This window comes from Cynocephalus volans, chromosome X (assembly GCF_027409185.1).
Source record: "Cynocephalus volans isolate mCynVol1 chromosome X, mCynVol1.pri, whole genome shotgun sequence".
NCBI classification, from domain to species: domain Eukaryota; kingdom Metazoa; phylum Chordata; class Mammalia; order Dermoptera; family Cynocephalidae; genus Cynocephalus; species Cynocephalus volans.
The window spans coordinates 33,780,982-33,902,877 of NC_084478.1; the positions used below are offsets into that span (position 1 = coordinate 33,780,982).

At 40.2% G+C, this 121,896-nt stretch overlaps 2 protein-coding genes and 2 pseudogenes across 2 annotated transcripts; 2 read left to right on the forward strand and 2 right to left on the reverse strand.

Moving 5' to 3' along the window:
• Window positions 1-20,946: 20,946 nt before the first annotated feature.
• Window positions 20,947-21,621, reverse strand: LOC134367846 (thiopurine S-methyltransferase-like; annotated as a pseudogene).
• A 4,468-nt stretch (window positions 21,622-26,089) lies between these two features.
• LOC134367717 (large ribosomal subunit protein eL36-like) lies at window positions 26,090-26,394 on the reverse strand (annotated as a pseudogene).
• A 32,697-nt stretch (window positions 26,395-59,091) lies between these two features.
• Window positions 59,092-121,258, forward strand: PDK3 (pyruvate dehydrogenase kinase 3). Its single transcript, XM_063083592.1, has 12 exons — window positions 59,092-59,409; window positions 82,347-82,488; window positions 86,805-86,876; window positions 90,624-90,808; window positions 92,664-92,753; window positions 103,392-103,469; window positions 110,839-110,915; window positions 112,377-112,478; window positions 112,881-112,991; window positions 115,549-115,662; window positions 117,030-117,169; window positions 121,014-121,258. Exons 1-12 carry the CDS (start codon window positions 59,304-59,306, stop codon window positions 121,042-121,044), a joined length of 1,248 nt encoding a protein of 415 aa, XP_062939662.1. The 5' UTR covers window positions 59,092-59,303; the 3' UTR covers window positions 121,045-121,258.
• Window positions 98,270-98,554, forward strand: LOC134367038 (small nuclear ribonucleoprotein E-like). Its single transcript, XM_063083678.1, has one exon. The coding sequence runs from the start codon at window positions 98,270-98,272 to the stop codon at window positions 98,552-98,554; it is 285 nt and encodes a 94-aa protein (XP_062939748.1).
• Window positions 121,259-121,896: the final 638 nt, after the last annotated feature.

Below are 121,896 nucleotides of genomic sequence, written 5' to 3' on the forward strand. Positions count from 1 at the left end.
TGCAGAACTAGTTGTTAAATTCACTGACCAGCATTTCTCCTGAGAGAAACAAATCCTTTGTCTGTAGAGGGCTTTGCAGATCATGGAGCATGTCCAAGTCCATGTAGGATTTTACCCTCACAACAGCTCTGGGTGGTAAGCAGGCCCATGAGAAAAATGAGAACCAGAACTGGTTCCAAAAAGAATTACCTCATGCTGTAGTGCAGGTCCTTACACTCTCTGAGTGTGCATCAGAATCCTCTGGAGGGCTTGTGAAAATCCAAATCACTGGGCCCCAGCCCCAAAGTTTCTAAATTCATATTTCTCACAGGTGCTCAGGTCAAAAATGCTAGTCTGGGGACCATACTTTGAAAACCACTGCTGTCGTGTTCCGGGTCTGCCCCAGCATAACGATGTCATGAGGCTGACCTCTTTGTTTCTCTCACCTGGCAGTCTCCTCATGCTGTTAGGGTGCTTTGATGAGCTATGTCTGTTCGTTCATTTGCATCATTTCCACTTTATCCTTTGTGCAGCTTGATCCATCTGCTGGTGTGACAGAAATTGAAGTGAAGACAACTGAAGCCAAGTGCAAGTTGACGTTCTCCTTGTCTTTGCATTTGACTGTGGTGTACCCAGATTGTGGTCTGCCCAGCTCACTAGGTAGATACTTTAAATCCTCATTTGTATATATACAAACAGTATCAGAGAAAGACAAAGAAAGTAACATGTTCAAGGTCACAGAGCTGGTGAGAGGTCTAACCAGGATATGAATCTTAAGATTTTCAGCTTCAGTTTTGGCACTAAAAATACTCAGGGGTTTGTGAAAATGTTCTGAGGTTCATGATTTCAAAAAAATAATAGTGAATCTGTTTTAATTCTAACTGGGAAAGCCTCCAATTGTTGACTAGATGTTTGGGGCAGTTAGGGGAGATTGGTTGGGCCTGTTCCAGCATCAGCCACATGATTGTTTTCTCATTCAGTGGACTGCTTCGCTGCTACAGTGGTTTTGACCATTTTACATCTTTCAGTTACTTTTATTCAACTAACTATTCTCACAACGGATTGTTGGGTAAAGAGGAGGAATCAAGAATACTCATTTAAAATAAAGTGAGCTACTGAACCGTACACCTAAAAATGGTTAAGATGATAAAAAAATAGAATGAGCCAACAAGGGATATAAAAATGATAATTCTGAATTTTGATTTCAGACCTATAAGGTACACTGATATCATCCTTTCTTAGTACATCAAGATATGTCTAGTTCTTCAAAATAAAAGTTAAAAGGAGGGATTTTTTTTTATCCAATTTGGCTTTTCCTTTACTGGAAATAAAATTATCCAAATCCACAATGTGTTATTTCTGGAGAAGTACTTACTTGCAAATAGCAGCCAGAAAGAACTCGTGTCTCCTCTTTTAGAAACAAAACATGAAAATTATAATAATAAGGTCATTGATTTTTCTAAATTGCAAAACTCAAGAATTCCAAATACAGGACATGAAAGCAGTTTGGAGGGCTTCAACACATAGTTAAATTTCAATCTACGTGTTAATACACATTGGTCTCCAAACACAATATTAATATGTCATTTTGAAGTTGTAGATAAACCATGACCTTTCTTGCATATTTAATTGAAAATAAATTAAGCAGCATGCATCACTTGTTAAATGTGGAAAAGCCAAACTTTTTCTTTATATATTAGGAAAATTATTCAAGAATATATTTAAATGAAAATTATAATGCAACCTTTAATAATATACTGATATAAATTTATTTTTTTACACTTAAAGTTGCTTGCTCTCATATACCGTACTAAAATACTTGTAACACACTGACTTAGCAGTTTTGGGGGGTTGATGAGATTGCAGATTTCCATGAGTGCAGTTTGTAAGGATGGAGACCGGAAGAGTGTGGGAATGACTGCAGTGGAGAAGGTAAGGCAGGTTGGTGTGTGTTCGAGTGTGTGTTTTCTGTTAGTCGGGGCTTTTGTGTTACACCATTTCTAGTGCAAGTAATAGAAATCCAATTCAAGCCAGTTTAAGCAAAAAGGGTGATTTATTGTCTCAGGAAACTGGCAAGTCCAGAGATAGAACTTGTTTTGGGGACTCTAAGACATCGAATGACATCATAAGGGCTCTCTGCCACTTCCTCTCTCTTCTCAGCTCTACTTCTCTCTCTCTCTCTCTCTCTCTCTGTTGGTCTCTTTATCTCCTAGACATCCTTGCACATGATGCGGGGAGAGAGCGAAGCTCATATCTTTCCAGCTTAGTTGACCCCAGAGAAATGAGAGATTCTCTGTTCTACTATCTATAGATGGATAGACAATAAGATGGCAGGAAGGAAAGAAGAAAGAGATAACATTTCAGAGAAAACTCCATTTGGCTCTACTTGGGTCATGCTCCTGCCTCCAGTGGCTGGGAAGATGGTGTGCTATGATTGGCCGAGCTTTGATGACATGCCACCCTTGTCATCAGGGGGATAGAGAACAACTCAAAGTGGGAGACAGGCAGTTCTACATGACAAAGTGGCTTCTGTTACCAGAAGAAGGAAGGCTGAGGTGCTGGATGGAGACAAGCCACAAACAGTGGCTCTGGTGGATGTATGTGTAACCCAGATGTCTTCTAGGTCTCCAGATGCTATTAATGCCCAGTGGAAATAGTTTGAGCTCCTGAGCTGGATATTCCTGGAGACTGGGGCTTCCAGTTGGGTCCAGTCAGTGTGGGACACTGGCAGGAGATCTGAGACAGGAACACAGAGACACAGGGGCTGTGTTCTCTAGTGAGGGCCACAGTTCCCATCAGGCAGCCCTCTCCCCGCACTATAGCTCCCACCGGTTTTGGTAACTGCTCCCTCCCCTCGCCCGGTCAGGCTAGGTGTGAGGGTGGCTTTTTCTGTTGCTTGCCACGGGGTGTCTCACTATCCCTTGTATATAGTTTCTTTATTAAACTCTCCCCAATTTCACTTTTGAGTGTGTTATCTCTTTCCAGCAGGGACCTGCCTGATACACTGTCCCATCCTCCTCACCATCGCAGTTCGAGTCCTCCCAGATTCCCCCTCCTACATATTTCTGCCATCTTAACCATTTCTTTTTTTTTTTTTTTTTTTTTTTTTTCTAAAAAGATGACCGGTAAGGGGATCTCAACCCTTGGCTTGGTGTTGTCAGCACCACGCTCAGCCAGTGAGCAAACCAGCCATCCCTATATAGGATCCGAACCCGTGGCCTTGGTGTTATCAGCTCCGCACTCTACCGAGTGAGCCACGGGCCGGCCCATCATCTTAACCATTTCTAAGGGTACAGTTCAGTAGTGTTAAGTATATTTACATTGTTGTAAGGCAGATCTCCATAGCTTTTTCATCTCACAAAACTGAAACTCCATACCTGTTAAACAGCTCCCCGTTTCCCCCTCCCTGGCAACTACTATTCTACTTTCTGTTTCTATGAATTTGACTACTTTAGATACCCCATGTAAGTGGAATTGTACAGTATTTGTCTTTTTGTGACTGGCTTATTTCATCCATGTTGTAGCATGTGACAGTATTTCCTTTCCAAAATTTGGGTCGCTCCCACCTCTTCGCTGTTATAAATAATGCTGCTATGAGCACGGGTGAAACAAACATCTTTTTGAGACTCTGCTTTCAATTCTTTTGAATATACTGGGGTATTTCAAAAAGTTCATAGAAAGATTATACTGTCTTTTAATTCTGTTTTTCCATGAACTTTCTGAAGTACTTTCATATACTCAGAAGTAGGATTACTGGATCATATGGTAGTTCTGTCTTTAATTTTTTGAGGCACCTCCATACTCTTTCCCATGGTGGCTGTGTGCACCATTTTACTCTCCCATTAACAGTGCACAAGGGTTCCAATTTCTTCACATCCTCACCAACACTCGTTATTTTCTGTTTGTGTGTGTGTGTGTGTGTGTGTGTGTGTTTTGATAGTGGCCATCCTAGCGGATATGAGATGGTATCTCATTGTGGTTTGGGGGCTGGCCAGTTAGCTCATTTGGAAGAGCGTGGTGCTGAATATACCAACGTCAAGGGTTCAAATCCCCAGACTGAATGAAAAAACCAAAAAACTGAAAAGGGCTGGCCGGTTAGTTCAGTTGTTTAGAACACGGTGTTACAATACCAATGTCAAAGGTTAGGATCCCTGTACCTGCCAGCTGCCCAAAATAAACAAATAAATCATTGTGGTTTTCATTTGCATTTCTCTGATGATTCATGATGTTGAGCATTTTTGCATGTGCTTGTTGGCCATTTGTATATCATCTTTGGAGAAATATCTATTCAAGTCCTTTGCCCATTTTTTGATTAGGTTGTTTGATTTTTTGTTATTGAGTTGTCCTATTTTGTTTTTAACCAGAGATTTCAATGTTGAGAGGGAAAAAGTGTAGTTTTGTGTTAAAACTCTTCACATCCCCATGTCCTTCGGGGACCAGGAACTCAGAGAAGGTGGGTGTTGGCAAACAAGAGAGGATGTGCTTGAATGAGTTTGTTGTTCCAAAAAGTTTTCCTAAATGAAAAACAGGGCCACAGCCAAGATAACTCTAGGTGCCTCTAGCATCCTCAGGGACCCAATGCAGTTGGAGAAGATGTTACCTTCATCCCTATCTTCCAGCCCACATCCCAGGCAGCATATTAACATCCTTGTGTATTAGGGCGGACATGAATGTGATTTTAGTAGCAGTGTGTAGGAGTCTATAGAAGCTGGCAAGAAAGAAATAATTTTATTTAGTCTTCAAGAGAAAAATCAGCTATGCTGGCCTGTGAAGCAGCACTGTCTAAGAGGACTTTCTGCAGTGATGGAAATATTCTGTATCCGTGCTGTCCCCCAGGGCACTTGAAATGTGGCTAGTGGGACTGGGAAACTAAATTTTAAATTAAATTAAATTTTAATTAATTTAATTTTAAATAGCCACATGTGGCTAGTGGTTACTAAATTGGACAACACAGCAAAGTATGCAAAATATGTCTTGATTTGGGGCGGAGGACTAGGGGATTATATAGGCTTAAATTTTAATAATATTCATGATGTTAGGCCCATGTACAGACAACTCAGCTGTATAGTATCTAAGATTTAGACAATCTACTACTGGTCATGGCATGTGATGGTGATAGACAAGAAGGAAGAAAAGGAAGTCTGAGCCTATAGTCAGAGGAGGTTGTTAAAGAAAGAGGACCGAGAACCAAGGACCAGGCAGGAGGAAACTGGCTAAAAATATGATCAATCTATATGCAAATACATACAGGGTATGCCCTGCCCTAGGGAGAAGCTACAAGTGATATGAAGAGGTGGATCCACCTTCAAGGGAGTTAATGTCTTTGGGGTGAGACAAGACATGGCCACATCAAGTTCATAATGTCAAAGCTACGCCAAACAAATAAATACAGCGTGGCTCCAAGAAAGGAGAAATCCATGTCAGCCACAGATATCAGAACCTGATTGCCTGGACTGATTGCTGGCTCTGCCACTTACTGGCTGTGTGACCTTGGACCAGTCACTTACTACCTATGTGTTCAGTTTCCTTATCATAAAATGAAATGATAAAAGTGCCAATATTACAGGGCTGCTGTGAGGATTAAACGGCATACGTGAGAATGCTTAGAACAGTGCTGGGAATACATTAAGTGCTAATTAAATACTAGCTATTATTGAAGAAGAGGAAATGGTAGTGTAGGAAAAAGGACATTAGCTTTCATGACCTCCATCCACCCAGGCACCTTCTTTAAAAATAACTTAAACTCCTTGTGAACAATTTTATACTGAGCAGAATTGTTATTTATGGTGTAATTAGCTACTTTCAAGTTCACTCACATAGCACAAGTCAGGGAAAAAGAAGTAAAATAGGTACTTAAGTAAATGTCCCCAGAAGTAGACCCTGAGACGAGGATTCATGTGCACGTGATTTGTTAAGGACATGCTCCCAGGGGAGGCAGGGGAGGGGATGGGGGGCAGGACAGAGAAGGGCGGAGGAAGCCAAGCAAGGGCATGATCTTTTTTTTTTTTTAATATAACTTATACATATGTGGGGTACAAAGTTGATTTCCGATAGTTGTGTGCAATGCATGATGGCTAGATCAGGATAGTTAGCTTATTCATCAGTGTAGTGCACAATCGTTTTTTTGTGTCTATTAACCAATTTCTCGTTAACCCCTGTCCCTCTCTCCCTCCCCTCTCCCCTTTTCCACCTCTATCTTAAGCGAAGTCTCCACCTCAGCCTGATCCCTCAGGGGAGCTCTTGAGGGTGAGTTATGCCCCTAAGTGGTGTCCCAAATCAAGCAAGGCAGCTGGGCTTTCAGATGCCCATGCCTGTCAGTCACTGGCTAAATTCCACCCCAGGAAGCCTAACCCCCCAAGGCACTTCTGCTCTCTGCACAATGAGCAAAACAGTGTCAGTAGCCTGAGAGGTTAGGAAAAGCGCACAGGACGGCGAGGAAGGCCACGCAGAATTAGGCAAAGGGATGGATCTAGCTGGATGAAGTGCCTGACGATGTCCGCTGGGTACTGTGGGTTTTGCTAAACAAGGCTGGGCAGAGAACTGATTGAGGTAAACTGATGCTGCTGTCAACTGCTCAAACTTTTGAGCGTGGAACGGACTGTGGAAGAGTCCCTGAGGAATCGTTTTAAATGTAGCTTCCTGGGCTTCGTTTCTAGAAATTCTGATTCTGTTGGTAGGCCCCAGGAAGCTTCCTTTTTAACACACTCAGGTGTTTCAGATGTGGGGATCCTTAGCCCATGCCCTGAGAACCACTGCCTTAGGGGACTGCTGGAGGCTGGCAGCAGGAAGGCGATGAGGTGAGTGGTCAGGGTGGCTTACAGGCAGGGTTCCCACGAGCTTAGCGTAATCAGGAGCCCACTCGTGAAGGAACGTGGAAAGGCGTGGAGGCTGCTTCATGACTATTTTCCTAGGGAGGCACAAAGCGAGATGGCTAGTCAGGGGTAGGGTACAGAAGAATAATTTCCCTGGAGTGGTCATTATGTAAACCCTAAAGGAGAGGGGAGCAAAGGATATGATTTAAAAAGAGCTACAATCGGGGAATGTCTTAAGCTGAGTCCCCCAGAAGGCCCGAGACTAGGATCTGAGTGCACTTTATTAGGGAGGTGATCCCAGGGAGCACCAGTACCGAAGTGGGGGAGGGGAGGGGAGAGGAGGGGAGGGAAGGGAAGACAAGTCAGTCAATCAGTACAGGGCATGTTATTGGTGTCAGGGAGCAGCTTATCACTGTGGGCAACTGGGGCTCAATCCTGCTGTGCACCTCTGTGAGACTGTGGAGCCCATAGCTCTGAGTTGTACCACTTGGGGGTGAGAAACTGCAGTATTTTGCCATCAGGTTTCTTTAATCAATGGCTGGAGGCTGCTTTTCCTGAAACCTCTGGCTTACCCTGGGTATGTGGTGAGTCCTCTCCTGCAGCTGGAGAAAGCCCCAGGCAGAGCTGCAGATGCTTGCAATCAAAGCTGTCAGCACGTAAGGACTGGTGAATGCTGAGCGGATATGGACAGGACACCTACAGAGTCTGCCAGGGTGAGTGGGAATTGTTCATTTTGTAAACAAGGACCAGCTCTCCCACTAAATTGCTGCCTGCAGAGTTTATGTCAGGTAGAGTTTATGCCTGGCCAGATTTCTGGGACAATCCCAGCAAAGGGATTGTAAGAGGTCCAGGTCTTCTAGTTCATGAGGTTCCAGAAGACTGGTGCTGCTGGTGGCTCAGGAATTAGTGCACCCAAGGTAAGAACAAGGCAAGAGCTTCCACCCACGCTGGCCTTGGACATTTTTGTTCGCTCCATTGCTGGCTATTGGAGCCACACCTGGATCTCTGAAAATCCACCCCTGACACCATTGCACCAGGCCGAGCCCAAGAGGAAAACTGTGAGACACAGTCAGTATTCATCGAATTCCTTCCTGAGCTGCCCTCTCTATTGGTTTCTTCCTAGTTTCACCTCCGGCCTTGATCATTTGTCATTGTCTCTTTTGTTTACCTCTCATTACCTTACAGTGCCGGTGAAGCCATAAGGAGAACTGTTATACCAATGCAAATGATCATCAATGAGATGACAATGGGAGTGATGGGAAACTAGAGAAAATGACAAGGACAAATTGACATCGCTAAGAAAGAGATCCTCAGGCATGTCCCCAGAGTTTAAGAAAGAAGATTTCAGAATATCTATCAAAAAATATGGGCATGAGCTCATGGCCAGAGAGTCCAAAAGATAGAGATGAGCAAGAGAAAATGGTTGCTGAAAAACCGCTCATAAGATATAACCACAAAGGAAGCTGGAGAAGAGAGAAATTGGGGCAGATCTAAAGAAGCCATTGAGACAGCAGCTCTTCAATAGCTTTGATTTGAAAGGAATATGTACAAAAACAGAAACAAGATATCATTAAAGGATAAACACAAAGCACGTCAAAATTTATCAGAGTGGAAGTCAAAAGAAGAGAATAAGCTTGGATTTGAGGAAAACCTAATGTTCGCAATAAAAGAGCTTTTATGCTATATTTGGACCAGAAATAAAATAAGGAAAGGATAGGTCTGCTTGGGGTGAGTGAAGTGATGCGAAGGATAGGGAGAAAGAACCACACAGCTCCTAGTTTGTTTTCCCCCTTTAAGCTGGAAAGGGTGAAAGACTCTTGGTTAAATTAGAGATAAGCAGAAATAGAAAAGAATGTCTGGGTGTTTTGAACAAGTTCAGGTCAGGCAATCTGTAGGTGGAAGGGGCTGTCATTGGGGGTAGTGCATCCAGTTTTGTATGTCAAGTTTTCAAAGAAGCATTGTCTCAAAAAAAGGGACAGAATACCCAGGAAATGAAAGCTCTGAAAACCATGGCAAATGAAAGCTGTATGGGCTGGGCAGGTTTAGTCTGGCAAAAGGGAGACGTGGAGGAGGAACATCAAGCTAGCAGGGACGATGTGAAGGGAGGCCATTTGGAAAAGGACTGGACCATGCATGCTGTGCTAGGGTAGAGAGTAGAACTAAGCCCAGTGTGTTGACTTTCCAGGGAAGCACAACCCAATGCAATATTAAACTTCCGATTGCTTAGAAGAAATTAGCATTGAACAACTGCCTCAAAGTAATGGTGTCTCCATCACAGTAAAGTCCAAACTGACAGTAATTGAATCTGTCAAGGCTGTTGTAGACAGAATTTTTGTACAGGGCATGAGGTTAGGCTAGGATCTCAAGCACTAGTTCTTAGTCTTTTTAGGGCCATGGACTCCTTTGAGAATCTGACAAAAACTATGGGTTCTCTCTGTATTAAAATGCCCATATGTGGCAACACACTACTCCTTATGTTCAATTTCAAGTAGTTCATTTTCCCTAAAGCAGGACCATGGTCCCCGGGTTAAGCCCACTTGTATAAAAGGAGTCTTCTATCTCTAAAATGCAGTGACTCTAAGTCCTTTCCCTGGAAGTTGTATTTTCATGATTCTCTCCTCAGTGGCCCTTCGTAAACACTTTCACGGCTTGATACAAAAATACGTAAACCTGGGTATGCTAATTGATGAAACCAGCTGAATGTTCGTACTGACCAAAGACACTCTGTTGCCTAAAGGTATGATTTCCACCTTGTGGCTGTACTTTAAAATTTCTAACCCTCTCTCAACACCTGTTTGTTTGACACTTGCCACACACAATCCAATGCCAAGTCTCAAAGGTTCAACTTTGTAAATCATGAATGGACTGATTCCAAGTTGTTTGCCACTTGTTTCCAGCTGTTTCTGCATTAGGTCTAAGCAAGGTTGTAGTACAAAGAAGCACCACACGATGACACCCTTGGGAAAGTCTTGCTTTGCAAGTTGGTTTCCTAGCTCTGACGTCTCTTCTAAACATAGCCTTGTAAAAGGAGGAAGAGAGAAGAGAATCTGTTCTGCAGGAGGAAAAACACCAATGACAAAACAGCCCTGGTGCTTTCTTGAGTTTTGGTATACAGAGTCAAGCCTTGGCTACTTTCTTCTAGTTCTTAATTAGAGCTTTTGGAGGCAGACACATAGATTTATATAATATGTAAGCATACCTTTCTTACACATACATACATTTTCTGCCTCTGCTGATGCCCTGTGTGATTTAGAAGCTGCTCATAATTTGGGGGAAGAGCCTCTTCTTCTTTTGGATTGTGAGTTTGCACATTCATTCTTTTATTGCTTCTGTCCCCTACTTCATTTTCAGTAAGTATATTGGGTTTGCACAGAAACATCACAAAGCGCCTTTCTGGAAGGGGAAAAGCTTGGTTAGATCAGCTCTCTCTGCTGTGAACGTCAGGCCAACTGGAAAGGAGATCAAAGAGAAAGGGGAGGGCAGAAGTAGGCTAGGATGGAAAGCAGGATTAGCCACTGAAATCGACATGTCTGTTCAATCTTCTCTCTTGCCTCTTCTAAATTTTTGTTAAACACAATTTTTTAAAAAGCTCCCATGTTCATGCTACATTAAGCCTCATATTTCCATTTCTCATTTTACTGCTTGGGTGGCACTAGCCATCACTTGGTAAGCTTACTTAAGAGAGGGAACAATGTCGATTAGAGTACAGTTATCTGTGTTGGAAAAGAACCTTCCATTGGTTTGTGGTCTTTGGCAGGCAGCTAGCAGAAATAATAAGCTCAGAAGAGATGCCAGGTTTCCTTGGGGCATGGCCCTGGCCAGCTCTCTCTTCAGTTTTTGTACCTGCAAGTGGAAAATCACTGCTTTAATGAGCCATGTACCCTGTGGTAAAAATGTTTAAAATTACCCAATAGAGGAAAGCAGCCTTTTTTAAGATTTGTGAGAAGAGGTAGCATAGAACCCCACTAAATTCCACTAGGGGATTCTTTTCTTATTTTTATTTCAAGGATAGTTCTGTTAGAAACCTACATTTCTGAGCAAAGGACTGTGAAACAGAATTCCAAACTAGTTACGTCTGCTGGAAACCAGGCACAGTCATTTAGAGAGCATCTTTCCTGGCCTGGCTCTGTTCTGGGCATTACTGGTGCTGCAGAGACTAAAGCGACACTGTTCCTCTCCTCTGGAAGCTTCCAACCTAGTGGGAAAGACAAACATACAGAGACCCCATGTTATGCCTGGAATTATAGTTGAGTGCCAAGAGCAAAATAAAATCAAAGTACAGCTCTGCTTGGCTGGGCTTGGCTGCAGCAATTCAAAATCTACTAAAATGCAGACTGTTAGCAAAGTCAAATTACCTTTTGTCCTTGAAATGTAAGTAACTGGCTGGATGTGGGTTATTTTTTCCTTCTTTTTATACTTTTCTGTTCTTTGTAAAATTTCTAAAATAAGCATGTTTAGTTTTTTGTGGTTTTGTTTTGGGGGGGTTTTTGCCCTCATTATAAAAGCAAGGGGAGTCTGAAGAGAAAAGTGCATACTTTTTTTTGGCAATAGTCACAATAATGTTAACACAAGCAAACACTTCCTTAGTGGTCACTATAATGCCAGGTGCTGTTCTAAGTACTTTTATATATTAATTCATTTAATCCTCATGACCACCCTATAACAGAGGTACTATTATTAAATCCATTTTCTGGAGGAGGAAATCGAGGCACAGAGAAGTTAAGTAACTTGACCAAAGTTACACAAGGAGTGGAGTGGCTGAGCAGGCTAGTTCCAGAGTTCAAGCTGCCTGGTTTTGTAAACAATATCAAGGAAGATTTCTTCCTCCTACATTAATTTCCTAGGAAACTGAAGCTTGTCATTCTGTCTCAGGATTGAGCTAGGAAATAAACCATTCCTGAGAGCAGGATGGGACAGGCAGGCAGATGCTGGGATTGAAAAATTAGGCCTGAATCTGGTTCAGTCACTCAGAGGAACCTCCAAATGTAGACCAAAGGGCCTAGCCTGGCCTAAAAGGCTCAGGGAAATCGCAAGTCCTTCTCTAGAAAAGCAGCTGACCCTGGGAGGGCGCATGACAAAGGAGTTGCAGTGGGGGGAGGGGAGCTATAGTGTCCTGGGGAAAGAGATTGTGGTTTAGAGGTCAGGTTAGGGTTAGGAGTTAGGGTTAGGGTTGGGGGTTAAGGTTAGGAGTTAGAGTTACATGTTAGGGTTGGGTTAGGGTTAGGAAGCAGGGATTAGAGTTACGTGATAGGGTTTGGGGTTAGAGGGTTGGGGTTAGAGTTAGGAGTGGAGTTTGGTGTTTGGATAAGGGTTTGGGTAACCATTAGGGTTAAGATTTAGAGTTAGCTTTAGAGGTTTGGATTAAGGTTAGCAGTTGGGATTTAAAGTTCAGTTTAGGGTTAGAGGTTAGGAATTAGGGTTAGGAGTTATGATGAGTGTTAGGGTCAGGGCAGGCAATCAACTTCTAGTTCTTTTGAATGGCTAAAAGTTCTGGTCACTCAGCTGGGGTTTGGGAGAAGACATGAGATTCTGGGAGAGTGATTTTCAAGAACAAAGCAAGAGCTCAGACCCAGGAGGAGCTCCGGGTTACAGCTGAAATCAGATCTTCCAAACAGAAACAGGACAGGACCAAAGAAGATTCCCCATGACAGGAGCTGGGCTTGGGTTTGGGTGGGAAGCCATGACCAGGCAGGGCCTGGGCACAAGGGAGAAGTCCAGCAATCCTAACTGAGACACAACCATAGTCAGGTGGCCTGCTACAACAGCCACCTTGTAGGATGGACCCTGGGAACTGAGGGCAGAGTTGAGCTGCAGGGTGAGGTGTAGTGTACATTTATGTAATTTAATTTTTTATAATGATGTTTTTAACAATGGGCTTGCAAAATTCCTGACCATTTAACAATCAGCTCTTGCAAGCTGGTGCAAGTCTGCTACAGCACACCACCAGGCTCGACTCCATATTCAGTCCTTTCTATGCTCGGCATAGCTGTCTTTACATCATTGAGGCTCCCTCAATGAATATCCAGGAAGAAATTGGGTTTTCAGGTGTCACCCTTTGAGAAGGGAAACTTTAGAAACATCTCAGTCACAACATTCCATTTATGGGCATCATAGAAACAGCTGTACTACAGTTTAATTTTTATGGAAACAAGAAGAAGAAATTCCCTCAGTATTGGTAAGTATGTACATGCATGGTCTTATTGGCTATGAAGATGATTGGCTAGGAAGAAGTGTTGCACCTCATCATGGCGAAGGATGCATACTAAACCCCCCTTCAGGGTCCATTCACACAGGTGCACACACACCCCCTGTTAGATACTTATTGTCGGGTGTTGCTTATGCCTGTATATCCTCAGGTATCAGCCAGCTATTGCCACAATTATGATGCATAACAAACCACCCCAAAACTCTTTCATTGTGTTAAAACAACAGTTGTTTATTCTTCCTCATGCATCTGGGGATTGGCTTATCTAGGCTAACCTTGACTGGGTTTGGTTCTAAGGAGCAGCTTAGGTCTAGGTCTACTCCAGGTGTCTCCCATCCTCTTTGAACTAGCAGGCTACCTGGGCCATGTTCTGCTCACAACGATGGAAGAAACAAGAGAACAAGCCCAGCTTCTAAGGTATATTTCGAGCCTCTGTTTGCATCACATCTGCTAACATCCCATTGGCTAACGCATGTCACATTGTCAAGCCCAGTACCAATGAGGTGGGGGAACATACTCTGCCTCTAGTGAGAGGAATTGCAAAGCCTCAAGATAAAAGATGTGATGTGGGGAAGGGTGAAGAATTGAGGACAATATACAATCTGCCATGCACATGTATCACCCAGGAATCAGCTTTCGACCCTGAACTCATGTTTTAATCTGCTGAACTAACAAGCTCTGGACTATATACGCATTTTCTGTCGCTTATAACAAAATACCTAAAACTGGGTAATTTGTAAAGACAAAAAATTTATTTCTTACAGTTCCAGAGGCTTGGAAGTCCAAGGTCACAGGGGCACATCTGATGAGGGACTTCTTGGTGGGGGCTCTGTACAGAGTCCCATGGTGACACAGGGTATCACACAGTAGAAGGGCAAGGGCATACTAACATGTTTTCTTCCTCTCCTTATAAAGCCACCAGTCTACTTACGTGATAACCCATTCATCCATTAACCTATTAATTCATGAATAGATTAATCCATTCATGAGTGCATAGCCCCCATGATCAAATCACCTCTTAAAGACCCCACCTTTCAAATACCATAGTTGGATTGCCCTTTTAATACTGTTACAATAGGGATTAAGTTTCAACATGAGCTTTGGAGGGGACAAACAGTCATGGCAGGCAGAGAAGGAAGATAATTGCTATTCTAATATACAACACCACAGAAGACATAGCTCCTCAAATCTAAGATAGAACAAACTTTTTCCAGCTTTTTTAGGCTGTATCATACCTGGGAATGTATTGGAGTAGGCTCTTCATCACTTCTCCATCATTGCTCAGCTATTCACTGGTCCGTCCATTTCTTCTGCCCATTTTCTCTGTCATGCTTAGACATACACCGGTCATCCATCTTTCTTCATTCGCTATGGCTGCCACGACCTCCGTCCCAAGGGGTGAAGGGAGAAAGCAGAAAATTCTAGGTACTACAGTGTCACAGTATAGTGGGAAGCCTGATGTGGGCTTGAAATCCCTACCTTTCACTAACTGGCCATGTGAATTTAGGGAAGCTTCTCTGACATTCAGTTCCTTCATTCACAAAGTAGAAATAATTGTACATATCTCCTATGGCGTTGTGTGGTTTAAATGATCAAGGTTGTTAACACCTAACACAATGCCTAGCACATAGAAAGCACTTGATAAATGCTTTCGGTTGGGAGACAGTGTCACTAAGTATAATCCTATCTTGGATCGATTTTATAATCTAGATTGTAACTTCAAAACCTGTAGAGATGCATTACACTGTAAGCTATTTTCTGGGGAAATGCCCGTTGTCTTCTGGGAAAGTATCAGCCAGGGTCAAGATGACCTTGAACTGCCCTTTGGAAAACACAACTGATTCCTCTCCACCTGGAGGCCACCCAACGGTAATTTCATCCATAACCTTGTTCTCAGCCTCTGCATCTTTCTTCCTGTTCATCCACTGGGTTATGTGACTCCACCTGCAACACACACACACACACACACACACACACACACACACTGCAGGTGACTACATCTCCTCCAAAATGGAGCACATTCTTTACCAACGCTCAGGCAAGGATTTCTGAAGGGTGATGGTCTTTAAGGTTTAAGGTGAATCCTCACTGCCAAACCTGTAATGAACCCATCTCCCACTGCTTTTGGGGTAGTTGTGCCTTAGTACAATACATTGACAATTGATCCGAAGCCAAGGGAGTGTGCTTGTTTGAAATCATCCTTGTCTCTCTGCCTCACCTGCAATTCAACTCAATGAACACATACAGGAAGTCAAAGACAGAACTGGAGATCCAAAGACAAACAAGGGTGAGAAAGATTGGAGTACTGAAGGAAGGTCACTGGGCTTTTAAGAGGTGGTAAACCCACTGGCTGGTGAAGTGTGGTAGAGAATATTCTGAGTCTTCCCACCCTGATATTTCTACCTGACCCTACCTCCATCTCACTTGTCCACTAAAAAAAGTGAGAAGGGTTGTAATTGGGTACCTGGTCAATTTTTCTTCTTATTCCTCCTTCCACAAGTTCGTGATATGCAGAGTTTGAAGGCTGCTGGCAGGGAAATGGGAAAACTTGCATTAGAAGGTGAAGGGGCTTCTGGAAGGAAAGGCACTGTCATCACCAAGCTTTCTCCCTGAGATTCAGGAATGAAATCTGTTAAAGTGGACCTGGGCAACAGAGAACAAACGCTGGGGGTAGGGAATGACATCAAGGACCCTGAAATGCAGTTACTATGGGGGTGGGGGACACTGGAGCATTGGGCTGGCTGCAGCTTTGAATCAGAAGTGGTATTCCTAGGTCTGGAGTATGTGACACCAATGAACTCATCCCAGTGCAGTCCTCCTGGGGACTGGCTTAGCCTGATAAAGTGGCCATGTGGATGGGTCCAAAGAGCCCAGGCCACTGGATTTGTTCTTTCTCATGTCACATGGTTTCTTAATCTAAATCCCTTCTTTGGCAGCTATAGTGGGGACGAGTGGTCCCATCAGCTGCAATATTCCCTGGGCCTGGTGGTCTGGAGGCCAACTGGTGGTGATTGTAATGTTCTCCAGTGTCAAGAGGGTGCTGTGAGTTCTGATTGCCACAAAAAGAGGTGGGGATTTTTAGGTTGAGATACTAAAATTCCCAGGGGATTCTTATCATATAAGAGGACATCAAGAGGGAGGCAATAGATGGACTTTAAACTAGTCAAGGCAGGTAAGGGCCTAAGCATTGCATTCTGCACAATACTGAGGAGGCCCTCACTTGATTTGGAAACCAAAGTCTGATACCCTAGTTGCACAGTGATACGGAACAAGAAAAAAATCGGCACAGAAATGTCTTCGTTGATATATTCTCAAATGCTAATGGAATACACTCTTACAGAAGAGGTCTCTGGATTTGATGTGCACCTTCATGTTATCTTTTTTTTGAAGTATGGAGATTTGGGGTCTTTTTAAATTGTGGTAAAAAAATAACATAAAATTTACCATCTTAACCATTTTTAAGTGTACAGTTCAGTAATGTTAAGTATATTCACACTGCTGTGAAACAGATCTCCGGAACTTTTTCATCTTGCATAACTGAAACTCTATGCCAATTAGACAACTCGCCTTTTCTCCCTCCCCACCAGCACGTGGAAACAACCATTCTGCTTTCTGTCTCTATGAATTTGAATACTTTAGATACTCTGTTTAAGTGGAATCATACAGTATTTGCCTTTTTGTGACTAGCTTATTTCACTTAGCATAATGCCCTCAAAGTTCATCCGTGTTGTAGCATGTGGTGAACATTTAATTTGGGGGGAAATTTCATACTGTTTTCCATAATGGTTGCACCATTTTACAATTTCATCAACAGTGCACATGGATTCCAGTTTCTCCACATTCTCACCAATACTTGTATATTTTCTGTTTTAGTTTGATAGTGGCCATCCTAATGAGTATGAGGTGATACCTCATTGTGGTTTTCCTTTGCATTTCTGTGATAATTTGTGATATTGAGCATCTTTTCATATGCTCGTTAACCATTTGTATACCACCTTTAGAGAAATGTTTATTCAAGTCTTTTGCCCACTTTTTAATTGAGTCATTTGATTTTTTGTTTTTGTTCAGTTGTAGGAGTTCTTTATATGTTCTAGATATTAACCCTGTATCAGAAACATGATTTGCAAATACTTTCTCTTATTCTGTACATTGCTTTTTTACTCTCTTGATTGTTTCCTTTGATGTGCAGAAGTTTTTACGTTTGATGTAGTCCTATTTGTCTACTTTGCTTTCTTTCCCCCATGTTTTCTTCTATGAGTTTTACAGTTTTGGGTCTTATGTTTAGGTCTTTTATCCATTTTCAGTTAATATTTGAATGATGTAAGATAGGGGTCCAATTTCATTCTTTTGCATGTGGGTATCCAGCTTTCCCAACACCATTGGTTGAAGTGACTATCCTCTTCCCATTGAGTGGTTTTGGAACCCTTGTCAAAGATTATATGTGAGTTTATTTCTGAGCTCTGCATTCTATTCCATTGGTCTTTATGTCTGTCTTTATACCACACTATTTCAATTACTGTAGCTTTGTAATACATTTTGAATTCAGAAATGTGATTCATCCAAATGTGTTCTTTTTCAAAATTGTTTTGGCTATTTGGGGTTCCTTGAATGCTATATGAATTTTAGAATTTTTTCTCTATTTCTGTAAAAAATGTCACTGGGATTTTGATAGAGATTGTGTTGATTCTGTAAATTGCTTTGGTTAGTATTGGCATCTTGACAATATTAAGTCTTTCAATCCATAAACATGGGATGTCTTTCCATTTATTTGTATCTTCTTTAATTTCTTTCATCAGTGTTTTGTAATTTTCAGTGTGCAATTCTATCACCTCCTTGGTTAGGTTTATTCTTAAGTATTTTATTCTTTTTGGTGTTACTGTAAATGGAATTTTTGTTTGTTGGTTGGTTGGTTGGTTTTTATTTTATTTCCTTTTCAGATTGTTCATTGTTAGTGTATAAGAATGCAGCCAATTTTTGCATGTTGATTTTGTGTCCTGAAAATTTGCTGAATTCATTTATTAGTTTTAACAGGTTTTTTGTGTATAAAATTTTTAGGGTTTTGGAGAACAGATTTTTAAAAAGACAGCCTCAATATCAGAACAAAATATTGATGTAGGACTAAAATTATGAGTCTCTAAATAGTTCTTATGAAAGTAAGTTGAAACTTCACTACTGGGGAAGTTTGTCCAAATTCCAGTAACCCTGTAATTCATGATACCATCTATTTTTCCCCTTGAGATTAAAAAAAAGAGTAGACTAGTTGTATAATAGTTACCATTGTCCACTATATAATGGAAGGAAGTGGGCAGACTTTGTCAGTTAAGTCTGTTATGATATTCATGCATGTGACATTTTTGTTTTCAATGACATTTCTATTCTCTTACTCTTCTAGAGAGATTTCTGATAACTGTAAATACATTTTGCCATGCCACTGCAGAATACAAAACACTGCATCAGGGCTTCTTGGGATTTCTGATTACAGTGAGTAGATTATACATAGTGTTTCAGTCTCACAATTACAAAATACACAGTAAGAGGAGGTAGTACCAGTGAAGGAAGGGGTCTGACTTTGAGGTTCCTCTTATAGGCCAGTGCCAGGCATCTTCTAATGAGGCTCTTAGACATACCATGGAAGAAACAACTAGAAATGTGTTTGCAAAATATCATTGCAAAATAGGAATCTCTATTTCAACATATTTCTTACCTATGAACATTCTTCAGCTTGGAGATTGTTGACATTCTTGGAAGTAAATGCACATGCGGAAGAACCGAAAGCATTCTTATTTTGCTGCACTTTGAAAGATTTACTTTTACTTTGAAAAAGTATTCTGAGATATTGTATCTCAATCTTTTGGGAATTGTGGCAATATTATTGGGTTGATTTTAAACATATCCTCTTCTGAATCTATCAGAGTTCTTAGGTTCCAATATCAGAATCCTCTCTTATTAGCTTAAGGGGTTTATTCAAAATCTTACATAGCTTTCAGAGTCTCAGGGAGGGCCAAAGAGCCAGGCTCAGAGGCTACACAGCCAGGCACTAGACTAAACTAGACTAAACTAGAGAGGCAGGCAAAGCTCCCAACTGCTTCAGTACTTATGGTCCCAGATACACTCTTCAGCTCTTAATCCCTCACAACCAGCTCCATTCATCATCATTTAAAAAAAAAAAAAGAATTTGGATTTGAAAACTTTATAACAGTCTTTGATATAGTAGGCTAAGAAATTTCCTTTCTGATTGAGTCAGTTCAAATTAGGGCTTTCTGTTACTTGCAGCCAAAATGATCCTAACTGGCAGCCATCCTGGTTTCTATTAGTCTCGCTGGCAGGAGCCAGAGTTGAGCCACACCCCAAAGAGCCCCTCATAGAAGTTCTGTAGGCAAAGAGGGATAATAAGGAGCTCTCCAAAGGGACTGTGCCTGAGAATGAAGAGACAGACATAGACAAATATAGGTTAGTGTCAGTCATCCATAACTGGTTTGAGTTTGGTGTGGCTTTTGATCACCCCAGAGGCTGCCCTGACATGCTGATCTCTGAAGGAAATAAATGCTCAAGACTGGAACCCAAGCTGCCCAGTGAATGGGCAACAGATTGAAAATCACCTCAGAGCTGATCCAAAGAGAAATCAGGGGAATCCTTTCCACAGAAGAAACAGCTACACACACTGTTCATTTACTCTCTCCATTTCTTCATGTAGTCACAGAAATTATCACTTATGTAATTTAAAATACAAGTACCATGTTCATCTGTTAATCTGACTATGGAAACATTAAATCTAATGCCACTCACCACCTTGGAAAGAGAAATAGAATTAGACTCCAGACTTCAAACTTCCAAATCAGCATCTGTGCCCTATAGTGTGTCCATGGAAACCGACTTCAGGTTAAGAGTAGTTTAGTTATCCATCCATGATGTTTGCAGAGGTTTCACAAATGGATGTGTTTCCATTATCGAAGACTTGCTGGTCAGTCAAATAACAGATCTTTGTGGGGGAGGACCTGGTACCTGGAAACGCACTACTCGAGTAAATGACAAAATCTTCTGTTAACATTTGACCAAACAGCCCTTATTTCCACTGGGATCAGAGATAACTGCCTTTCATTAGCTTCCCAGAAGTGCAGAAAATGATTTATTTGTGTGGTGGCCATGGAGGTGCACTTCCTAGATCTCCCTCCAAGAAAAATGTGCCACTGAGCTGTGAGAGTGCAGTTGGCTGTTAGCACCTTAAGCCAACAATGGGCTATGGTGGGGGATTAGGGCCTGGACATCTTTGCCCAACATGGGCAGTCCTTGCTCTGGTGCTCCCATGGGGTTGGCCACGACTTTGCCAGAGCTGCATCTGGTCTGAAGCTCTCCCTGCCCAATTCTGCTTTCCATGGCCCATGCCCATATTTTCTTTTAAAAGTGTCAGAGCTGCATCATGGTCTGAAGATTTTTCCTACCCACCCTTTTTATTTCTTACTGGTGTTACTTCCCCCCTCTCCAAATAAATCTCTTGCACTTCTGTCTCATCATCTTCTTTCTCGAGGTCTCAACTGACATAATTTGTTTATCCATTTTCTATTCATTTCCAGAAAAAAAATTGAGATTGTTCTTTCCATTCCCTCACAGCATGGTAGAAAACTACTTTTCCTTACTCCCTCCGTTTCAGTGAGTGCCCAGGTCTGGGTTCATTTCTTTTCTCTGTATCTCAAGTTCTATAAAGTGGACTCCAAATGCCTGCCTTGGGTTTTGTTGTGAAATACTATATAAAACCACTTTGACAGGGTACGACACGGAAAAGAGGCTGCTGCTTAGGAAGCAGGTGTGTTCAGTCAGTAAAGGTAGCCCAGCTAGGTCATCACCCACCTTTAGAGTCACAGAACCTCACAACCAGACAGACCCGAGAATTTTGTTTAGTCGTTTTTACTTTCTTTGGGTCTCAGAGCCCCAAATGAAAGCTAAGGACCCTCTTCAAGGGTCAAGTTTTAGTTCAGTCATCTTTTTTTTTTTTTTTACTGTACTGAACAACCTTTTAACTTCAGCACCTGGAACATAAAATAGTGGTCCTGCATGTTTAATTGTTATCATAAGAAAGAACAGACACCAGGTAGAGAAACCCTTTTCTCAGCAGGAACAACATTATATCTGCATAGCTTTTGCGATCCCTGGAATTAATAGCTACTAATGCTCCTCTATCTCAAATCTTGTCAAATTTGCCAATATTTGTTATGGAAAGATAAAAAAATACTGCAACAGTACCATGAAATATTCGCTGAATAACTCTTACATACTTTGGCATCAGGAATTTCAGTGACTGGTTCTTCTGAGTAAGAAAGTTTCTGCTCCATAAAAAATTCCCATATCCCAAGGTCACTGATTTCCACACCAACTACACTGTGTCCTCAGTCTGCAAACTGTTTTATCTCAACTGCTTTTCTGCAAAGAGGAAAAAATACCCTCAGTCCACTCTTGCCTTTAAGAAAAGTATACAAATGCTTCTTTAATAGCCGATGTCTTTGTTCTTTATGAAATGCAATTTCACGGTTCACCCACTAGTCTTGCCACTCTTCCAGTTAGTACTTGGCTTCTCTGTACCTCAGTATTGAGGTTCTCTTTAATATCAAGTAGAGTTCTTGCAGCATTCATAGTTTCGTAGACGCCTTTGTCTCACAAGCAGATGTCTGCAAAGTGGTTCTGGGGCGTCTGCAACTGGAACGGGCCTTAGGATGCTTGTGCTCACAGCAGGAGGCTGCAAAGCAGCTGGTGGGTGCAAAGAGATCACAGAGCGGCCAGAGAGGAAGCAAGCTCAGTCATCTGCAGAGCACCATCCGTGGACCCCAGATTAGACACACGGCATTCTACCTAGCCAAGCCAACCCTCACTTTGAAGAGTAGGAGTGGGGACCTAACGAGATGGGATGATTTGTACAAAGTCTTCCTACAGTTCGGATGGGTGGGGCTGGGAGGAGGTGGGTCTGCTCCAGTCTGTCAAGCAGGGTTGAATTAAAAAGACATTGTCAGTGGGCACAGATGTCACCGCTAGTCTCCCTTTGCTAATTCATCATGAGGAGGATGAGTTTTACATTCACTCCCTTAGCTTAACCTGACCCTAACTAACTCTGAGACCTTGGGCAAACCATACAACCTCTCTGGCTTCGGTATCTTCACCTCTAAAATCCCTGAGGAATTGAGCTCGAGTCTAATAATAAACCATCATTTATGGAGTGTTCTGTTAAGTGCTTTATGTGCACTATCTCACAACCACGCTATGAAGCAGAAACTTTCATTAGTTCCATTTTATGGATGAGGGAACCGGGCCTAAAGGGATTCAAAACATTGCACAAGGAGGTAAAATCAGAGCTTCCATTTGAACAGAGCACTGGCTAACTCTAGGGCACTTGCTCTTAAATCTTGCCTCTCCATCGTCACAGAAAATTCCAGCTTTAATACTCTATTATTCTGTGATTCAACCTTGATACTTCAGTGGGAATTGAGTGCCCTGTTTGTTTCTGAAAGACCTATAATTGCCCACTGAACCACGCGCTTTCTGGTCTTGGCCCAGTGTGGTGTAATGACACTTGTCCCTGTTTAACAGGGAAGAGTGTGACGATTAATGAGGTGATGACTGGTAAGTGTTTTGAGTCTGTTTAATAAAAGCTTGGTCTCATGGGCTTCCATATGAGAAAAGAATGATTTTTAGTAGGAGTCAGAAGCTGATGGGCCCTCACTAGCAAAAAGCATTTTGTTTTTAGATGGCAGTCTCTTAAACCAAGAGCTATCATTTTGTTTAATGATTTCCAACCTGAATAAGCAGTATAACAAGTGAGCCTCAAAATCAGTTAGTCAACCAAAAGGCAAACATTTTTGTAACCAGGAGATAGGGGAGCTTTACAGCCTTTAAACAATATAATCTGAGTGCCCCCTGCCATTTTACCAACTGGCAGCATAAAATACACGCGTTTTAATCATTATACTGTGATAGTTGGAACAGCCAGCTGATGGGAAGCTTAAATCTAGTTTATTCCTGGGGGGAAAGAATAAGCTTAGGACCATGTGGCATGCTTATTTTATTTATATGTTTTCAAATTGACTGCAAGGGATTAAGAATTTAAACTCTATAAACATCGCAGTCAAGTAACACCCTCTCCTAAAAATGATGTGCTAAGACCACTGAAAGATACAAACAGGGCCCGTGGAAGAGAAGTCAAGTGCAGGGGCCTGGCTTCCAGCTGTCCTCATGCTCAAAGGAGCCAACCACACATGCTTTGGGCTAGACCCTGGTCTACTAACACCAACGCCATCATTGCTTTACACATTTGACGCTCCCCATGCCCCGATCGCCATTGGGTCTCTCCTGCTTTCTCTCTCAAGGCAACTTGAACTTTCCCTTATAACCTTATCTATAATGTTTCATGATTATTTGTTAATGTCTGCCTCTCCCACCATGCTGTCAACTCCATGTAGTAGAGCTGGTACCTAATGCAGAGTCTGGCACACAGTAAGTACTCAGCAAGTAGTTGTGGATGTGTGTGTTCTTGTGGGGAAGATCTGCCACTGCATTTGCACCCAGGCCGTGCTTCCCACGGGCTGCTCCCAGCCAATGGCTGAGCGGGCAAGGGTCAGGTACTAGCGCAGGCTATTCCTGGGAGATGCGGGATTCTTCCAATGGGCCACTCTGGCTCCAGGCCTAGCCGAGACTTTCCCGCAGCCCCCTACTGTTCCTGCCTAGTCTTGCTTCCTTCCCTCTCTCCTCCACAGGGGTCAGACTGGCATCTGACAGCAGATGGCATGGCCATCTGAATGCACCACCCTGCATTTCTCTGCTCCCTCCCCCTGAGCTCTTCACAGACACTTCCCCCCGTACATCTCTTGCATGTCTAATCCTGTCTTGGCCTCTGCTTCTTGGAGGACCTAATGAATTAACACAGCTAGTCACCTAATCTCTCTATGGCTCAGTTTTCTCACCTGTTAAATGGAGCTCAAATAACTTCCCTTTAGGGTTGCAGTGAGGATCACCATAAATAACTTCAGAACAATGTCTGTCACCTTGCCACACAAAAGCTATTATTAATTCCCAGCTTTTTACCTCCATGTTGCCCACTCCTACCCCTTCTCACTGACACTGTCTTTGTTAAGGTGTCTTGTGGCTCTTCCCTTCAGGTCCCAAGGTATCCATTAGCTTGATGCCCCCCACCCACCACCATTCACCTGTGTGAATATACTAATGATAGCAGCATTATAGATCATGGGTCCTCTGTGCAATAACCCGTAAGTCAGTCTATCGATGGAATGACTTAAGGAAATGATGGCATATCTTTGGCCTCCTCTTAAGTACCCTTTTTGCCTCTCTTTCTGTACCTATCCCCTTAATGGTGGGAGAAATAGCCTTTAGCTGTCTCTTCCCTGCCCCCAATAAAAACCTATTGTCGGCAGGGGACATGCCATTTGGGGCTCTTCCTGCTCTACTCTGTATATAGCTGCCTAGTCCTCCTGCCCATAGAGTGGACCTGCCCTGGGAAGTTGGGGGTCAGAGCAGTGAGGCTCCCAGCTCCTTGGCTCTGGCTGCCTCTTCACTCTGCTCTGGCACTTCTTTTGACGCAGTCCATTCCCAAGTGCCTCCATTGTAGACTGGGCCCGAAGCTCTACTCCTTGCACCAAAATGTTTGGCCAAATAGAGTGGGGCTTGCTTATCCCTCAAAGCACACAGGCTTCAAGCACAGTACATAGAAGGATCTGTTTGGTAGATGGATATTCTTAGTATAGGCAGGTGGTGCACAAAGTCAACCCTCTTCTCTAGTGCTGGAGGCCCTCTCTTGTCTTATTTGCCCTCCAGACCTCTCTGGGCTGGCCCACAGCAGCTCAGAAGTGGCCTGATCCTTTAGGACAGACCTGGCATTAATTTAACTTGACTTCTGAGCTAGGGCTAAACTGGGTGTCTTGGCTTCATTCCTAACTAAATTTAACTTTCCTAACCTTTTGGAACCTCCCTGAGAACCCCCAGCTCTGACCCTTCCTTTCAATATTTTCTCTTACAGTGTTGCATGTTAGAGCCTCAAACAACATTTTACAAAAGCCATCTTCCTGTGTGTAGCCCCAAAGCCCAAGAGCTCCTTTACAATGGATTGGAGATGGCCCCAAAGAGTGCCGAAGAGGCTGCCTGGGCTGTTTCTCTGCCTTTGATAACACACTATTTCTAAGGCCTTCAAGATCCTCATGCATGGGTTCACTGCCCTACCCAGTGTTTGAGAAACAAAAAGTTTAAAAACAAAGAATAATGAGAGAGTAAAAATGTTTATTCTAAAAATTCAAACCATGAACAAGCCCAGGTAGCAGACATTGTGGGTGCCGCACTCATACCCCTTGACCCTCACCATTCCCATGCAAGCCAGTAGCCTCCTCTGCCAAGGCCCTGTGTCTCTCAGAGCTTTCTTGGCCTTGCCCAAGCATAGGACAGGATGGGATATAAATGTCCCAGGAGTGGTTCTCAACCAATGTGGCAGAATTTGGTGTATAACTGCTCCATTTTCCTTTACCCTAGGCTGGGACAACGCTAAAGTAGGTTCTACACCATTATCCAGTTGCCCCAGTTGCCCACACTGGGAAGCCGCTTACTAACACACCCTGTATTGGTTTCTTCCCTTCCCTCTTTCACATCCCCACTTCTCTCCCTGTGTTTCCTGGGTCCATCTCCCAACTAAACTATTCACACTCAAAGTCTTGTCTCCAGGTCTGTTTCTATGGGAAGCCAGTGTAGAACAGCCCATATACTAACAATGACCATCACAGAATGCACTGTTCTCTGAAAAACAAACCAAAAAAAAAAGCCTTCCCATTGCTTATAGCAATGAACTCCAAATTTTTTGCTTATGTACCCTCGTTAGCACATACCCCCATTATATGTATACTTGTTTATTTATAAATGGTGTGTTATCATTAGCCAATATATTAAGTCACAGACTAGGCCTTGGGCAAGCGGTATATCCATATTTTCAGTAGGTACCTGAGTAATTTTGAATTGTTTGAACAAACCTTTTGTCAGATCTGAATGGATGATCATTGTTTTTCTCTTCTCTTTTCTGTACAGGTTTTATTTATGCACAGAGCAGGGAGGGGGCTCAGTTCTTTCTGTCCGCAGCTTTCCTCATGGCAGCCGGAATGTTGCTCAGCTCCTCTCACTTCCTCTTGGCACGGATATGTGTCCCTACCCTTTTCTTGATGAACTTAAGGGCCCATTTGTCCTTGGAGACCTTGAGCAACTTCACAGTGCACCGCTCATAGATAACAAAGCCACCACAGCTCAGAGCATGTCCTGAATGAACTCAGTGTGTTTGGCGAGGCGGCAGTAGCTGGGCCTTGGCTTACTTGTGTTCTTGGTCACCTTGTGGCCCTTGTTAAGGCCCATGGCCATGGGGTAGCACAGAGAGACAGATGGTCATTGTTTTGACTTAACTGTGGCAAGCATAGAATGTTGTAGAAGAAGGAGAAATGCAGCATTTGTTGCACTGTCAAAAGGAGAAATCTAACATTTTCTGGTTGTTTGATTTTTCTTTCCTCATCAATATTATTTTCAAGTGGGTTTTTTTTTTTTTTTGGTGTGGGATTCTTCAAAGTCACTGGTTCTTTTTGTGAGGCTTGGTTTTATTATGGATTCTAGTGTCTGTAAACACACTTTAATCAGGTAGAAGAAAACTGCAATGTGTTGCAAAATGCTGAAGGCAAATGAGGCTTATCATCCCTTCAGTTGAGGAACTCCCACTCTGTCTTTGAGATAACTCGAGTATTGTTCTTGTCTTGTGACTGTCTGATGTACAGATGGGGGAGAGCAGTGGCATCGATCCGTATATTACCTACTAGTTGAGGTTATTTTCTTTTCTTTAGATCAAAAATAAATACAATAGAAGTTATCGTCTTCTCTTTCCCAGTGGAGCATCTTGACCACCCTAGTTTGCTTGCGTCCAGTCCCCAACGCTCCACCTGTCCGTGCACCCACCTTCCTACCTTCCTGCCCCTGCCCAACCTCTCCAGAACACTCTGCTGCAGTCAGCCCAGACTCTCCCCTCCTCTAGCCCTTGATGTGTGCCCTCTTGCACCATTTGCATCTACGTTTTGCTCATCCTTCCTTTCCTGGGGGCCTCCTCCAAACTGTTCCAGCCCAGAATGATCTCACCCCACTCCAAATCCCTGGAACCATCTAGCCCTCACAAAGCATTTTTTAAAAACTCACCACCTACTTATTTGTCTCTAGCTGAGCTCCAACAGTGCCCACAGGCCAGGGTTACCTGAGCAAAAAGAAGACAGAGAGCTAATTGAAGGTGACATGGCTTTTATTAGATGGCACCAGGTCCTAAATCTCCAAACCAACCCATGGTCCCGAGGCGCCTCCTAGGCTCTTAGCACAGACAGTGTTTTTTGGCTCTGCCAGCATCTATCCCCTCTGGTCACTGGCTGGGGAGTGTAAACATTAATTGCTCTATGGCACAGAGGCAGCAAGGAAGCCATGGAGAAGTTACTCTGACTTTTAGCTGAGAGGACAGAATTGTGCCAGGCTCAGGGTTAGTTAGCCCACGTTTCTCATGCATTACAGCTTCTGTTCTGACTTCCCGGGCTGAATCAACACATTCATAAGATACTTTTTTTTTTTTTAAGTCCACATTTATTTTTTAAAATTTGATCCCCCAAAGCATGGAATAAACTTACTTTGCTTTTATAGTTTTATTAAGATATATTTCACATACCATATAATTCACCCATTTAAAGTGTACAGTGTTTTTTAGTATATTCACAGACTTGTCAGCCTAATCTGTAATGGTCAGTTTTATGTGCTCTGGCTAGGCTACAGTCCCCAGTTATTCAATTAAACACTAATCTAGATGCTGCTGTGAAGGTGTTTTGTAGATGTGGTTAAAGTCCATAATTAGTTGACTTTAAGTAAGGGAGGTTATCCTGGATAAGCTCTGTGGGCCTGATTCAATCAGGTGAAAGGTCTGAAAAGCAGAGTGGAGGTTTCCCAGAAGAAGAAATTCCAGCCGTGGATGCAGCTTCAGCTCGTGCCCAAGAGTACCAGCCTGCCTTTCCTGACAGCCTGCCCTATGGATTTCAGACTTGCCTCACCAGCTCCCACAATTGCATAAGACAATGACTTACAGCAAATCTCTTTATACGCCATGCTAGCTATATATCTCTGGTTGAACTGACTGATATAAACCCACTTTAAAAATAAAATAAAAACAAAGTTCTACTTTTTTATAGGAGCCTGATTTTCTTCCTTAGGATTTCTTGCAATCTTCTTCCCTTTTGCCATGTGTTCTTAGGGGTATTTCTACTTCCCTCCTCCCAAGGACTAAGTCCTGGATGTAATCTTGATTGTAGATAGGTGCAATCAAAGAAACTTTCGCCATCACCAGAATAGTTTGTTGAGAGTATATTTGCAATTTGTCCTATTGTAATTTTCACTAGAATGTTAATTCCACAGGGGTTAGGATTACTGTGTTCTTCTTACTGAGCTATCTAAAGAGCCCAGAACTGTGCCTGACACATAGTAGATATTTGCTATGGCTTGAATGTTTGTCACCTCCCAAACTCATGTTGAAAAATAATTGCCACTGTAACAGTGTTGCCATTGTAACACTTTAAGAGGTGATCAGGCTATGAGGGCTGTGCCCTCATGAATGGATTAATGCTGCTATCTCGGGAGTGGGTGCTTTATAAAGGACAAGTTGTGCCCCCCTTTTCTCTCTCTCTCTCCCTCTTATCTTCTGCCATGTGAAGATGCAGCAAAAAGGCCCTTGCCAAATGCCAGCCCCTCGATCTTGCACTTCCCAACCTCTAGAACTGTGAGAAATACATTTCTGTTCATTATAAACTACCCAGTCTATGATATTCTGTTATGGCAGCACAAAATGGACTAAGACAGCACTCAATAAATATTTGTTGAATGAATGAACGAATGCCCACAGAGATGTTGTAAACTGCTTGAAAAAAGGAGAAGGTCTCCTTTTACACCCTCCATAAAAGCTAACAGTGCTAGGAGCACAGAAGGTGCTTGTGGTAGATTGTAAAAATGGCCACAAATATTCCCTTCTCTTAAGAACTGGAGTCTACTTCCCCATCCCTTAAAACTGAACTTAGCTATGTGAATTGCTTTGGTCAATAGGACATGAGCAAATGTGATACAGGCAGAGGCTTGAACAATGTTTGAATATTGGAGCTTCAGCTTGGAACTCAAGGATCATCATGGGAACAGCTCTGAGGTAGTCTACTGGAAGGTAAAAAGCTACATGGAGGAGAACCAAGGCATCCCATCTGAAAGTCTACCAACCACCAGATATGTGAGTGAGAGCCACATATCTAGGTCATCTAACCACCTGTCAACCTGCAAGCTGAATGCATACACATGAGCCAGCCCAGACCAGAAGAACCGTTCAACAAACCCACCAAATCATTAACAAGATAAAATATTTGTGGTTTTAAGCCACTAAATTGAGATTATTTCTTGCACAGCATTTGATAATTTGTACAGTGGTCAATGAATTTCCAAGTTCAGATAAAAGATATGTCATCTCAGTTCTTAATTATTGTGTGTCTGCTATATGCCGGACAGACAATATGCTCTGTGCTTGGAACCAAGAATACGAAGATTAAAAAATGTGGTTCTGCAAGCCTCCTTATATATGACACCAAAAGCATAAGCAACAAAGGAAAAAAATGCATAGATTGAATTTCATCAAAATTAAAAACTTCTGTGCTTCAAAGGACACCATCCAGAAAGTACAGTAGATCCTCCTTATCCGTGGTTCCACTTTCTATGGTTTCAGTTAACCATGGCCAATCGTATTATGAAAATATTAAATGGAAAATTCCAGAAATAAAAATCCATATGTTTTAAATTGTGCACCATTATGAGTAGCATGATGAAATCTTGTGCCATCAAGCTCTGTCCTGCTCTGTCTAGCACTGGACATCAACCATCTCTTTGTCCAGCATATCCACACTGTATACACTACCTGCCCATTAGTCACTTAGTAGCCATCTTGGTCATCAAATCCACTGTCATGGCATCACGGTGCTTGTATTTAAGGACCCCTTATTTTACTTAACGTTGGCCTCAAAGCACAAGAGCAGTAATGTTGTTACAGTTATTATAATTGTTCTATTTTATTATTAGTTGTTGTTAATGTTTTACAGTGCCAACTTATAGATTAAATTTTATCATAGGTATGTACGCATAGGAAAAAACATAGTATGAATAGGATTCAGTACTATCTGAAGTTTCAGGCATCCACTGGGGGTGTTGGAACATATCCCATGCAGATAAGAGGGGACTACTCTAAAAGACAACCCACAGAATGGGAGAAAATATTTACAAATTGTATAAGAGACTTGTATCCAGAATATATAAAGAACTCTTGCAACTCAATAATAAAAAGATAAATAACCCAATTAAAAATGGATAAAGGTGGGCCAAGCCCGTGGCGCCCTCAGGAGAGTGTGGCGCTGGGAGCGCGTCGACGCTCCTGCCGCGGGTTCGGATCCTATATAGGAATGGCCGGTGCACTCACTGGCTGAGTGCCGGTCACGAAAAAAGACAAAAAAAAAATGGATAAAGGATTTGAATAGACATTTCTTTCAAGAAGAGATGCAAATGGGCAATAAGCACGTGAAAAGATGCTTAATATCATTAGTTAACAGGGAAATGCAAATCAACTACAGACCACATATATGACAGTGATTACATAAGATTATAATGACTTTACCATACAGCCTAGGTGTGTAGTAGGCTACACCATCTAGGTTTGGCTAAGTACACTCTATGATGTTTGCACAGTGACATAATTGCCTAAAAACATATTTCTCAGAACATATGCCTGTCGTTAAGTGACACATGACTGTATTGTATTATATCCTGGAAATTTGCTGAGAGTAGATTTTAGGTGCTCTTACCCTCACCCCCCCCCCCACATGCACGTGCACACACACACACACACACAAAAGGTAACTATGACTATGTGAGGTGATATATAGGTTAATTTGTTTGACTGTAGTAATCATTTCACTATTATATGAATATCATAGCATTATGTTATACACCATAAATATAGACAATAAAAAAGGCCCATGTATAAAAAAAGAGAAAAAAGAAAAAATATTATTCTAAATAAAACCACAATGAGATATCACTTCACGCCTACTGGATGGTGTCTTAGTCCATTTTCTGCTACTATAACAGAATATCACAGACTGGGTAATTTATAAAGAACAGAAGTTTATTTGGCTCGTGGTTCTGGAGGCTGGGAAGTCCAAGAGCATGGCACCTTATTCCATGGCAGAAGGTGGCAGGGCACACGAGTGTGTGAGACAGAGAAAGAAATGTGGCCAAACTTGGCCTTTTATCAGGGGCCCACTCCGACTTTAAAGGCGTTAATCCATTCGTGAGGGCAGAGCCCTCATGGCCTAATCATCTCTTAAAGGCCCCTCCTCCTAATACTGTTACAATGGCAATTGTTTCCCACACATGAATTTTGGGGGACACATTCAAACCACAGCAGATAGCTATAATAAAAAAAGACAGAAAACAAGTATTGTGAGGATGTGAAGAAATCAGAGCCCTCATGCACTGCTGGGGGGAATGTAAAATGGTGCAGCTGCTTTGGAAAATACTCTGGCAGTTCCTCAAAATGAGACATGATTACTATCGCGGTATATTGCCTAATATGTTTACTTATTTCAAAAAACACTGTGCATAGAAAAATGCACAGTAATATCTGATACACATACAGTGTTTTATAATCCATTTTTTAACTTTAAAATAGATTGTGAGCAATTTTCTATGTCATGACATAGTCTTTTACAACACAAAATTTTAATAAGAACTTAGTATTCTATTGTATGGCTGAATCTTAATTTATGTAACCAAGTCCTTTTTATTTGTATGGTTTCTAACATGAGTTACAAAAGTCACTCCATAAGTATATTTGATGTGCCTTCCTACTTCTCCTGCAGAGGATGTGTCTTGATAAAATAGGGTGCTTACTGGAAGAAATGATGGTTTCAGATCTATGAATTACAAAAGAGATTTGCAAAGCCATCCTACCCGACCTATCTGAATTGTTCCCTGTTTCCCACAGAGGACATAAGCCTTTGGAAGGGCACTCCACGGGCAGGGAGAACTTTCCCAAACAGGCCCAGACAGCATACTTGAAAGATGATTAAAGAACTTTTCTTTTATAAGATAACTTCGAGAAGGAAAAGGAAATGCCAGGCTTATGAGCCCAAACAAATGAACTGACCATAAATCAGATGCTTAAAGTAGAAGAGAAAGGACTTTGAGCAAAGCAAGAGGAAAGATGAGGCTGGGGTAAATTGGCACTTCCAGGGTGTCCAAGGTGTGTGGTTGACAACCAGTAGAGGGAATGATCAGCTTGCTTACCTAGTAAGGCTGTTGTCAAGTGTAAGTAGAGCCTCCTAGGCACTGAGGCACAGGAAACGTGGGCAAATGTCATCTGTGTTAGACAGACAGAGTCATAAACAATGCAGGCAAAGGTACAGATGTGGAAAGACATCCTGATTCCCAGGAAAATGTCAAGCTATCCCCAATTTCACTCTCCTAAATGTTTACATGAGAATGCTGATGAGTTGGCTGGAGTTCCCGGGAACCCCATCTTTTCCTGAGAAGTGTTTGGTGGATCCTGGCCAGGAGGTCTGCTCCAACAGAGCTCAGAGCCTACGATACACTTTCCCAAGTGATTTCAAAGCAGTGGTGGGCTCTGTCATATTTATACAACCCACAGAAAGAACCTATTTTAGAGAAAACAGGCAAAGAAGGGAGCTGAGGGTAGCAATTTTGTAGCCTGCTCTGTAATTTAGTCTGGTATTCTATGCTGAAGGAGAAAATAGTCCCTGTGTTAACAGACAGTGGAGGATGAGAGAAGGAAAGATCAAACAATTTGGGTACTGGTCCTAGAATTTTCAATGTGCTGGGAGGGGAGGAGAAACTTTGGACTTTCCCCTGGCCCCGTTTTAGCATCATAGAAAAGACGCTGATTATTTGTGTAGGAGACAAACGTGCAGATTAAGATATACATGGATGAATGGGGAGAGAGAGAGAGAGAGAGATAACAGGGTGAGCAGTGCAAATAATAGTTAGGATAAGAGAAAACAAGAGTATTGGCCAAGAGCATGGGCTCTGAAGCCAGGATGCTTCCTGGGATTGTTTCAGCCACCACTGACTATTAAATAACTTTGGGCAGGTTATGCAACCTCTCTATGACCCAGTGTCCTCATTTGTAAGGGGTTAATAAGAATACATACCTTATAGGACCTGGCACAAAGTAAGCTAATAAGATTTAGCTTTTATTTTATTTTTATCATCAATATAACTTCCCAGGATATCACAGGAGAACAGATGAACATTCTCTACCAGCCTGAGGTAGTCAGAGAGAATCACCCTCCAGGCTAGGGGAGGTAGTAGCCTGGGATGAGTTTTAACTGATGAACAGGAATTAGCAGGAGAAAAGGGAGGTGGTATTCCCGCTCTAGGCAGAGAACAGAGGGGGTGTGTAAGAAAGGTTTTTAAGTGATATGTATTTTTTGAATCACATTGCTTCCAGGTTTGAAAAATAGGCAAACTCATACAGTCATCCCTCAATATCCCCAGGGATTGGTTCCAAGACCTGAGCATACCAAAATCTGTGGATATTCAAGTCTCTGATATAAAATGGTGTAGTATCTGCATATAACCTATGCAATCCTCTTGTATACTTTAAATCCTCTTTAGATTACTTGTAATACCTAATACAATGTAAATGCTATGTAATAATTGTTATACTGTATTGTTAAGTGAATAGTGACAAGGAAAAAAAGTCTGTCTATGTTCAGTACAGACACAATTTTTTTCCAGAGTATTTTCAATTTGCGGTGGGTTGAATCCACAGATTTGGAACCCACAGATACAGAAGGCTGACTGTATATGAAAGTCACAATGTTTTTTTCCAGTCCACAGAAAATGACTGGAGTGTAAGGAGGTTCAAGACATCTTGTGACATCTCCAAGTCTCCCCAGAGGTCCATAGTCCACAGTTTGGAAATCAATGCTGGTGTCTGCTGTATCCTGAACCTAGACCATGCTTCCTTCAACATCACTATTCAGTTGGAGAGTCACTGAAGGTCTTCAAACGGGGGAACCATGATGGAAGTGATTATTCAGCATCTATTTCAACCTCCTTTCAGTTTGCCTTTATGTATAGGAGAGTCTGGAAATAGAAAAACTACATTTCCCAGACTCCCTTGAAGTTGTGTAATTTAAGTTCCACCAATCAGATGTGGTCACGCGAGACAAATTCAGAGCTAACAGGTCTAGTGTGACTCTGAAGCCAGTGTTTCCAACAGTGGCTTATTTATTTATTTATTTATTTATTTATTTTGCGGCTGGCCAGTAGGGGTATCTGAACCCTTGACCTTGGTGTTATCAGCTCCACATTCTCCCAAGTGAGCTGACCAGCCAGCCCCATTCCACTCGTGGCTTCTGATCCTCAGATGACATCTGAGGGCCTCGATCCTGGAGCCAGCTGCTGAGAGGTAACTTCCTGATTTGCTCACACAACTCCTTCCTGAGGATGGTGGTGCTGTCTGGAGAACCAAGTTAGCACGTGTCTGGCCAGTGTCTGCTGTATTCTGGACTCCGATCGATCCTGCTTTCTTTCCTTCAACAGCACTATCCAGTCCGACCTCACTTTCCCTGTCTCCTTTCCCCCTGCCTGTGGCCCTCCATTAGAGTCACCTGAATTACTGAAGGGACTCAGTGAACTGAGTGAGGTCTTGGTTACCTTCCTCCCAGAAGGCACCTGGGCTTCTTAGTAAATATCCCCATCCCCTCCCACACTTATGCACATCTGATCATTCTCCCCAGACCCCTTGCCACAAAGTGATACCACTTTGTGGGGGGAAGAGTGGTGTAGCTTTGGCTGGGGACGGGGGGGGGGGGGGGGGGGGGGGGGGGGGCAGGCGGGCAGGGAGGATGCTAGAGCCAGTCAAATGATCTAGGTAAACAAACTGAAATGGACAGGCAGGGATTTCCAGGTGATATATAAAGAAAGCAAGTTGAGGCAGGAGTTAGGAAATGTCCTCAGAAGTGGAAAGGATAATTCTCCTGAACCAAGCACTTACAGAGAAGTGAGATAAAGAGTAAACTGTAACACTGATCTGGAGTGGAATGGCCTGTGACAGGTTGGGGGGTGGGGCAAGGGGAGTTTTCTCCAGTCCTAGATGGGGTCCCCATGTGCAGTGTGTAGGCCATGCCCTGTGCACAGACACCCTGGCAGAGGCAACCCAGTAGGAGCTGAAATCCCGCCCATGCTCCACTTGCCAAGCTGTGGGCCTCAGCTTGGGGCTGCATGCTCCTGGGGGAAGAGACACCTTTCAAAATCCACATTAAGGAGTTGTAGGGGCAGCCCTAGTTCCAGGTGGTTAGAGAAAGAGGAGAGGCCCCAAAGCTGCCTGTGTCAAAGCCTTCTGACACCCAGAAGGGTGTGCCCTCCCCCACCTCCCAAGCCTCGAAGGGCACAACTGTGTGCAGAGCTGTTGGCCCAGCCCTGTCACAGCTCTGCATGAGACAGCAGTTTGACCTTTCATTACAAAACTGCACGGAATGGACAAGGTGGCACTGGCTTTGTTATTGTTTCCTCTGCCCAGTGTTTTCATGCCATAAAATGCATGTTATAAACTCTGCAATCATTCTTTGGACTCTGAAAATTGCTTAGGAAAGAATACTTCATCTCAAGAGAGGATGTGGGAGAGGAGGGGAGGAGGAACAGAGGAGGAGCCAAAGTCCTCTTGGAGTGCAAGCCGCCAGTTTTCCTTCTAGAGTGACTAACTGCATTTAGTCTTTTGTTGTTTGCCTGGGGAACATGTTCAACGAGTATAAAACCAGATCAGGTTGTTTGTAGAACTGCTTTGAAGGTAGCAGGTCCTGCTGCTGCTGCAGCCCATGCCATGTTTTCTACTGTCCTGAGCCACAACCACCAAGAACAGGTGACAGATCAAACCAGAAGCTGCTTGGGCACTGAGGCCGTCACCCTGCTGTTAACCAGGCACAACCTCCAGGAAGGGGGACGCAGAGAACTGTGTTGGTGACAACATGGACACAGCCCCTGTGCATATTGGAGCAAGAAAAACAAAGGTGCACATAAGAGAATACGGTAGGTAGAAAGTCAGCTTTAAGGAATTTCAAACATAAATGTAAATTACCAAAACCACTTAAACAAAAGCACGAAAGCAAGTGAAAACACCATGCTGAGCCTGTTTCCCACATCTGCAGCAGACGCTTTGGTACCCCACTTACAAGCCTTAGCATTTGCCATGTTCATGCATTCCCGCCCACCCAACTTCCACCAGCCAGCAGTGCTACTCTTTTGCCCTGAGACTCTTCTCTGAACACCAGAGCAGCCCTCAGACACTGCCCTCACTTCTCAGGCAGGGTTCTATCTTGTCACCCAGAGTTCCCCGGCAGGATTCAGCTCCAGTTGCCCGCAGTGGTAACTTGCTTGACAACATACCCTGAAGTGGCTTCCTTCCCTTCCCTTCCTTGCCTCACATCCCCACTGCCCTACTGGTGTTCCTGAAACTTCGTTCCAAATAAAGTACTTGCTCTGGAATCCTTCTAGCAGCACTGACTTCTGGGGGAACCCAAACTGAGACATCCCCCAACCTTCACTCATTTTACTAAAATTGGCTGTCTTCCCCTCTTTTAACTCTAAACTGTTCATTCTGCAAGTCAACACAAAGTTAGGGTGGCTCCATCCAAAACAATGTGTTTGTTATAAGGCGTATCCAAATTTTAAAAATTCTTTTGTGATTCTAAGGAACTTTCCCAATTCTTTAGTAGACTGGAATTTATTATATTAGATATTTGTTCTAGTATCAGAATCATAACTGAGTCTCGGCAGGCTTGCCCTTGGTAAATGTGTTTTCTGATAAGTTGTACGTTAGGTCATGTTTTAAATATATTAGGGAAATTCAGAATGTCAACTAATTCTCTTGTGAATCCTTTTATAAAACATGCTCACATTTATGAATTTTCATGTATTTTGTTTTCTTTTCTTTTTTTTTTTTTTTTGTCTTTTTCGTGACCGGCACTCAGCCAGTGAGTCCACCGGCCATTCCCATATAGGATCCGAACCCGCCACGGGCTCGGCCCATATTTTGTTTTCTTAAAGTGAACTATAACCACCTTGATATTTTATTGTTAAATATCATATTGGAATGAGACTTCACCTATAGGCCTCTCCCCCGCTTTTAGAAAACGCTATTTCTACTAGTGCCATTTTACCTATTACCAAGGGCCTAACATAAAACTATCTGAAATATAATATCGATGGTATACAGCCTACAAGAAATTAGTTTTGTTCCCAGACAAAATGCTGGATAAATCATGCTGACTCTGTGTTCTTCAGTTTTTCCAGAATATTGAACAATAAATTAATATTTGAAGTTATATGAAGTAAAGAAGAAGTAGGACTATATCCCTCTCTTAGAAATAAAATATGAAGGCTTATTGCAGTATAAAAGCAAAACCAGAGAGAAAACTAGAAGAATTCAGAAAAATAGAAGAGAAGCACCTATATTTCTATTGCATGAAGAAACTTAGCATTACATTTTAGTTTATTTTCCTCCATTCTTCTTAATATGCATAGGTTTTGTGTTTTCATTTCCTCATGACATAAGCACATTTTATGTTATTATCTCTTGCTGGATGTCATCCTCTTTCACAGCAGCATGAAATGCCAATGAGTAGATTCCCCGTAGTTCACTTATCCAGTTCCCTATGTACAGACACTTCCCCCTATGTTTCGCTATTACGAATATTGCCCAGCAGAGTTTAGTTTGTGTTCCAGTGTGTTTCCCCCCTGTTGTTTCCCAGCAATTGCCAGTCCTCATTCATGATGGGTAGATCCCATGCTTCAAGATAATGGGTTTCTATCTCTTTCTTTTCACACATATTGGGTGTCTTCTCTGTGCCAGGCACCTTGAGGGAGCCAAAGAGGAATAAGACACAGCACTTATCTGTTAGGAGCTTGGAATCGGAAAGGAGAACACAGACCTGTAACCCACAGATGATCTCAACTCAGCAAGAGAGCTCTACACAGGGTATTATGAAAGCAAAGAGAAGCAATGCTCCAACTCTAGCTAGGGAAGGGTTTTAAAAGCACGAGTAAGAATTTTTTCAGACAGATAGCACAGATAAAGGAAATAAGAAAGTAAATCAGGGAAATGTGACAGCAATGGGAGGAAGGTGGCAACAGTAGACAGGGTGGATAGGGAAGGCCTCTCTGGAGAGGTGACATTTGAACTGAGTCCTGAATGACAAGAAGTTTCCAGCCATTCAAGGATCTAGTGGAAGAGTGTTTAAGGCAGAAGAGCAGCAAGCTCCAAGGAGATTTGACTGATCTTGGCTTGTTCAAGGAAAAGCATGCTGGGAATGACATATGAGTGAAAGGGAAAATAGTAAAGTTGACATCAGCCAATGGGAAAGGAAAGGAAAGTAGGTCAAATGAAAGGATTGCAGGGCAGGTTTGAGAGCTCAGCTGATGTCGGAGAACATGAGTCGAGTGGCACCAAAGTATAAGGTTGCATGACTTTTTCAACACTGCTTAATAGCAATAGAAGTAGAGAAGGCAGATGGCTGGATTGATACATGGTTGGAAGTTGCAGAACAAGTGTAGCAAAAAGACAGTGGAGCAAAGGAGTGGAATATACTGGTGGGGGGGAGATTGTAGTGTTGTACTCTAAGGTGTAGGCTGAATAAGAAAAGGGTACACGGTGAGAAGGCTAGGAAGAGGCAGGTGTGACAAACAGGGAGAAAATAGAAGACTGGGGGAATGGAGGTCTTAGAGGGTTTACAGAGCAGATTGATAGAAACAAGGTAGAGAGAAAGCCATGAGGACAAAGAGTCAGACTCTGAGAGCAGAACACTGGGGTTTAAAGAAAGCAGAGTTCCAACAGCTTTGGGTGATGTCAAGGTCCCTGTTGAGGTGAAACGGTGGCAGGGGTTAAAGAGAAAATCAGGGATGGGTAGTGTAAGATAGGGTGTGAGGACTTCATCAACTGTTTTGTGCCTCGAAGGAAACTATTAAGAAAGTGAAAAGACAACCCACAGAATGGGAGAAAATATTTGCAAATCATTTATCTGATAAGGGACTTGTATCCAGAATATTTAAAGAACTCTTAAACCCAATAATAAAATGATAAATAACCCAATTAAAAATGGGCAAAGAATCTGAGCAGACTTTTTTCAAAGGCTAGTCAAGTGAAGCAGTGGGAGTGGAGAAGGAACAAAGAAATCTGTAACTGGTTGTGATCAATTAGTTGTAAACACCACTGCACTCAAACCAACTACTGAACACACATTTCTTAAAAGAAGATAAATAAACAGCCGATAAGCACATGAAAAGATAATCAACATCATTAGCCACCAAAAAAATGCAAATCAAAACCACAATGAGATACCATTTCACACTCGCTAGAATGGCTGTAATCAAAAGACAGATAAAATAAGTGTTGGTGAGGATATGGAGAAATTGGAACCTTCATGCACTGCTGGGGGGAATGTAAAATGGTGCAGCTGCTTTGGAAAATAGTTTGGCAGTTCTTTTTTTTTTTAATTTTTATTGAATCAAAATTAATTATACAAATTTTGGGGGTTCAACATTGAGATATGTTGATCAAATTAATATTACTAGCATATGTATTGTTACAAATCATAATTATTCTTTATGCCCCTTGTCCAATCTCTCCCCATCCCCCTCTCCCTCTCCCCTCCCTGCTCTAATTACCCTAGATTTCTTCTCTCCTTCTGAAAGAATAATGGTTACTCTGTTGATTTGTTGCCTAAATGATCTGTACAATGGTAAGAGGTGTGATCAGGTACCCCAGTAATATCACAGAGCAGATGCTTCTTCTGTCACTCTGAAATGGGCTTGGTGGAGAGAGACATCCTGTTCTTTTCTTTATCTCTGCTGGTGACTCTCCTTGTGCCAATGCACTCCAGTGGCTGGTGGACGATCTGCATGGTGGTTGTGGCATCTAGCCACTTTCACAGCAGCCATGGTTATTGTGGTGGCTGTGGTGGGCCACCCACATGGAGGTGATGTTTTTGGCATGCTCCTTTGTGCTGGCAGTGTGCCTGGCTGTGGTGAGTGTCCAGTCCCCAGCTCCATACCTTGGGACCCCAGGCAGGCCCCAAGGTGCTGGCATGGTGTGCCTGGTTGTGGGAGGGGGGTCTGGTCCCTAGCTCCATACCCTGGGCCTCCATTTGGGGCCCTGAGGTGTTGTTGGTGTGCCTGGTTGTGGGAGAGGCGATCCAGTCCTCAGTTCCATGCCTTGGATCCCTGGGTGGTCCCTAAGGCACTGGCACGATGTGTGTGGTTGTGGAAGGAGGGTCTGGTCCCAGACTGCATATCCCAGCCCCCAGAGCAGGCCCTGAGGCACTGGCAGTATGCCTGGATGTGGAGAGGGGTCCAGTCCCTGGCTCCAACTCTCATTTTCCTGGGCAGACCCTGAGGTGCTGGTGGTGTGACTGGTTGTGGGTGGGGTTCCAGTTCCGGGCTCCATGCCTCATGTCCCCTCACCAGCCCCAAGGCACTGTTGGTGTGCCTGGGCCAGAACTAATTTTTTGTTCTTTGCTCACTTCTAAAATCGGGGAACTTCCTGTGGGAACCAGTACTTGAGCTATGTGGTTGAGCTAAATTGCTGCTTTGCTGCTGTTTCCCTAGAGAAGGCTTTCTGTGCAGCTCAGGGTTTAACGGTTGACCTTATAGGTACTTCTGGCTTTCCAGAGATCCGGTACACCTGGGTTGTGTAGAAACTCTGATCTGGGCCTGAGTTTTTTCACCAAACCGCACCCCATGCAATTCTGCATTCCCGAACAGTCTCCTCTAAGTGGCCCTATGCTGACTGGGGGGCGGATCGGCTCTCCTTGCTGTGTCCCAGTGTTCTCCTGGTGGGCCAATCTCCTCCACTGCCTATGCTCGAAACACTTGCATGGGACAGGCCCTGCGCTGGTCCCTTGCGATGACTCACTGGTCCCTTTTTCAGCTGTTCTGGCTCCTCACTCCTGTGTGGGTCCACAGGAACCCTATTAGTGGTCTTGCTGTTCTGTGGGCCACCAAGGCCCTCTTCTCCGCTGCCACCTCCCTGTAACTCCATCCAAAGGGCACAGCTGCGGCTTCTGCCTGCTCTTGCTCCATGCGCTTAGCAGCTTGAGCCTTAAAGCAGCCATGGCCCAAAATGCTCCAAGCAGTTTTTTTCTTTTTCTCATCGTGGCTTCTCCCACCTTCATGAAGTGGGTCTCTCCTCCTCTTCCCCTCAACTCTAGCGGCCCCAGCTTTGCTGTTGTTACATTTTTATAGTTGTGAATTGGTTGATTTATGGGAGAGAGTGATGCTGGGGACCGTCTATTCTGCCATCTTGACCAGAACTCTCATTTGGCAGTTTTTCAAAATGTTAAACAGAGAGGTACTTATATGACCCAGGAATTTCACTCCTAGGTATATACCAATGAAAAATGGAAGTGTATGTCCACACAAAAACTTGTACACAGATGTTTATAACAGCATTACGCAATAGCCCAAAGTGGAAACAACCCAAAATGTCCATTAGCTAATGAATGGATAAGCAAAACGTGGTATATTCATGCAATCCTACAACATGGATGATTCTTGAAAACATCATGTTAAGTGAATGAAGACAATTACAAAAGACTACATGTTATATATCTGATTCTATTTATATAAAAGCTTCAGAATAGGCAAATCTATGGAGACAGAAATTAGATCAGTGGTTGCTGAAAGTAGATTGGGGTTGGGGATAATGGGGAGTGACCAGCATTTTCTTAATGAAATAAAAGAGAGTAGAATAAAAATATCTCTACGTCTCAGCTCAGGTGCCACTTCATCAGAAAGTCTTCCCTAACTGTGTCAAATCCCCCTCTCTTGGTACTTCTCCTTTGTAGCACTAAGTACTGTTGAAAGTTTGCATTTATTTGTGTGATGATTGGATGGATATTGGGATCCCAGGATGTGAATATAAATCCATTATACGTCCAGCACCTAGCACATAGCAAGTGATTTGTAAATGTCTATTGAAGAAAGAAAGAAAGCTGGTAAGTTAGGAGCTGAAGTGCTGGATGAAAAGAATGGAGTAACCTAGAAGGAAAGGAATAAAATAGAGGAATGTAGGTGAAGTCTCTAAAATAAAGGTCTCTAAGACAGTGTTTTTCAAATGGGGGTCACAACACATTAGTGAGTTGTGAAAATAATTTACTAAGTTGTGGCCAGTATTTTTTAAAGAATTAGAATAGAACAGAAAATATCAGAGTGTGTTGCACATAGCAAGAGCAAAAATTCCATGAAACTTTTGTTCAAATTATGTACTTATATGAGTATATGTATAAGTGTATTATGTCATGATTTTACTGTGGGTTTCAATAAAAAAATTAAGGGATGCTCCTGTACCATACCCTTTTGTTCAAACATTTATAACCAAATTTTTTCTGAAACATTGATCATTCTATTGAATTGAGAATCACAGATTGTGAATATAAGACCTTTGATAGTTAGTTCTAGTAATAGCATAGCTATTTAAAGTCATTTATTAAGTCCAAATGAAACAGTAACTTAATTTCTCAAGTATAAATTAAACATTAATTGAATTTATTAAGTACAAATGAATGTTAATTTAATTTCTTAAGAACAAATTAAACAATGTTTGCAATCTATATTAAAACGTTTTTCAGCCTCTAAAATGTATCAACAATTTTGATTATTTATGAATAAGAACCCAGGAAGCCAATGTTTACTTATGTGGCAAAACATATGTTTTTAATTTAATTTCTTTTGCCATGAAAACAGTTTAATTCTAAGATTTCTTGCAGTGTGAACAGCACATCAATTGTATTTAACAATTCTTTTATTTGGCAAATGTGTGTGGTGGGAAACACAGGTGCTCTGGAACCAGTCAGGTCTGCAAGGAATCTTGGCTCTCTCACCTACTAGCTATTTGACATTTGGCAAATTGGTGTATTGGGATCTTGGCTTCCTTGTCTGTCAAATGGAGAGAATAATATTAGGCGGAGCCTTATGAAATTGCCATTTGTAGAGATCAAAAATGGTCAAATACCTGCACTTTCATATGGTTCATCCTAATAATTACCTTACAGCATGGTTATGAGGATCACACAAGATAATATTTGTTTTATACCTGGCATGATGCTTATTAAATGTTAGTATCCCCTTTGATGAAGGTGAAATATATTAGTGTCAATGCTTAATTTCCTCTTTCAAACTGGCAGCATACACATTGGTCCACTGCATATTACCTTACTTATTTTATATCTTGCCTTGTTCCAGAAAGGATTTAAGGAGACTGTTTTGCACATAGTTGGAAAATAAATATTTCATTTATTTGAATAAATATTCAACTAAATCTTTGAATACTGGCGAATTACTGTTTCTGTTTAGTTTTAGCTCCTTGGTCATTCATGAGCCATAATTTGGTGCCTTGCTAGATCAAACCCTAGAGAGCCCAATTTGGACTCATTTCTTCCAAAAGAATTTGTAACAATAACAATGTTTTCTTTTGTACTTCTGTAACAGACTGCTCTTTCCTACAAGCCATCCATGCAGTGGTATCTGGTAAATATCTAACATAGGCTCTCGGGAAGTTGGGGGCGGGGTGGAGCTCATTTGTAGGGTTTGCCAATTTCCATGGTGTGAATACTCCCATCACTTGACGTCGCCGAATACAGAGTTGGGAAGAGATGTGTGCATTCAGCTCTGTTGAGCCAGTACCAGCCTGCTCCAGCACACCTCTGGCCCCAAGACACATGAAACCCCTCCTGAGAGCAGTGCTCTACAGACTGCAACTGAGAGCATTTGCAGGGTATTTGATTAGTGTTTATGTTGCTAATAAAGAATTTTCACAACTACTGAACATTTTCAAAAAAAGTACTAAACAGAATATGCAAAAATGGATCAAAACAATAATTACAATATTTATTGTGATCCTAGATCTGTATGACATCTTCTCATTAAATTGCTTTTCTTGATGAGACAACCTGCAGGGTTTTGCTCTTCCTTTTTCCTTTCGTCAACCTATTATTTAATGACTAAAATACTAAGTCAGTATTTCCAAGAAAAAAGCACTATGTGATTTTTCTTATTGACCCCGTGATCTTACTGACTCCTTTTTGGTGGAATTGTAAAATCAAAGATCAAATTTTTACAAAAAGGCAGAGGAATGGGGATCACAAATAGCGAAATCACTGAGAATATGCATCCTTTTATCTATAATGTTTTAAGATTTTTAAAAATGATCTTCAAATACATTTGTTTTGCTTTTTACTGTAAATCAGAGATTCTAAGTGGGAGGTGTCATTGTCTGGGGTGGAGGGCATTTTAGAAATCGATGGTGACTTTTTTTGGTCTTCACAATGATTAGGAGGCACTATTGACATTTAATGGGTGGGGCCCAGTGATTCTAGAGTTGGAAATTGTCATGTTCTGAATGACCTTCAAATGTCCTGCTGAACCTTCATGTAGGTGAAAATAAGCACCTAATTTTCCAGCAACACAAGTCCTGTACAAATTGAGGGATGTTTGCATTTAGTTTTGCTTAGAACTTTCTAAGAGTTCTTCACCATGTTGAGAAGTCACAGCAACACGAGAAATAGTGCTTCTGTGATTTGAGTTGCCACTAAAGCACACATGTCAGTCTGCATCGTGAGCTGTCACTCACAGTGATGCTATGATTAGTATAAGCACATGACTCCTTTCTTATATCTGCTAGTGTGGCCATGCCTGAGGCGTTACACTTTGAAATGCATGTTATTTTATAATACATTACTTTCCTTTTATTTCTCTTTTCTGCTAGGGCATTATGTCTGTGTTTTACAATTATGTGTGGGGGGTATGTGATACCGCCTATGAGTTTCATTTCAGCTTAGTATAGGGGGCTACTAAATATGTGTTATAAAAGGGATCATTGGGTCTGAGACCACTGATCTAACTAACTAACGCTTAACATAATATGACAATACCTTTTCTGTTTCCAAGGTACCCAGCGTATCTGCCTACCAGCTGACGTTAGAGTGGTGTATCATATTCCTTTGGTTTCAAGACTGTAAAAAGATTGTTCAGCTCTGCCCTAGTCACTACCACTTGTCATCTAAAATAACAATTTTATCCATTTCCTTGATCACAGTGCTTATAGCTTTATCGTTTGTTTTTCAGAACACGTAGTGCCCTCTTGGAAAAGTACATATCAAAAAGTCCAGTAGACCAAATCTTTAAGACAGTTTTAAAATAAAGTGAACCTAAATTTCCTTGAGTTTATAATTTTCTCCTGAGGAATTTGTAAGCAAGCATTAACGAGCACATCCTTTTAGTCTTATGCCATACACATTGGCAATAAACACCTTGGTAAGAAAATAAGCAGTTAGTGTCATGCACGCAGTAACAAAAAATAAATATATATTTTGAGCTGGATTCAAATAGGAACCTACAGATCATGTTGTCAACACAGTGAAAGAAGAAAAAGTGCATCATCAGTGTATAAACCTGTAATAAATGTGCAGGGCTGACCTTTGGCAAGACTGCAAAGTAGCTGGCGTCTGTTCCCAGCACTTCCACCTTCTTTCTCCAGTTGCCTTTTCTCCCCTGAGCACTCCCTACTACTGCAAGTCTAAGGTCCCCAGTCTACAGGGAATTAGCAAGCATGTTTGAGCCACTTCTGTATGCCAGGCACCACAGTAGGCACTACCAAATTTTTTTTGTGAGTTCAAGGTGTCTTCTTATCAGAAGGAAAGGGATTCTGATAAACCTTTTTCTCCCTTAGTAACTCTAGAATCTTTTTAAAACAGATGGGCTATTTTTAAAGATCAGGACAGTAGTTATCTTGGACAAAGGAGAGTGACTGGGAAGGGGCATGAGGGCTTCAGGAGACCTGGTAATGTTGCATTTCTTTTATAAAAATTGTGGTTCAAACACACACACACACACACACACACACACATACACACACACAACATAAAATTTACTATACTAACCATTTTTAAGTGGACTGTTCAGTAGTGCTAAATATATTCATATTGTTGTGAAATAGATCTCCAGAGCATTTTTCATCTTAAAAAGCTGAAACTTGATACCCATTAGACACCAACTCCCTTTGACCCCCTCCCTCAACCCCTGGCAAACACCATTCTACTTTGTTTCTATGAATTTGACCACTCTAGATTCCTCATATAAGGGAATCATATAGTATTTGTCCTTTTGTGTCTGGCCTATTTCACTTAGCATAATGTCCTCAAGTTTTAACCATGTTGGAGAATGTGACAGGATTTCCTTACTCATGTTGTATCTCTTGATCTGGGTGCTGGCTATGTGGGATGTCCACTTTGGGAAAATTTATCCAGCTGTGCATTTTTTAATTGGACACATTTCTGTATGCATATTTCCAAAAGAGTTTACTTAAAGTAGAGATAGAATTTTAAAATCATTACTGCTGTTTCTACTAAGGTATCAGTAACTTATTATGTTAATGTTTCCCAGGGGTGTTTTAGAAGCATCAGTTAGAGAAGGCAATGCTTAAATCAAAGCAGTATATTGCTGAGGGTAGAACTTCAGAAGACGTAGTTTCAGACAGACCTTCCTGAAATCTCACCAGAACCATGGTTCTGAGCACCTTTATACAGAAGTCTGGTGCTGCCCATCAATCCAAAATCACTAAAAATCAATGCCCCTAAATAAAGGCAGAAGGAGAAAAAAAAATCTGTCCTTAAAGAGGAAAATAAAATCGAGAAGAGGGTCCATTAAAATAAAATTTTAGGAAAAAGAGCAAAACAATGTTGGAAGAGAATCATGTAAGGTTGCCAGATCTAGCAAAAAAAAACCCCAAAACCAAAAACAAAAAAACCCACAATCAATCCAGGATGCCCAGTGAAGTCTGAATTTCAGATAATCAACAAATAATTTTTTTACTATAAGTATATTCCAAATACTGTATGGGACATACTTGTACTAAAAAATATGCATTGTTCATCTGAAATTTAAATTTCATTGGATGTCCTGTATTCTACCTGGCAACCCTAGATTCAAGGGAAGGAAGGAAGAGAGAGATAAAATCATAGGCAATATAAAAAATGTCTTTTTGATACAAGGAACTACCTCAAAGCAAGATTCTCTGAAAAGTACATCATATTGGATAACAGTCCCTGCCCCAAATGAGGGAAAGAGCTTTCCACTAGGAATTAGTTTTATTTTGCAATTGACAAAAAGTTAGGGGACTTCTCTTGAATGCCTTGCTAGGGGCTCAGAGTTTAAACCAAATCCTTTCAAATTCTGTTTCCCAGAGAGCTGGGTGACAGAAACTGCCTAAGATAATGGTGCGTGGGCTGCAGGCAGGAGGGACAAAGGACTTCTGAAAAGCCTTGGAGTGACTTGCCTTGCTGTCAGTTTTCATCTGAAGAAATCCTTGATGTGTAAAGTAGGGGTTGCGATTAAAAGTACACCATTAGTACTGGTGGGAAAAAACAAATTCCTAAACACTCCACCCTTCCCATTCATCAAAGCAAAAGTGTCCAAGATTCACTCAAGGTGGATGAGGGCAGTTGCTCTGGCAGAGCCAACCTCAGCACACAATTTCTGATTCCCTTTTAAAGCCCTACAGTTAATTCTAATTCTGAGTCTGTAGAAGGCATACTCAGACCAGATCAATGAAAAATCTGAAGCTCAGTGTTTAAAATTTTTTTAATCACAAGTATATAATTAGGATTAAATAATTAACAAAACGATTCTAAACTGAGGTTTTGCAAGGCCTGTGGTTTATTTTAAAATCAGAAATATATTTGCATATAGTTAAAGGCAAATGTCCTTTCAACAGTTTGCTCCTAGAAATAGGTAAACTATATATTCTACGATCTTTTTACACCATTAATTGTTTAGTAAGCTTTTCTTTCATAGAGGGTTTCAAGTAAACTTTAGCCTAGCTTAGGTTGAATTATCACAAAACCTTAAAAGAGTGAAGACTAAATTTATTATATGGAAGCTGTATCTATGACTTATCACTGGATATGTAGGCTCATGGTTGATACTTTTTATGGCCTTATGAAACTGTCAACAGTCCTGACCTGTATGTCCTTGGATGATTTACTCAGCTGTCTAGACTTCCACTTTTTCATCTACAAAATGAGGAGGTGGACCAGCTGATCTCTAAATTCCCTCCAAGCTCTGAAACATCATGACTAGATAACACTATAGGTGTGTCCATCTCTCAGGGTTAGAGGACTCAGAACAACCTACGGAGAAATTTCCACCGAGGTAATGTTTTTAGTTTAATAAATACAGGTAAGAAGAGTGTAGAAAAATGTTTTCAATTCCTTCTTGTCCCCTTGGAAATCTTTCACGGTTAAAATAATCAGCACCTGGGGAAAAAATGAATAAAACAGTAACCTCTAGATGGGAGTAAGGGTTAAAGAATTGAGAGTTGGTTACACAAGGAGAGTAGATTCCATGAGAGAAAAACACGTCTGTCTTTGTTTCCACAAATATCTAGATCGTGCCTGTTGGGAACAAGAGATTCATCCTCAGTACGTTCGGTGCTGCCAGAAATGACATCTTCTGTTTGATTTCCACAACTGTCAGAAAAACATGTAATGGCAGCTGTAACAAAAGATGAGACCATTCCCAGGGCCGAGTGTTTTTAGCCATCTCAACTCTGAGGTGGATGTGTATAGCAGCCCATAGGTAGCACAGGCTGATCGGGGTACCTCTTAAGAGTATTCATGCCAACTAAATCAAGTGTTTAAAATGTAAATTATTTGTATCGTGGAACCTTTTTTACCAAAGAAGTAGTTGTGTACTTTCTGAACATTGTCCTACAAATTATAAGTGTATCTAAAAACGTTTAAACCACAGCTTCTTGCTAAACCTCTTCCACCTGAGACACCTTGTGACCATCCCCTCAGCCAGTTCCTCAAGAAAGCAAGTTTGGACAGGAGACTTGGACAGGAAGGTCACTTCAGCTGCTTGAATGGGCCTCATTCCTTTCCTGTGGCTCTGCCTTCCTCACCAAGAGGACAAGAATATGGAGGGATATTCCAAGCATACCTGGGGATTACGTGTATGTGGACACTATGGGGTACATGTATACACTTGAGGAAAGACTAATCGAAAGTAATTTACAAGAAAATCTAGGAAAGAATTATTTTGTGGTCACTACCAGGAAGTATATGAAGTGTGTATGGTGTGTGTTATCTTGTAGCTAAGTCCAGAATTTGTTCCAGAAAATGTTGCAAGAAATTTACCCTCTGGGGCATGGGAGATGTGGTAGGCTGAATAATGTCCCTCCTTGCCCCCGTCTCAGTCTGTTTCTTGCTGCTGTAACAAAATACTTGACACTGGGTAATTTATAAAGAACAGAAATTTATTTTTCACAGTTCTGGAGGCTGTGAGGTCTGAGATCAAGGCACCGACATCTGGTGTCTGGTGAGGGCCTTCTTGCTGTGTTCTCACATGGCAGAAGACAGAGAACCCACTCCTGTAATCCCTTTAATAATAGTATTAATCCAGTCACCCAAACACCTCCCCAAAGTCCCCACCTACTAATACTGTTGCATTGAGGATTAAGTTTCCAACACATGAATTTTGGGGAACACATTTAGACCATGCACACCCCCAAAGATGTCCACCTCCCAATTCCAGGACCTGTGAAGTTACTTTAACATGACAGAAGGGACTTTGCAGACATGATTAAGTTAAGGATCTTGAGATGGGGAGATTATCCAGATTATCTGGATTGGCTCAATGTAATCACAAAGGTTCTTATAAGAGGGAGGCAGGAGGGTAAGAATGAGAGAAGGAGATACAGCAATGGAAACAGAGGCTGGAGCGATGCAGGACCATGAGCCAAGGAATGCAGTCAGCCTCCAGAAGCTGGAAAAAGCAAAGAAATGGATTTTTCCCTAGAGCTTCCAGAAGGAATTTGTCCCTGCTTACTCCTTGATTTTAGGATTTCTGACCTCCAGAACTGTAAGAGAATAAATCTGTGTTGCTTTAAGCTACTAAGTTTATGGTAATTTGTTACGGCAGCAATAAAAAACTAATACAGGAGGACTCCACAGGCTGTTTTCAATTCAATATGGCTTGGTGAGAGTGCTGGGGGTAAAGGCTGGTGGGAATGTTCAGAAAGCCAGTCACTATACAGATTTTTCTGCTATCAGATGGACACTATGCTAGGAACTGAGACCTCAGTGGTAGACAAACAGGCATGGGCTCTGCCCTTAGGGAACTAATAGCCGTGAGAGGAAGACTGGCATTAAACCAAAAATTGCTATTAATTAACTTCGTGTCCAATGTGCTAGGGAGAAGTGCTGTGTGGTGCTATAAGAGTGATTAAAAAGAGACCTAGTCCATGTGAATGGTCAGAAAAAGTTATCCTGAGGACAGATATTTAAGGCCGGCTTTAAGGATGAGTAGGATTAGCTATTTCAGGTTAGCAGAAATGGAAAGAGCATTTCAGACAGAAGGAAGAGCTTAGCCAAAAGCCATAGGCTGGCAAACATTGCATTTTCAGGAACTGAAATAAATCCAGTATTACTGGAGCAGACAAAATAATAGCTAGGGTTGTGCAGGAGGAGACGGAGGAGTGCATAGCGGCTAGACCAGGCAGCCACCGAAGGAGAGTGGCACGATCATATTTACGTTTTTGAAGGTCACTTAGGCTGCAGTGGATGGGGATGGCGCCTTCTCGCTGTGTACCCACCTGGTGGACTAGAGAGCCAAGAAGAGCAAGTGATGGAGTGATTTTGGCCAAAGAGGATGAGTGTGCAAGGAGGTGTAGGAGGTGTGGTGCTGTGGTCTGAATGTGTCCCCCCCCAATCATAGGTTGAAATCCCAACCCCCAATGTGATGGTATTAGGAGGAGGGGCCTCAGGAAGTGATTGGTCATCATGATTGGGATTAGTGCCCTTATAAAAGAGGCCCCAGAGAACTAGCTTGCCCCTTCTACCAGGTGGGTACACAGCGAGAAGATGCCATCTTTCATCCACTGCAGCCTAAGTGACCTTTAAAAACGCAAATATGATCGTGCCACTCTCCTTCGGTGGCTGCCTGGTCTAGCCCCTGTGCACTCCTACATCTCCTTCTGCACAACCCTAGTTCTTATTTGTCTGCTCCAGTAATACTGGATTTATTCTAATTCCTTAAAATGCATTGTTGCCAGCCTACGGCTTTTGATTGTTCTGTGACTTGAACCATGAACTCTCTCTCCCCTTTGCTTTCTTCCTTTCATTCTCTTCACGTTGTTGGATAGACTTTTTTGTCTCTACGGAATCTGAGTTAGTCAAAGTTTCATTGTAACTGCTTCTCATCTGATGAGTACGCAGTGGTTCTTCATCAGGAACATGGCCAGTCCTGTGAGCAGACAAAGGACAATAGGATATTAGGTAGGTGAGTTCATGGAGAAAAGTCTAAGGGGAGGTTACATGCAAATCCTTTACCTATGAGAATCCAGGAAGGCTACTGGAAAAGCCAAGGGTTGCCCCGGGTTGAAGGTTTAATAAGGGGAAGAGAAAATGTTCCCCTAACTTTCTTATTGACTACTGAAATTCAGCTTACTCGATTCAGATGGAGTTCCTTGACCGTGACTATGAGGTGTATACATAGGAGTCAAACCTTCTCCACCCAATGAGGCAAGTTAGCATGAGAATAGAATAGGTGATCCTCAGGTTATGCTGCCAAATAAAACTTACCCAAGACCAAGTGACTTTCTCATCAAAACCAGAGTGACAACAGGAATGCTGAGAAGAAGAAAAAAAAAATGCAGTGAAAGAATGAAGGCATTTTGAGGGAAAGGAATAAAAGAAGAAAAAGGTTATAGAAGGAATTACACAAGGAGAAACAGAATACAGCTCTGACTCATGCAATAAACTTGCTTTGGAAGGTGGTGAAAAAATAATTGGAGTAATTGGAGAGTAATATCAGAGTTCTGAATGCCGTTTTGAATAATGTTTTGAACACAAACATAGCTTTTATTTGTAAATTTTGGGGTACATATTTTCCCCTTCTCTTCACTATTTCTTTTGCCCTTCAGATTTGAAATGATTTCCTCTTGTTTCCTGGGAAAGTGCTTATCCTAACTCTTCCCTCAGGATCTACTGAATAAGTTAGTGCTTGAGGAACAGTAGTCACTGGTGACTCTACTAGCATCGATAAATAATTTAGTGTTGTAGTCAGAACCCTTCTCTCAGACTCCTGATCTCCTTTTTAGAGATCAGCTGAAGTCCAGCCCTCTCACTTGACATATGAGGAATGGGGTATGGAAAGATGAGGTAATTTTCCCAATTCCAAACTAGTGGCAGATCTAGGCCTGGAACTTCAAGGCCAGGCTGGAATGTATTGAAACAACAGCAGTGGTCCCCATAATTAAAAGCTGACTGAGGCCAGGAGAGCCTAGGTCTCCAGCCTTCACAACACACCTTTAGAGGAGGCTTTATTACTCCCATTTTCCAGATGAGAAAACCAAAGCTCAGAGAGGTTAGATGACTTGCCTAAGACCACACAGTCAATAAATAGCAGAACTGCTTAATCTTGTGGGATGACTGATTAGGGATTACCAATAGCTAGAGCTGATCCTACACCTCAGTGGGGACAGGTAATGGCCTGCCTAGTGGCACAAGGAGTACCCAAAGGCACACCCAATGAAAATTATTGACCCAACTCCTTTACTATGGAGGCTTAACATTGCACTTAGAGTCACTGCTGGAAAAGAAAAAAAGAAAGGGAAACAGAAAAACTAGAAACAACCTAAATGCCCCTATGGCTACAATGCAACAAAAAAAGAATATTTGTAATATAATACTAAGTGCAAAAGCTAGTTCCAGAAGTCTTCCTACAGCACAGTATTCTTTTTATAAAGCTCCAAACAACTGAAATGAAATCATATAGGCATACATATGTGTGTGATAACATAACTTTTCATAAAAGCCAAATAATGATAAAATTCAAGGCAATATACACAGCAGGCCAGAGGTGCTAGGAAATTGCCTCCCTTCCCCAGGAGCCTCCTTCGGCCACTGACAGACAAGAGTTGGTGTACAAATATCCCAGCTGCCTTGCCTCTCTGGTACGATAAGTCTGAGATGTGCATCTATGCTGTCTCCACAGATTCCCCAGCCGGATGAAGCTCCAGCTACCTGTGGTAGCTTGCACGATTACAAGCCCTTGATTGGCTGGCTCCCCTACTCCCCTGGAGGTATTTCTGGCATCGTTATCTCTCCAATAAGTGACTTGCAGTTGGTCTGCTTTGGGGAAAAACCAAACTAACCTCATATCTAAGATCCTAACGTCTACACACTTTCAGCCTGACACATGGAACTCTAAAAATATGAATGGAAGGGCCAGTTTTAAGCACTTCTAGGTGCTTCCACCAATAATTCAGTATTATATGTCATCCACATGTGAGCTAGGGGTTCCTCATGCCCCTAGGCACTGAGTGAAAGGATGAGGCTCCTTTGTCCTTCCCCATCCTACCGTCAAATCCCATAGCCCATCACAATCCTCAGCCCTCCTCACGATTTCTGCTTGTACTGTGTTCTTTTAGGCTCCTCTGTTATCTGGCTCTTTGTTTCCCACAGCTGCTGCTGAGCCCTTCTTAAGGCCCACCTCCCCCACCCTATTTTTCCTTCAGACTCTACTTCTCTCCTCTCCCTTTCAGGATTCCTTTGGGGGAGCTTCAAATTCTTCTCTCCACAGCTCCAACCCCAAACTCATATATCTAACCCCATCAAGATGCTCTTCATGAAAAAGGAAATTATAGGAATAGCTGGCAAAGTTTTCTTCCTGCTACATCTAAAGCTATAGATAAATACTTGCAGGAATATTTCTTTCTTGAATGGGGAAAGTCTAGATCTTCAACAGCACCCTCTCCAAAACTCTAAGTATGGTTAGATAAAAAGGAAAACAGTGCTACAGAACTCATCACTAGTTGAGTTTGTTAACTTGGGATCAAGGACTAGGGAGTTGTAGTTTTATTTGTTCAATGAGGCTTGTCTGTGCAAAGCAATTTCAATTTTAGAGAATATGTCTCCTCCCATTTTTTTTTTTTTTTTTTTTTGGCATCACTTCCTCTGCTTGCATAGGTCTTCAAATTACGGCAGAGAGAAAAGCCTTGGCAACTGAATAACACTCTGAACAATGATCCAATGTTGATTTTACTGGAGCTACCATATGTCAGTGGCAGACCTTGGGCAGGTTATTTAACTTTTTTGAGCCTCAGTTTTCTCATCTGTAAATGGGTATACTCATGTGTGCCTTGCAGGATTGATATGAGGATTAAAAGAGGTAACTGCACCTAACACAGCCCTGACACAAAGAAGCCCAGCAGCAAATGCTAGTTACCATCCCATATAAACAGAACTATAAAGGACACTCTGTAACACAGCATAGCACTGTCCAATGGAAATCTAATGTAAGCCCCAAATGAGAGCCACAAATATAATTTTACATTTTCTATGAAATCAATTTTAATAATATATTGCATCAAATATCCAAAAGGTTATCATTTCAACGTGTAATCAATATAAAAATTAGTAACATGATAGTTCTTATTCTTTTTCATACTAGTGGAACTGTATTGGGCAGTACAGTTCTAGTATTTCTAACAAGATTCAATCTATGTACACTTATCTGGCCTTTTCTATTCTACCGTATGGCACATTTCAAACTGTGGGAGGCGCTTGGCCCCAGTCCTGTTCCTTTAATTTCACTAATTTATAGTTGTTTCATGCATCAGATGATACAAGGGACAGATTATTCTAGAGCAGGAATCCCCAAATTCCTTATTATGAGGAATGGCTGTTTCTTTTTCCTTAAAGCTTTCAAACCTCTGGGAAATTAGGTTAAGTGGAAGGACAGGCAAAGGGAAAAGAGTTGGGGCTGACAATAATTTAATACTCCAGTGGCCTGGGGAAGAGGTCCTCCTGGTAGCTACACAACCCTCCCTGATGGAAATAGTAGCAACTTGGAAACTGACCTGGGGCGAGTTTGCTGTTGGTGATCATGATGGCTGGGGGTGGGGGTGGGAGCTGCACCTTGGCAAACAGCTTGCATAGCTGAAGGCTTTACTAGACTTGCTGATGTAAGAAATGCCAAGTTTTCTAGATAATAAATGGCACCTTAGATGTCAGAGTCCACTGCAAATAATGGTTCATGCTCAGTTAATTATGAGGACTAAGTAAATATTAGTAGAAAATGATAAGATCAAGTTTTGAATAAAAAAACAGAAGAGTAGTGGATTCTATCTTTATATAATTAACCTTCATCTTTTGGGGTGAAGGAGAACTAAATAAGGCCATTCATATTACCTATCCTTGGTCCATATTTTTAGAACACATTCCCATTCAGGGACTGTAAGTACTTCCTCAGTGTCAAATCTAACCATGATATCACTCAAAGCACTCTTTTAGTGGTTGCTATGTTGTTAGCATTTTGTTCTATTTCCTTCCATACCTTTTTCTATGAAAAAGTTTATGTAACCTTTTCATAGCTGAGATCAAATTTAACACATAATTTGGTATCTTGCTCTTCCCCTCTTATTATAATGTTTGCATCTTCCTTGTTTTCACGTAGACTTCACACAATGAATCTTTTTAAAAAAAATTTTTATTGAATCAAAATTGATTATACATATTTGGGGGGTTCAACATTGAGATATGTTGATCAAATTAATATTACTAGCATATATATTGTTACAAATCATAATTATTCTTTATGATCCTTGTCCAGGCTCTCCCCATCCCCCTCGCCCTCCCCCCTCCCCCCTCTAATTACCCTCGATTTCTTCTCTCCTTCTGAAAGAGTAATGGTTACTCTGTTGATTTGTTGCCTAGATGATCTGTCCAATGGTAAGAAGTGTGATCAGGTCCCCCAGTAATATCATAGAGCAGATGCTTCTTCTGTCACTCTGAAATGGGCTTGGTGGAGAGAGACATCCTGTTCTTTTCTTTATCTCTGCTGGTGACTCTCCTTGTGCCGATGCACTCCAGTGGCTGATGGACCATCTGCGTGGTGGTTGTGGCATCTAGCCACTTTCACAGCAGCCATGGTTATTGTGGTGTCCCACCCACATGGAGGTGATGTTTTTGGCATGCTCCTTAGTGCTTGCGGTGTGCCGGGTTGTGGGGAGTGTCTGGTTCCCGGCTCCATACCTGAAGTCCCCAGGAGGGCCCCGAGGCGCTGGCACTGTGTGCCTGGTGGTGGGAGGGGGGTCCATTCCCCTTCTCCATGCTACACAATGAATCTTTAATGACAGTACAATGGTCCATTGAGTGTATGTGCCATGATTTATTTAACCATTCTCCATTATTGTTTTTCTTCCTCTGGATATTATAGGATATGAATTTGTTCCATAACACTTGGACACAAGAAGCATTACCTTTTATTATTTTTAAAAATCAAATTAAATGTGGGTTTCCCATGTGCAGAGCTGGCAAGGCACCCAACAACAGCCATTTTTGAGGGGCTTGTTTCCATGTGTATGTATAGGGTATCTGGAGAATGCTTTGTGTAGAAGTTAGGATACTTTTGAATCCAAGTAACATAAATCTACTTGGGCTGGCCTAAACTATAAAGGAGATGTGCTAACCTGTGTAACTGGAAGTTGAGAGAAGGCTTCAAGGTTGGTTTGATTTAGTCACTTGACCATGTCATCAAGTACTCAGTTCATTCCTATTTCTACTCAGCTTTCTGCAAAGTCAGCTTCACCCTGGTCACAAGATGGTTGTTGACTACATGCTTCCTTGTGTGCACTCAGAGATGGGGAGGAGGTAGAAAGAAAGAAGGAGAATAGAGAGGGACTGAGAGAGGTGCTTCCAGAAACTCCCTCAGATTAGCAAGCAAGTTTTTCACAGAAATCCCCAGGAAATGTCTCCTCCTTTCCTAACTTGGCTCATGTGTCTATCCCTGAACCAAGATCCATGGCCAGCAATCAGAATTAGGCTCATCAATTTTTAGATTGACCCATATATCTCATTACTACAACCAAAGTGGGCTATTTTCCCTCCAAAGCACAAATGTGCTGCATGGGGAAGTGAACAAAAGTGGGGGTAGTTACCAGCTGAAGAGGGAAGGAATTCTATAGAGATTACCAAAATGTCTCCTATATATCTACCAACTTCTGTTTTCAGCCTAAGAAATTAAAACACCCCTGCTATACAAAACAGCCAATGAGATCTGCAAGGCACAGAAGCCCAAATCCCAGAGCCAAAGGATAAATAAAATTAGGCACATGAATGTTCAAATAATCAGATCAACATAATAGATTTCAGATAGCATTTTGTGCAGTGGAAAAGGAAGGAGTGTAACAGTGATTTGCAAGCTCAGAAAGACCAGCAGCCCTTTGTCACTTAGGCTGGGAAAAACCCCCTCTCCACCAATATCCAACTTCTTCCTGCTCACTGACTACCACAACTGCCACCAATTATATTCCGTCTTCAGGTAGCACCTGAGAAAGTTACTAGAGGAATCACAGGCCAATGGTCTTTTTGCCTGCCCATGGACCCAACTGGATTGCTTAGCTCTGCTGGTAAAGCTCCTGGTTAAAGAGTTTGTTGGTACGTCTTTTTAGGCTTTGATTTGAATGGAAACAACACGGTAGTCTACATACTACCACCAAGGTGACCAAGACATACTTGAAAATCCAGAACAAGGTGACCAAGACATTCTTGAAAATCTGGAAGTGTGGGAAGACCACTGGATGTTTCTGAATGTATGTGTTATTTTTCTTTAAATCCAGAGAATAGAAATGCAACTATTTTATTAAGCAAAGAACTGGTTGCACAAAACACCCAATGAATGCACAAAAGCTAAATATTACACACTAATAATCTTATTCAGTAAGAAAATCAGTCCAATCAGACCAAAGGAGTGGTTTCCGGTTACATTTTTACCTTTCCTTAAAGAACATTCTACCTTTCCCTTTAGTTGATGTTTACACATTCCCCCAAATAAAGCCAAGGTTTGGCGAAAATGGTTAAAGCAAGCAGTATTTCATACTTCACATTAGGAAAGAACTTCATTTACTGAGTCCTGAGTTCAAGTTCACTCTTATACGCAGAGGAAGAATACCCAACACAGTGTAAGAATAGATTCTTGTTAAAAACTGATGATTGTGGTGAAGCATGAAAAGAGTCAGGGAGCTGTCCTATGGTGCTGGTGAGGGGTATGAAAGAATGTCAATGGCCTTACATTTGATCCTTTCCAATGGTTGGGGATGGGGGTGGCGATGAAACAGAGAGTCAGTGACCTTACTTAACCCTGTCCAACGGTGTTGAAGGTCGGGTGTGTGTGTGCTAGGGCGGCGGTGGGGGGGCACGAAACAAAGTGTTAGTGACCTTACAACTGACCCCGTCCAATGGTGATGGGGGAGGTTGTTCAAAGGTTTTGGGCCCAGGTGGTGACGAGGGGCGGGGGGCCACGAAACAGAGCCAGTGACCTAACAATCCTGTTTCCGTGGGACTGAGGGCGGGGTGCGGGGAGCCACGCAAGAGGTGGTGACGTCACAATTAATCCTGTCCAAGGGTGGGGGGCGAGCATGAAACAGGACCAGTGAGCGTACATTTCTGTCCAAAGGTGGTGGCAGCGGCGGAGGACACCCAACAGCCACTACAACTAAGTGGTAAACAGAACATGAAAATCCAAGTGTCAAGATGCAGCGAACACCCTGAACTTCAACAGTCAGCAGAACCAGGGAAGGCCTCCCGGAAGAGGTGCCTTCGGTTGAGAAGGGCCTTGAGCACCGCATAGGATCCGGTTCCGGGCGTGGCCTCCCGGCCTCCTCCCGGTCCCCCAGCACCTCGGCCGTGGAGGACCCAGCCGGGGTCGGGGCCGGGAACGACTGTACTTGCCAGGCCCAGCAGAGTCCCAGAAGTAACTGAGGGAGGCTCCGGCGCCGCGGGAACCCGGCAAAAGCAAGCCAGAGCAGCGGCGGCCAATCAGCGGCGGACGGTGCGGCCGCGCGCCCTTCGCGCCCCTCGCGCGCCGCGTACGTGCAGCGGCAGGCCCCGCCCCCTGGGCGGAGCCTAGGGAAGCCGCGGGCGGCCGTTAGCGGCCCGAGAGCTGCTGTTAACTGCGCTACTGCTGCTGCGGCGGCGGCTGCACCGGCGGCGCCGAGGCCGAGACCGAGGCCGGAGTGTGCGCCTGGCTAACGTGCCGGATCCGCGCGGCTCGGCGGCGCTGGCCCTTGCGGCCGCCTGGGCGTCTCGGCGGATCTGTGCACTACCTCAGCGAGGATGCGGCTGTTCCAGTGGCTGCTGAAGCAGCCGGTGCCCAAGCAGATCGAGCGCTACTCGCGCTTCTCGCCATCGCCGCTCTCCATCAAACAGTTCCTGGACTTCGGTGAGTGCAGGGCCACGGGCCCCCATGGCCCTGAGGCGCAGGGCGGCTGCCATCCCGGCCCGCCGCCTCGGGTCTCTGCAGCCTCGGGACAAAGTCCGTGGGAACTGCGGGCGGGGCTAGGGGATGCCCGGGGACTCTCCTCGGGGCTCAGATTTCGGGGCGCGGAGGGGCAGGGCCCGGCACTCTCATACCCAGCCGGGGCTTACGCGGCGGCACAGAAACCGCGTCCAAGAACCCTCAGCCCAGGCGGGACTCCCCAAACCTGCCATCGTTAGCTTCAAATCTACTTGACACAAACCTCACCACCCTTAAAACTTCAGAACGAAATGTGAGTGGCTTTTTCGTTTTTATTTTTAGATTTTTGTTTTTGTTGGGTAAGAGCTGTTTAGAAACATCTTGAGGTTGAATAAATTATGCAATGGCATTTTGTCCCTTTTCTGCTCTAAGGTGTTTTGCTGTGTGGCGGGAGTGGCAGGTCTCGAACTGTTGTATTCACCATGTTACGTTAAAGCAGTTAGAGGCCTGGACTGCAAACGCCTTAGAAGCTGGGAAAGAGCGGACGTGTGGGCTCCCAGCGTCAGAGCGGAGTCTAATACAACTTCGGCCTCGGTGCCAGCACCTTTCGTTGCTCCTCTGCTCGGGTGTCACACCCACATTTCCGCCCTGTCGGGTGGGCTGGTGGGCAGCTACCACGGATTGAGATGGGAAAACAGAAGACCCGGGCCCCCAACCTACCTGAGGCCTGGTTGAGATAGGAATAGATTCCACCATCTTCTGTTAACTGGATCATGTTTCCCCAGAGTGGTGCTGTTTCAACCAGGGGGCGAATACTGGCATTGCGGAGTGCGGGGGAGTTTGTTGTGAGACACCTAAAAGTAAAACAAAAGTGTGCACTCAGGTATCAGAATGGAACTCGGCATCCCTGAAGGAAAATTAAACCTCAAGCATGAGAGATGTTCTAAGTCGTCAAGGGAAAATTATGGGGCGTCTGTTCATTTAATGAATTTTATGTAAATGTCAAGAGATGGTGTCAGTTGGGCATAAAAATCTGAAGTGTAGAGTAGGTAGAACATTCCAGGAAGACCTAATATGCATACTTTAAAGAAAAAGTTGGAATAGGAAGAGAAGTAGGTTGAAGTTGAGGCCAAATTAAAATTCTGGAAACCCGGGCTGGCTGGTTAGCTCGGTTGGTTAGAGCCCAGCCTTAGAACACCAACCTCAGAGGTTTAGATCCCCCTGCTGGCCAGCTGCCCCCCAAAATAAATAAATAATTTCAGAAACCAATTTGCTGCAGAATGATGATGAATGTCAACGTTCACTGAGATGTTGGTCTTTGCATCTTAAAGTTCACTCCCAAAAGCTTTTCTGTGGTTTTACTTTACCATTTCTGGCCCTTGTGAGAATTTTAGAGATTTGACGCAGTTCCTGACTTAAGAGTTTAGAAAATGTTGCTGTTGCTATAAACAGATATGTTTTCCATCTCTAATTCATGATTTAGAGAAGATTTGAAAGGATCAACCTTTCATTAGGGGAAACTGAGAACGGTTAATTCACAACAAAAGGAACAAAGGGAATCCAGAAACTCCCAGTTCCTTCCACCCTCAAAGTTTAAGTGATAGCTCTAATAGTGTGGCTGAAATTTCGGTTAATTTATTTCTATGGCAGCTAGAGTCCACCCATGTTAATAGGTGTCTTGGCAAGGGTGTTACTTGAGTAGTAAAACCACAGTGGGGGATAATGTTATCGTGGAAAACCTATGGGGCCATTATCTGAAACAAATGTTCCAACTCTGGCTCTGCCACTAACTGAGAGTGTGGCCTTAGCTAAGTGACCAAACCTCACTTGGGGTTCATTTTCCTCGTTAATAAAACTTATGGATTGTATCAAGTAATCTCTAAAGTGATTTCAAAGGAAAGGAATGAGATTTTTAAAAGAAAGTTACCAAATCTTTCGATAGATATTTCCCATAAGTTTTCTGACGTTTTTAGAGGGAGTGGAGGGATTCACTCATCTAGGACAATGAGAGAAGCATAATAATTTGTCTTTTTTTATAAGGAAGCACACAGAAGAGCTATATATAATTTTCGTGGAATTTGCTAGAAACTACAAGCCTAGTTTGTAACACCCAGAGATGAATCAGGTGGCAATCAGCCTACCTTTAATGACATGACAATTAAGAGAAGGTAGTTATCTCATAAAGGCCATCTCTGTTTCTACTTTTCTCTTAGTTCTGTCTCTTGATAGAAGTTCTACTAGGGTACTTCAAAAAGTTCATGGAAAACTAGAATTAAAAGATAATATGAATCTTTCCATGAACTTTTTGAAGTTCCTTTGTATTGTGCCAAGTGATGTGGAACTTTGAGAATTTAGAATGGGTGGGAGGAGGGAGAGGAGTAAAGGGGAGATTGGAGAACTGCAGGGGAGGGCCAACTCAAATGCTTAGAGGACCAGCTGGGGAGCAGCAGATGAGTGAATGAAGCCAACCAGGCAGGGACTGTGGCAAACTCCTGGTATATGGCTGGCTTCACAAGGGGCAGCCGGTTGGCACCAGTTCAGTATATTTTAAAAGACCTTTGGCACAAACAAGACAGATGGATGGACCATGTTGGCCCACAGGCTGCCAGTTTGTGAACCTTATGCCTTTGTCCCTGGGTACTTTACAAATGGGACTCAAGTTTTGACTAGACAAGAGATCAGAGAAATGATGCATACAGAATTTTGTTTACAGTATTTGTTACAACCTTGTCAACAAATAAATTATAGTTTCTATGGCCACTGAAATAGCTTTCTTATGCTAATGTACCCCACATTAGTAAATAAGGAGATTACAGCATTTCCTGTGTTTTAAGAGTGAAGACTAAAACTGATTGTTACATCAGAAACAGTGATTTTATTTTAAAGCAGGGGTTTGCAACCTCAGCACTCTTGACGTTTTAGGCCAGACAGTTGTGGGGGCTGTCCTGTGTATTGTGGGAGGTTTAGCCACATCCCTGGCTTCTACCCATTAGATGCCAGTTGCACACACCCTACCCCAAGTTATGACAACCAAACATGGCATTGCCATGTGTCCTGGGGTTCTCTTTGCTGAGAACCACTGTTGTAAAGCATTTAGATTAGTGGTTTTCAGGCCAGCACCTCATACCCTGGATTTCTGATGAAAATGGTCTGGGGGTGGGGTGCAGGGCACTGGTATTTTTTAGTAGAGCCCCAAGTTGTCCTAAAACATAACCAATGTTAAGAACCATTAATTAGATGATCTTCTGTCCGATCTAGTGTGCCCCTTTCATCTGTGTGCAGTATTTCTCTATGCCCTTTAAAATAAAACTTTCTTGAACTCAGACTTTACTTGAAATATTGCCTGCCACACACTTAACAAGTGTAGCACGAATAACAATTGTTCTAAATGGATTATTAGTTTATAATGGCAATAGTACATTCCAAGGGGTGGGATTTTTTTTTAATGAGTTTTCTTCTTGGCTCAAGGTTATAGTCACATAGTTCCAAATACTAAAGGTGCAAAAAGACATAGGCAGAAAAGCCTGCTTCCTACTTCTGTCCACTAGCCTCCCCTTTTTTGTATCAATGACAGTTTATACCTTTGTCTGGACCTTGTTTTTTAAACTTAGTACCTTAGAGAGCTTTCCATATCTGTACCTGCAGAACTTCCTTTTTCTTTTTTATGGCTTCTGAGAATTTGGTTATATGGGTGTATAATTTATTAGGCAATTCTCTATTGATGGCTAGAATATTGTTTCCAGTCTTTGCAATGACAACCAGTGCTACAGTGAATTATTGTGTACATGGTAATTTCATGTATGTCTTGAGTGTATATATAGGACAAATTCCTAAACAAGGGATTGCTACATCAGCAAGCAATTTTGATGAACATTGTCAACTTCACTTCATAGAAATTGTCTGTTTACCCTCTCACTAGAAGTTTCTGGGAGTACTTATTTTCCTACACTTTCACCACATTGTTGTCAAACTTTTGATGGGTAAAAAAATGTTATCTAGATACAATTTTTTTCTCCTTGAATAGACATTTATTTTAGCTATTTATTATGGAAGATTTTAAACTTATACAGAGTGGAAAGAATAGTATGATGAACTCCCTGAGTTCATTATGTTGATATCCATGTACTATTTGTCTGTAGATGTTGTGTGTATGTGTGATCTATTAGATTTTCTTATCAAAGTCATGCTTGTTTCAGAAAGATATTTTTTTTCTTATTCTATGTTAAGACCAGTTTATCTTTTGAATGATCTATTCTTTAAAGATTTGGTAGAATCCCCATATGAAACCTTTTAAGCCTAGAGTGTTTGGGAGATTATTGCTCTTTGACAACTTTATTCTGTGGTATTAATCAGTATAGATTTTCTATCTCTTCTAGAGTCTGTTTTTATATATTTTTCTAGAAAATTATCCTAGTCATCGAGATTTTTAAGTCAATTTGGATAGCTGAGATAGTAGTCTCTTAAAAGTATTAATTTTCCCTGTGGCTGTTTCCCCTTTCTTTCTTACTTTTGTATTTGTTCTCCCTGTCTCCCCCTTTCTTGATTCGGTTAGCTGATGGTTTATTTGGTTGGATTTATCTGTTTTATGACTTTTGTTTTCTTTTGTTGGTCTCCACAGGCTTATTTTGTTCTTTTTTCTTTTTTAATTGGATGCTTAGTTTCTTTTCTGTTTTGTTGTTTATTTCAATATATAAAGCTATAGTTATCCCTCTGAGCACTGCTTTAGCAGCTGATGTGTGTATTTGATCCTTTTCCTCCCAGCTCTTCTGCATCTTCAAATTTTTATTCTTCTGTGGACTAAGAGTTGTTTGAGGGAGTTTTAAAATTTCCATTGTAGGTGCAGTCTGTATTTTAATTTTATTTATATTTAGTTTTGTTGCATTGTGATCAGAGAATGTTGTCTGAATTCTCTAATTTATTGACGTTTACTTTATAGCCCAGTATACAGTCATTTCCTGCGAATGTTCCTTTGGCAGCAAAAAAAAAAGGTTGTGCTCTCTTCTTAGGTTACAGAGTTTGATACATCAGATCTACTGTGTTAATTGTGTTATTTAGGTTTTGTATACCTTTACTTTTTTTGATCCACTTACTTTGTCATGGATCAAACATGACAGAAGTTAGTCTCTTAATAATATGATTCTATTTCTCCACGTATCTCCTATAGTTTTTGTTTTATGACTGTTAATGTTATGTTTGCTTATTAACTGCCATGTCCTCATTGTGAGATGTACCCTTTAACATCACAGAGTGCTGCTCTTTTACTAATTGAATACTTTGGGGCCTGTATTCAACTTTATTTGACATTGAGATCTCTAGTTCCCTATTTTCTTTTTTATGTTTCCTTGTATAGCATTGCCATCCTTTTATTTTCAATCTTTCTGAATTACTTTGCTTTAAATGTATTTCTAGCGTAAGGTTGGGTTTTGCTTTGTGAATCGGCCTTTTTCTTTTATGTGCTAAGTTTAACCTATTTGTACTTACTGATATGGCAAATTTGTCATCTGTAATAAAAAGCACCTGTAATTTTCTTTTGCTCTCTGTTTTTAATACCTTAATTTTTTCTACCGTGTTTTATATTTTCTTTGCTTTGCTTTACCATCTTTATTTGAATAAATAATTAGGTTTAAAGTTTTGGTTCCAGTGGTTATCTTTATAATTATTGCTTTATCTCTTTAGACCTTTTTGTCTGGTATGGTCACCGCCTGCCAGCCATATGAGCCTCTTGAGCCCTTGAAATGTGGATAGTGTGACTGAGAAGCAGAATTGACTTAATTTAAACTTAAAATGGATATTGATTTAGTTGTATATGTCAGTCTACGTTGTAAACTGTAAATTTTATGAAATCTGATAACAGGTCAATTACTTCTGATAGAAATTTAGCTTCTGAATTGAGATGTGCTGTAAATATAAAATACACACTGGATTTCAAAGACTTAATATAAAAAATAGCAAAATATCTCAATACATTTTATATTGATTACATGTTGAAATGATAATATTTTGGATATGTTGTGTTAAATATTATCAAAAATTTCATCTGTTTCTTTTTATGGTAATGTGGCTACTAGGAAATTTAAAATTATATATGTAACATTGTATTTCTATTGGACATTATTTTCAGATAGTATATGTTAATTCCTTATTAGGAGCAATGGAAAAATCACGTTTTAATGTTCAGAATAAACATTAAGTAATTTTATTTCTTAATATAACTTTTACATGTCTTGTTCCTTTTTTCTTTTTTTGTAAATCTCTCTGGATTTTTGAACCAATTTAATGTCTTTGGATGACAATGTTATTGTGGCTGCTTGTTATATTTGCACAAGTTTGAGTTATCTTTCCCTTAAGTAGTTGCTATGAATTAAAAGTTCTCTTAGTGATATAAGAAAAAGAGAACTTGGACTATTATGACATAAATTAAAGATAGAACCTTCTGAATGTTGAATGAGTTGGTAGGAAATGATTCACATTTTCATCTGGACTTGCTTTTCATCTTTCAGTCTCACCCTATATACTTCTGGTTCCCTCATTAACCACTCTTATCCGCTCCCTGTGGACTTACTTCCCATTTGTTTTATTTCCCAGTTGCTTTTGCACAGCCCCACTTGTATTAAAGGCTCCTGCCTCCTTTTATTTTATTTTATCCTCTTTGTAATCTCTCATGGCTTCCTCCACCTAGTTTGCTCTGCACAGAGAGGGAGCTCCATAAAAGGCAGTTACTGATGGCATGCCTGACTCCATGTAGAAGTTGTTAAGCATCATGTCACTTTAATTTAGTCAGTTGGTATAGAAGTTTAAATTTCCATAGCATCCTCACATTTAAATATAGCATCTCCCAAATAAAACCACCAGAAAGCAGGTTGTCTGACAACCTTCCTTGCATAGAACCTCACATTTTCATTTCTACCATATCACACTGGCTCTGTGAACCTCGGAAGCCCGTAGCTATTAGAAGGTAGCAGCCCTTGTTTCCCAGTTCTTACTATTCTTGAGGGTTAAGGGCCCAGCCACTTTCTGTTTTCCTTTAGAAAGTATTTTAAGATTCTGGTACCCACTGAGAAATTGACTTTGGTTCCAAATGACTGCTCTTCGCAAAGTCGGTTTTTTAAATCATTTTGCTCCTTTGAAGCCTGATTACCACCAGGGAGAACAGTGATTTTGTTCCTGGAGAAGATGAAAAGTTCTCTGTTTTTTTAAAAAAATTATATTAGGAAAAGAGAAAAATGATCTCGTTCTGCTTCCGAGTGTGTTCATTTTGTACCTTTACATATGTACGTGACAGACCTTTTCTGTAAGCAGTAAGGTTTTTCTACTATGAGGTGTTGCCAAGAATTAGACCAACCTGTTTGGAGACAGAAGCCAGCTCTTCAGAATTAAAGGGGAAAAGAACAGTTTAGTTTAGAATAAAGATATCTAACTTGGCTTACTGCATCTTGATCAGTATTTAAATTTAAAGAAAAAAATTGGCTTTTTGGATCTTTAAGGTCTGATAGGGCTGCATTTCAGTATAATCTGGTTTCTCAGGCTCTGGGGCAGCTCTGAGGTACCGAAGTCGCAGCTCTTGCTTCATTGTCTTTGCAGCACTTGAGTATGTTTTGTAGCTGCACTTACTGACCTATTGATGGCAAGTGGTTTCCTCCTATTAAGCTTTTGGGAAATTGATCAGACTGTTGGCGGGATTTGGGGAACCTTGGTTTTGCTATTGGATGGATCAGCAAATATCTCCGCTTTTCCTTTTCCTTTATATTGTATGGGCATTCAGTTATTTTACTTCCTGGGTAATCTGATTTCAGAGTTGGGCAATTCCTTTCATTTTAGGAATACCCTGGTCTAAAATAGAATGCTGAACTACAGCCCAAGGGCTGGCCACCATTTTTTTTTCTTTTTTAAATTAATAGACTGTATTTTAAGAGCAGTTTTAGGTTCCCAGCAAAACTGAGCAGAAGTAGAGTTCTCACATACTAGCCCCCCCCGCCCAACAGCCTCTACTGCCATCAACATTCTGCACCAGTGTGGGACATTTATTAGAACTGATGAACCAACATTGACCGATCATTATCACCTAAAGTCCATAGTTTATATTAGGGCTCATTCTTTGTATTGTAGTCTCTGTGGGTTTTTACAACATCTGTTTTGTAAATAAAGTTTTACTGGAACACAGCCATGCCCATTCATTACATATTGTCTGTGGCTTCTGTCCCTCCACAACACCATAGTTGAATAGTTGCCAGAGACTGTATGGCCCACAGAGCCAAAAAAGTTTACTATCTGGTCTTTTACAGAAAGTTTGCTGACCCTTGGTCTAAGATAATTCAGTTCCCTGTTGAAAGAACTGAGCAGTGATTGCTCTTAATTTGCGTTTAAGTGGTAAAGCTCTGTTTCTCCTGTATGCTAGTAACACTAAACCTTGGCTATCTGGAGTATGACTTCTGGGGTAGCTAAGACTTTTCCAAGCAATCCGGTGGTTTACCTATAGGGATCTGCCTGAGTGTAATTACCATGTGAAAGGCTTAGAGGGATATCATAGCTTTAATTTACAGGACTGTTGGAAAGTTGAAGTGTACCAGTTTCTCCACAGCCCTGCCAAAATGAGGTTTTATGATTTTAATTGTATAATAGGTAACATAGGAACTAAAAGGTTTTTCTTCCCTGCTTGGGTTTATTGTCTGCATTTTGTTGTGTGTAAAGTGCCCTTTACCATTTAGTAACTGGAATCTGGAGTTTTAATCTTTTGCATGAATTTCTTGTGTATACTTGGCACAGTAAGCTATTGTGCTGTGTAAGTATGATTTCCCCACTGTGTTCCCTTCTTTGGTAAAGTAATTATCAAAGTATAACATTAAAGACATTTGGAAAGAATATCACCTGTAATTCTGCATCCTTTTTTTGTGACAGCCCTTTCAGCTTTTGCCCGTATATGAAGGTACTCCAAAAAGTTCATGGAAAAATAGAAGTGAGAGAAAATACGGATTTGTCCATGAGCTTTTTAAAGTACCCTTGTATTTACTTCTGTTAACAGTGTATGTTGGTTTCCTTTTTATTTAGTGTAGTCTGAGCTTTTATATACTCAATATCACCTATATCATTTATAGTGTTTTATCATGGCCAGATCTGTCACCTACCGTAGAATTTGTAAATTGTTATTAAATCTCTGTGGAATTCATTGCCATTTCTGATGAGACTTTTGTAGTCAACTCACTTTTGCTCTGTTCTACTGTCCAGTTGCACAAAAATTAAGACCTCATATCTTTCTCTGTTACTGTTTCTGTTTTATCATATACTGAGCTCACCAGAGTAGTTTACAGTCATGGATTCTATTCAACAGGACAACTTTTCTCATTTTAACTAAATATCACATGTTAACTTTTGTAATTTATGTTGAAATTTGGTGAAGGCAGTTCCTTATTTATTATCTTAAATTTTAAAAAATTCTTGCTTTTCTTGCCCACATATTCTTCTTGATAAGTAGCACATTATCAAAAATGTGCTAAGAGGACTATGGGTGTGTTACCTGATATTCCTAGGCTTTCCACCTTTGTTGTGTAAGCTTGTATTGAAACTAGCATTTAAGCATGTCCAGTTAGCCCCTTTCACTTTTATGATGGGGGGGCTAGTTTAACCTCCATACTTCCCTTTGTGGCAGAGCTGGGTTTGATTGTGACCCACAGTGGGTGTCCTTTATATCCCTCAAGGAGAATCCTGCTCCTAGTCATTGTCTCATCTTAACTCTGAGATTATACCTTCTGCCATAACGGACGGCATAAAAATTATAGTAATCTATTACATTTACAAAGGTCAATATCCTCTAATTGAATACTTGGGGTTCTAACTCAGTGGTATATTGTTTCCCTAAGGGTTCACCCAAAGCAGTTGTGATTATTTTCATTCTTAGACGATCTGTGATTCTGCTCAACCATTTGAGTTGTGCCAGTGTTACTTTCTCTCTTACTGGGGCATGGAGGTCAGTATATAATAGTCTCACTGTTGGGAATAAATTATTATCTCGCTAACATTTTCCCACAGCATGAAGTGAAATATTTTCCCATGTGCTGTTGGCCAGAAAACAGTAGGACCTTTTGAAATTTGTAATATACATATCTTTTCCCAACAATTTTGTTATATTTTCATAGACTGGAGCATACTCAGGCTTCTGTTTGAGCTTTTTCTTAGATCTGTTCTAGTAGAGTACAATGTTTCTGTAAGCTTGGTAGCAGATATTTGTTAATACCTGATTGTGGACTTCGTATAAGTTTGGTTACTTTCTCCTTCTGATTCTGTGGTTAAATAGAAAGCAAAGTGGTCATTGCTATAAGAAATGAAAGGTGGTGGATAAATGGACTTAAAAGATAATATGAATCTTTCCATGAATTTTTTGAAGACCCCTTGTATATTTCTGTTGTGGTTATATAATGTGCTCACATGAACACTTTATTTGTTATTAACCCTTTTGGGAGGAAGCTGCTTGCCTCCCAGTGAGTCTCCTGTTCTCTAAAATCTGCCCTTCATGGATGCTGTACCACTTCTTTGACCCGAGCTTGGCTTCAGTGAAGCTGTTTGAGAAGGAAATTAAAATGGACTTCATATGGCACCTGAAAAGATTCAATAGATTCAGTTAGCGTTTACTGAGTACTTACCAACACTTCGTATAAAATATGGTATCATTTAATCCTCACAACAGCCATGACCATTTTATAAATTAGGAAACTGAACCGAGCAGATAAGAAAATTACACATACAGTAGGTGGTAGAGCCAGGTGTCTGCCAACCTATTTGTCTTACCACCCCTTTATAGCTGAGGAAGTAGGTGATGGATTGGGCACAATATGTGAACACGACAAACTGGAGGAAAAGGCCATCAAGTGCATCATCACTGCTTATCAAGCATTACCACGTCCTGAAGTATGGCCATTTCCTTCATACTTCAGGGAAAAAAGAAAGGGAAAAAAGAGAGTTGGGAATGCTGGAAAGTCTCTTACAGACTATGAAGATGTTTGTGGTCTGTTTCCTAAGAGGCTGAAACAAAACTCAAAAATGAAAATAAAGAATAAAAATATGTGGGTAGAGTTCCAGTCAAGATGACGGAAGAGACAGTCCCCAGCATCACTCTCTCCCACAAATCAACCAATTTACAACTATAAAAATGTAACATCAGCCAAGCTGGGCCACTGGAACTCAGGGGAAGAGGAAGAGAGACCTACGGAGTTCACAAAGGCAGGAGAAACAAGGATGAGAGAAAGAAAAAACTGCTTGGAGAGTTTCAGGCCGCGGCCGCTTTAAGGCTGGAACTACTGAGCACATGGAGCAGAAGCCGGCAGAAGCCGCAGCTGTGCCCTTCAGATGGAGTTGCTTGGTGGCTGCAGGGGAGAAGAGGGCCTCGGTGGCCTCCGGGACAGCAAGACCACTAATAGGGTTCCCATGGGCCCACGTAGTAGTGAGGAGCTAGAATAGTTGAAAAAGGGGAGCCATTCAGCAGCCAGTGAGTCATTTCAAGGGACCAGCGCAGTGCCTGTCCTGTGGGAAATGTTTGGAGCATGGGTGGTGGGGAAGATGGGCCCACTGGGAGAACACTGGGACACAGCAAGCACAGCCGATTCTCCCCCCAGTCAGCACAGGATCAGTCAGAGGAGACTGGTTGGGAATGCAGAATTGCATGGGGTGCCGTTTGATGAAAAGACTCAGGCCCAGATCAGAGTTTCTACACAGTTTAGGTGCAGTGGGTCTCTGGAGAGCTGGAAGTACCTATAAGGTCAGCCATTAAACCCTGAGCTGCACAAAAAGTCTTCCCTAGGGAAACAGCAGCAAAGCAGCAATTTAGCTCAACCACAGAGCTCAAGTACTGGTTCCCACAGGAAGTTCCCCCATTTTAGAAGTAAGCAAAGGACAAAAAATTACTTCTGGCCCAGGCACACCACCAGTGCCTTGGGGCCTGCCAGGAGACCTGAGGTATGGAGCCAGGGACCGGACCCCCCTCCTCAAACCAGGCACAGCGCAAGTGCCTTGGGCATTCACTCGGGTGCCCAGGGCATCGAGCCAGGGACCGGACCCCCTGCCCACATCCAGGCACACTGCCAGCACCTCAGGGCCCCGCCTTGGGGCACAGGGTATGGAGCTGTGGACTGGACCCCCTGCCCACATCCAGGCACACCGCCAGCACCTTAGGGCCGTGCCCAGGGTATGGAGCTAGGGACCAGACCCCCACCCACATCTAGGCACACTGCCAGAACCTCAGGGACCTGCCCAGGAGCCCGGGGTCTGGAGTCAGGGGCCGAACCCCTCTCCTATAACCAGGCACACTGCCAGTGCCTCAGGGACCTGCCTGGAGCATCGAGCCAAGGACCAGACCCCCCGCCCATAACCAGGCATACCACCAGCACCGAGGATCATGCCAAAAGCATCACCTCCATGTGGGTGGCCCACCACAGCCACCACAGTAACCATGGCTGACACGAAAATGGCTAGACATCACAACCACCACGCAGATGGTCCACCAGCCACTGGAGTGCATTGACACAAGGAGAGTCACCAGCATAGACCAAAGAAAAGAAGAGGATATCTCTCTCCACAAAGCCCATTCCAGAGTGACAGAAGAAGCAGCTGCTCTATGATAATATTGGGGGACCTGAACACACCTTTCAGCATTGGACAGATCATCTAGGCAACAAATCAACAGAGTAACCATTACTCTTTCAGAAGGAGAGAAGAAATCTAGGGTTATCAGTGGTGGGAGGGGGAGGGAGGGGGGATGGGGAGAGATTGGACAAGGGGCATAAAGAATAAGTAAAATTTGTAACAATATATATACATACTAATAATACTGATTTGATCCACATATGTCAACATCAAATCCCCAAAATATGTATAATCAATTATGATTCAATAAAAAAAGAAAAAAAAAAGGATAAAAAAGAATTCAGCAAAAGTTTTTAAAAAAGTAATATTTTGCTTCAGCAAAATATTAATGATTATTATATCTTGGTGAGGGAAATATGGGGGTTCGTTATGCTTTTCTCTCTTCTTTTTTGTATAATTGAAAGTTTTTATAATAAAAACTAAAATGAAAAAGAAAAAAAAATATGTGGGTAAATGGAAAAATTTTGGATGCTTAATAGCCACTGTGTGAGCCCGAGGAGTCCTTTGATTTGCATTTCCTCATTGCATTGTCTGTGATAAGATGCTAGTTGGTGGCTCTCAGTCTTGGTTCCTCATGAGAATCATCTAGGGAGCTCCTAAAACTAGTGATGCCTACCCCTCACGTAAACCAGTTAAACCAGTCTCTGGGGATAGGGTTTAGGTGCTGGTAACTTTGAGTTACCCAGGTGATTGGAATGTGCTTCCAGATTTCAGAATCACAGTGGTAGATCTGGTAAAATTTTTGATCAAGCCCAAGAGCTGTGAACCACTTTAGGGGACAGAGTCTGTGAGATGCTGGAGGTTAACACTTAAGTAGTTCTGGTGTCCATCAGTATTAGTTGAACATTCTGGATTTGGAATGAAATGGAAACTGAAAAGCAATAGGAAACTGCCAAGGCATAGTCACTGCCTTTAAGGAGCTCAAAATGAGAAGCGGGGACAAATACATAAATATATATGCTAGCCAAAATTTGTGAATCCTATGAATTTGTGGTATCTTTTTTGCTGTCCCTACCTTTCCCTTAAAGTTTTTGAAATAGAGGTGGTTTCTAGGAATGTGTGAGGTGTTAACCCATTTGTCCTTTATCCAAAGTGTTGTCAGAGGCTTTCTGGATGGAGAACCCAAAGAGAAGGACAAATATAAACGTTTGCACTTTTTTTTCTTGATTTCTATCTCCTTTCCTTGGCTGTTTACTCCTAACACTGCACTCTAGAGTTGTCCCAGAATTTACATTAGTAGGCAAGATTGATGCAGGATAATAACTGTAAAGTATAGAGACCCAAACCAAAATCTTATCCTCTTAGATTCATTCAGTGGGAGCTTGAATTTAGAGATCATCTCTAACCTCCCCCATTTTACACATAAGAAAGTAGAAGCCCTGAGTAATGAAGAGACTGTCCCAATCATCAGCTAGTTGTTGATATCTTGACCATGTCTCTGTAAGGGAACCAGAAATTATTCTTTCCAGGAGGCCAAGGAAACTTACATTTGTGTACCACTCTCTGCCAGACACAATAGTAGGCGGATTTAGCTGTAATTCAACATTCAAAGGAAGTTTCCATTTCTTAGATGAAGAAGCTAAAGCTTAGAGATGGTTTAAGTCTCTTACCTAAGAAAAGTTAGGGGCAAAACCAAGCCTATGCTCTTTTCAGTTCAACATAATATACCATTGTCCTCAATGCAATTTTTATAGCAAACATAGTCTCTATTGCTAATGCTGAGATTTTGTCTACATTTGTCCTGTTACACAATCAGGAAATAGCATAATCTAATGCTCACCATACTAGGGTATTTTTAGAAGTTCTTGGAAAAATAGAATTAAAATATGAATCTTCCCATGAACTTTTCGAAGACCCCTCTTATTGAATGTTACTGCCACTGTATTATCGCCTTCCTGACTCCCTTTTGGATCTTCTTCTCCTAACTTTAAGGATTTGAATACCCTTAATCAAATATATAGAATGAGGTTGATCTATAAGAGGAAACGCCATTACTAGCAAATGTTATTTTGAACCCCTGAATTTTATTTGCTATGGTAAATTTGCACCCGAAATTGCTAGGTGTTTTAATTTTCAGTTGCAATCAGAAAATAGTTATTGAAAATTTACAGTGTGTCAGGTATTGTGCTAATGGACTCTTCCATTTTCTGAAGACTCTTAGACCCACAAGACATAGAACTCAGAGATTAGGGCAATGGCACAGAGGTTGCCCAAGCAGAGGGTGCAGCTTCTGGACCCACAGTGAAATCCATTCACAGCTTGCTTTGACTTTATCTGGTATACAGAGGTGCAGGTTTCTCACTAGTCTGTTTATGTAGATATATGTTTCAAAAGAGCAAACAAACAGGATTTCTAAAGAGAAAGGGTCAAGGGACTACTAGATGTTACTAATTTTCCCTCAGCACAGACAGGTGGCCCTTCAGAGAAGGATTCAGTAACCCTCGCCTACCTTAATTAAGAACCCTGTCACAACCACCTCGTATACCCCGTTCCTATCAGAAGAATAAAATCATTACAAAGGGTACCATGGATGTCAGACCCCATTAGGAAGATCTGCATGTAGTAGCATGTTTTGTATGAGTTTTTTTGTATTTTTTAAAAAATAGAATGGCTCTGGTTATAGGAAGACTTTTTTTTAGAAGACTGCCTTTTTGCTTTAAAACATCCTTTTTAATGACTGCATATTTCCCCATGTAAATATACAGTATTGTAATTTACTACTCTCTTATTGTTGTATATTTAGGTTGTTTTCAATGCCCTCTGCCCCAAACCCTTTATTTGGAAAACTTTCAGACCTTAAAAAAAGTTGCGAGAATACAAGTGAACAGCCATGTCTAGCACCTAGTTTCACCAGTTCCTTTGCCATATTTGCTTTATCTCTTCTCTCTCCATCCATCATTGTCGCTGTCTCCCTCTGTCTCACACACATATGCTTTTTTTGCTGAACCATTTGAGAATAAGTTACAGACATCATGCCTCTTCACCCCAGATACTTATGTATATATGTCTTAAGTATAAGAATATTCTCCTAATAACCGTGATACAGTCATCACACTTGGGGAATCTATCATTGATATAATAATAAAATTGAATATTCAAATTTCTCTTAATGGCCACCAGCTTCTGTGTGGGACAACTAAGGTCTGGACCACACTCAGAAGGCATTGTGGCTGAGGAGGCTGCTGAGCAAGGTTTAGAGGAGCCTAGAAGGGGCTCCCGCCTCAGCAGTGCAATAGACTCACTCCTCCTAAAGCCCCACAGGGTTCCCAGTTAATCTTCAAGCTGCTTAACTCTCAAATCTGGCTGAACAACCAAAGATCACCAGACATCCAAGGGAAGTCTACAGTGAGAAAGAGAGAAACTGAGACAAACAAATGGACAAGCATTGACTCCAGAAGAAACAAATCCAGGCAATAGAGGTGTGCTTTAAAATATAATTTGAGCAATAAATCATCTACAGCTCCTTGTTAACATCTTAGGGCAGATCACATTTTCCAAGGTAGCCCATGAGAATGCTTTTCTCCAGCATGACCTTGGCACCTTTCTGTCGAGAGGGGGACTGTAATTCCCTTCCCCTTAAGTCTGGAGATCTTCTGGCTGCTTAGACCACTTGTGTATGGCAGAAGTGGGCCACCTGTGTGACTCCTGAGGCTGGGTCATAAAAGGTTACTGAAACCATGTAAGGGGCCGGCCCGTGGCTCACTCGGGAGAGTGCGGTGCTAATAACACCAAGGCCCCGGGTTCGGATCCCATATACGGATGGCCGGTTCGCTCACTGGGTGAGCGTGGTGCTGACCACACCAAGTCAAGGGTTAAGATCCCCTTACCGGTCATCTTTAAAAAAAAAAAAAAAAAAAAAAAAAAAAAAGAAACCATGTAAGAATCCAACTAGCCTCAGGCTGCCATGTTGTGAGGAAGCCCATGGAGAGGCCACCCGAAGGTGCTTGGGTAGGCAATTCTAGTCAGCAAGTAATCTGGCCCAAGTATCCACTTGTGAATGAAGGAGCCTTTGGATGCTTCCAGCCCCAATATCTAGTCACCTCCCAGCCTTTGAGTTCCCAGCTGAAGCCCGGGACAAGCCACCCTCTGTGTTCTGTCTGAATTCCTGACTCACAGCTTCTGGGAGCATAATAAAATAGACATTGAGCTGAAAGAAGTAGTGCAATATCTGGATATTATTGGGACATTGAATTTGATAGGGATTAAAATGTGTGAATGCCCCAGTCTTTGGCTCTGAAGTATCTGGCTAACTTTCATTAATAATAACCAAAGCATGGTCTGGCCTAGAGTGGAGGTAGCCCCAAGTTTGGCAGACCCCAGATTGGCTACTATCTTGATCTCTTCTTAAATTCAGGAATAAGTTTTCCCAAACAAAAGAAAACTGTTAAACTTCTCAGGCAGTGAAATACTACTTCTGGGCATGAAGTAAAACAAACAGTTTGAAAGTATAAATGAAGTTTTAAAAAAGTGATTCTTTTGAAGGACATTCACAATCATTTGGTAGCTCTCCACTCACACTTCAGCTTGTTTATTTTGAAGGACTATTCAATTAATCATTGTTTAGATCTGGTAAATCTACAATTACTTATGATTCTAAAATTCAGGATTTTCAAAAGATTAAAATCTTATAAATACAACTGAAGAAAAAAAGTCAAAGAGCTACCCCTAAAATAATATTTTCTCAGTTATATTTTTCCCATTTTAACATGGTTAATGGGAAAATACATTGCAAACTCAAATAATATTAAGAAGCAGCAGCATTATCAGAATGAGCTGGCTCATTCTGTTGGTTTTTGGTGCCTTGCTAGTAATTTTTCTATTTATTGCTCTCTTTCTCTGCTCACTTATCCCATTAGTGCCCCCCACCAAGTGTTAAAACTGAAAGATGTGGACAAAGATAGCTTTCAAGTAATGCAGCCAGAGGAGACTCTACATTTTAGGGGGCATTGTCTCTGTTGATGGAAGAAAGCACAAAATACGTGGGAATTAAAAGATAATATGAATGTTTCCGCAAACTTTTTGAAGTAGCCTCGCATGTCCTCAGCCGTCTGCTTTAATTATAAGATACTTATTGTCAGGTGACTTCATTAACTGAAGAAGTAATCATTTTTTTTCTACCTCCTGTAAATTAGTTGAAAGAGGATTAAAGACTCACCAGAAATGTCTGCCACTGTGGAAACCAGGTATCAAGAATCATAAATGTGTGAACTCTTGCTCTCAGGTGGCTAGTTAAAAGCTTCTGGCCACCTCTGGTCCCACCGCGGGGAGGGCTCCCTGCATTAAATCAAAAGTCATTTGTATTTCTCTGTCTATTTGTCCTATGTCCTGGTGAACATAAATCTGGAACTTTTCTAGACAAGATAAATCATACCTTTTGCAAATGTAGTAATTGTCTCCAACTTCCCAGTGAAAGAGCAAAGTATAGAAAGCAAACAAACTGGGGAGAATTAAAGGGTCATCAAATTAGGATGAAAAACTGGAGAAATACACACGAGTATATTTGAGGTAATGACTTATTTGCATCCACTAAGTCAGAATTTTCCAAGCTCCCTCATCTGTTCCTTTTGTCATCTTTGGACTGATACTAGGGAAAAATTTACTTGTTACATTTGAATAAGATGAAGTATATGAAGAAATGCAGAATAAAAATAGAAAATCAAAATTAAGGAATGTAGACAAGCCAAGTAAGTGGGGAAAAAACGATGTCAAATAATTGGAAAGAGTAACTGGAAAGTGCACTCTACACCAGAAGACTTATAAAAACAGAGGCCCTTTAAGAGGACATTCGTTTAAAACCAAAAGTTTTTTCGGTAAGTTTATTATAAAAAATAGTTGTCAGAACTCTTGATTTAAACTGAATATCCAGCATTAATACACAGGGTGAAATACTTTCAATGTATGTGAGGAAAGCCACAGAAAGGTTACAAAAATCAGGTATTTCATATTTATTTTTAGGTTCACTAACTTAAAAAGATTTATCCTCCTGTTTAAGCTGTTGTATAATTAAGGTATCTGAGTAAAAAGAATTTGTCCCTAAAGCTGAAGTAGAATGTAGGAAGCAAAACCAGAGATTTTTCAGCTATTCTTTTAAAAAAATACAAATTTCTGAAAGCATTATCTAGTCCTTCAATAGATCATCAAGAAGCTACCGTAGGTGAGGTGCTATGGGGGGGGGGGGGTTAGAGACAGATAGTTTCTTTCCACACGAGTTTATAACTGGCTAATGATAATCCAAGGAAGCTAAAATAAAATGCTTTCTGAAATTTGGTTACCTTAGACCATGCCTGGTGGTTGAGTTTTCCAGATAATGCAGAGTTGACCAATGTAAGCATCAAGGCCTTTTATTATAAAATACTGAATAGTAGGGACACTGAGCATAATTTCAGCCTTTTTTAATTATGCAGAATCATAAGATGAACCCATGGGAGTGCAAAATACAGCCAGACTCTCAGCGCTGACCAAGTATCAAACTATTTGATCTTGCATCCCAGCCTCGGGCTGTTCTGCTTGATCATTATCGGCATCATTAGTGGTTGCTATTTAATGAGCCCCCTTTTCTAAGCTCTAATAATGTGTTAATGTCAAACGTTAAGCACATTTTAATCCTCACCAAACCTCTCTGAAGTAGGTACCGCTCTTATTGTATAGATGGTTACACTGAGGTTTAGAAGTGTAAAGAAACGTGCCCGTGCTCGTGAAGCTCGTGAGTGCTCCAGTCAAGATTCAAACCCAAGTCCCACTCCAGCATCTGATTTCATTACTGTCCTCCATGACTACAGTTCTTTATCTGAATTCTGAAGTCCAAAAAGCTCTAAAAGTTGAGTTTCTTTTTCATACTTTTGGAGCCAAAACTTATTTCGTGGTAAAACCTGAACTGACTTGAGATGATAGTCTTTATCCTACCTGTTGTAAATATTCGTATATTTCACTGCAGCTATGTCTCTATAATATTGCATATTACACAATGTATTGGTATGTACTCCTTTTTACCTTCCTAAAAGTGAAAAACCTTTAAATTCTGAAACCTTCTGGCCCCGTGGGTTTCAGAGAAGAGACGTGGACCTGACACTGACTGTGTTGTGCCTGCTGGCCAGCTGTCACTACTCAGGGCCGTCCCTCTTCGCCCTTCCCCACACTTCCAATCTGCTGCTCCTGATAGGCTGTGGACTTGGAAATTGAAGTATGTAAACTTTCACTACCCTAAAAAACTAAGATAATTTTTTAAAATCATGAGTTCATACTAATACTCCCAGTTCCAATTCAGCATCACAGGGTTCTTACACTTCTTTCCTATCCTAGAACTTGCTTCTTCCTGTTAGAGAAAAAATTACTCATGATACTTTTTAAGGATGGTAAGGAAGACTTTATTCAAGAGGGACCACTGCAATGGGCGTCTTGCAGTAGGGGAGAGATTGGCCTCACCTCTGAATGCAACAAGGGCAAGTGGAGATTGATAGCCAAGGAGCAGGGTGGAGTTCAGTGGGTGGAAAATTACTAAGAGGAAACATCAAGGCCAGAGGGATTCTTGCTAGAGAAAATCAGCTGGAGTCTTGTTGAAAGGCAGGTCAGAGTGATAAGATATCAGAAGGGTAGTGGAGGAGGAATTTGATCAGATATTGAAAGGCAGTCCAGGGTGATAAGTATCAGAGGGTGATACTATCAGAGGGTAGTAGAGGAGGAATTCGATAAGATATTGAGGGTGATCAGATAACAAGGGTAGGGGGTTTCCACTAAGATGACTCAGCAGAATTTTTGCTAAAACTGGACTAAGCAGGTCAAAATGGAGTCAAGTCCAGGGTCAGGGCCTAGTCAATAAGAGGACTCAGAGGAGCTAGACTCAAGTTTGGTCAAGGAGACAGTCTTTGTCATCCCACAGTGAAAAAATTTCTTTAAAAAAATTTTCTTTCTGTTTAGCCAGGATGCAAAGTATTTCTCCTGGTATGTGAAAATCTGAATTTATATTTTAACTTAGATAGTAAGTCCTTCATTTTATAATGAGATTCAGTATGATAAACAGCACTTTTAGTGCATTTAAAATTAAAATTATCTTTATACAGAACTTTTTAGGAATGATATATATTATTTGTTTTTTTATTATTTATTTATTTATTTATTTATTTATTTACTTTTCTTATTTATTTATTTATTTAAAGTTTTATTTTGTCGATATACATTGTGGCTGATTATTGCTCCCCATCACCAAAACCTCCCTCCCTTCTCCCTCTCCCCCTCCCCCCCAACAATGTCCTTTCTGTTTGCTTGTCGTATCAACTTCAAGTAGTTGTGGTTGTTAATGATATATATTATTTGAAGCAAAACAACCAGAATCATTTTAAATGTTAATCGTCTAAGGCCAAATGAATGTGTATGGAGTAGATGTTGGCAGGTCATTGCTGGGGCATTCCAACCATTCCCCCTTATTTGGAGTGGGTATTTGGAGATTAATGTACTTATCATAGTGAAAGTGCTAAGGGGAAAAGTATATGACAGAATCATCGATTAAAGATTTACCAAAGGCCTTTGATATACATTTGGCCCTTTGTATCCATGGGTTCTGCATCAGCGATTCAACCAACTGTGTATAGAAAGTAATAACAATACAATAAAAAATAATACAAATTTAGAAATACAGAATAACTATTTACATAGCATTTACATTGTATTAGGTATTATAAGTAACTAGAGATGATTTAAAGTATACAGGAGGATGTGCATAGGTTATATGCAAATATTATGCTATTTTATATCAGGAACTTGAGCATCCATGGACTTTAGTATCCACAGGGGGTCCAAGGCACTTAGAATGAGGGAAATGAGGAATGGATTGTTTAAGACCTTAATATTTTAACTTTTTTTGAAAATGGAGAACGGGGTCAGGGGTCAGTGGGGAAGAAATGTTCTGCAGATGATTTTCAGGAGGGAGTTCTTTTATTTCAAGTTTTCTTTGGTAGGGAAAGAAAGGAATAAACCAGAATGTGACTGGAAGTGTTAGAAAATCAGATTTACTTCTAAACTCTAATTTGTTGCCTTTATCACATGTGGAATTATAAGGAGAACTTGGAGGAGAAAATTGTGGGATGAGCTCTGCTTCCCCCTCTCTGGCCCTGACCCTGGTGTTGCCCATTTCAGAACAGCCTGCAGGGAATGTGGCGCATCAGGGAGATGTGAGGGAGGGGGATGGACCCATAAGTATCATGGAGAGCAAGAGGAGGACCAGCGTTTATTGAATACTTGCTCTGTGTCAGGCTCCATACATGTTCGCTCATTTAATCTTTACGAAAGCTAAAGTTTCATCCCCATTTTACAGATGAAGGCAGCTGAGACTCAGAGAAGTGAAGCTTATTGAAAATTTCATGACTCCAAAATGGAGGAGCCGGGCCTAGAGGGTATTTCTGTCCCCAAAGCTCATGTCCTTTTTATTATAGGGCATCCCCCAACCATCATCGAGTTTACAGCAGCGCTGGGGGTTGCAGGCAAGACCAATCCTAGAGCTACTTTGGCTACGTGGCAGGAAGGGAAGGGGCTTGGGTTTCCTCTTCCAGGGAGCCAGCTACCTTTTTTCTCCTTGTGTCCTGTTTATGTAAGTTTTGTACACAACCAGCTCAGGGCAACCTCCAGAAGACTTCCTAACTTCCTTCTTTACAGTCAACACTGTGCCTTACCCTCTCAGATGTGCCATAGTAGATCACTCGGCCTCTGAACGCACCCCTGAGTTGGTTTCTCTGGCACATACAAGCCCTGTGTCAAGGTCAGAGCCCCTCCTCTGGAATCGCAGAGCCTCTGGAGTTTGTGGCTACTTTCCAGAGTTCCAGAACTCTGGTCCCTGAAGAAACACATTTGAAGAAAATCTTGGAAAACAGTTGGCACATGGGAGACCAATATTTGTGGAATGAATGGACCTGTTTCCTCCTAGAAACCCCTATGAACAGGAGTGGATTTACATGTTTTGGTACTTTTGTACTTGGTACTTTTCCCACGGTGCTTATGTGAAAACAAATTCAGATTATATCCCAGGTCACTTTTATATTGCTGCTGGTAACACTAGGAACATATTTATGTTAAGAAAAAAATGGCTTTCAAGGTTGCCTCTTGGAATAAATGTTCATTTTCTCTTCTAATTAGGTTATTTTCTTAAACTTGCTATTTCAGAGGATAAAAATTTAACTGGAGACTGCAGGATTATTTAATTTTCTCTTCCCAACCAGTAGTAAGTAACCGTGCTACCACAAGAGCACTTCATTTCTCCTTCTGTTAGATTGTGAAATCACAGAACGTTTTTCGTCTCTTAATAGGGAGAGACAATGCATGTGAGAAAACTTCATATATGTTTCTCCGAAAGGAACTTCCTGTGCGACTGGCTAACACAATGAGAGAAGTTAATCTTCTGCCGGATAATTTACTTAACCGCCCTTCAGTGGGATTGGTTCAGAGCTGGTAAGTAAATAATGTGGCTTAAAATGGATCTTTCCACAATGCTCTGAATATTTGGCACTGGAACCATTCTCTATAAAAGTGCACATACTGCCTGTCTGGGAATGAATCATTAGGGATAGCTGAGTTTTCCATGTAATTAAGTTTTTTGTTTTGAACTGTTCAATTTTAAAATTGTTTTAATGAAAATGCTTGTAAACTGTATTAGAGACTTTCCTGACATTTCAGATTTTATTTTTCTGCTCATACATGTGATTGCTTATTGGAAAAAAATAGGAAGGCAGAGAACAACATAAAGGAATTTTTGTTGCAGTGGGATAGGAGGCGTGCCACTTTTATCAAGTGTCAGCCTTGCTCCTTTTGTTTTCCTTTTGAAGAAGTTCCTTGAAGGCAGTACTTCTCATAGAACCAAGGAAGTCATTTGAAGGGAATCTCAGATTGGAAAAACATCAGCTCCCTACTGTTCTTCATCTGCCCTATGAAAAGTATGAACAATCTTGAGAGAGTACGGGACAACTTAAAGTGAAATCAGTTGTAGCTCTGATGCTTAAAGCATATGTTATGTAGTTGAGGAAGTTGAATTTGTGGTGGAACTATCCACTAGGTAAGCAGGGTGAGATCAGTGACTGGTAGGATGTAACAGCAGGTGGTGTGTTTTTAGAAAGGGATTTGTATATATTCAAGAAACGTTTGCAGGCCTACTGTGTCATAAAAGCAAGGTAGAAGTCACTGTGGAGAAAGCTGGAGGAATTCAGGAGGCCAGATGCCGTAAGCGCTCTCAAGTGAGCACAGTGCTGTGGGAGCACGGGAGGGGAGAGCTGCGGGCTGCGGTTTTACACTGCCCCTTTAGGGGTGCATGGAACTGACAGGTACGGGTGACAAGGAGAGCTTGCATTAGCGGGCTAGCGGAGGCCAGGCTACCAAAAGAGAATGGACGTTCAACCGTCATTCCTCAATAGTATTAATTATAATAAATTCTGAAGGCTAAAGATGAATTGTCTGAGAAATACTATATTGGGTGGTCTTAGAGGTACAGAGTCCAGTTCCTTTCCCAGACAAGCAGCAGCTCCTCACTGTTTGAAGCGCAGGGTCTTTGGAACGCAGGAGAGATCAGAGAGAAAGTAACCATGGCTTTGATATCAAAGTCAGTTGCATTCTCCTCTAGGTTCATAGCTTGTTTCAGAAGAAGCAGCAAGTACTTATTTGCACAAAACTTATTTATTGCTCTAAGACCATCATTAGAGATGTTCCAGCAGGAAGCTTGGGGCCCTCTGTGGTGGGGATTCCAGGTAGGCAAGATCAGTCCTCTGATTATGGTGGTGGTGACAGTCGAACATTTACTATTGCTTTTGTAAAAGTTACTTCAGGGGCTTTAAAGTGAATTGCAGTCTTTGCAGTGTTTTCCAGCACCAACAGCCAGCTCTGTGATTTTTCAGACATCAATTGGGCGTTCAACAAACTAACTACAAGAAGTTAGATAGTGCATACCCCACAGCTTTAGGACTCAGCCCCACACGACTGACCCCCACTTCACATGCTAATCACAAGTTCTGGGTTGCCTGTGCAGTTAGTGCCTGAAGTGGGGTGCAGTCTTGTGGGACTGACTGCCTGTAAATTTCGTTTCCATGACCCTCTTCTCAGGCTTGATAATTTGCTAGAACAGCTCACAGAACTCAGGAAGGCACTTTACTTAGGATTACAGGTGTATCATGAAGGATACAACTCAGAAAGAGTCAGATGGGAGAGTTGCATAGGGCGAGGTATGGGGAGGGTATGGTACGGGGGGATGTGGGGTTTCCAGCTTCCATGCCCTCTGTGAGTATACCACCCTCCTGGCACTTCCATGTGTTCACCAAACCAGAAGCTCTCTGAATCTTGTTGTTCAGTTTTTATAGAGCTCAATGTTCAGCTCCAGCTCCCTGCTCTCCCCAGAGGTTGCGGGTGGGGCTGAAAGTTCCAGCTCTCCAAACACTTGGTCATTCTGGTGACCAGCTCCATCTTGATGCCATCTAGGGGACCCACTAGAAGTCACCATATTAGCATAAACTCAGGTGTGATCAAAAGGGGCTTATTAAGAATAACAAAAGACACTCCTATCATTCTGGAAATTCTAAGGTTCTTAGGAGCTCTGTGCCAGAAACCAGGCTCAAACATCAAATGTATTTTTTGTATTACACCACACTGGCTAAGAATAGACTCAAACAAATTGCCATGTCAACTCTTTTTTTGTCTCTTCACCTTGCCTCTTCCATGTTTGTTTCAAATACATGCATGCCATTTCTTCCTTTTTGTTTCTTTTACATTCTATTTTGAAGGGTTACAAGACTGGTAGAAAGAATTCCCAGATACCTTCATCCATATTCACTAATTGTTAACTTTTGGCCACATTTGTTCTGTCATTGTCATTGATATTCTCTCTCTCTCTCTCTATCACATATATGTATATGAGTATACACGTGTGCGTGTGTATATGTATGTATTTTGTATATATGTGTATACATATGGTACACAGACATACATAATGCACACACGTTATTTTTTTTCCTGAACCATTTGAGTTAAGGTAGACATCATGCCCCTTTGCCCCTAAATACTTTAGCATGTATCTCCTTGGAACAAATCTTAGAAAACCACAGTATGGACATCATATTTGGGAAATTTAACACCGATACAGTAATATTTTCTACTGTGTAGAACTTGTTCTCATTTCACTAACTTTCCTAATAGTGCTCTTTTTTTTAGCAGCGACCCCTCCTGATTTAGGAACTCAGTTCAGGATCGTGCACTGTGTTTTGTCATCATTTCCTTTTCATTTTCAAAGCTACTCTTGTGTCTAATGAATGGGCCGCAAACCCCACCACCATTCCCTAGTCACAGTGTGTTCTCCTTGCTCCCTTGGCTTTCAGCTAGGAGCCTCAGCATAATCTTTGACTCCTCTCCATTTATGGCTTTGCTCTTTAAAGAACTATCCCTTTCAGAAAGGATGGGATGCCTGCTGAAGGCCGCTTGTGTGTGGCAGGGCAGAGGGCATCACCGGGGCTGGCTGACTTTGACCTCTCGGGGTGTTTTGACCTGATGACTTTAACAATGTCTAATCCATAGCTTTATGTGCCCAGAGACTTTTTAAAAATATTGCCAGAGATGAACATACTTTAGTATCAGATGCATTGTCACAAAGTTCATGTGAAGCTAATGAATCAAATGCCATTTCAATTTATGTATTTACATGTGTAGCAGTCATTTATAGTTACTGGGGAGTGTCCTCATCCTCTGTCCAAAGCTGGAAAATAGGATTAGTGGTAATTAATTGTTAGAAATAATTAGAATAAAGGGATAATTCTTTCAGGACTCAAGAACCAAAGCAGAGATCACATACCTCTAATTGGAGTATCTGAATCCCCATCAGACCAGGCAGGTCCTGGGCGGATGTAGCTGCTACACTAATGTGCCTCTCTGAATCCCGTTTTTTTTCCCATGTTCTCCAGATCTAAATGTTAGACACATTATTTCTTATATTGGCCTTGATTGAGATACATAGTTCTTCTTAATCCAGAAGCTGTTTCTGAGGGCCTACAAGGCATTCCTTCTCCATTATGTGCTGATGAAATTAATTTAACTGAGAAGGAGCTTTACTTCTAGTTTCTAAGTTCTTGGCATGCACTTCAGTGCTTCTTAAAGCACACATGTGCTTCTTTAAATTTATATATACTTTTTTGGTAATAAAACTGTAGGCTTGGTGTATCAGTTAGGATGTTTGTTTGTAAGTAACATGAAATGCAACTGAACCTAGCTTGTAGTAACTGGAAGGTCCAGCCATAGGATGAGCTTTTGGTCTTGGTTTGATTCAGAGATTCATGAGGCTGTGAAGCCTTCATTTGCAGTCTGGATTCCCTCCCAGTGGAACAATAGCTGTAGCACTTCCAGGCTTCACATCCATACAGCATACTGTACAAAAGCAGAGCAAGTTGATTTCTCTCCCAGAGTCCTCCAGCAAGTCTTCTCTCTTATTTTTACCGGCCTGAATTGAGGCAGTATGCCCATTCCTCAGCCAATCGCTGTGTTTGTGGGGAATGCATGCAGTGATAGACTTAGACCTGGACTAGTGGATTTATTAATAATTAGTGACAAGAGAAATAGGATTACCCAGAGAAAAATGGGGCTACCCAGGAGCTTTGGAGGCATCAGCTTCCCCTGGAGCACTTGAGCTGCGTGGGGGGATGGGATGGAGACCGAAGTAAAAATTTGGAGTGCTCTTAGGAAGAGGAAAAGGAGGAATGGATCTTGGGTAAGCACCTAACACAGTACCTCTTCTTTTTTAGGTATATGCAGAGTTTCGTTGAACTTCTAGAATATGAAAATAAGAGCCCTGAGGATCCACAGGTGTTGAATAAGTAAGTATGGTACCATTTACCTGAAAGTAAAAATATCAAGGTAAAAAATGTTTGAGTAAATCAAACTCATGTTATTAACACCCAAGAAGTATAATTTGGACAAAAGCATTGTTTTCTTAATGGGTAATGACTCGACATTGCATCTTTTTAAATTTGAGTTAAGAATTTAACATAATACAGAAGGAATAATGACACTTCAAATTATGCTTCATGACCTAATTCTAAAACACTTACTCAAGGTGAACTGGGCACTCACTATAAATATTGCAGTAAATGTTCCATCTAGTGGTAGTTTTAAGAATGCAGTGGGCTCTGTATGTACTTGAATTTGTCTACTCAATCCTTTACTTTTTTTTTTTAAATTGTGAGTGGAATATTACATTTGAGCTCAGAAAAACTATAATGGTTTTATTTTGGAGAAGCATAAAAAAGTGTGCTTTTTATATAACAACCTGAATTCTGTTGCTGCTTTTATGCACAAAGACTGCTAAATTCTCAGGCTAATGGAAAATATTCCTATTTTTTATTTTTATTTAGCCAAGAAACACTAACCCTAGCTGTGAGTGTAGTTTTTTCCCCCAAGAGAAATTAAGTTTCCCCTTCACATTGATTTTCTCCTGTTTCATGTATGCACGACTGAATGCATATGGCAGGCCTGTTGTGCTGAGGAATTTCTTTCTAGGTATAACCTAGTCACGTAGTTGTGAGACTGAACACCTGACATATAGGTGCTCCGTAAAAAGAACTAGGGAAACACCATGTTATCCAAGCCACCTTAGGAGGTATTTAACCCAGTCCTCTGAATTTACAGAGAAGGAAGCTGAGGTCAGAGATATGAAGTGACTTGCCCAAGATTATACCAGTTTGTAGCAGAGCTGGACTTATAAGTCATGTTGCCTTTTCCCTAGCACACTGTTTTTTACAATGTGCCATACTGCCAGGGTTGTCAGTTTGAGCCATGAGTAGCTAGCTCAAGTTTAGTTGTAAATTAAAATATAAAGGAGATTTTAAAAAGCCTTGGCCTGTTTTATACTTTGCTAAGTATTTTATCTTATGGTTCTGTGGAACGTGGAAAGGGAAGCATTAGGTTAGAGCCCCAGATGCAGTGTTTTCCTTGAGATAAGCCACTATCATTATTAAAGGTATTGATAGTAAATGAATCTAAAACCAGGAGCTTTGTTTTCTCAAAAGTTATTAGCTGGTGAAAGTTTCTTTGGCTGAAATCCTAAAAATTATGACTGACCTCTCTAGCTCCAAATTTAAGACATAGATTTGTGGATGTACACGATATTAAATTTCTGCTGTGTTTTTCCTGGAATCCTGTTTCAGTTTCTGGAACAGGTAAGTTATTAGTCAGATGCAATTTATGGACATGAGCCTGCTTTGTAAACTGCCACCGCTGAATCCAGTAGGTGCCAGATCATCGTGCTAATAGCTCCCACTCAGTGGGTTTTGCTAACTTGCCCAGGTTCACGTGGATAGTTAGGATAGTTGCAATTTGAGAAGCCTGATGTTCTTCATGAAGGAAGGAGTGAAAGGTGAGTATCATGGTAGCAGCCTTTTCTGTTCAGCAAGAGGTTATATGGGATCACCAGCGGGGAAATCATTCCAGTAAAGTGATAGTAGTTTAGAGGACAAGCACGTTGATCATAATGATAGAGTTTAGAAGAACCTGGAGGTATTCTGAGAATTGAATCATTGAGGTAAGTCTCTTCTCTTCAGATAAGTGGAGGCACTTCTCTACTATAATGAATTGTTTTACTGTAGTAATATTTAGTTTATAAATGCATTGGAAAGAGAATTATGTAAAGGACAAATTGTTCATTATAAAATTTCTTGTGGATAATTATGGCCTTCTAATTTCAGAGTTGATTTATTCATCTTAATTATCATTGCATGTATATATTTGTTACAGAAATATTTCATCATTGAGAAAAATAAGACTATTCAGATGAGTAAAAAGAAAGTCACACTGAATTTCCACTAACAGAGAACAACCACTGTTAACATTTTTCTTCTGTTCATACTTTTTCCTAGGCATGCATAGTTTTATATGCGTAAAATATTTTTTATAAGAATAACAGTGTCTACATTATTAGATCTACGTCATTGTTAACACGAGGGTACTTCAAAAAATTCATAGAAAGATTCATATTATCTTTTAATTGTATTTTTCCATAAACTTTTTGAAGTACCGTGGTAGTCTCATAATATTCATATTAACAGTCCATCTAGGGAAAGGTCATACAATTTGACCTCCTGTCATTGGATTTTAGACTGGTTTGTAGTTTTCTTGCTACTACAAACAGTACTGTAAAGAACAGCTTTTAAATATAGCCGCTCACCTTGTCCAGTTATTTTCTTAGGATCAGTTCCTGTAAATAGAATTATTTTCTTCAGTCTTTTGATATATGTTGTTAAATTGCCCTAGAAATGCATCTGTTAAGTTCCCACAGCCTAGCTGACACTCGTTATTCTTTGCCCATCTGATAAGTGGAGAATAGGATCACATTATTTTAATTTGCTTTTCTTATTTTTGAGGGTGAAATTATTGGCATTTGGGTTTCTTTTTGGTAAATTTTCCATTGATATCAGATCCTTTGCCTCGTTTTCTGTTACGGTGCTCCTCTTTTCCTTTATTATGGATAATAACTCTTGCAAATATGTTTTTCCCAGTTTCCCAGTTATTTGACTTTATTTATAATATTTGTAAATGTAAGCATATTTATAATGCATGTCCTTATAGAATTGCTGAAATTCTACATAGTCATGTCACTTGTTTCTTCATATCGTTTGTTTCTGCCTTTGGTGTTAAGCTTAGAACAGCCTTCCTCACCCCAAGGCTATATACTTATTCACCTGGTTTTCTTTTATCGTTTCTACGACTTCACCCTTTTACATTTTTAATCTGTTTTTTGGCTTAAGGCTTGAAATTGGGATACGACTTAAATTGTTAGCCTGGTGTCCCAATTAATTTGATTATTTATTTGGTTATTTCCCTACTGACTTGCAATGTCAGTTTCTCAATGAGCTAAATTTTGATACATACATACTCACTCACTGTTGAGTCTGGTTCCAAACTTTTTATCTCATTCCTTGACTGACTTATCTTTCTATTCTTAGTTACCATTTCTTAATATATTTTCCCCTATGCATCTTTACAATAATATGACAGAACATTTGAATAAGTTTATTTTAATTGCCTTTGTTCAAGCTACATTTCATCACTATATTTTACTGCTGTGAGAAATTTATTTCAATATTTTACTCTTAAAAAGTTTGACATTATTTCTTTATTCATGGAAGCTATTGCTTTGAGACTCCATTAATAAATCCTTGGAGATTTGGGGGGATTGTCTTCATGTTGTCAGAAGAAATATTGATATATTCTGTAATTCTATATTCAGCAAACATTTATAGAACCTGTATTATATGTAATCACTTATCCAAAAAGCCAGTGGATTTCTAAAAAAGGTATTTGAGCACTTTTTTTCTTTACTACTGTAGAAACTTTTTCTTTTTGCATCTCTGAAGGAAGAGTTTCTGTAGAAAGAAAGTTTCAAGCAAAATCTTGGGTAATACCTATAGTTTAGTTTCTTGTGAGTACTTCCTTGTATTACGTGATGAGAATAATGTCTCTGCCTATAAAAATACCAGCAGGTAACTAGTCTGGGGGCGGAGCTGGGAAGTTGTGCATCAGCCCATGAGATATGGAGAGTGACCAGGTTTTGTTTCCGCCCCCCACAGCTTTCTACAAGTTCTGGTTAAAGTCAGAAATAGACACAATGATGTGGTTCCTACCATGGCACAAGGAGTGATTGAATACAAGGAGAAGTTCGGGTTTGATCCCTTCATTAGCAGTAACATCCAATATTTTCTGGATCGGTTTTACACCAACCGCATCTCTTTCCGTATGCTTATTAACCAGCACAGTAAGTTGAATTTTATTGGTCTGGTTTTGAAAAGGTAACAGAGTGATTTCTCCCATATATTTTCCTGTTGCTTCACTTTTAAATTTGCTAACCTGCATTTTTGGCTGTAGAAATTTCATTTCTAGTTGTGTTTCCTAAGTGAATCCTATCTATTAAAAAGCTATTAATTAGTATTCTTGGTTAAAAGAAATCCTTGCGAGGCTTTTATGATGCTCATATTAGAGGCAGGACCACTGCTTGTCTTTTAAGCCTCTGCTGTTACATTCCTGGTGGGGACGAGGGACCCATTTTAATGTCAGCTGGGTATTCATCTCTGAATACTTTCATGTGTCTTAGAGTATATTCTATTCTTTATCCAGTATGTTATGTGTTTTCCTTTTTAGTTTTAAAATCATGGATACTGGGAACATTGAATTGGCATGCTGGCATTATGAACAATCAATCATTTATTTCACAGTGATCAGTGAAATCAGATTGAGATTGTCAGTTCATAATCCCGTACTGAGAGTTTCAGTCCACTCTAGGGTGATAAGCAGATAGAAAAAGAAAGCAACTAAAATTCTCTCCACACAAAAAACTTTTTGCTTATTTTCAGCATTGTCTCTGACTGATTTTCTAATTCTTAAGAAAGAGCATCCACATGTCTAGAGCGTAATTCATCCTCTTTGCTGATTCAGAAAATGGACAGAGCATATTTATTTTACTAATTTGATTGATTAGGATAAGTGAATGCTATACAACTATTAAATGTGGGTTTATTTGAAATGCGTATCTTTAAAAAACAGAAATGTATGACAATTTACAGAAAATTTACAGGAAAAAAGAACCTAAATACTTTCAGCTAAACTACTTAGATAACTCCAGTTTCTTTTTGATTTAAATAATGCATATACATATATATGTACATCTTTTTAGATTGTTAATTAAGCTTATATACCTCTATTTTTCTTCCACTTAATCATTTGGAACTTTATATAGTGGCCTAGTGCCTGTATTTTATCATTTTTTGTTATTAAAATCCCCCCTATTTTTATCTAGGCATTCTCCTTTAGTGGAATATAAGTTATACCCAATTTTTGCTTGATTTAAAAATAAGTACACCTATAAACATTTAGATTCAGATTGCTTTTTTTCTTTGGGGCTTCTTTTGGCTTTTATTCAGAAATAGAATTTTGCAAATCTTGTGTTTTGTGAAATTTTCTGAATGTGTTTTTTAAAATACATGATCAAATATTGTTTGTGTACACAGCGTTGAAAAACAATCTCCATGATGGAGGCATTTGAAACACTGCCGGGGAAGACACTCTGTAGGCCTGTCCAAATGGTACAGACTGTGGGTGGGCTGGCCGGTTAGCTCAGTTGGTTAGAGTGCAGCCTTGTAACACCAAGGTTGAGGATTTGCATCCCCATACTGGCCAGCCACCAAAAATAAAACTAAAAAAACTAACAACAACAACAACAAAAAGCAAATCAAATGGTACAGACTGTGTGTTGTAAATACTTACCAAATGTCAGAATAAATGTCTGTAGTATTACTGAGAAGGTAGGTAAACTTGGCTACAGATGAAAGTAAGTTCTTCATCCAAGTTACTGAGTTGGGGAGAAAGGGTTGGACACTCGGCATATTTCACTGTTTTAGGACCTGCTGACCACAACTGACATGTCTTAAAGCACATCCTTCTTCCTTCATTGGCCAGTATTATGTGTATTCCATTGCTCTAAGTCTCTGTGGGTGTTAAAATGATTCTCACAAATTACAGATCCTTTTAAAACTTACAAACCCCTATATTTCTCGGCTTGACCATCCCAGCCTTCTGTGTTTTAATCACCTCCCTTCTTTCTTGTGTTTGCTTAGCACTTCTGTTTGGTGGTGACACTAATCCTGCTCATCCTAAACACATAGGAAGTATTGATCCCGCCTGTAATGTGGCTGATGTGGTGAAAGGTAAGGAGACTAATGGAATGTTCTCGATTGTAGTTCAAATAGGATTGTGGTTTATTTGAGGCAGCTTGGCCATAGGGTCACGTTGCTGTGTTTGGTGCTGATTCATCAGGCCACTCTGGGCCCAGGCCACTTGATCCAAATATGAAATGTTCTTTCTAGGCAGTTCAAGAAAAGTTGCATAATTTGTAACGCTCAAAATGTGGGTTTCTACTTCATTGATTAGGGTTTTACTTGTAGTTCTGTCTTGAACAATAAACATTTAAGTAAGATTCTAAGTTTTGATTGCTACCGTTATCTGAAAGTTTCAGAGAATGCAAACCCTTGTTATAAAATGAAGCTGAATTCATATGTTTGTAAAAGTTAAACATCTTTCTATTGTGCACCCTGATTTTAGAATCTATGTGGCATGCGAGCTTCATGGGTGCATTGCACATTGAGCTAGACACTGTTCCGGTAGCCTCAGGGTAACACCAAGCCCTGTAGCCATAAGTACCCTGGTACCTGGGCACTTTGAATTTAAACAGCAGCTTTCATGACCACAGGTCTCCCTGGTCTTCATCAAGGATCTTTGTTGCTCTTCAGCAGCCATAGCTAAGGAAAACCTGTGCAATTTGTTTGCCTGGGGCATTCCTAAACCAAGGTTCAAGGACCCAGGCCTGTTGGTCTTAGCTCAGCCTAGTTGTCGAGTTGCCTCTGTGTAGTTAGAAAACATTTACCCACATTATTTCAGTTATAAGATGAATAGGCCCAGCCTTAGTTCCCTAAGAATCTTATGGGTTGCTCTCTGACAAGATAACCCTGTGGTTGATCATAACCTCTGCAGGTCTCCAGGGGCAGGGGGGAAAGGTCAGTCTTCTCATAACTTGTATCTTCATTAGGCCCTAGCCCAATGCCTTTTATGAATCAGAAAACCTGGGTCAAACAATTGACTGCCCTTGCGAGAAAAAGGCACAAATTCAGAAAGCGAAGGTGCATTATAATATATTGCATGTGTGTCTTTTCTCTTGCACCATAACCAATTTGAGGTCAGGGTTTGTGTCTTACACTTGTTTTGTAACTTGCATGGAACCTAGTGTAGTGCCTGTGTAGATGATCAATAAATATTCCTTGGCTTGATGAATTTTAAGCCATTTGATAATTTACTTAAAAAAAACAGTTTTATTGAGATATAATTCTCATATCATAAAATTCACCCATTTAAAGTGCATAGTTCGTTGGTTTTTAGTATATTCACAGGGTTGTGCAGCCATCATCACAATCCAATTTTAGAACATTTTCATCACCCTAAAAAGAAACCCTGTACCCATTAACAGTCACTCCCTAATACCCTTCCTGCCAGCTCTAGGCAACCACTAATCTACATTCTGTCTCTATATAGATTTTCCTATTCTGGACATATATGAACAAAATCATGTAATATGTGGTCTTCAGTGACTGGCTTCTTTCACTTAACATCATGTTTTCAAGGGTCATCCATGCTGTAGCATCTATTAGTATTTTATTCCTTTTTATGGCCAAAAACTATTTCATTGTATGGATATAACACTTTTTATTTATTTATCAGCTGATGGGCATTTGGGCTAGCTGGATGACCTTGGATATGTTATGTAACCTCTCTGGGCCTCAGTATCTTTTGGGGGGGAGGCAGCTGGCCATTGCAGGGATTGAATCCTGGACCTTTGTATTATCAGCACCACTCTCTAACCAGCTGGGCTAACTGGCCAGCCCTGGGCCTCAGTTTCTTCATCTGTAAAATGGTGCTATTGGTAATTTGCCTGTATCATGGGGTTAAGTGAGTTAATATATGTAGAGTCCCTAAAGCAGTGCTAGCACACAGTAAGGCTGTAGACAGGTTTACTAGCAGTAGTCCTTGGGTATCAGATAAGTCATTTGTCTTCTCACTTATGCCATAGATTATATAATAGGTTGGTGCCTTTACTTTCATCTCTGGCATAAATTTTAAAATATTTTTTAAAGTCATTTCAGATTTTTATAAGACAATTGAAAATTTGAACACGATATTTAAAACTAAGAAATAATGTTAATTTTTTAGGAGTGATATTTGTACTGTGGTTATGTTTTTTTTTTAAAGGAATCCTAGCTTTGGAGAGGTATTTAAAAATATTTTACACATGATATGAAATGACATGTGGGATTTGCTTCAAACTTATACAGAAAAAGGGGAGTGAAAAAGATTGGGCATATGTTGAAAATTGTTGAGGCTATTGATGGGCACATGGGGATTCATTATACCATGCTCTGTACTTTGATATATGTTTGGAATTCTTTATGATAAAGTATTAAAAACACTCATTTTTATCATCTCATTGTTTCTTCACAAATAAAATCTTACTAATTTTTAGGGAGATTTTAACTGAGAACCAGTACAGCTAGATAAGTGTATTAGTCCATTTCTGTTGCTTATAACTAAATACCTGGAACTGGGTATTTTGTAAGAAGACAAAATTTATTGCTTACAGTTTCAGAGGCTGGGAAGTCCAAAGTTCAGGGAACACGTCTGGTGATGGTCTTCTTTGGTGGTGGCTTTACAGCAATGCTGAGGTCTCACATAGCAGAAAATGGCAGAGCAGAGAGAGAGTTCCTCATGTACTCTCCTTTAAAGCCCTCAGAACCACGCCCCTGACCACCATTACTAATCCATTCACTACTGCATGGTCCTGCAATCTAATCACCTCTTCAAGGCCCCACCTTTCAATTACCGTAATAGGATTTCCCACCCTCAACAGTTACAGTGGGGATTAAGCTTCAAATAGATGAATTTTGGGGGACACAATTGATCCACAGCATTAGGAAACTTAAGGTGATTTTTTTTTGTTTTAAATTGGGAGAAGTCTCATATGAGTTGTTGATACTTTACAACCAGAATTTGTGTGGAAAAAACAATTGATTTAAAATTTTGTATCACACACCCCATATACATGCACTGCTGTTTACAAAAGACATTTATGAGAGATTATTGTAAAATGAGAGAGAACAAATAAAGCTTAATTTAACCTGTCCAAAAGAGAAAAAGAAAGAAACGGCTTTGGCCTTATATGAGAAGATTGGCAGAAGAATAAATTGTATATTCAAATGTGCATTTTAAGTTAATGTTTATAATAGTAATCACATTTTATGGTTTTCTGTTTTATCCCGTATTTTTGTTAATCATCCAACTCCTGTTCCCAGTTGAGACAGTTAAGAGGACTGATACCATATTACAAAAATAATAAAAGTGCTCATTGAAGAAAATTTAGAATATGTGGGAAAAGAGAGAATAAAATTTAATTTTCATAACCCAGTGAGAACATTGTTTTATACATTTGAACTCACTCCAGATTTACACATTGGCATACAACTGCAAATATTGTGAATAATCTTTGTCTTCATGAAATCCATAGTATTTGTGTATTTTTCCAACTCTAACACTAATGCCCATTACCCACAACCTTCCTGGATGAATTCAGTACCTGACAGTAGTAGCCTCTATTCTGCCCTCCGTGTCAGTGTTATTGGAGTCCTTCCTATGTCTAATCTGTGGCACTCATAATCTGTATATTTAAATGGTTTTTCCAGCCATGTGTATATAATCTTTATTCTTTAGTGGGGAGTTGACCTTAAATCAGTTACTTTTCTTACCATGGAAAAATGGGCTAGACAACCCAGAAGGAAACCTGAAGGTCTCTATTCTTCCTATACACTAAAGCAAATTTAAGGTGAGCTTTCTGCTTTATTTCCTATGGGTCCTACTCTTGATTTTCTGGATGTCATAATACCTAAGGCAGGAGCTCTTTCTAGCTCAAAATAAGACTGAGACAGAACAAACAAGGCAGAGAACACCAAAGGTCAAAAGACCTGAAAATTCTTCTGTGTCTTCTAGCTAAAAGGCATGGGAGACTCCATCCCCAAATACCTCAGGAACAATCAGGAAGTCTCAAGAGGCCCAGGCCTCACCAGCTCTTCTTCCCAATACTCCCTAGAGTTGCCAAGGAAAGGAAGAAACAGATGTCAGCTTCCTTTTACTCTGCGTGACGTCTTACTGCACCCTTCCTCTTCATAGAGTAGTTGCTATTTTTGCAGTGCTTTTTACCTTCTCCCATTATCCTCTGAGATTTCTCAGTGAATCTTCTAACTCAGCATCTCTATATCTATTATTTTTTCCTTCCTTTTGTTTTAAGAAGTTTGGTGTAGAGAAAGAAGAGGTTCTGGGTTTTAGTGACAGCTCTACTAATGATGTTCTCAGCTGTGAAGATCCTACATGGTTTCAACATAGTCAGATGTCCAGTCCAAATGACCTTGTGTGCGTGTGCCTATGCATGCATGTGTGTGTGTGTTTTACAGCCTTAACAAGCCTTAATGGACTAACACTGATCCCATACTTAGATCTCTTGAGACAGACTACAGAAAACTTTTATGTAAAAGGGCAGGGACAATATTTTTATTTTTGACTAGACAGTTGTATAAACATGTAAAAGTCAGGGCATCTTGCATAACATTACTTGAATGTGTAGAACCCTGAAGCATACCTCTTTGCTGCTTATTTAGCACGTTAATATCTACCTTTATACATCTGCAAATTATAGACTCTGGGTAGTGTATGCTAGAATTAGTGTTGTAAAGCAGGTCTATTATCTGTCAGGAGATGCCTTCCATTGTGACCCCTTTCCCTCCTTTCTTTGTAAGAAACCAGGAAATAAAATGGAAAATCCTGTGGTAAGATCATTTTAAAGGTACAAACTTAAATACTTGATACAAAAGTCAGCTCTCACAGCTATGTCAGCTTGCCTGGGTTATTCCTATCTGCTATTATTGCTTAGCATAGTAGTGTACAAATGGCATCCTGAGAGCAGGCATTATTCTGCTTCAGAAATAACGTCTTGTGCTCCTCGCTTTGGGCTCTTCAGGTTGCAAGAAACAGAGACCCACTCATGCTAACTCAAAAAACAGATAAACAGATGTATTAAAAGAACCTAGTACGTTCCGTGGTAATCTAAGGACAGGAAGCACTTTGCAGTTGGAGCTGTAGAAATAGGAATTGGGAAACAGAAAACCAGGCTGTTTTCTGTGTATCTTTGCAACTGGAGTTGCCAAGTCTTGGCCTGCTCCATTTACTCGTTTTTGTCTGTACACTGGCTAACTCAGCCACAGCTCATTTGGACGAATGTCGGGCACTCTAGGCCTTCCTAGATCATGACAACTCTCAGTGTACCCTTTTGGCATCTGCCCTGCCTGCTCATCTTGAGCATCTCCATTCAAATTCCCAAAAGATAAAAGATCAGTTGCCCTTACATTAGATGGTCTGCCCCTTCTTCCCCACTCTACTGTGGTTTGGAGGGTGGAGAAGGGTTTATCACTTAAGAAAACCCTGATAGTTCCCACTTGGGATGGGTTTGGGGTATGAAAGATGATGCCTTATTAGAATTGCTTTGAAGGGTTTCTAAACAGCAGCATATCAATTCTGGAAGTTGCTTTGTAAAGTAGCATGGTGATCATTGTGGTCTTTGTGAGCTTCCACCATGGTGTACCATGGTCAGGGCCAAAAAGTGCAGAAGGTGATGGTGTACCCCATCAACCTCATCTTCAGATACTTGCAAAATATATCCCAGATTCAGGTGTGGCTCTATGAGCAAGTGAATACGTTGATAGAGGATTGTACCATTGGTTTTGATGAGTGTATGAACCTAATATCAGGTGACGCAGAGGAGACTCATTCTAAAACAAAGTCAAGCAAACAACTGGGTTGGATAGTGCTAAAAGGAGATAATATTACTCTGCTACAAAGTGTCTCCAACTGGAAATGATCAAAGTGAGAAATTGTTGAGAAGGCAATAGTTTGTTTTTTTAGGTGTCCTTTGTAGGGAGTGTAGTTCTAAAACATTTTTTCATATTGTTTTAATTATCCTTATGTTATTACCAGATGACAATAAATGCTGTGGGATTGTTTTTATTAAAAAATTTTTAAAATGAAGAGCAGCATATCCATGACTTAGTAATGCTTTGTGATCATTTATGTTTATCTTGTTCTGTCTCTCTTTTTTTTTCTTTTTGGTAGTGGGTCAGTTCAGGGATCTGAACCTGCGACCTTAGTGTTACAAGGCTGTGCTCTAACCAGCTGAGCTAACTGGCCAGCCCTATCTTGTTCTGGCAATGGCTTCTTAACTTGAGTTTTATATTTTTCTATATTCTGTTAGACTCAACGTCAGGGGCCTTGGCACCTTCATTTTTATTTTTTCAACACTCACTCAATTTCATCCTTGTCCAGCCTCTTTCTGATATTTGTAAACAAATAATTGCATGTATTTAGGATGGAAGCTAATATTTGATAGCAAAATTGTATGGTGAAATTTTTTTTTTTTTTTTTTTTTTAAAGATGACCGGTAAGGGGATCTTAACCCTTGGCTTGGTGTTGTCAGCACCACGCTCTCCCGAGTGAGCCACGGGCTGGCCCCATATGGTGAATTTTGAATAGGGAAACCTTCTCATAAAACTAATAAAATAACTTCCATGATCTATTAAAATTTTCTGTGTGCTGTTTCTTAAAACCGATTCATGGCTAGGTTGTATCTTTCAGATAGTTGTGTGAATCTTCATCCTACTCTTTATGGCTTGGCTTTTTTTATTTTTAGTCTGTTTACAGTTTTTGTATTGGGTATGTTAGCCTGGGGAAATATGTATGTGCCACACCCACAGTTTTCTTAATTACTTTATGATCAACACCTTATTACTTTTGAAAACATATTCATGAAACAGTAAGTATCATTTATGTTCAGTGGTAATAATAATATTTTTCTAATATTTCCCTTTAAAGATTAAAGGTAAATACTGGCCCAAATATATTGCAAATAAAAGTAATTTGGTAATTATCTTTTTTGAAAAAAAGTTTTATTAGAAAGCTTCTTGTAAGTAGAACTTACTTTTTACTCTAGATGTAAAGGAAAATTACAAGCCAGTGGTTGAATTTTGGTTGTTATGGCAGTGACTTTTTTAAGCTTTTTCATTTTTATGTTAAATTATTTTACTTAAACAGAAGTGTATACGAGGGTACTTCAGAAAGTTTCTGGGAAAAAAGTTCATGGAAAGATTCATATTTTTCAATTCTACTTTTCCACGAACTCTTTGAAGTACCCTTATATGTACTATCATACACCCCGTACCCCACTGGGAGAGACAGAATTAGTGTGACCCAGCTTTGACTTTCCAGGCAAGTGGTCCCCAAATATAGCTTCTCTTCAGAATTAGGTTGTAAGTTTTGAAAATGTGGATTCCCAGGCCTCGACACAGAGCTGCTGCCTCAGAATCTCCAGGTGTTCATTTCATAATCTGTACTTTTTTAAAAAAAAACTTGGTAATGAATTCTACACACAGCCAGGTTTGGGAACCACTCTAAGCCTCTAGTTCCCTGTCTAACCAAAAAGAACACCTTCCGTCACGCAATTGATGGCATGTTGAGAACTTTATCATAGGCCAGAAGATGGTTACTTTTAACAAATGCTTTTAACTAAGTGTATATTGTGTCTAAGGCATTATGATGTGCTATGGGAATTTATAAAGATGCACATCAATGTAGATTTTACCATTAATGCCCCCAAAATGATTTTGGCTGGTTGATGTATATGGGTCCACATTGTGATGTTCTGAGTTTTTAAAGGATCATCATGTAATTCTTAATTATAGCATTGATACTATAATTTGTGGCGGTGTTTAAAAATTCTTATTCACATATGGTTTTAGGAGCCATACTGGGTCTTTGAGGTTCAAGTTGGCTGCTTCTATCTGTAGTCCACCATCTTCCACACATTACATTTGTATAGCACTTTTTCTTAACAATGCTATAATAATCATGCTACCGGGGGAGCTGATACCATGAGGAATTAGTTAGTGGGTTTAGGTCCCTTTCCTGTTTTATAGTGAATGCAAGAGCAATATTTAGACATCATATATATTTATACCTTGAGGAGTTCTTTTGTGGAGATGTATTGGCTTTGTATATAGATAATGAAGCATAGTTTTTAGATTGTGGCCTTGGAATTTCGGCTTTGTGCTGTCACGTCACTAGGTGGAGATGTAGCATTGTTTGGTGGTGCAGCCAAAGCAAAAGGAGTGAGTCTTGATTTCCCTTCTTTTTACAAAAGTACTTTAGAGATATTTAATGAGGATTATTATACCCTAGGAAAAAACTTGCAGTTTTAATATTATTCTAACTTTTAACTTCCTTTTTTAAGGGTTGAAATTCAATTCTACTCTAATGTCTATTTTCACACCGATCAATTCTTTTAAAATTTTTTTTCTCCTCTTACTGCCATTTCCTTTTGCTGTCCCTCATTATTTCATCTTGTCAGCATTATACTAATGTCTTTACCTTTGGTTCTCTATAGTGGCTTAATTCTAAAAGTTTGATAAAATGAGAATTTTTACTCTGAGGTCAAATAATATATAAAATTTTAATCTGGTAGCAATATGAAGTAAATGAACCAAAACTTGTAGTCTGAGCATACCCTAATCCTATCTTTGTGTTATTTTAGGTTAATAATGTCAAGTTTGAACATATTTAAGTTCTGTAGGGCTTATTTTTCCTCCTTCTTTCCTTTCCTTCCTTCCCTTTTTCTCTCACCTTTTGAACTTAAACAAGTATCTACTCTATCTATGCACCATTTGGGGAATATAAAAGAAGTATGAGCCTGTCTCCAAAGAGCTGATGCCCAGTTGAGAACACTGCAAATGCACCCATGAAGCATTTTAATATAATTTGAATATCTGATCTTTAGAAATTGTAAACATGGGCCGAACCTGTGGTGCACTCGGGAGAGTGCGGCGCTGGGAGCGCGGCTACACTCCCGCCACGGGTTCGGATCCTATATAGGAATGGCCGGTGCGCTAACTGGCTGAGTGCCGGTCACGAAAAAGACAAAAAAAAAAAAAAAAAAGAAATTGTAAACATGAAACTTAAAAAAAAATCTTGCTTTGGCAAACAGATTGGCAGTTCCTCAAATGTTTAAATGTAGAGTTACTATATGATCCAGCAGTTTTCCACTCCTAGGTATATACTCAAGAAAAGTGAACACATGTGTTCATGCAAAAACTTGAACATCAATGTTCATAGCAGCGTTACTCATAATGGCCCCAAAGTGGAAACAACACAAATGTTTATCAACTCATGAATGGATAAAGAAAATGTGGTATCTTTATACAATGGAATATTACTCAGCAATAAAAAGGAATGAAGTACATGTTACAACCTAAATGGCCCTTGAGAACATTATGCTAAGTGAAAGAAGCCAGACACAAAAGACCACATATTATATGACTCCACTTATATGAAGTGTCCAGAATAGCAAATCTGTAGAAACAAAGTAGATCTGTGGTTGCTGGGCTGAGCAGAAGGGAATGACTGCCTCATGAGTACAGGGCTTCTTTTTGCAGTGATGAAAATGTTGTGAACTTAATTGATGGTGATGAACACAGAACTCTGCAAATATACAGTCATGTGCCACTTAACGACTGGGATACATTCAGAGAAATGCATCATTAGGCGATTGCATCGTTAGGTAATTTTATCATGAGCATTATAGAATGTCACAAAGCAAGATGGTATAGCCTGCTACACACCTAGGCTATGTGGTATAGTCACTGTCGTATGTGTGGTTAGTCATTGACTGAAACATCGTTATGTGGCACATGACTGTACTAAAAAACACTGAATTGTATGTATACTTTAAATGGGTGAATTGTATGGTATGTGAATTATATCTCAATGAAGTTGGGTTTTTTTTAAAGTAGATTATCAAAAGGTTTAAAATTTATCAAACCAAGGAATATTTTTGACCATCTGCACAGGCACTAAATGAAGTTCTATGCAAGTTGCAAAACAAGTATAAGAAGACACAAACCCTGACCTCAGATTGTTTACAGTTCAAGAGAAAAGGCACATGTGCCATATAGTATAATATACTTTTGCTTTCTGAATTTGTTCTCCATCTTTTCAATCTCCTAAATTCCCTCTTGCAGCTATTTCTGTAATGGCTCTGATCTTCATAGGGTAACTATATGGTTTTTTTCCTTCTCAAAAATGAACTGTTGCTCCTCTAACTTTGATAAATATCAGCCCCAAGCTTTCACCTTTAACTAACTTAAAGGACATGTTAAAGCAATGGTGGTGTCTCCAATAACTTAAATTGTGTAACGCGTGGAAACTCATTCATTCAGCAATTAGTCATTGATGTTTCATTTACAAATAACTGGCAAATCATAAGGCTGTTGGCCTTTTGCTATAATTTAGTCAGATTGCATGGTGTTCAGAAGCGTAGCGTTGAGTTCTTAGATTTTCATGAAAAATACCTTTTAGGAATATTTAAAAGTTAAACAAATATATGCTTGGTGCAGAGCTAGCTATATTGTCATTAGTTTAGTATTTTGACATTGTTATGGTCATTAAAATTTTAAGGAAAGAGAAATTTTTTTCAGTCATAATAATTCTATTAAAGCCAAAAAGGCTTTTTTTTTAAAAAAAAAAAAAAAGGTGCAGTTGATTAGTTCTAAATATATCAGTTTGGACAGTTTGTCTTTGTTTATTGTATATATATATACATGCCTGTCCTTATGTTATTAGTGCAGCAGCTAAACTTTTTTCTTTCTTCGCAGATGCATATGAAACAGCCAAGATGCTGTGTGAACAGTATTACCTGGTAGCTCCAGAGCTGGAAATTGAAGAATTTAATGGTAAAAGAAAAATAATTTTAACCTTTAACACAGACAAGCTGACTAAAAAACTGATTATACTTCAGCCATTATTTCAGTGAGATCCTAAAATTTTGCTGTGTTTTCACCTTTTATATCTTTTTAAAAACTTTTTCTATACCTTTGGTCAATCTGGTATATTATTGTAAGGAGTTTTTGTACAGGAATGTGTAATGTTTTAGACCCCAAAAGTTCTTGGAACAGAAATAATCAAGATAGAAAATGCACAATGGTATAAATAGGCATTCTCAAGATAACAAATACAAGCAGTCAATAAAAATATGGAAAAGTATTTAACTTTACTAATCAAAGAAGTGCAAACAGACACAGAGAAATGCCATTTTTGTCTTTGGAATATGGCAATGATTAAAACATTTTAATGTTTTGAATTTGTACTCAGAAAAATACTCTCTCACCAATACATACATTTCTTTTATAAGTTTAAAATTGATATAGCCTTTTTCAAAAATGCTAACAATGTTCTTTCTGTTTGGCCCAGTAAATTAAATTAATAATGGTCATATTTTTTGGTCCAGTAAGTTAAACTTCAGAAAATTTATTATAAGAAAAGGGAGAGATGCACAGATTTATGTACAAGAGTGATGATCACAGTAGTTTTCTTATAGAGAAAAGTTAGAAAACAACCCAAGTTTTCCACAGTGGAGGATTATTTAAATAAATTGTGCTATACCCATAAGATAGAATACTATGCAGACATTCAAAATAATGCTTTAAAAGAATAATGTATGGGGAAAATTGAGGGTTTAAAAAAAAAAAAACAAAAAAAACCCAGGCTTTAGAAGTTTGTAATAGTGCAACTCCATTGGAAAATATTTTGAGGGATTTATACTACCAAAATGCAAGCAATAGCTCCGTGGGTAGTGGGATTACAGCTGATTTTCGTGTTAGTCATATGATTCTATAATTATTACATGTCACTTTTATTTTTTATTTATAAATTATGAAAGAGACATACTCATGGTAAAAATACAAAAAGTCCATGGAAAAAATGGAATTAAAAGATTATAAGAATCTGTGAACTCTTTGAAGACTTCTCATACAAAAATGTAAAAAGAGAAAGACCCCACTACTCTCAGTCTCATACAGAGCTTTGTTTTTTACATAAATGGGATCAAAACTATACTTGCTCTATAACTTGTTTTTCACTTCACCTTGAAGATATCTGCATACATTAATGTCATTTAGACATTATCCATTCCGTAGATTACCATAATGTGTTTGACTATTTCCCTATGAGTGTACAGTTAGGATTTCCATTTTTCCTATATTCCATATAATGATCAATGAAGGAGTGTGGATATGGGTGTGTGTGTGTGAGGGGGGTTGTATTTGGAGGATGGGAAAATTTGTGAATGCGTGGAAGTATTTTTGTAGCTTAGATTCCTAGACGTAGAATGATACTCTTAGGGTGTGGGCATTTACAATTAGAGATAAACCAAATTCCCTCTAAAAAATATACCCAAAACATATTATCTCTTATAATGAGATCAAAATGTGAAGACTTCAGACTGCTGTTGAAGGACAGTTTCCTCTACATTTTACTAGAAGGTATGAAGTCAAGGCTGCTTTCAAAGTCTCCTGGTTTCTCTGAAAACTGGACTCTGTTTTGAGTAAATACACAACCACAACCAAGCGGACCTGGCTTGAGTCTCCCTGATTAGAAGCATCTTAATCTTTTCTCTTCCTTCCTACTGGCTAGGCAGGACCTGACCTACTTGTCCAGATTTATATCTATTAAACAATCGAACTTAAACTCGTGGGTAGTGACAAACTGCTCTTCCACGTGAGTGGCAGCCTTGCCCGGGCAGCGGGCCTGTGCTTGCTGATTCCCAGGTGCTACCACATTCTTTTCCAGCGAGGCTGTCACACTAGGCCTCTGGCCACCCACCCTGAGAGGAGCCCTACAGCTATTTTTGGCACTATCTCATGAATGACATAAGCCCCTTGTATATCACATTTTGAAGCCCCTATTCCTATCACTAAGATAAATGATTGCTGGTGGTTCCAGGTAGCTTCTAGTTTTCTGTTGCTTTGGGTAATGCAGTGAAGATTTATGCTTATGATTTCTTGAATGCCAAAGCTCTTTGCAAGCATGATTAAGGAATGCGCTCTTGCCTTAATAAGTTCCATGTTAAAGATGCAGGTTGGAGGTTGCTCCTGAACACCTTAAGTAGATCCTTTTGCTTTATAATGAGAATGCATGTGTGCTTCCCACAGTACGACAGCTGACTCCATCTTCTAGGGAGGGGTCAGATCCAGATTCATACAGATTCACTTTTGGAGATCATGTAAAGCAGCATAGCATCCCCTTCCAGGATGCTTTCATTACATAATGGATGCCGTTAACAATAGTCAGGGTGTTACCACTTGCTGCTCTGGCCTTCAGAGTGAGTGAGGCTCCACTAACCCAAAAGAACAGTGTGTTGCGACCTGAGAATTTAAGTTCTGTTAGTTGGACATATTACCTTTTGTTTCTGAATTTTGGGGTTTTTTGGGTTTTTTTGTCCTTTCCCAGTGTGGACCCCTAAGAGAGTAGTAACTAGGATTATCGAGAACATACAGTAGGAACACCATCAGTATTCACCAGTCATCACTAGAACTCTGAATACTGGGGGCAAGCTATAGTAAATTTCCTTCATTGTTTTTTCTGTAGCACATGTAATAGGCACAGTAAAAAGAACAGAACTTTTTACTCTCTTAGATCAGGTTTCAAATATTTCTGACAGGCCATCTGTGGCAATCCATGACCGGTTTCTCCAACTTCAAGAAGCAGTTTCATCATCCTTGTTCCTTATTCCTTTGCCATTCTCATTCCATTGCCAAGACAATAAACAAATACACATTTTTACCTTACCTCTTTCTCATCTGTGTGATAGGGCAGCGTGGCTTAGGGGAAAGAGGTGAGCTCTGTAGCTAGCCAGGTGCTGAGAGTCCTGATTCTGACACTTCCAAGTCGTGGGCCTTAGTCACGTCCCTTCGCCTCTGTAGCACTGAGCTTCCTTGTCTGTGAACATGTCTTGCAGGGCAGTGCGAGGAGAATATCTCTAGTGCCTCTGATATTGCACCAGGCACATACTGGCTGTTTAGTAAGGGAAGCCTACGGGAAGTCTGGGTTGATTCGGGAAAGATAAGACAGGGTAACCACATGCATTTCTTCACCGTTTCTACATTAGTCTCTCCTGGCAAGGGGATGATTCGTAGCTATAGGTTTGGTGGGAAACATAAAAACTTCAATTCATATGATGTGTATTTTGTTATAAGAGGATTCATAGAAAAGGTATGTGTCTATCCTGGGATCTTTGACCTCTAGTTTACTCATATTGGATATTTTTATGGATACTTTTAGTCAAGTGGTTCCATGCAACAACCAAAAATCCATTACTGGTAGCTCTATGAACACTGTAGAAATTAATTTTCAGTGATGATAATAGCCAACATTTATTGACTGCTTACTATCTGGTAGGCTCTGTAAACCCATTTATCACCATCATCTCAATTAATTCTTCTTTTAACCCAGTGAGACACTGAGGCCCATTGGGTTAAATACCTATTAATATAGCTATCAAAGGCCAGAGTCAAGACTTGATCCCATTGTAACTTTGACTCATCGTATGTGCTGTTTCTAATAGCCTTTTCCATTGACTTTGGGAATTGATTAAACACCTTTAAGTGCCCAGCTACCTTTTTTTAAAATGCATTTTTATCTGCTTAGCCTCCATTTTTTTCCCTCATTCTTGTAGAACTATCTGAAAATAAAATGCCTTATGTCTATGTAGAGTTCTATTGGTATTTATTAAATGCTGTTTCAACTAATAGTATTTGGAGCAATGACTATGCAAAATAGAGACTTTATTACTTGAGTCTTGAGCATGAAAAACTTGGACCATTTTTTCCCATTGACTTTTTAAAACGTATCCTTAGATGGAAAATTTATATTCCATCTGCGTGTTATTTTAGAAAGACAACAAACATCTAGTAAGTGTCCACTACTTAACAGCCACTAGACCCAGGATTACGGAACAGTTATGGACAGAAACATTTGACATGTTTTTGAAAGGAGGGAAAGAAATCTATGCTATAATGTTCCCAAAGAAAAGTACAAGTAACTGAGCAAGCCTTTAGATGACTCCTAGAGAATTTTGTCTGAACTGAGGAGGGGGGAAAAAGCAACACTATAAGAGGTATTTTTATTTCCTTGAGATTTGGAGTGAGAAGATTGAATTCAGAAGACTGTTTATATAACTAATCGTGCCTTTTGGTAAGATGGACTAAGCAGATTCCCTTCTACATGATGATTTCCATTCCTTTGGAAATCCCCCAGTAGTGGGATTGAGTAATCATATGGTAGATCTATCTGTAGTTGTTTGAGAAATCTCCATACTGTTTTCCATAATGGCTGTGCTAATTTACATTCCCACGAGCACTGTAGAAGAGTTCCTCTTTCTCCACATCCTTGCCAGCATTTGTTCTTCACAGTCTTTTTAATAATGGCCAGTCTAATTGGGGTGAGATGATATCTCAGTGTGGTTTTGATTTGCACTTCTCTGATGACTAGTGATGCTGAGCATTTTTTCATGTACCTGTTGGCCATTTGTATGACTTCCTTTGAAAAATGTTCATCTCCTTTGCCTATTTTTTAATTGGATTATTTGGGTTTTTTACTGTATAGTTGTTTGAATTCTTTGTATATTCTGGATATTAAACCCTTATCAGATATATAGTTTGCAAATAGTTCCTCCCATTCTGTAGGTTGTCATTCCTCTTTGTTGATTGTTTCCTTTGCTGTGCAGAGGCTTTTTGGTTTGATATAATCCCATTTGTTTATTTTTTCTTTTGTTGCTTGCGCTTTTGGGGTCTTATCATAAAGTCTTTGCCCAGTCCTACTTCCAGGAGTGTTTCCCCTATGTTTTCCTTTAGTAGTTTTATGGTTTTGGGTCTTATATTCAGGTCTTTAATCCATTTTGAGTTGATTTTAGTATATGGTGACAGGTACAGTTCCAGTTTCATTCTTCTGCATATGGACGTCCAATTTTTCCCAGCACCATTTATTGAAGACTCAGTCTTTTCCCCAATGTATGTTCTTGTTGCCTTTGTCAAAGATCAGTTGGCTGCAGCTCTTACAGTAGCCAAAATATGGAGCCAACCTAAGTGTCCTTCGACAGATGACTGGATGAGGAAAATGTGGTATTTATACATAATGGAATACTAGTCAGCCATAAAAAAGAATGAAATTCTGCCATTTGTAGCAACATGGATGAGTCTGGAGAAAATTATGTTAAGTGAAATAAGCCAGACAAGGAAAGAGAAATACCAAATGTCTCACTTATAACTGGGTGCTAAGAAGGAAGGAAGGAAGGAAGGAAAAGGGAAGGGAAGGGGGAAGGAGGGAAGGAAGGGAGGGAAGGTAGCCAAACCTTCAATCAAGTGAATCAGAGGTGTAAGGATTGAGAAATATATCTCCCATGTACACCTTTCTGAGGTAGTTACCTGACTGACTCAATGGTGTGTATAATACGGATATAAGAAATAGGAAAATCAATCAAAAACAATTTTAGGATGATGGCTATGTGGCATGTTTGGAAATCAATCAATTATAATTTGAAAAATCTTGAAGAATGGAATGGATACCATGCAATAGACTAAGAAGCTGGAAGATCTTAGTGATATGGTAAGGAAAGCACATTTCTTGTCCGGTTTCTCAAAAGGAGAGGTAGTTAGAAACTCCAGGAAAAATTCAAAACTGTGTAAGAAAGACACGGACTGAATAAGAAGCAACCTAAAAAGGGTAGCAGGATGTTGATCAGGTGGAGGAGTATAAAGAGAATCCATTTCACCTTAAAGCTGAGAACATTTTCCTCTAAGTGACACATGAATTATGTCATTGGGCTAGTAGGGAAGGCAGTGTCCGGGTACACTGTTGTGGCTACTCTGCAGTGATCAATATTTACTTAGTTACAATGTTACCAACACTATTGATTTTCAACTTTCTTAAAAGAACCTATAGGCAACTCACAGAATAGTTAATTAGGGTCACAGGACAGAATGTAAATAAAATCAACCAAAAGAGTACAGAAGTAATAAACGCCTCTGGGTGCACACTGAGGGGTGAGATGGGAAAGGGTGGAGGGACTTTTACTTCTCTTCTTTTTTAAAAAACTTAATCCATTTGTATATATTACCAAATAATTTTTAAAATAACTGATCAAGGGGTGGCCGGTTAGCTCAGTGGTTAGAGTGTGGTGCTGCTAACACCAAGGTCCGGGGTTCCATCCCTGTACTGGCCAGTTGCAAAAAAAAAAAAAAAAAAAAAAAGTGATCTTCAAAGGGGTCAGGATTTTGAATCAAAATCTCTTGGTTCAGGCATCCAGTTTCAGCACCTCTTCCATTACTGCGGGCAAGTCACATGGCCTCTCCAAAGCCCCTTTCCTTACCTGTAAATAATGCCACCTACCCTATGAGCCACGAAGTATTGTCATGAGGATTCAATCTGATAATTTATGTGAAAGCTTTTCATAAACTGCTAAGAGTCAAATCAATGTTAACTCTGTATTATTGTTAATTACTTTATTAGAGGTAGTGGGTTGAAATGATAACATGGGTGAGTATGTGTGTGATCTACTTGAGAAAGTTCATGTAGTTTCAGTCTCAAGTGATTTGGGGTCATGAGGAGGAGGAAGGACTGAAGTTTTGAGCATCTACTCTCTACCCAACGCTGTTCTTACTGCTTGCCACGGGACTTGGTGTTTCTCAGATTTTCCTCAGAAGATCCCTCATGCAGGGAGAAAAGACTGTAGGTCTTCAGGGGTTTAACTGCTAGCTGCTAGTAGAAAAAGTTATATGAACCTTACATTCTACTCTATAATGTGCCTTGTTTGTAACAAGTTCACAGAGTTTTACTCTGCTGTTTAGTCCAATTCACCAGCCCTTTCTCCTGCGGACTTACATTCCCCCAACTGATCACTAGGGTCAGTGGTAAAGGGTGGGTGTCCCCCGATTTGAAAAACACTGAGTGATATTTGTATGGCCTTGTGCAGTGCTCAGAACAGTATGACATAGGAGGTAATATTCCAATTTTGCTGAACTAAGTTTCAGAGAGATTGAGTGATTTGTCCTAAGTCACATAGCCAGAAAGTGAAGGAACTGGGTTTCACACTAGGTTTGTTTGGTTCCAAAGCATATGTTTGCTCAGCTCTGACTTTAGAGGTGGAAGCCTAAATCAGCCTTTTATAGAGTTTTTTTGTATGCACTTGGAAAATAGAATGCAAACATCATTCTTGACTTTCTTCTAGTTTTGGTCCTTATTCATTGACGGTTTTGTCTCTGTTTTCAGCCAAAGCACCAGACAAACCGATTCAGGTAGTTTATGTGCCCTCACATCTGTTTCACATGCTATTTGAGTTGTTCAAGGTAAGTGGAATTTAAAAACATGGAAAGAAGTCTTCATTTTAAATTACTTTGATTCAGAGCATAATGGATTCATTAGATTAGCATAAGAAAAAGGTTTTGCATAACCATTTTAAAAATTCTATTTCTTATATCCTGTAGGTTTTATAATTTGTAGACTGTGAGATGAAAAATTGCTGTGTACAATATAGTTTTCATGAATATTAGTATGTATTGATTTTGAAACTAATTGTACTTTAGTGATTTTATGTAAAATCCACACTGCTTTTTTCTTCAGTTATAAGATTAGGGATGCTTTTTAGTTTCCAAACCTGGCAAAGGCTTTATTGGTGGTAGCCAGATCAAACTAAAAGCATGTTTACACATGTTTATGTTTCTGAACATTAACCGTGTTGGTGTATTAGTAGTTGTTCCAATCCCAAGAAGATCTAACAGAGGCAGAAGGGAAAGATGTGGACAGCTGGACCAAAAAGGACAAAAAAAAAAAAAAAAAAAAAAATCTATTTAGACTCTCTATGGCTTAAGCTGTTGGTTTTGTTAACTAGTAGCTAATGGCATTTACAGCAGCAGCATTACCAGCACAGAGCATTTGAGCTAAAATTTCATCTCTTCCAGTGTGTAAAACACCAAATTGAGCACCTGAAAAATCACGTGCTGATTTGCTTCTAAAAATTAGAATGTAACTGAGGTAACACTTTAAGGTTGAGATGGGCATTCAGTTGTGAACTTTCTCTTCAACAGCTGTGGCTTTTTTAGAATTTCTTTTTAACTGATATTTCTTCTATTTTTTTTCAGCAAAATGATTAATTTTTGTGGGAAGCATGAATCCTTTCAGTTTTTCTGCCTTCTTTAGAGGAAAGGTGCTCTATAAATGCAGACTGATAAATAGGATGTAGAGTGCACAAATCAGCCTCTGCAGCCTCATTACCTGTGATAAAAACATTCCTCTGGGTTGAGTTGAATAATTTAAATACCCTAAAGCAGAAAAAAAGGGGGGGAGGGGGAGGAAAGAAAGAAAAATAAATATTTAGCGCATTGGAAGGAGCTAAAATCAGTTGAAAAACAAAATAAAGTGTCAAGAATTTTTTCCCTTGATCTGAACACATTTAGCTAAGCTTTATAAAGGGGAAAAATGCCATATAAGTCCAACTAATATTTGCCCCACAAAAGAATTGTTGGGTATAAGTAATTTTGTGCTTGTTTTTTAAAATGATGGTTTGTGAGGCAGCAGTATGTTTTATTTTTTTATTTTTTTTTTTATTTTTTTTTTCTTTTAAAAGATGACCAGTAAGGGGATCTTAACCCTTGGCTTGGTGTTGTCAGCACCACGCTCAGCCAGTGAGCGAACCGGCCATCCCTATATGGGATCCGAACCTGTGGCCTTGGTGTTAGCAGCACCGCACTCTCCCGAGCGAGCCACAGGCCGGCCCCAGCAGTATGGTTTTAAAAAGGTCTTTATTTTAGAACTCAATGAGAGCAACAGTCGAACTATATGAAGATAAAAAAGGAGGTTACCCAGCTGTGAAAACCCTTGTGACTTTGGGGAAAGAAGACTTATCCATTAAGGTAACTGCTTTGTTCGCGTGTATGCTTTAATTATCAGTTGATTTAATGGTATCTAGATATTGAGAAATCAGAGGAAAGGGAAAAAAACTGCCATTTACTGGGTGTCTTATCTGTGAGTATTGTGCTAGATCCTTGGCTTAAGGTGCCTCATTTAAACTTCACTAGAACCCATTATTCAGGAAGCCGAACAAGACCTCAAAACCCAGCCTGTGGGATTCCACCGCACTACTCCACCTCCTTTGTTTTACACTTGTCACAAAGGAACCCTATGTCGTTGGGGGTTCACAGCCTCTACATGTTTTAGAGTGATCTGGTATGCATTTCATTTAATGAACTTGTTGCTTCCTACTAAGCATAGATTGACTTCTCTTTCTTTTATTTTTAACATTTTCTACACTGCAGATAAGTGATCTAGGTGGTGGTGTCCCACTTCGAAAAATAGATCGTCTTTTTAACTACATGTATTCAACTGCACCTAGACCTAGCCTGGAGCCTACGAGAGCTGCCCCTCTGGTAATTGTCTTAAACTGCCGCAGAAGAACAGATCACGAACGTGGAGAGGGACTTGGGGAGAGCCACCTGTCTCCCCGGATTGTTGCACTAGCCGCACTGAGTTAGAATGTTTCCTGTATGGTTTGGAGGAGGGGGAATTTTTTTGCCTCAGCTACTTTGTTTGTGAATCCTTTGGACTTCGATTCTTCTCTAATTTGTGTCTAAGAAACACTCTGAGCTGAGTGCCTCACTCCCAAATACAGAGAAAAAGCATTGCACTGTGGTAAGACTGCTGCTGGAGCATCGTTTACCACCTAGCGCTAGCCTTGGAGGGGGTGGAAGCTTCCAGTGGGTGAGCAGAGGTCCAGCGCAGGGTGTGCAGCTGCTGCTTGGTTCTGGCACTTCAGTGGCACACACCATAGAGGCCCAAATAACCCAGAACCTTTGAATCTCCACCATCAGATTTGTTTATATAATTAAAATGTTAAATTATGAAAGCATAAAATTTTCCTATTAAATAACATAAGCATGAAACATATAGGTGGTGTATGCATTTTGAGAGCCCTTTCTATCTCACTCTAGAAATAACCTTCAGCCCTGTTAAGGCAGTGAGAATTGCCTCTGGTTGCTATGGTAGCATTTAGATCCTGGTAGGGCCACACTTTCTGCCCCTGCTGAGTGTTTCTAATTGACAAACAACAATTGAACCCTTTGTCATTAAACATAGCAACTTATCTATCAGTCTGCAAAATGGTTCAGGGTATAAATTAAGTTTCATTTTAAAGTTCTACCTGACTGATAAGCACATAAGATTATATTTTATTTGTATGAATAAAATCAAACACTTTGCATCGTTTATTCAAGACAGTTTGTTAACTCAGCATGTTGAAAATAGGAAGTCATTTATATGGGATTCAAGAAAATTCATGAAAGATCAATTTTGAAAGGCTTGCCTTGACCAGCCTCTGGTACCTACTTAAAAACAAACATCAAAAGGAAAAAAAGGCACTGCAAACAAATCCAGTGCTTTCCCTAGTCATTTAAAAGGAATATGGATTGGCCATTCCAGGTCTTAAAATAGCATCTTGAGGATAGTTGTTATGTCATAGTTTTGGGTTTTTTTGTAATGAAACTGGGGGATTGAAGTAAGAGATCTTAAAAAATTATGTATCCATCCTCCCATTATGTAGATGAGGAAATGAGGTTAGTACCTTGCCCAAGGTCACTGAGCTAATTAATGGCAGAGCTGGTGCTGGCTATGTCTGTGGTCCTTGTAGTGTTTGTGTGGCCTCTTCTTTTGAAGAAAGGCTTCCACTAGTGTCTCTCCCAGTTAGTAAAACTGTCCTCAGTTTTAAAGTGGACGCATGGATATGTACTACTACAAAACATCATTTCCTTTACAGTTTTACACTGCTGTGCCGTGACATATGCATTTCTTTTTTGGGAGTGTCCACCCAGCTAACTCCTATTGATCCTTTGATGCTCTGGGAATCCTTTCCTGAACCTCACCAAATCTGGGGTAGAGGCCCTTCCTCTGCCTTGCATGGGACTCGACTTCCCTGCCTCTGCACACTCACTACTGTTGGCCTCCATGTTCTCGGCTGTTCCTAGTTAGACCTGAGGGCAGGCTCTGGGCTTTGCTTGAGTGCAGGAGGCAGATGTCCTCTGGCCTGTTCCTGGAGTACACTGGTTTCTTTGCTGTGGTTACCTCAATCACTATGGATATCTCATCTTCACTACTGGCCATATTCAGCCAGTCCTAAAACCCTTAAGTCACAGGGTACTTTCTGTCACCCCTGCCCTTTCGGTTAGGCTCTATTCTGAGGACATTATCCAGGAGAGATGTTAGAAAATAGCAGAAATCCATGTAACTTGGTAAAATTGCTGCTCTTAGTAGCCATAATACCAGCTTCCATTTATTTCATTTTACTCTGCGTTAGGCACTGTGCCAAGACTCTACACTTACTATATCATTTAATCAGCAGCTCTGAGGTAAGCTTTTTATTACATGTTCAGGGTTCCATGACATGGATATAGGAGGGTACTGGAATTTTTTCTTGTCTCTAAAAATATATGAACTACAATATATCAAAAATTGTAGCATTCTCAGAACCTTAGGAAGTAGCCTCTCAGAAAATTTTCCTTTCAGTGTTTTAGCCTTGTTATTGGTAGATTTGAACTCTTGTGGTACTAATTTTCACTTCAAAGAGGAGGGAAATCTGATAATGGAACTTTGAAATGATGTGGTTTCGGTTTGTAGTCAGATCAAATTACACTTGATTTGAGATTTGCTAAAAAAAAAAAAAAGTGCTAAAAATTTGCTTCGAAATGCTAAAACAGCATTAGTCAAAAATGGGAATATTTCTATTATTATCCAAACATATGAGAAGTGTTTTTGCAGGGTGAAAAAAGATTGTCTGCCATAGATGAGCTTATACATTGGTGTAAAGGTTGAATCAATAATTTATTTGATTTAAATCTGAATCAAGAATTTTTTAATCTTCATTGAATAGTCCTCACATGAAAGGTGGTAGCATTTATGCCTGTCTCACTGTATTATTTTTTTGTTTCTTGATAGGCTGGATTTGGTTATGGTTTGCCAATTTCTCGTCTGTATGCTAGATATTTTCAAGGAGATCTAAAACTGTATTCCATGGAAGGAGTGGGTACTGATGCTGTTATTTATTTGAAGGTACTGCATTTTATTTCTTTAGTATGAAGGCATCTTTACTTTTTAAAGCTATAAATTCTAATCACTAATCAAGAATAGCACAAACTTCATTTTCACATGAAAATCATGTTATGCCTCATCCTTGATTTTATGCTTTGATATAGCAAAATATGGAGCATGGAGATATAAAAATTAAAATATTAATTTTTAAAACCGTAATTTAAATTGTGACTTTGAAAAATCACATGTCCATTGAAAGGTCTAATCTAAAAGGAGACAGATTTTCATAAACTGAAGTCTTTTAGTTTCTTGCTTTTTAAAACTTGCTGGCTTTCCCAAAGTTACTAGAATTCAGTAATCATCATATAGTTATATAAAAGGTTTATTTAACAAGAGAGTTCTATGTAACAGTTTTTCTCACTGATTGGTGGTGTTAGATTTTTATTTCTAAACTCTAGAATATTTATTTTTTTATTTTTTTATTATTGTACGTACATGCAGGGTACAACATTGATTTTCAGTAATTGTGTAGAATGTGTGGTGGTTAGATCAGTGTAGTTAGCTTATTCATCATTACAATATGCAATCATTCTTTGTGTCCGTTGACCAATTCCTCATTAGACCATCCTTTGAATAAGTAATCTAGGCACATAATAAAAATTTAAAAGCTACAAAGGGGAAAATTTAGTCTCCCACCGCTGGCCCTAAGCCACCGCATAGGTAACCATGGGTCCCAATTTCTTATGGGTCCTTCTAGAGTTGATCCTGCATTTATAAACATATGAGAAAAATCTAATTTTTTCCCACATAAATGAAATTTTAGCACTTAGCTGATCTTAGAGATCTTTCCCTATCAGTTCATACAGACCTGGCTCATTCTTTTTAACAGTAGCATAGTATGTTACTCTGTGTGATACCATTATTTAACCAGTTATTTGTGGTGTTTATCATAGATGCCAATGCATCTATATGATGTGATATTTGATATTACTTAATGGTATACGTTTATAGATCTGGTATGGATGAGACTTTATTTCTTCCTGATTTCTTTAGGAGAGCAATTGCCTGGTGAAAAATAGTGTTTGGTCTAAGAATATACAGTGGAAACGATTTAGTATCTCAAAGCAGTATTAACTGAATTAAAATGCTTTTTGTTTGGGTCATATGCACTTCAGTACTGGTTTTGAATGAATGAATGTTTTCATTCCTTTAAAAAGGCTTTAATTTTTTCTGGCCAGTCTAAATAAGCAACTACTAATATTTAATTTTAATATAATTTCAGAACTAAGTGTTAAGGTTTCTGATATTCTAAATAGTAAAATTTGGGTGAGTATTTCATGTGCAGTGAACAACAAGATCTTTGGTGTATATTTGTATCTTTCCAATAGGCCCTTTCAAGTGAGTCATTTGAGAGACTTCCAGTTTTTAATAAGTCCGCATGGCGCCATTATAAGACCACACCTGAAGCTGATGATTGGAGCAATCCCAGCAGTGAACCCAGGGATGCTTCAAAATACAAGGCTAAACAGTAATGTACCACCTTGATTTCCATTATAAAGTATCTGATTTGTCCCCACAATGTACTGGCCAGACAACTGACTGATACTTTCAGCCAAATTTTCTTTGTGGTTTTATCACTGGAAAAGTAGAGTGATCCCTAGAGAAAAAAAGATTGGAACAGACTTTTCTCCTCAGGAGAACAGCAAGAATTGGGTAGCCAGAGTAGCTGTTCAAATAGAGTTCCCGCTATTCTAGGAATCCTTGAACTGTAGAGGGATTAACAGTGAGTAGGAGTTTGTCCTGCCATGAATTTTATTTAAAAAGCAATTAAGTTTGCAATTTTTCATCATCCTTAGAAATTAGCAGAAGACTGTTTAGAGAAATTTTGTGGGTTAAAACTGAAAAATTAAAGAAGTCATCAGTCAAGACAAACAGAACATGGTATATCCGTACTATAGACTGTTATTCAGCCTTAAAAAGGAAAGGCATTCTGACACATGCTACAGTGTGGATGAACCTTGAAGTCATTACGCTAAGTGAAACAAACCAGACTCAAAAAGACAAATACTGTGTGATTCCACATATATGAGATACCCAGAGTAGTCAAATTCATAGACATAGAAAGTAGAAGGGGGGTTGCCAGGGACTGGGGGGAAGAGGGAGTAGGGAACCATCATTTAATGCTGATAGAGTTTCAAGTTTGGGAAGATGAGAAATTTCTGGTGATAGATGGTGGTGATGGTTGCACAACGATATGAATGTACTTTATGTAACAGTGGTTAAGATGGTAAGTTTTATGTTATGTATAGTTTATCACCATAAAAAATTTAAAAATAAAGGAAAAAATTATCACAGAGTATCGAGTTTCAATATTTTATGGTAATAAGGAAAATAATCCAATCTTTGATTTCCATTTTTTTTCCTTCTAACTACCCTTAAGCTCCAGTTCTAGCAATAGTAAGGGTTCTGCTTGTTTGTTTAATTTAAGATAACCTTTTATGAATATAAAAGCAGTATACATGCCCTGTAAAAAGTTAGAAAACAGAAGTGAAAAAAGGAAAGAGAAACCACTGTGTTGCCCCAACCCAGAGACTGTCACTGTTATAGCTTTGTGTTTATTCTCCCAGATATTTCGCTATTTGTATATATATGTACTTTTCCCCAAATGAGATCATACTATTCATACTATTTTACAACCTACTTTTGTTTCACTTAACCATCTTCACCTTTCCATATCAATAAACTTTCATCTCATTAAAATTCTCCTGATTGGTCCGAACCGGAATCCATTCCAGGACCACGTAACACAGTTGGTTAGTCTCAAATTGTTTTTGATCTAGAACATTTTGTTGTTGTTGAGAGACCATGTCATTGTCCTGTAGAATGTACCACCTTGATTTGTTTGATTTCTTCTTTGAAATTTCATTTAGCTTGTTCCCCATTTCTTGTAATTTTCCTATAAAGTGGAATTATCTAAAGGCTCAATGGAGCATTTTTTGCTAGAATACCCCATAAGTACTGTCGCAGAATTATACTATGAGACCCATGATATCTGATTCATCCATCATTAATGATGTTAAGATTGACCATAGTTTAGGTGATAGCTATCAGATCCTTCCATGGTATAGGTTATTTTTCCCTTTTTCACTAGAAAGTAATCTGTGTGGTGTTATTTTGGCACAATACAAATGTATACTTACTTATCAGCCAGTTATTTAATGGTTTTTTACCCCAATTGATGATTTTGGCCTGAATAATTTTATTATTGTAAAATGATGTTTTGTTTTGTTTAAAAAAATCATTCCTTTGACAATTATTATCTGACATTCCCCTATAAAGCTCTTCTCATCAACTAAGGCCATTTAGCTCCCTTGAAATACAGTTCCTCCAAGTGTTTAACTCTTTCCCTTTAAATTTAAATTACCAATTTTCAAGGTCGGAAGTTGGGTTAAAAGCCACCTTAAATGGTGGCAAATGAGTCTCTGGCTTTGTCTTTTTTATGATTATAATATAAATATTGTAGATTTTTGTTGCTTTGATATATTTCAATCAGTAATTATTTTTTATTGAAGTATAACATGTAGTAGTAAAGTACACAAATCTAAAGGTTATAGCTTGATGCATTTTTACATCTCTGTTTCCAGCACCCCAAAAGTCCCCTCTAGTCAAACTGTTCTCCCTCCCCCTCTCCACCACGCAACCATTTTTCTGACTCTACCACCTTAGATACTATTCCTGAACTGAAAACAAAAGGAACATAGTGTGTACTTTCTGTGACATTCATCCACGTTATTGCACGTAGTGGTCATTATCCTTTTTGATCTTAAATTGGCATACCTTTGGCCAATGGGAGCTATTTCAAGCTGGATCCTCTGTGTTGCATTGACAAAAAACCCATTAATCTTTGAAAGCTTTCTTACTTTCTGGCCCAAGATGATATCTTTGGTTCATTTTAACCTTCTGGGCCCCTGTTCTGGAATCAGCCATTTCCCCCAAGGAGTCCTGTTTCTTTTAAATGGGTATTAGAGACCCTAATCTGAGAGTTGAGAGTGCTCATTATAACTTTTCTGGTTCCTTTTTCTGTACAAAGCACGTGTGCACACACACGCACGCACGCATGCACGCACGCACACGCGCGCTAACCATTCCCAGCCAAGATTAAGCTAAGTCAGCTTGAAATACCTGGATCAGATCAGTTTCTCTCGATTCCATTTGCAGTCTGTATGTAAGATAAGTAGCATGTTGGGCATCAGTGTAACCAGTTAATTCAAGCTATTGCTCTGATATGTGGAATAATTTGGGTGGTGTAGAAGTCATCTTTATAAACAAGGTCCATTTGGGTGTAAAAAGTTAGCTTTAATTGAATATTGTTTTAAAGGTAATTTTAAAACTAAATAGTTTAGCACGTTGTATGATAATTATGTATGATTCAATTTTTAATATATCATCAGACAAACAGATTTTAGCAGAAAGCAGTTTTTAAAATTGTAGAATGCTTACTCTGACAATTAAAATTGTTAAATCCTCTAAACGGTTTTTAAGTAACAGCTTTATAATTATATATAAATTTTACATTTTATATAATTATATATATTAATTGTACATAATATATATTATATACAGTCATGTACTGCAGAACGACATTTTGGTCAATAGACCACATATACAACGGTGGTCACTGAGATTGTAATGGAACTGAAAATTTCTTTTCTATGTTTAGATATGTTTAGATACACTAATACTTACCTTTGTGTTACAAGTGCCTGCAGTATTCAGTATAGTAACATGCTGTAGAAGTTTGTAGCCTAGGAGCAATAGGCTATACCATATAGCCTAGGTGTGTAGTAGGCTATGCCGTCTAGGTTTGTGCAAGTACACTCTGTGATGTTCACACAACGACGAAATGGCCTAACGATTCATTTCTCAGAATGCATCCCCATTGTTAAGTGATGCATGACTGTATATAATGATAAATATATAGGAAATATATATCATTATATATATTTTTAAAAATTATATATGAAACTTACCCTTTTAAAGTATACAATTCAGTGGGTTTTAGTATATTCACAGTTGTGCAACCATCACCACTGTCTCATTTTAGAATATTTTCATCAGAGAAACACCATAACCATTAATAATCACTCCCCATTTCTAATTGGATTCTTTATTGAGAGCAAAGGACTGTTTTAAAGTATACACAATAATTAAATGGTAATTCTTTTTCCGTAGTAACCATAGAAAATAATTCCAAGCTAAGGCAAGGGTTTTGAATTATCACTGTAACTAAATGCTCTGAGTAAGTCTTGCTTAAAATAGAAGAGATTGTACTCCTAAACTCATTATGCATATTTCCATTATTTTCTTTGTAGGGACAAGGTCAAGACTAATAGAACTTTATAGAGAACTGAATGCTCCGCTCCTCTCTGTGAAGCAAGATCGTCTTCTGCAAGTCAACCAGAGAGAGCTTCTTTCTTCTACCAACTCTGAGCGTGGCACCATAGTTATTCCTAGTGCTTGAATATGTATTCTCTCTGTACCAGCTGGACCTTTCCATGGAACCCTTGCTCTAGTTACTCCAGATCTTCCACTAAAGTAGTAAACTGAGTAACCTTTATAGTATCTTGTTTTGATGTGGTCGGCACCTGTCACAAAAGAGCGTAGAGCCTCCTTAGAGCCCTAGGGCCCTCGTACTCTCTCCATCTCGTTATCATAGAGTCTAGTGTCTACAGTCTCTCCACGATTCTGAGCTCCTTCCAATTCCAGATATCACAGGTCTTACCTGTTGCTCTTTGTGACCAAATACCACATTTGCCCCAAACCTCCAACTAGGGCCTGGGGAATCTGGAATTGGAAGACATCAGCTGAGCATCTCTTGATGATTCAGTCCCAGGGCCCTTCCTCTCTCATATACATCCCCCCTCCACTCTCTGATGTAGACCTTTCCCTTCTTCCATCTGATCTTATTTTCCTTGTGAGGTGTGGGGTTTTTTGTGTTTGATCTTACTCACTGATACATTGATTTTATTTTAAAATTTATTTGTATACTTCCATTCTGCTGATTAAAGCGTTCCAAAAGTTGTCTTGGGATCTTTCACTTAACTGCTTGGTTTCAAAGATCTTAAGTGAAAAACTGCCTTCTGGTTAATATCAAGTTTATAAAGACTAGGAAGTGGAGTTCTTATGATTCTGTAAAAATTTCACCAATCTAATACTGTACCTTGGTCATATCATATTCCTTTGAAGTCTTCTAAG

Coding starts and splice junctions, on each gene's coding strand:
- PDK3 (XM_063083592.1), top strand. CDS start 59,304: ATGCGGCTGTTCCAGTGGCTGCTGAAGCAGCCGGTGCCCAAGCAGATC. Junction 59,410..82,346: donor CAAACAGTTCCTGGACTTCG/GTGAGTGCAGGG, acceptor GTCTCTTAATAG/GGAGAGACAATGCATGTGAG. Junction 82,489..86,804: donor GTGGGATTGGTTCAGAGCTG/GTAAGTAAATAA, acceptor CTTCTTTTTTAG/GTATATGCAGAGTTTCGTTG.
- LOC134367038 (XM_063083678.1), top strand. CDS start 98,270: ATGGTGTACCATGGTCAGGGCCAAAAAGTGCAGAAGGTGATGGTGTAC.